This window comes from Arvicola amphibius, chromosome 12 (assembly GCF_903992535.2).
Source record: "Arvicola amphibius chromosome 12, mArvAmp1.2, whole genome shotgun sequence".
NCBI classification, from domain to species: Eukaryota; Metazoa; Chordata; class Mammalia; order Rodentia; family Cricetidae; genus Arvicola; species Arvicola amphibius.
This window is the reverse complement of record NC_052058.2, coordinates 46,290,222-46,392,053: the sequence shown is the minus strand read 5'-3', so window position 1 is coordinate 46,392,053 and position 101,832 is coordinate 46,290,222. Positions and strand designations below refer to the sequence as shown.

Genomic DNA, 101,832 nt, shown 5'->3' with positions numbered 1-101,832 from the left:
CCCTCAGTTGTGGGCACGGAGGTACACGCGGGCGGCTTCCCTTGCAGTAGGGGCTCTAGCAGACACCTGGGCTGACACCTGGGCGGCATTTTCACACCTGCCGGTGGCTCCTGAGGTGCCGGCGTCCGCACAGTGGCGGCTTCCCATTCATGCTCCAGCAGCTACTGTGCAGCCGCCCGCGAGCTCAGGGCTCAGTGTCGGTGCCCGAGGCTCCGGAGGGAGGGCCTGGGCGACGCACGAGTCGCTGCGCCGGGGCCGACCGGCCGGCTCTTCCATAGGTGGCTGCGTTTCCGACTTCGCCCTGGCTCCACTCCGGGGGCTTGACGTGCAAACTTCGCCGGAGCGAGCCGAGAGGGAGGGACCGGCGAGGGGGAGGAGGCGACAGGAGGCGCCTCCGCTTAAGGGAGCCGGCCGGGCGCCGCCGCTCGGACGGACGCGCGGACGGAAGGAAGGAGCGGGGCTGCCGGCCGGGCCGGGATGCGAGCGGCCGCGGGGTAGGCAGCGGCGAGCCGGGGCGCGGGCGGGCGGGCCCGAGGCCGCGGCGGAGTGTCTCCGGGCGCCGGCCTCCCGAGGCGGCCCGGACAGAGCAGCCAGCGCCGCAGTGGCGGCCGCAGCCGGCGCCCGGCGAGGGCCGCGGGAGGGAGGCGAAAGCGAAAGCCAGCTGCGCCGCGGACTTTGCGCCCGGATGGGGGCGGCGGCGGGGCCCGGGGGCTGTCAGCGGCACCGGCCTACGGGCCGCGCACGCCGCCGGAACTCCGCGGCGCCTCCTTAAAAGCGGCCCCCGCGCCACTCTTTTCCCCCTTTTTTTGTTACATTGTAGGAGCGGAAAGAATGTCGGAGCGGGCCGCGGATGACGTCAGGGGGGAGCCGCGCCGCGCGGCGGGCGGAGCAGCGGCCGCCCGGCAGCAGCAGCAGCCACAGCCTCTGCAGCCCCAGCGGCAGCACCCGCCGCCGCGGCGCCCACGGCCGGAGGACGGCGGCCCCGGGGCAGCCAGTACCTCGGCCGCCGTCATGGCGACGCTGGGGGAGCGCAGGCCCGTGCCCAGTCCCGAAGCGATGCTGGGACAGCCGTGGAATCTGTGGGTGGAAGCCTCCAAACTTCCTGGGAAGGATGGTGAGTGTCCACGCCTCCCCGCTCCCCACGCCCCCCGCCTTTCCCCCTCCGGCCCTGCTCCCCTCCCCCGCGCCTTGTCCTGTGACCCGCCCCCTCGGGGGTCAGAGATGCTATCTTTCACTGGGTGTGGAACGCGGAGGTGCCCACACCTACCCTGTGCGTGCGTGAGCGTGCGTCACACTCCTGGCCACTGACCTGCCTCTCCCCTCCTGTGTGTGTATATCTCCTAGGGACCGAATTGGATGAAAGTTTCAAGGAGTTTGGGAAACACCGCGAAGTCATGGGGCTCTGTCGGGAAGGTGAGTCCAGCCCCCTTCCCCGTCCCCCGGTGGAGTTTGTACCCAACCCCGAGGAACTTTGCTTGTTGCTTCAGCCCACCTTCCCTGCTTGTCACACTAAGGATGCTGCTGAAGAGGGAAGCGGGTGGGCAGAGCATTTGGGAAAGCCTGGTTTCTAGGGGCTCTCTGTAATGGGCAGCGAAGTGGATCCCCTCTGGAAACCTGGGTGCAACCAGAACAGCAATTCAAAGTGATGGGCATAGGAAACCTGCAGGGAGTTTAACCCAGATCCCTTTAGTTCAGACCTAGTTATGGAAAACACCTCTGGACTAAGGAGTTCTCAGCCCTGAAAAGTAGTTCCACACATGTTTAAGAAGAAACCTTGACCAACCCTGGGCATTTTAAGGCAAAGAGGGTATATTTTGAACATTATTATTACTTTATTTTGGTTTAGCCATGGCTGTCCTGGTATGTGCTTTTTTTAAAAGACCAGGATGGCCTCAAACTCAGAGGTCTGCCTGCCTCTGTCTCCTGACTATAAAAGGATTTTCTTGTTTGCTGTGGGGTTTACAGTGGAAAGTTAGGGGTGCTGTCAAAAGATCATCTAACCCAAGAACGCACTCCGTAGGAATGTGTGTGGTGATTGGCTCTGCCAGGTAAGGGGACAGAAATACAGAATTGTCTGCTGTCTTAAGCACTTTGGTAGAAAGCTACTTTAGACTGCTGAAGGTATGCTGGCAGTGAAAGTCAGGTTAGGAAGCTGGATTAGATCTGACCTTGAGAGGACCCTTTTCTATGAATCCTTCTGCTTACCTGGGCACTTGGTGGTGAGAAAGGTCATGGCCTCGAGACAAGTTTGGGATACTGAGTTTACATATGCCCATGCAATTTGATTTCTCACCTGTAGCCGTTTATTTTGGCAGAGTTTTTGTTCAGGGCCCAAGAAGTAGAACTTTGGCAGCAGGCTTTTTAAATGCAGAACTGGCTGACAGTTGCTGCAGGTTTTAGCTCTTACCTTTCCTTCCTTTTCCCTGCTTTCGCTTTTTTGGCTGGCTCTGGTCCGTTAGTATTGCCAAGAAGAGTGGCCCTGGTGGCAGGCCTCGGAGCACTTCCCGGTGGAAGGGATCATAGAGCACAGCGCTTTAGCCAGTTTCCAGCTTTCCAGCGAGGACTGCCGTTTGAGGGCAGAGGGAAAGCATAGGACTGAGTGGTGATGTCGCAATAGGAAAAATCAGTTGTTAGTCCGGTTTTAGTGTTGGCTTGGCAGTCTGCCTGGGCTTGAAAAATTAAAATCACTAGGTGGTATAACCCTCGTAGGAAGCGGTGGAGTAGAGCTTTAAGGACCTAATCACCCTTGCTTGTAATTTTTATGCTTGGTGTGGATGTATTTCCCTTAAATGGCTTCTATGGTCTCTAACACGGGATGCCAATTGTAGGTGATCCCCTATTATACAGGATGGATGTCTTTCTCTGAATTCCTTGATCTCTGAGGCTCAACAAAATTTAGTGGCTGAACCCAGTTTTGTTCTGTTGCATCTATTTCTTCTAATGGGAATATAGTCATCAGATTTTTCATGAAGTTCTAAAATCTCCTATGTACCAAAGGGGGTCATGAACCTGGTTGTAATATCAGTCTATTAGCGTTTGTTAGAGGTTAGTTTGGGTGGTTTTGTTGTTATTTGTTTGTTCTTGGCAGGGTTTCCCTATGGTAGGGTTTCCCTGTGCACCTCTGTCTGTCCTGGAACTCACTGGAACTCCAGCTGGCCTGAATCTTACAGAGATCCCCCAGCCTCTGCCTCCAGAGATCGAGCATATTGGGATTAAAGGTGTACACTATTTGGTTTACATCTCTTTTTTCTCTCCTTTTGAAAGATGCTTTAGCTGTCAGGTTTGCTGGAACTTATGCTTGCATATTCTGAGTAAAGAAAAGACTGAAGTTTAATTCAGGCAGTTTATTTGTGACGGAAAAGTCCAAACTTAATGAAAGATTAAAGTCAAGGCTACCTTGACTTTAAAAAAGGGAACTAGTTCTTTTGGTAAAGAGCTTACTGTGTAAGGCCGCAGACCTGCATTTGATTCCTCTAACCCACATTTCCCACCCACTCCCCACCAAAAGCCTGCCTGTTGGTGCTTGCTTTTAATCCCACTGCTGGAGCGGGGAGGGAGATAGACGTGTATCCCTGGGGCTTCCTGTCCAGCCAGTCTAGTCCACTTGATGTGCTCCAGGTTAGTGAGAAAGCTTGTTTCATAAAAACAAGGTGAGCTAGTCGGTGGCAGCACACGCCTTTAATCCCAGCACTGGGAAAGCAGAGGCAGGCGGTTCTCTTGAATTCAAGGCCAGCCTGGTCTACAGAGTGAGTTCCAGGATAGCCAGGAAGGGCAACACAGAGAAACCCTGTCTTAAAAATCCAAAAACAAACAAAAAACCAAGGTGGATGGCTCCAGAGGTTAGCTTCTTTTCTGAGGTTAGTTTCTTTTCCCCTCATACATATATGATGCGTCCAGACACTGCCAATGCAACCCTTCAGAACAAAACCAGAACAAAGAAGAAGAAAGATGAATCCCACAGTGGACTAGACCTATCTTCTCTTGACATTGTCAGAACTTTTACCATTGTCTTACGTTAATACGTCCTACAAGCAAATGATATTACAGAATTAAATCTGTATAAGTTCCTTTGTCAGTGAAGTTAAATTGACAAGAAATATGTAGATGCATTGGTCATATTAATGAAACACTAAGAATGAGAAACTCCATTATGGAAGATCTTAGGATCCGTAAGCAATTCCTTGATTCTTCAGTTTGTGATTAGGAGGCAGGCAGTTTGCAAACAGAGGGTGTGAAAGGAGCTGTTTCATCTCTGGAAACAGCTTTTCCTGTTTGGGAAAGGAGGTGATAAACCTGTTCCCAAGGTTATTGTAGAGGGTGAATTGTCCCGTTCAGTTCTTGTAATGTTAGTACTGACTTTGCAGTTTGCCTTTTATCTAGATGCTGTCATCTTTTCCACTTAGGACCCTGAGTGGGCTTCCTGGGATCCAAGTTCTCCCGAAAATATATGCAAAGCAATGTGTGTTTCTGCCCTTTTGGAGGGCCGTGGCCTCTTCTGGATTCTCAGTGTGAAAGCTCAAAACCGCAGCCTTAGATGTTCCTGTGTTTCTTCTCTTTTCTCTTGTAACTTGCTTTAGTCAGTTCGTGCGTGCAGTATAACTGCCCAAAAATTGATACTGTGGAAGAAGCTTGGAGCACTGAAGTTAGGTGGAAATAGCATTATTCCTGAGTTAGTGTGCCGTGCGTGGTCTTCCTTCTAGCACAGGGAAGGATGTTAGGATGCTGTGAGGATGTTAGGATGCTGTGTCCATCGTCTTTCAGAGATCAGCCTGTTGTCATCTGCATCTGCATCCTGACTTCATACTGCCTTTTTCTATAACTTACAGTATTAGTTGATGGCACAGTGGATTTTGGTGAGCTAAGGTTTCACAATGGGCTGTACTCTCCACCATGGATTGCTAATTAAGAAATGTCCTATAGGCCTACAGCCTGGTCTTATAGAGGCATTTTCTTAATTGAGGTTCCCTCCTCTCAGATAACTTAACTTTAGCTTGTGTCAAGTTGACAAAAAGTGTCCAGCACACACCCTTTTCCTTTGCTAGTGTGGAAAAATGGTTTGTGGTTAGTTAACTGAGAAGAGAGAGGTGTTCGTTTGCAATAGTTTTTTTTTGTTGTTGTTGTTTTGGTTTGGGGTTTTTGTTTTGTTTTGTTTTTTGAGACAGGGTTTCACTGTAGCTTTTGGAGCCTGTCCTGGAACTAGCTCTTGTAGACCAGGCTGGCCCGAACTCACAGAGATCCGCCTGTCTCTGCCTCCCAAGTGCTGGGATTAAAGGTGTGCGCCACCACCGCCTGGCCTGCAATGGTCTTAAAGATATTACATTGTAACCATAAAATCCTTTTCCTCAAATACTTTATCTTTCTTTGGGGAATTCTCATATCTGGTTCCCACACCCAAGTTTTGTTTTTGTTTTTGTTTTGTTTTGTTTTTAATGTATGACTTTGAAGCCATTTTGATGAGCCTTCCTGGAGCCATCACAGGACTGCAGTGACGAATGAGTCATGGCCCATCTTGCCTCACTCACCTCTGTCCCACGGTGAATTATTCTCAAGCGCATCAGTCGCCATAGCACCTCGTCTTTTGTCCGACTGCTTGGGCTTCACCTTGTGATCTATAAAATGGAGCCGTTACGTATGTCATGCTTTTGTTTTAAGGCATTCAGGGTTGTCGTTTCTGTGAACTCGCTCGTGTGTTCTGTAAACTCACGTGTTCTGTAGGTGACAGTCCTTATGGTCTGTTTACATGTGAAGGGGAGATTTGAACGGTATCATTGAAGCATTCTTTGCCTTTGGAACATCTGGGGACTTGTATGTAAATGTAAATGTAGAGGCGTGCTTGGGTGGCCTGCTTATAGGATCTGTAGAGGGTGGGCTCTCTGCAGATGAGCCTCTGGGCTGCATTGTCAGCTACCTGCCTGACAGACAGCATCCGTGTGCACTCTGTAGCTGTAGGGTATGCACTCAGCCATGGCAAAAGGAAATTGAGGTGATCCAGACAGGACTACTCCACCAGGCCTCCTTCTGCCTCTAAGCACCATAGATATTATAGTCAAACTACAGTCTGAGGTCAGATACTGCCCATGGCTTTTTATGTTGCCAAACAGTTGAAAAAAAAAACTCAAAGATGGCATCATAACGTGTGACAATTATGTGAAATTCATGTATCAGTGTCCTTTTGGCGAAGGTTTCCGTCCTGTTCAGTCCCACAATAAACACACAGAAAGTCGATTATTTGCAATACTGTTTGGCCAATAGCTTAAGTGTATTTCTGTCTTAGTTTTATATCTTAATTAACCCATTTCTATTAATCTGTGTATTGCCATGTGGCTATGGCTTACTGGCAAGTTTCCATCCAGTGTCTGTCTCCGGAGAGCCTACATGACTTCTGTCTCCACCTCCTCTCTCCTCCTCTATCTGCTTGGAACTCCCACCTTGCCCTAATCTGCTAAACCACTGGCCGGAACAGATTTATTCATTAACCAATAAAAGCAGCACATAGAAGGACTTCCCACGCCAATGTCCCTAAGGAAAATTGTGTTGGGACATGGCAACAGGCACTCAGTTATTTATATCTGTGGCTGCTGTCTCCACACAGTGGATGCAGCAAGGCCACACAACTTAGGATCTCAACCCTTTATTGTCTGGCTATCACAGGAGAAGCTGACTGGCCTGTCCTTTAAGTTCCATGGTTGATAATGGGAACCCCTTCCACTGAACGTGGTTGACATATTTCCTAGACATTCTGTGTTGAAGGGGAGAAGCCATGTTGCTGAGTTAAAAGCTTATTTACTGTTGGAGGAGTCTGAGTTAGAAGGAAATACATAGAAAAGAAAAAGGCTGTGCTTGAGAAGGTTTCTTGTCTTTTTTAAATTAAAACAATTTTTTAAGGCAGAGTCTCTTTCTATATCCTTGACTGGCCCAGAAGGACGTACATCAAGATGTCTTTGAACTCAGAAATTCTGCTGCCTTTGCATCCCAAGTGCTAGGATTAAAGGTGTGTGCCATCATGCCCAGCCATGTCTTGTCTACTTTAAAATTGATTAACTTATTTTTATTTTTTCAAATCACTTTATTTTGATTAACTCACTAATAAACATATCACACAAGTGATTTAAGGAAGCCATTTAAACACTTGCCCATTCCAAACTCTTGTCCACCTTTCCGTTTATCTTTGCTTTCTGAGGCATTACTTCCTAGATCAGTTCACATACAGAGCAGCGGAACTTCTAGTATTCTGGTTTCACTGGGTCATGACAGCGATGCTTAGATTCTGCTAAGTTGCATTAATAGCCCATAAGTGTTCCGAAAACAGAGGCTGGAAGTTCTGTGAGATGCCCTCACCACACTCTTCAGAACCTCTACTCCTTAGCTGACTTAGAGAAGCTAGAGTTTTGTATGAGGTCTTGGGAATTATAGAGAGGCTTTATTTGAAAATGAAAGTATGTTTAGATTAAGAAAGGTAGACTGTGCACTTGTAGATCCCCCATCGTTATGAGTTTGTGTTTGCTAAAATGCATAACACCTGGCATGGGCCGTGCTGAATTCCCAAGCCTCTGGGGATCTGGTTGATAGGAGCTGTGCATAGCCACCTGCTGAGAACAGCTCTTCATTCATTTCTCACAGGTTCTTAAAAACTGTCCTGGGGGGGAAGGAATGAGGAGTGTACGTACGTATCACTGTAGCATATGACCTGCATGTGATGTAGGCTCCTAGTTTTGCATTTCTACAGTTTACTATTTTCTTTGCTCTTTCCAGTACATTTTTTAAAGTTAGCATACTAAATAATGGACTGTATTGCAATGTTTTCATATGTACACATCACTGTTCTTTGTTTCTTTGTTGATATTAGACCCCCCACACTTCTTTTTCATATGAACATCCTTCCTTCCATATCACAGTGTTTCCATGTACATGGGAACAGGCCAAGTTTGGAGTCTTTAATGGTACAGTCCCCACTGTAATGTGTCATCCACCACTGTGTCTCCGTTTCACAGATGAGAAAAGTTTCAGAACTATGAGGCAATTCCCCAAGATCTCAAAGCATGTAACTTTGAAACCTGGGCATGCCTGCCCTCTATAGCCTGTTTGCTTAGCCACCCTGCTGTGCTGAGACCATTCCACAGGTGCACCTGTTCATTGTAAGTGTGAACAGGTCAACCTGACTTTGTTTCCTGATGTGGTTGATAAATACAAACTTCACTAAAAAGCCAAACGAACAAGCAAAACCCAAGACAAAATAGAGCCAGATGAGCCTCCCTGGGCCACCAGAGCCATGTGAGCATCTGAGGAGTGTGAATTGTGTGTATTAGAAATGATTGGCTTTTAAGAGAGATTAAAAGAAAGCCAAGGTTGTAGCAGATAGTAAATATAATCATCTGGGATTTGTACCATTAAAAGGACCCCCCCCTTTTTTAAAGGATTTTGAAGAAGTGAAATTTCACTCTTTAACAGCTGCTTGGTGCAAGATTGCTTTTAATCACATTGATATTCAAACTTTATGGCAGTAGTTTTAATAAATGTGCTCCTGTGATTATTAAAGTACATTTTGATTGAAGCTCTAAGGAGAAAAAGAAACGATTAATAGACTTAGCAGTTGGAGTTATTCTTCTTCTGAGAGAAAGGCAGCGGGTTACATTTTTATTCATCTGTGCAGCAGGTGTTATAAATGAGCGAAGGGGATGAAAGAATGATTCGGGCACGAGCAGTGTGCACTAGGTTCAACTTTTTTTTTTTGTTTTTGTTTTTGTTTTTGTTTTTCCAGACAGGGTTTCCCTGTAGTTTCTAGAGTCTGTCCTGGAACTAGCTCTTGTAGACCAGGCTGGCCTCGAACTCAGAGATCCTCCTGCCTCTGCCTCCCGAGTGCTGGGATTAAAGGCGTGTGCCACCACCACCCGGCAGGTTCAACATTCTTACTCCTCTTTGTAATGAAGAGTCTGCAAGTCTTTCGGGCTTTTTCTCTTGCATATGATGGAGTTAGTAGCGGTCATTATCAACAAGAATAAAACTTCAAGTCGGAGGCTGCTTCTGACCTAGGCTTTATGAGTGTTTTCTGTAATCTTGGGCTCGAATGAGAACTGAAGGGTTCTTTGTTTTGGTGCTTGAGTAGAAAACGTAGAGTATAACCAGTGACTGTTAGGTTTTATGTCTTAAACAAGGACGTTTCGGAGATATGTGGAGAACCCCCGGCATAGTTGCCATCGTTCGTATTTGGGCTCACCATCAGGAGATGAACGTCATCACTTTGGGCTAAAGGATAGTCCTCTAACTTTGAAAGTGCTTGGCCTTAGGAAACACTCATGACTGCCTTGTCTTTATTTTGCTCATTTCCATACGGACTTCCCAGAGATCAGTATATGTGATGTTTGAGAAGCACAGTGCTGAATCCTTGTCTTGAAAGTGTGTTCAGGGATATTGTGCAGTTATTAGATGCTGTAGAAAAAAGACACACCATATAGCATATTTTCCAAAACAATCTTTAAATCTGTGTTCAAATTTCAGCTCTAGCAGGGGAATGATTCAAAGAAAGTTTTATTGTTTTACTATGTTTCCATTGACTACATATATGTTTATATATGATATTTATAGACATATAAATAGATATGATTATACCTGCTAGTTGGGAGCATTAAGTGACATTGTGCTTGTTGTTAGTAATGGAAACACTGCCTTCCGTTCAGTGCTTCTGAGAAGCTGTCAAGGAGCAGCAGAAAGTGGAATGCCGGTTTGAACTGATGAGATGTAGGCCATGTGAGGAAACCAGCGACCTAGGTTCTGGCCAGAGTGCAGCAAGTGAGCGTAAGGTCTATGCTTCCTCGGGTGAAGGAGAAAAGTCAGAAGTGGGAAGTGATGTTTCTCCCGCCTTTAGCAGTCTCTTTTCTCTCTGACATGCAGAGGGAAGCCCAGGGTGTTTACTCTTTTCTCTTTGTACAGATTTGCATGTACTTTTCGTGGGGAAGCCTTTAGTTTGTACGTAGTTAGACTCCTTCCTCAAATGCTTCCCAGACCCCATTTCCTGGGCAGAAAAAGATTAAATGTAGGCAACAGAATAAGTCATCCATCCGTACTGCATTGAAAAATGATCAGAGAGAGAAATGAGAATGCTATTTATGTGATTTTGTTATATGGAGAGCTAATCTGGGGTTTTGTGCCTAATGAGGGAATTTAGAAAATTACCTTTTCACTTGCTAGAAATTTTTATTTTATTTCTAGTAGCTCACCATTTAAGTTACCCTGTTCTTTTTAGAACTTTATAAAAAGTCATATTACAGTGGAAAATATCACTGTAATTATATAAGTTACACATGGTCATCACAGAAGTCTGTTCTTTTGTGTGTGCAGCCCTGGCTTTCCTGGAACTCGCTCAGTAGATTAGTCTGGCCTGAAACTCATAGACATCTGCCTGCCTCAGCCTCCTGGAATACTGGGCTTGAAGGTGTGCACCACCACCACCTGGCTCAGAGGCCTTGCTTAATTAGAACTTTTCTTTTTTTCCCTTTCTTCCCTTCAAACCTTCCCTTATATCTCTCTTTTCCTCTTTCAAATTTGTGGCTTATTTTTTCATTAATGTGTTAGGTATTCATATATATATATACACATATACATATATGTGTATATATATATATATATGTACATATTCCTAAATATAACCTCCTTGCTCCATTTAATGTGACTTGTATGTATGTTTTCAGGGCTAACCTTTTGGTATTGATAACCCTTCCAGCATTCCGCGGTTGCCTGTAGTTCCTTCTGTAAGGTCGAGGCCTTGTGGGCTTTACTTCGTCTGCTTTGGCCTGTCCATTGGTGTCATCCTTGTCCAGCTCATGCTGTACCTTCTGACATTAGTAGGAGGCACAGCTCACAGCAAACTCCCGGCTCTTCTGGATCTTAAACTCTCCCCCAGCCCTGCTGTCCCTGAGGCTTAGATGCAGAAGTATTTTGTGGCTGGTTTTTTTTTTTTTTTTTTTTTATTGGAACTGGGCTCCACAACTCTGCATTTTGATTGGTTGTGGTTTTCTTATAGGGGTCTAATGCAAGCAGAAGTTCCAAAGATGAAAGGTGAAGACTACTCTTAATCTTAAGGCATAAGGACAGATGTTTGGACCGTTGTTAGAGATTATTTAATTTAGTGGTAGTTGCAGATTCTCCTCCAATATTCATGGCTTCACTGGCACTGAGGAGTTAGCCAGCATTCTAGTGCTAGTCTTGGTTTCCCTCTTACAGGACAGGTCTTAGGTTCGATTATTTGCTAAAGATGCTGTCTTTTCTTAAGCATGTGTTTCTGGCATCTTGGTCAAATATTCAGTGGCTGAAATTACATGTGTGCCTGCTTAGGTATCTGATTTTGTTTGGTCGGTGTGCATGCCTGTTTTATTGCTGTGGCTCTGTAATGTGTGTTCATTAAGATGTGGAATTGTAGTCCCACCAGTATTGTTCTTTTTGCTGGGTAGTGTTGATTATCCGGGTTCTGTTTCTGTGAAGAATGAGAAGAGAATTTGATTGTAATCCGTTGAGTCTGTAAATAGCTTTCAGTAGAATGGCATTTTCACAGTGTTAAAATCTACCAATCCATGAGCTTGGGATATCTTCCCATTTCTTGTGTCTTTCCATTTTCTCTTTATCTCTTTCTATAGAGGTTTAAAGTTTTTATTGCAGAGGGTTCTTCACCTCCTTGGTCAGGTTTATTTCAGATATTTTATTTTCTTTGAGACTATTGTGGATAAGAGTGTACCCATGATCTCCTCTGTGTGTTTGTTGTTGGTATGTAGAAAGGCCAGTGAGCTGCACAAGCTGATTCTGTTTTCTGACACATTGCTGTTTTTGTTTATTGTTTCTACTGGTAGAATTTGGGTATCTGTAATGCATAGTATCATGTTGTCTGCAGATAGGGAGTTTGACTTCTTTCCCTGTTTGTATCCCTTTAATTTCCTTCTCTTGCCTTATTGTTCCAGCTAGTGCTTCAGATCAGATGGATGTGCATTCATGAAAAGGAGTGTTGATACTGGACATCCTTGTCTCATTCCTGGCTTCAGTGGAGAGTTTCACACTTTTCTCAGTTAGAATGACGTTGGCTCTGGATTTCTCTTACTGTGAGCTTTGTTCCCTCTAGTTCTACAGTCTTTTACTTTTATCATGAAGGCATGTTGGATATCATCAAAAGTCTTTTCTGCATCCATTGAGATGATCATGTGATTTTTGTCTCTAAATTTGGGCCACTTTTAAATTAAATATAGGATTTGAACTTAGTGCCATTCACAGTTGAAGACAATCTTGTAACTACTTTGTGTAATGTGAATTCTAATTGGTTTTAATAATAAAAACCCTGAGTCAGATATAGGGGTAAATGCTTAAAGAACAGAGAAACAGAGCACCCAGACACTAGTTCCTATCTCTACTGAATTCTCAGACCAAATGGGGGTATCCTGTCTCTAGGACCTCAGACTGAATCCTGAGCTCCTGTCTCCTCCCGCCTTATATTCCTCTCTCCCCCCCAGCCATATCACTTCCCATCTTTACCTCCCCAGTGCTGGGATTAAAGGTGTGAGCCACCACCGCTTGGCTCTGTTTCTCTTTTAGACTGATTCAATCTCGTGTAGCCCAGGGTGTCCTTGAACTCATAGAGATCCATCTGCCTCTGTCTCTGGAATTAAAGTGTGTGCCTTCGTTGCTGGAATTAAAGGTGTGTGCCATGATTGCCTGGCCTCTGGCTAACTAGTGGCTAGCTCCACATGGCAATCTTCAGGCAAGCTTTATGTATTAAAGCACAAACATACTATCAACAACAACTTTGGTTTTTGTTTTTTTTTTTTTTTCGAAACAGGGTTTCTCTGCGTAATAGTCCTGACTGTCCTGGAACTCACTCTGTAGACCAGGCTTTCCATGAACTCACTGAGATCCACCTGCCTCCCAAATTGCTAGGATTAAAGGCATGTGTCACAACCACCCAGCTTCCTTTGGGTTCTTATTGATGGCTGGGTACAACCTTGGTGTTAGACCTTCTGATAGTACAAGCCTCCCTTCCAGGATGCTGTAGGTGCTTTATCAGTGTGGGTACTTTCTTGAGCATGTTCTGCCTGCTTTGCCTTATTTCATGCCTTTAGCTTTCATCCCCAAAACATTTGAAAAGCAAGTTATCCAGGTCTTACATGGGCTAGAGGCTGAAGATAGAATGACAGACTCATTATGAAGGCATAGTTGTAATTCATCAGTTCACCTATCCAGCAGGTATTTATATAGAAAGGTAGCAACTGTAAGAGCCAGGTTTTCTGATATGTGTAGGAGATTGAGTAAAGAGCCCTTGCTCTCTAGAAACCCAATAAATACACATGTTCACAGACCAAATACTTCACAATCAGTTAAGAAGGCTAATAAGTGAATTTGAGTTAATATGATCAAAGGAGACTTTCTTGGGGATTGAATATTTGAGCTGGGGATAGTGATGAGAAAGGAGCATTATCCAGGAGGAGGGAGTCTCTGAATGGTCATCAAGGAGGAGTCTGGCAATGAGGATCAGACCATAGAAATGGCACAGGTAGGAACCTCTGGTGGATCAGGAGTGTAATGGGAACCTACTTGTAGGAGAATGGACTGATCTAATCTGTACTGCAGGGAAATCACTGTTGGGTTGTTTCCGGATCGTGGGGGTAGGATGACTGCATTTCAGGGGAGATGTGATAGTGAGTTAAGGTTTAGAGATGGCAGTAGACATGCAGAGAGATTCAAGATTTATCTGGGACTTGTCATTCACATGAATCAAGGAAGAATTGGTTGTGGATGAGCGAGGTAGTTAAGACTTGGGGCTCGAACCATTGGAAGGTAGAGTTAATGAGCTCAGAATTGGTGGAACCCATGGTAAGGTCTGGGTTTGGGATCTGGTGGACTGACTGCATTGTTTGATGCATTTTTTTGGACTTCCATGTGCAGCTGTGAGTCAGCCCCTGAATGTATAGTTTGATGGAATCCCCTAGTGCAGAACTCTCAGGGTCAAGTCTACATCATCACATGACAGACTGTGAACAAGCTAAGTCTGCTCCAGTATCTGTAAAGAATCAGGACAAGGGTTGTGCTTATGGTCAGTTCACACTGAAGGTTGAAGGGAGGAGAAATCTCCGCTGAGATGATAGGGAAATCAGATGAGTGTGGTGATGTAAAGTCTGTGAAAAGAGGAAGACGTGTTGACTGTGGTACCCTGTCGGTACTGTGTAGAAGAGATTTATGTTAGAGGAGGGATCTCTGACTTTGGTGGTAAGATGATAAATGACCTTCATCAGAGTTGGAAAGGCACATACCTGGTTGTAAGACTCTAAGAAGTAGAGCAGAAGTGGAGAAGGAAGTGTGGACATTTCAGCGTTTGCTTCGAAAAGGAATGGAGAAATGAAACCATAGCAGGAGGCGGAGGTATAGGTATAATGCCTAAGGGGATGACAGGAAGAGTTGCTTCATTTGGTTGAACTTAGTTACTGTTAGATATTTGGCTGCCGGTTGGAAGGATGCAGAAGTGAGGAATAGTGAACCCATGAGAGAATGGATAGCTACCCTCAGTTGGCAAGGGACATGAGTCTCAGGAGCCACAGGAAGGTGATGTTTGGACATAATCAAAAGCCACCCACCCCCATACCTTTGTAATAGAAGAAAAATTCAGTGGATTTGGTTGCAGGTAGCAATGTACAGTTGTAGAAGATGGTTAGGTGATGCTTCTGTAGAAGGAAGAAGTTGGAATTGAGATCTTGTAGGAGGAGAAATTTCATCTGGTTTTGCCCCCCCCCCCATATCTGGACAGGGAGATACCCAGCTAAACAGGCAGTTATGCATCCGTGTGATACTTCCACATGTACTTAGAAGGAGTTCTCAGGTAGTAAGAATGTGGGCCCAGAAAACCAGGAATCTCAGCATGTTGTGGTCAAATGCTGTTGGAATGCTGGAGTAGGGGAGCCCAGTCAAGTCACAGAGGCATCCAAGGAGAGGCAGTGGGCTTGAGGCTTTTTTGGAGATACCAGGAAGATACAGCTAGAGGGCAGGAGGTGGGTCTAACTGGATGTGAATGCGCTGTTGTCGTGGAGGAATTGGAAGTGTGACTGTTCAGTGTGTAGCTGAATTAAGAGTCTGAGGGAGAGGCCAGGGCGGGAGCATGTGACCTAATTCATACATGTGCAATACCTGTGTTTCTAGGTATTGATAAGCTAAGGAAGTAAGATGATGAAGTGTGTTCATAAAATCTGAAATGGACTGTTTTCACCTGGAAAGATCATTTAATGACTTGAGCTTATGTGTTTCTTCATTCGGTTCCCATATAATTTACTGCACACCTGTTCTGGTTTTGGAAAATGTCAGTCTTCAGGAAACGGCTCCTCTGATGACAGAGATGGACAACAGTTAAGAGCAAAGCAGAGCGTCTGTGAAAATGGTGCTGCTGTTAGAAATGCCGAGATGATTTTCTTTCTCACCCTTGTGTCCGTCAGTGAGACTGAAGCTGTAATTAAAGTTTGCCCCCAAAGAAAAGCCCAAGACCAGACAGACTCACTGCTTTTAGAGCCACAAAATAAAAGGGACACTACCAAGTCAATAAAAGGCAAGTATTTTGATATTAAAAGCAGGTAAGGACACAACAGAAAAAGAAAGCATAGACAAATTTCTTTGAACATGCATGCAAAAATTCTCAACAAAATTCTTGTAAGCCAAATTTAGGAACATGTTAAGGTTATACACTTCAGAAAGTCAAGGTAGGTTCAACATGTGCAAATCAAAACAGAATAAACACACTTAAGAGAAACCACATATCATGCAGGGGTAGCCATGTCCTGATCCCTCTCACACAACAGAAGTCTTCCCTACTCCAAACCCTCACATGCTGTCTGTCCTTTCCGAGGGAGCCAGTGCTTCTCCTGCCTCATGTCCCACTTCTTTACATACTGTTACACTGTTGGGTGTCACCTCACTTTGTAACTCTGTGAAACAGTACCTCTCTCCTGTTTAGACAGCTGTTATGGGCTTGAAGTTTTTACATGGGTTGTGGTTAGACTTGCAGAATTGTCCAGGGCATAAAACAGGGAAGATCACTCACTAACATGACCTTCCAGAAGGACATAGAGGTAGTATTCTGTTCCATTGTTGGTTATGGTTGGAAGATCGTTTGTCTCTGTTCCATTGTTCTAGCTCTGTATTTTAGTTGAGTAGCAATATGCTGTGAAGACAGAAATCAGCCGGTAAATGGTAGCACACGTCTTTAATCCCAGCATTTGGGCCGAGGCAGGAAAATGTCTGAGTTCAAGGCCAGTCTGGTGTACACAGTGAGTTCCAGGACAGCCAGGGCTGTTATACAGAAAAACCCTGTTAAAAAAATAAATAAATAAATAAAAAATAAAAAAAAATTCTTGTTTTTTGGAGGGGTAAATGGTATTTACTTAAATAAATAAGTGACAGTATACCCAATTCTTCTCTTACATCACTGGAATTTTCTTTCCCAAAATAAGCTGTTTTTCTTCAGTCTCTGAATAGGTTATTTTCTGCCTTCACATTATTCCAGTTTCTTGGCTGTTTGCTCTGCTCTGATGAACTGCTGGAGCAGAGATGGACTCAGAGCCTACTGTAGGTTTTATATGCCACTCTTTTGTCCCCTTATCTTCGCCTGTTAAGCTTTTCATTGTCAACTGCCAGCTGCAGTGAGCTGTTCTTCTAAAGGTCTTGTGTTCGTAGATATATTCTTAAAAGCTGGTGGTTGTTGCTGAAGATACTCTGTTATGTGAGTTTATAATCTGTTCATGAATCATATTCTTCTCATAAGTAACAGTTATGATAGGGAAACCAATAAAACAAGGTTTAATTCATGTAAGTCTAGACATTTCACAAAGATCTTTTTTCCTTCCTCTTGTAAATGTGAAAAGATACTTCTTAAATATAGGATTTTGATGGATGGCATTTAAAAATTAGGAAAACACAACAAATCCTGATGACATACAGTACCCACTTAACAATAGTTTATTACATTTTATTCTGTTGTTGGGGGGGCAGGGGAGCGGAAAGAAGAGAAAGAACGTCTAAAGGCATGATAGCAGTTAGAAGCCATCCTCCTCTACCTTGTGGGTCCCAGGGACAGTTCTCCAGCCAGCAGCAAGTGCCTTGATGAAAAGGCATCTTTCTGGCCCCTAGTGGACCCTTTTCAAGTGGAAAGACTTCAGTCAATACCTGTGTCATAATATTAATCATCCCAGCTGGGATGGTTTACGCACTTAGTGTGAGGCTCTGGACAACTTCACAAGCATAGCCTCAGTTAGAGCACAAGTTCAGAGCAGGCACTTATTCTCATTTTAATGAGAAGTTGAAGCTCAGGGAAGATCATTTGTCAGTTGCAGTCTATAAGAGGCAGAGATGTATTTCTGATCTGGCCGACTCAAGACTATTGGCATTGTTTTGTTTTTGTTTGTTTATTTGTTTATTTGTTTTGATAAATGTATTAGGCACCCTTTGGACAGTCGCTGGAGATTAAGGAAGCTCCTGAGTTGTTGGAGCAGCAGCAATAGGCATGTTGTATTATGGAGTTAGGGTTGTCTCCAGCTTTTAAATCGAGCAGCAGCCTGATTGTCCTGGGCTCACATTGATGTCGTGAAAAGACTGACTTGAGATCTGCTGTGCACAGCTTTACATCACAGGTGCTGAGTGAGCGGCTGCCTCTAACAAAGTAAACCCCAGTAGTTTGGTAGCAGCATATAAAACAATTTAGAAATTTCTTAAACATCATGGAAGCAGCGCGCAAATTAACCACCTGGGACAGGCTTTCTCTAGGAGGATAAATAACACTTGAGTGAAGCCTCTTAGCGTCATGCAAGGCTCACCGCAGCTGGTTATTTCCAGGAGCCTTCCTTTGAGAGGTTACAATTCCTGGTTTAAGTCGTTTTGAAGTACGCCACAGGCTGATCGCTGTTGAATAGTTTGATCTGACTCTTGGTTCTTTTTTCCAGTTCTTGCTTAGCCTGAAGGTAGTGTCACCTATATGCAAACAATGATGGAAAGGAATATATATATATGGTGGTTTAGTTTTGCCTTGGCCGTGTTGCATAACTGTGGTGCCGGTGTGTGTAGTGCCTGGTGCGGGGCTTTGGAGTTGTTTGTGACTGTAGAATCCACACCAGCATCATGCCTTGCTTTGTATACTTATGTTCATGAACTCGTAAGCACTTTACAGGGGATTGAGAGAGCCCACCTTTTCCCAAATTTGGCATTATTTTCTTTATAGCCTTTGGTAGCAATTAAGGGTTTTGAAAAGGTAGTGGCTAAATCAAACTCCTTTTTTTAAAAAAAAAAAAAAAGAGAAGTATGTCTCATATATACATATATACACACACATGTATGTATATGTATGTGTATGTGTGTATGTGGTTCTCAAATAATGTTGAAGTTGAGAAGGAAGGGTTTCCCCCCCCCCCTTACTTTCTTTCTGTCTGGTCCTTCCTTCCTTAGCCTTCAAATTTCTGGCTGACTCTGGCTTAATTTCAAGAAAATTTAGCAGCCCAGCTTCAGAAACACTTTTACTTTCTGTTTTAAAAGATAGCAAGACTAGGCATAGTGGTGCACACCTTTAATCCTAGAACTTGGGGGTGGGGTGTGTATGGAGGGATGAATCTCTGAGTTTGAGGGCAGCCTCGTTTACAGAATGAGTTCCAGGACAGCCAGAGTTATATAGACTGTGTCCAAAAAAAAACACTTTTCTCAAGAAATGTTAAGTACTTGCTGTCAGGTTTATTTGGTTGGTTTTCTCAAGACAGGGCTTCTTTGTGTAAATCTGACTGTCCTAAAACTAGCTTTATAGACCAGGCTGGCCTCGAACTCACAAAGGTCTGCCTGCCTCTGCCTCCCGAGTGCTGGGATTAAAGGTGTGCACCACCACCGCCACCCGACGGTGCTGTCAGTCTGACACACAAGTTATCAGGGAGTGGGTTAGTGATATATCTTGCAAGTTATCAGGGAGTGGGTTAGTGATATATCTTGCAAGCGCTTGGTGTGGCATCATCACTGAAGATTGCATTGCCTGAGGAACTTAACTTCTAACAGAAACCATTTGTGTGAAGCCCATCTGTGACTTCCCCAGGATGACAGGGGACACTTGAGAAGCCCCCCCCCCCCCCACTCGCCCCATCTCATGGTTTATGAGAAATTGTTGGACACTGATATATCTGTATGGCTTAAGGGTATTTGTGCTAGGTTACTGGGCAGGGAGCTACTTGTGAGCATATGTGAGAGCTTGTGCACTGAGTTTGTTAAACTTGGGTAATGAGAGAGGAGAGTGGGATGCTGCAGAGAGCTGCTGAGGAGTGGGAACGAAGGTAAGGGGTTTCAGAAGGGTGGATGGAGGGTACAGTAGGATCCTAGCTTGTTTTAACTGCCTCTTTTTTTAAAGATTTATTTCTCTGTTATATATACAGTGTACCACCTGCATGTCAGAAAAGGGTATCAAGTCTTGTAGATGGTTGAGAGCCACCATGTGGTTGCTGGGAATTGAACTCGGGACCTCTGGAAGAGCAGTCAGTGCTCTTAACCTCTGAACCATCTCTCCAGCCCTGACTGCATCTTCTTGCTGGAACTAACTTGGTTTTTTTATTGATTTTATTGAGCTATACATTTTTCTCTGCTGCCCTCCCTGCCTCTCCCCTCCCCTTCAACCCTCTCCCATGGTCCCCATGCGTCCAATTTAGTCAGGAGATCTTGTCTTTTTCTACTTCCCAGGTAGATTAGATCCATGTATGTCTCTCTTAGGGTCTTTTTTGTTGTCTAGGTTTTCTGGGATTGTGGTTTGTAGGCTGGCTTCCTTTGTTTTATGTTTAAAACCATTTATGAATGAGTACATATATGATAATTGTCTTTGTGGGTCTGGATTACCTCACTATGATGTTTTCTAGCTCCATCCATTTTCCTGCAAATTTTAATACGTCATTATTTTTCTCTGCTGTGTAGTACTCCATTGTGTAAATGTACTGCTTTTTTTTTGGTTTTTCGAGACAGGGTTTCTCTGTGGCTTTAGAGCCTGTCCTGGAACTAGCTCTTGTAGACCAGGCTGGTCTCAAACTCACAAAAATCCACCTGCCTCTGCCTCCCGAGTGCTGGGATTAAAGGCGTGCGCCACCATCGCCCAGCTGCTTTTTTTTTTTTTTTTTTTTTTTTTAATCTATTCTTCGATCGAGGGGCATTTAGGTTGTTTCCAGGTTCTGGCTATGACAAACAAGGCTGCTATGAACAAAGTTGAGCGCATGTCCTTGTGGTATGATCATCCTTTGGGTATATACCAAAAAGTGGTATTGCTGTGCTTGGAGAAGGTTGTTTCTTGCTTTTCTAAGAAATCACCATATTAACATCCAAAAGGGCTGTTGCTAAAACTAACTTGTAAACACCTTTTAAGCCTGAAATTTGGCTGCTCACAGTTTAGCTTATGCTGGACCCAGGAATCGTAGACAATAGCTGTAGGTAGAATCTGCTTACAGAATTCCTGGCGAGAGTCCCTGGGGGTGGCAGAGATTAGTCATGGACGTTGTTGGTGCAGAAGTTCAAGCTGAAAGGTCCTGAGCATCTGACCCAGTATTCCTGTTCCTTATTTATTTCCTCCTCCCATTTTGGAAGGTTTTTTGTTGTTTTTGTTGTTGTTGTTTTGTTCTTTTGCTTTTATGTGATAAAAGTCTTGCTGACTTGAAATTCCTGATCCTTCTGCTTTAACCTCCCCAGATCACAGATAGATAAGTCTACCTGAGACTTTGGAATTGAATCTATAAGGTAATGGGAAATAAGGAATTTGGAATAAACAATAGGATCTCAGGGAACAGCCAAAAGCAGTCTTCTAAAACACCAGTCTGATAGCTGTCTGTTCCTGCTTAAATGATTCACTGAATCCTGTTTCCCTTGGGTGACGCTAACAATACCTTCTGTGGCTGATGGACAGTTTTATTTGACACTACCTCTGGCATCTTAACTTCCCTTTCCTCAGGGGCTTTCCCCCCTCCCTTACTCCTATCCCTTGATCCTCCCCCCAACAGTAAGAAAATTACCTCTTCCTAGTTACAGTGTAATCTTCCTCTGAGCTATCAGAGTTACCCTAGGATGTGTGCTCTGTAATCTACATAGACCCTGAGGTAGTCTTTCCTACCTTATCATTGACTTTTTTCTTACTCTCTGCAAGCCTCTGTTGTCACCGTCTCAAACGCAGAAAGTGGTTTGGTTTCCTCAGGAAAGTCCTTGATGAGTGAACCTGAAAATCCTAGCACGATTTGGTAACTGTGGTAGTGCTCTGTCTCTTCTAGATGGAATGGTACTCTCTACTAGGAGTTAAAATGCACCTGTTCATGCAGGAGAGGTTGCAGGGTTTCCAATAAATCCACCCTACAGGTGATGGCTTACTGTCTGAGAACTCCTGCTGGGGGAGTGCCCAGCATCCTCTTCTGTTAGCTTATATGGTGTTTGTTTAAGGTGTGATGTTGAGGTAGTGTTTTGTTTTGTTTTGTTTTTTGTTTGGGTTTTTTTTGTTGTTGTTGTTGTTTGGTTTATTTATTTATTTGTTTATAGCAGATTAGAGGTTACTGGCTGTTCTTTTTTGTTTGTTTGTTTTGCTGTTGGAGAACTGCTGATTCTCATGCTTGCTTCAGAACCCTCAGTTATCTCGCTGGCGAGGAATTGCCCACGCTGGATTTGTTTTGAAAGGCTGAAGACTAACTCCTTCTGGAACTGGGGACAGGGAGGTCTGAAAGCACCCCTGTGTTTCTGCCCTTTTCTACTTGTCACCACTGGCAGCTTCCCTCACCTCCCACAGCCTCTTTGTTCCTTCTCCTGAGAGGCTGTGACTGATCCTTGCCCCTTAACACCCGGTGTTCTGGTCTTTGCCATGTAGGAAGAGGATGCTCGAGGGACAGGATCCTCTGGGATATTTTTGTTTATGCTTATGGGACCACTCTGAGCATAGAATGCAACATCAGTTTCCTATTTATACCTCTTTCCAGAGATCAAAATTAAATGGGGGAGGTATCCTTTGTAAGAGACAGAAGGAGAAAAATTCTGGGTATGTACTGGTGGACAAAAAGCATGTTGTGGTCACTCAGGTCTTTTCTGGATTCCTGTGATCACCAAGAGCCTTGCAGGAGATGTGAGTTTGCTACATAGGATTTTCAGACTGTAGACCCCTTTCCTTTCCTGCAACCTTGCAGAAAGCACTTCACATTTTTCTGCAGGTCTTAGATGTGTACGATTCCAATGGGGTTTCCTTCACAAGGCCCCTTTAGAACAAGGGCTTTCTGGATCGGAGCACTGTTGACTTTGGAATCATGATACTGGACATGGGAAGAATGTTCTGTATGTTATAGAGTGCTCTGCATCCTCTCTGCCCTCCACCACTTGATTTTAGTTGTGACAACTTACAATTACTGGTGTTCCCTGGAAGTAGGAATAAAAATTACCTCAGCTTGAGAACCACAGCTTTAATGTAGGTAAAGTCAGTGTGTATAGAAGCATTGTGTATGTAGTCAGTGTTGGAATACATGGGTCGGTGTCAATTCTGTCGCTTGAAGCGGGTCTGGTTCTAATTAGCAGCCCCACTCTGGGGAAGACTGGGCCTTGGGCTTTCTCGCAGCACCACAGTAACTGAATTTTTTTGGGTGGCTTCAGGGAAGTCCATCTTCCTGGTCTCAGTTTCAGTAGCAGTGTGCCACAGCTCTGAACCAAGTGGTTGTCATCCAAGATGCCCGGTTTCTCTACATTATCAACTTGGAGGGCACTTTTAATTTTTTCCTGAAGCTGATATTTATACCTGACGGCATTAAAGAATGTGTTTGTTCCTTGCATGTGTCTGTTCCTTGCTTGTGTCTGTTCTGTGACTAAATTGAAGAAGCTCTTTATGGTAAAGGATGTCCTACATTTCCTTTCTGCTGGGAGTTCGCAGTTTCTCACCTCAGTCAGACCTGAACAGCCATGTTGTCCCATGTTCTGCAGTGATGCTCCTGGGTTTATGTGCTCACACGACTGAGGACAGTCAGCAGCGTACGCTTTCATTAGCTGGTGTTGGTGCCAGCATTGTCCCCTCACCCCAGCATATACGTAATGGACGTTCAACCCCTTAGTAGTTTTTGCTTACTCTGGAGATGCATGAACAATGCAAACTAGTGTATTAGTCTTGATGTTATTGATGAGATTTTCCGGAGCTTATACAGCCTTGACCTGAGAAGTTTCCAAGGTTTTTACTTTAATGCTAAGGACTAGCTGACCAAACCATTTTGAATTGTGGATTACACAGTTAAAGACTTGCAGGCCGGGGCCGTGGTGGTGCACGCCTTTAATCCCAGCACTCTGGAGGCAGAGACAGACAGATAGATCTCTGTGAGTTCGAGGCCAGCCTAGTCTCCAGAGCGAGTTCCAGGACAGCTAGCTAAAGCAAAGCAGAGAAGCCCTGTCTCAAGAAACCAAAAAAGAAACTGGGTGGTGGTGGGGGGGGGGGGGGGGGGTGGCAGAGAAAAACAACAAAAATCCCTAAGATAAAATAGACATGCAAATCACTAGTCACACAGAGAATGTAACCTTATTTGTTTGATAGGTGGCTTACACTGACTCCTTTTGAAGTTCAAAGTGTACGTATGTGAGAGATTCTGTGATTTCAAATGGAAAATGCAGGTTCCTGGAAGCCTCCTGTGTGTGAGTTTCTCACATACAATTTTATGTGGGCACATGGAGATTGACAGCAAAGGTTCTAGGTCAGCTTTTGTCTTAGACTATAGCATGGTGGAGGGGTATGGACAGAGCTTGAGGCTCTTGATAGGCCTCCTTCTGTGCAGCCCAGATCTGGAGCTGTTGCTTGGTTAGTCATCAGCTGGTTAATGACCACAGTCGTGTTCTGTATAGCACAGGTAAGAAGTCTAAAGAATGTGCAGTGCTCTGCCCAGCTAGTGTCATTATTTGTGCTCCTCATTGCTTAGGCAGGCTGCCAGAGATGGGATGCACATTAATTAACCAACTGTTTGCAGAGATAGGGCCATGGCATTGATAAGCTTGGACATAACTTAAGTAAGGAAGTTATGTTTTTTCCTGAAACAAGGGATGACAGAAGTATGTTAATAAAAATAACAAAAGCTTAATGGGAAATTAATGTTTTGTTTATTATGTATTTTTATTTCTTCCCCCTTCTCCCCCTCCTTTTTTTCTGCCTCTTCTCCCCTCCTATTTCACCTCTCCTCCCCTCCTCCCCATCTCTTCTCCCCTCCTCCTCCATCTCTCCTCCCCTCCTCCTCCATCTCTTCTCCCCTCTTCTTCCTCTTCTCCCTTCCTCCTTGGGTTTTAAATTTCCCTTGGGAAAGTGTGTTATCATGTTAATTTTTCTTAAAACTGTTTGACTGCTTTGTACCTTACCTGAAGAACTTTGGATCTCATCTCCTTTCCACAAAAGAAATCATTAAATACTTTCTTTCTTTCTTTCTTTCTTTCTTTCTTTCTTTCTTTCTTTCTTTTTATTTTTTTAGGCTAAGGATTAAACCCTAGGTCTGATATACACTTTACTTGTAAGCTGTACCCCTAACCCAATTAAATATAATTTTTATATACTGTTAAAGTGATTGTAGTGATAGTAGTAAATTAGTCCATATTAAATTTTAAGTAGTATTCTGTATAAAATAACAAACTAAATAGTTTCCCACAGATAACTATCTTACTCAGTTTATAACACAGGCAACTTTCCTTTCTATAGGGACCAAATTCTTGAACTCACTGTGATCTGGTTCAATCAAGTGTGACCTTTAAGACCAGCCCCACCCCATTCTTAAGACAGTTCCTTATGGGGTCTGTTTCCTCATTTGTCCATTTGGGTCAAGTTGAGTGCCTGTGCAACCTGCCAGCTATGAGGCTTCTGTGACGTCAGCAGTCTCACCAGCGCATTGAGTGCCTAATAGATGTTTGACACAAGGGCTGCTGTTGTTACATTGTATTTAAATGTTTATCTGACCGCTACCTTCAGAAACATTTAAAATAAAACAAATTTGGGTGAAAATAGACCTTTGAGTTGAAATGCCAGTCTTAAATGTGGCTGTTGAGGATGTTGTCAGCCAGCCCTTCGGTTTGCATTTGACTGTGGCGAATCATCTTTGAGTCTCTTGTTCAGGGCTGTTGACCATTGAAACTGCAGAGTGTGAAGAGGTGAAACAGATAAGAGGACAGCAGACTTTGTAAGGGGTGTTTCCCATTAATTCTGCTAGCTTGTGAAGCAGAAATGAGCCAGTGAATTAAACACAACCAATTTGCAGTTGAAGTGTTTCCTGGTGGTAACAAACAGCTCGTAATTTGTTTAAACAAAAAAGAAGAAAAAAAATTAGAACTTTACAATATTGCAGTGGAAGTAGGGAGTACAGAAGGCAGGGATATGGGGGTAGAAGTACGCCAGCAGCTTCATGTGCCCTTGCCCTTCCATGGTGCTCTGTGTAAGTCTGTTGCTTCTAAGTTCCAGACCAGACAGACATCTGTGCATCAAGTGTGGACTAAAGAACACAGAACCAAGATCTGAGACTATTCAGAGGATCAGCATTAAAGCTAAAGAAGCCACATTTCTCAGGGGCTTAGTTTGACCTCCCTAAGTCTGACTGCGTACTGTCAGCTCTGAGGTTTGTTTGTGGCATGATGGTGAAGTGCTCAGAATGACTGGTTTGTTTCCAGAGGTATAAAATTGACATTTGTGTGTGAGTATAGCAGTCTTTCAGATTCGGGGATTTATTTTTATTCTTGTTATGAATTATCTTCCAATACAGCTACCTCTGTGGAGAACTCAGTTACTTGACTGTGATCAGGGGGTCCTTTAGGGATCACAGTCCAAATCCTGGGTGACTGGATCACTGGCAGTGAACACTTTTATATGTTTGCAGATGGAAGATGTAGTTTTAGAGCCAGACTTAGAAAGCATTGGCCTAAAGTTAGAGAAGAATCCCAAGACAATGGTTTCTTTGGTTTCTTCTGGGGTATGCTGTGGTCCCTAGAACTCACCCGAAGTATGTGCTCCTCATTCTCGATCCTGGCATTCTTCCAGGTGGGTCTCCTCTCTCTCTCTCTAGCTAGACCCACTCATCTATCCTGTTCTGCAGAGAAGGAAACAAGGTATCATTGACCTCGCCACCCTTGTATCCAGGCCATTACCAAATCATGGCATCAGTCCCTCCTTAATGTCTCTGAATCCCTTCTCAGTGCTTTCCCTAGTCTAAGCGCCCTGTGGCTTTGCCGGTGCTGCTATAGACACTCGTGACCGGCTTTCCTATTAGTGGTTTGCACCAGGAACATCTTTCTGGTGCACTGTGGTCTCAGCAGTATTGGAAATAATAACATAATGTGACGAAATCTGTAGATGGTGCTGTGGGGCTGCGTCCCGCCACCCGGATAGCTTTACACCCAAAATAATTACACGAAAACTGTATTCATTTAAACACTGCCTGGCCCATTAGTTTTAGCCTCTTATTGGTTGATTTTTATATCTTGCTTAACCCATATTTAATAATCTGTGTAGCACCACGAGGGTGGCTTACCAGGAGAGATCTTAACCTGTGTCCATCTTGGAGAGGAGAGGCATGGCGACTGCCTGAAGCGTCTGCCTCACTGCCTTCTACCCAGCATTCTGTTCTGTTTACTCCGCCTACCTAATTTTCTGTCCTATTAAAGGGCCGAGGCAGTTTCTTTATTAACCAATAAAATTAATACATAGATACTCCTCCATCAGAAATCCACTCTTGAAATTTATCTGTTGAGTGTTTGACAAAGACCTCTAAAATATGTCCCTCTGTGAAAGCAATAATAATACTAGTTAAAATCAGCATTTTCAGAAGTCTTAAAAGTAATTGCTTGCAAGATTTGATAAATATTTGAGAAAAAAAATGACTGAATCTGTGTAAATACAGAGAACTGCGTGCTATTTGAACTCAGCTTCAGTCTTCCCTGGCTTCACAAGTACGGTAGTGACAGTAACAAGAGTAACCTCTGCCTTGGGGACAGTGAGCTTGGAGACCCAAAGCTGTTTACTAGAGAATTGTCTCTCATAACTATCTGGTAGCTCCCCCAAAGACTCCAACCCAGGACTTGTCTTTTTTTTGGCCTAGATCAGAATTCATTTTGTGCTCTGTTCCAAAAACATTTGTTTAGAAAAATAAAACAAACAAAAAACCCCAAATATTTTTTCCCCTTACAGTGGGCCTGAGCTAATAATACCAGTTGTAGCTAACAAGAAAATGCCTTGGGGCAGGGCAGGAGGTGGGGGGGGGGGATGGTGAATAGGAAGCAATGGAATGTCTCTGGGGCTCCGAAGAGCAGCAGCACATTTTTAAAAAGAATCTTGAAGGCCTTATGTTTGTGTATGGCTAGGATAGACCTGTGAAGATCCTTTCTCTTAACCTGTGACTGACCTTGAGGCTCTGTCCAAGATGAAAGTGAAGGTCAAGGAAAAGTCATACACGGCCTGCCCTTTGCAAATGCTAAGAGACTCATTGGCTCAAAGCTTTTTAGGAACATCTCTTTGCTTGGTCTTATGCTTGCACAAAGGCCACGTTCTAAGCCAGGCACAATGACACAGACTTTTAATACTTGGGAAAGGGAAGCAGAAAGATTTCTCATTTTAGGGTAGTTGGGGCTGCATAATGTAACTCCTCAAAATACAGGGGCTAGTAAGATGGTTCATCAGACAGCTGCCACGAGCTCGGCAATCTCATAGAACCCACATGGTAGAAGGAGAGAAGTGGGCTCTGCAAATCCTCTGAACTACACACACACACACACACACACACACTCAGTAGGGTGCTCAAATGCACACACAGACACATGCACATAGTGATGATAAATAAAGAAAACAAGCTACTCAGGCAGTAAGGCTCAGCGTGAAACTCCAGACTTTGATAGGGGCTGGGAGAGCCCTTGGAAGAGCTGCCATCACCACACTCTTAAGACAGTCCAGCCTCAATAAAGAGATAATGAGACCAGCAAGAATTCACAGTAGAGTGCAAAACCACACTGTCCCGTGTTCCATATACTGATGAAAGTGGCTTGGGTTTTTGTTTGGGTTTTTTTTTTTCTTCTAATTTTTAGAGTATCAAATTGCTTGTTTTTCTGAATGAAATCTTTCAGAAATTCTTTTTAAACCCATTAAGTAGCCTACCCCTCATTTTCCCTGTGCCCTCGTGTCTATTATTGCTGTTCTCTCCAATTCCACGTATGAGTGAGAAATTAGGTATATTCTCTTGTGCCTGGCTTATTAACAGAATGTCCTCATTCCATATGTATCCCACAAAAAAACATAATTTTGATCATTTTTATGGATGAATAATACTTCGCTTTATACTTACACCATGTTTTCTTTGTCCATTCATAAATAGACACCTTAGTTGCGCCTGTCTTGGCTTTGGTGAACAGTACTGTATCAGCATGGAGTATAGGTCCTTCTTCATATTGCCCTGTCCTTTCCAGTGTGCACGCAGTGATGGAGGACTTTCATTGGTTAATTAATAAAGAAACTGCTTGGCCCAATAGGACAGAAAATTAGGTAGGTGGAGTAGACAGAACAGAATTCTGGGAGAGAGTAAGGCAGACGCTTCAGGCGGTCACCATAGTCAGTTGCCATGCTTCTCTCTGAGATGGATGCAGGTTAAGATCTCTCCTGGTAAGCGACCACCTCATGGTGCTACACGGATTACTAAATATGGGTTAATTAGCCAATAAGAGGCTGAAACTAATGGGCCAGGCAGTGTTTAAAAGAATACAGTTTCCGTGTAATTATTTCGGCTGTAAAGCTAGCCAGGTGGCGGGACGCAGCCCCGCTGCTCCTTCTACAACCCAGCAGTGAAGTGACTAGAACATCGAGTAGTATTCTCAACCTGTGGGTTGAGACTCCTTGGAGGGGGGGGGTCAAATGACCCATGCACAGGGTTGCTTAAGACCATTGGAAAACATGGAACAATAACCAAATTATGGCTATGAAGTAGCAACAGCAATAATTCCATGGTTGAGAGTCACACAGCATGAGGAGCCGTGCTAAAGAGAGGGGAAGGGTTGAAGCATTAGGCGGTCTGAGAAAGACTGTTCTAGTTGTTCTGTTCTCACGTTTTTAAGGAACTTCCATTCTGTATTTTTGTTTTTGTACTGGCTGCTCTAATTTACATCCCCACGGAGTGTATGGTAGTTCCCCTTTCTCTGTATCCTTAACTGCTTTTTTGTTGCTGCTCTTTTTATTGTAGACATAATTATATCTGGAGCAAGAGGGGTCTCCTGAGGCTTTGCCTTGTGTTTCTCCGATGAGTAGGGAATGCTGACCTTCGTAGACCTGTGTTCTATTCACATGTGCCTGAGAAATGCCGGCTCTTCTGACCGTTTCTTAGTTGCAGAACTTTGTGACTACATACTTTTGAGTATATATACTTTGAGTTCTTGTATATTTTGACTACTAATCCCTTGTCATAATGTAGTTTACAAATATGTCCCCCATCTTAGGTAAATTAAGATGAATTCATTTAAGTTAGTTTATTTGATGTTAAGACATTAGGCACAATGACCAGAGAATAACGGTAGTGCTGGAGAACTTTCCGTACATGGTGGTGAGGAAGAAGAGAGGATCCTACCACCAGCAGTGTAGTAAACACTAATAACAGACAAATTGGAGCATAGAATGACTATTGTGTGGATTGTGTAAAGGGTACTTTGAAAAATAGAAAGATGCAGAAGACTCACAATGGCACTTCCACTTTGAGAGTAAGCCACAGATGTGCCCTAATTCCAGACAAGACTGGCCTTCTATTGTAAACAACTGTAGAGACTCAACCAGGAATGGGTTCTTCCATCAAGGAAAGGTAAACTTCAAGGAAACAAGGTTTTAGCTGGGTATTGGTGGCATACACCTTGAATCCCAGCACTTGGGAGGCTGAAGCAACAGATCTCTAGGTTTGAGGCCAGGGTAGCTACAGAGTGAGTTCTAGGGCAGCCAGTGCTACAAAGAGAAACCCTGTTTCAAAAAAACAAAGCAAAACAAAATAAAGATACAGTCTTACAGCGTAACTCCAAATACATAAAACAGATACAAACTAGAAGAAGAAATGGCAATCTATCAGTCATAGTCGGAGACTCTAATCCTGTACTGTAAAGAACAGATACAGCTAGTGAGAGAATGTAGAGGAGTTGAGCGGCTATATAACTAGACTAACCAACAACCCCAGGGTGTCCACCCTTGAGTTCCTACGCATTTCTCTCCACGGTCCATGATAGGCTGTACTTAAACACCTTTTGGGAGTTATGAAGGGCTGAAATTCATATATACAGAGTGTATTCTATTACCATAGTGTGATTACAACAGACATTAATAAAGGGAAGAAATAGACAAAATTTACAAGTATGTGGAAGTTAATAAACATATTTCTCAGTGGATGGATCAGACAAGCAATTTGAGTAATTAGAAATAATTTTTGAGAGTAGTGAAATTTAAATACAACGTAGTAAAATGAAAATATAACCAAAATAGTGGTTTCTTGAAGGAAATTTTTATAGACGCATATGTAACTTTATTAAACAAGCTCAGGTCAACAACAGCATTTCACCACTAAACCTACAGCCAGCAGAAAGGAAAGGGCATGTAGATTAGAGAGGAAATAAATGAGTAAAAATAGAAAAACGATAGAAGACCAGTGAAGCCAGAAGTGGTACATCAACAAGATCAGTCAAGGGGTCGAGGCTGCAGCTAGACATTGCTGTGTCACTCTGTAAAGTCAGAGATGGGAGGGGTGCTGTTACCGCTGACTTCATCATGATGAAAAGGGTTTCTCGGCAGTTTTCATAAACAGGATCAGTTGCATAGAAAAACTGCCATATGCCCTGCAGTGAATGCAGAAGGCTGAGAACGTCCGAGTGGAGCAAGTACACAAGTTTGGATCAGTAAATAGAAAGTCTCGGTAGAAGCCCAGGCCTGGATGACTTTCCTAGTGATTTCTTTAAGGGTAAAGAAGAATCAGCACCAATGCTACGCAGAGGTTTTTGAAAAATGCAAGAGCAGATAATACTTTCAGTTGACTCCGTGAAGCCGGTAATCATGGTAGAAAAACCAGACAGGCAGAGAGGAGCTGAAAGCTGGAGACCAGTTTCCCTTTTAGAACACCAGCAGGACACTAGCAAACTAAGGGATTGCCTAAGCAGGAGACACTGTAAACTAGTGGGACTTATCCCAGGAAGTGGTAATGTTTTGCCATGGTAAACTTATGGTGGATGGATAGACTGTGGAATGCATAGATGGCCATGGTAGGAAGAATTTTCAGTATTTATATTGCTCAGGTTTTATTCCAGATTGTTTGATGCTGTGTTTTGGTTTGGGCCTGTGCTGGGTTTGAACCTTGTGCCATGTGTCCTGCTAGGCAAATGTTTGGTTCCTAACCTGCTGTTGTGTGATTTTCAGGTATGTATATAAGTCATCAGGGAGTATTTTTAACGTTCAGTCTGGGGCCTGAGACTGTACAGATTCCAGGTGGTAAAATGGCTGTTGTCTATGAAATACTTGAAGTGAATGTAGGACTGACTGCCCCTTTCCTCATGGCGACTGTTAAGATAGAAAACACGTGTGTGCGTCCCTCCTGGCCGGAGGAATGTGGGCCCCAGTGCAAGGAATTTACAACACGTTACACTGTCTGGGCTCCTGTTCTTTGGGGTTATTCTTGTATTATTCTTCAGGGATATTGATAATATGAGCTGGACCTTTACAGCAGTTATTTCCAGTTTAGCATGCTTGTTACACATTACTGCTGAGTGATACTTGGCTGCAGCTCAGGATGCTAGCATGGTAGTTCCCCACTGAACAGTAAAACAGCGTGCCAGTAGCATGCTTGGCTAAGTGAAGGTTAGCCAATTAATTTCTGTTTTCATATCATCATTGCTGGTCTATAAGAAGGCGATTGTCTGGCTCTGCTCCCTGCCCCCAAAAGGTTCTCATTGTGTTATACACAAAGTAACATGGTTTGAACCCAAAATTTCTAGGCCCCCTTCCTATCACTGGGATTACAGGTGTGACAGTCATGCCAGGCTTTGATAATTGGCTTCTGTATGTTGATTTTTTTCCCCTGTGCATCCTGTTAAACTCTTACATTTTTGTTTCATTGTGTTTGTTTTATGAATTCTGAGGAATTTTTTAGAAACATGGGCCATCATATTACCTGCAGAAAGGGACAAGTGTGTGCCTCCCCTTAGTGCTCTTTCCTGTTTGTGTGACTGAGATCCTAGCAGTGCTTCAGTCAGAGCCGGAGTGGATGGCACTCTTCGCCCTTCGTACCTGGCTCTAGAAGGCCTGCGTCTGTTCTCTGCTGAGTAATAGCCTGGCTGGGCTTTTGTGAGTGGCCCGCACCACAGTCGGGGCATTTTCTCTACTCTTAGTCACCACTTTCCCATTTTTTTTTAAATGAACAACTACTGAATTTCATCAAAAGATTTTTTTTAATCAGTTGACAGCGATCATGAAGTTTTGTAGTCTATTGACACCACAGGTTACAGTGCCAGTTCCCAAAGACTTGCCAGCTTTTCCTGCATTCCTGGACTAAAAACAACTAACTTTTATTTTATTCACTCCCCCCCTTGAATTTTTTTGATAACTACACTTTAAATTGTTTCTGCTTACTTTGGTTATAATTTATTATTAAATTTTAAGATAAAGATAGGCATGGTGGTACAGTCCCAAGATCCCAGAACTCCAGAATGACTGGAGGAGGATTAGGCGTTCCGGGACAGCCTGGGCTACATGGTGATTCACTAAAAACTAAACACAGCACTACAGAACAGGGTGGAACAAAACAAGAACATAAGCTTAGATTACTCATTTCTTTTCTTCTCTCTCCCCTCCCCCCCCCCTTGTTTGTTTGTTTTTCGAGACAGGGTTTCTTTGTAGCTTTGGAGCCTGTCCTGGAACAGACTCTTGTAGACCAGGCTGGCTTTGAACTCACAGAGATCCACCTGCTTCTGCTTTCCGAGTTCTGGGATTAAAGACGTGTGTCACCACCACCCGGCAAAACTTTGTTTTTCTACGGGGAAGCATGAGCTGGTTTGTGCTCCCCACCCAGCATCTCTTTTGCTGTGCCTGTGAACTAAGTGCTATGCTTTATCTACATTCATTTTAGATTTTCAGTTTGTTTTAACTTTTTATGACTTTCTGTTTGACTAGCGGGTTATTTCAGATACCTTGTATAGTTTTTTTTTGAAAGTTCATAGAGTCATTATTGATTTCTAGTTTAATTCCCTTGTATCCAGAGAAAATACACAATATAGTTTTAGTTCTTTTAAGTATGTAGTGTATATTAAGTCAGCCATACTAGATAAATGGTCAGTTCTCTGCTATAGTGAGCGCTCTCAGTTGTATGAGAGGCTTGTGTTTTCTGTGTCCCATGTGTAAGTACCTTGGTGGATGGGATGTAGTGATGCAGTAACTGTGGCTGCCTTTCCAACGGGAGGAGAAATGCTCTCTCCCTCTCCGTCTCCCTCTCCCTCTCCCTCTCTCTCTCTCCCTCTCTCTCTCTCTCTCTCTCTCTCTCTCTCTCTCTCTTTCTCTCTATCTCTCTTCCTCCCTCTCTCTCCTGAGATTGTAATTACCATAGCAACAGTGATGATAACAATAAATGCCATTTTTATTGAGCTCTGATTTATTTACACTTTTAGACAGATAGGCAAGCATTTTATGTGAATTGTTTTATTTTCTCTAACAACTTAACTAAGGTACCTACCATTATCTTCACGGTTTTCCACCTGCAGAAAGAGTGTGCCTTGAGGTTCAGGTCAGGCATGTGATCCTGGAGTCCGTATTCTGTGAGTCTAACATAGGTTAGCTTTAATGGTTATGATGCAGAGAATTCCATAAGGATTTTGGTGCCTACATCCAGAGTTGGGACACATGCTTATTAAAACCTTCATTGCTGACTTGTAGGACGGAGTTTGCTGGCTGTATTCTGAGGAGACATGTAAGAAGTACATGAGACAGGATACATGTAGATTATGTTGGTAGCTGCCGCAACCTTTCTAAACCCAAATCCCAGGACTTCTGCAGTTCTCATTGTCTCATCCCAGGTGCTGTGTCAGTTCAGTGGTGACAACAAAAACACTTAGGACTCACTTGTGGAGTGTCTTACGATAAGATTTGCATTTCAGCTTTCAGACCTCAGTAGAGCAGTTTCTTTGTGCAGAGATAGTAGCAGTTAGCACAGAAACATGTCAGAGTGCAAAGTGTCAGAGAAGTACTCTGCCTAAATGGGATTAATGCATCATTATCTACTCCAACGCTCGGGAATGCTCATGGAAGAGGTCATGGAGGACTGGAGGGAACAGTGTCTTCTGGATGTGACAGGACCCCACACTCTTGAGAACTCAGCAGCTGTGGTCACCTGCACAGGATCAAGCCAGTTAGCGTCCCAGCCCTGGGTGGTGGACCAGGAGCCCCAACCCATAACTTAGGAGCTATTGGCAGTTAGCGTTCCAGCTCTGGGGAGCAGACAGGAGCCCTGACCCTTAAGGAGCTATTGGCCGTTGATGGCTTCTGGGGAGGGCAGAGTCAGCTCAAGTCTTCTTTTAGATTTGTTTGGTTTGGTTTGGTTTGTTGTTGTTGTTGTTGTTGAAATCCTTTGAGTCCAGTCCCCACTGCTTGTGAGCTTATGGGTGCGGAGGCACTACTGGAGCAGAGACGACCCACCAGTGGCCACACCCCCAAGGAAAAATGACTCTGCCTCACCCAGTAGCAGTCAGCTGCCAGTGGTGGGGCTTTGTTTGCCTTCCCTCTCTCCATCCTGGAGTTTGAAGTGACCTGATCTTGTTTGTGCCACCACTGGTGCTGTGAGTTCAGAAGTTACTGGGTCCAGAAGGGAGCACATCTCAATACTCTGCCCACACGCCTGTACTTAATTAGTTTTGTTTCCTTCTCTGGTGTCCTTGAACCATTGCAGGTGGGATTGATATAGCTGTCCCACACTGCAGTCACCTGTTCTCAACGTGTGACTAGTGATGGGTCTGCTTGACCCACTGCCCATTGCAGAAAGGAGTGTCTCTGGCCATGGTTGAGGGCAACACTGATATGGGTACAAAAATATAAGTATTTAGAAAACTGCTTGATAACATGATCATTCAGCAAAACCACAGGTTCTTCCTCATGTCTGTGACTTCCTGAACCATGGGCTTTTGACCAGATTTACAGTGTCAGACATGAATTCTCTGCTATGGAATAGTCCTCAGATTTAATCCGCTAGTGGTTGGTTATCCCCATAATAGTCATGGTACCATCACACCACTGCTTGCCAGGTTACTATTGTAACAGCTCTTGGTAAGACAATGTCTTTTCTCCCCAGTAGCCAGGGTAGCACATTATGGCCCAATGAAAGCTAGCCATCAGGTCCAAGTGTCCCGCAGCCAAAGTGTGCAATGTCTTTAGCGCACTAGGTTTTTACCATCGAGTTATGGTTGGCACAAGAGGAATGATGATAGCCTACATATTTAATTTGATTTGTTTGTTTGTTTGTTTGTTTGTTTGTTTTGCAGGGGGAGGCTTTCTTGACCAATAGAGTAGTTCTCATTTATAGCACATACCTTCTGGGGAGATCATTGTCCATCATGGAGTGTTCTTTATACAAGGGTGTTTTCTGATCTAAGCTTTTGCTTTTCTGATGCTTTTTGTTGGTTACTTTCTTTTTTTTAAATTTTTTTTGGTTTATTTTTTTATATTTAAAAATTTCCATCTCCTCCCCTCTTCCTCCCCCTTCCCTCCCCTCCCCTCCACCCATACCCCCCCCCCTCCCTCTTCAGGCCAAGGAGCCATCGGGGTTCCCTACTCTATGTTAAGACCAAGGTCCTCTCAACTCCCCCCAGGTCCAGGAAGGTGATCAACCAAGCTGAGAAGGCTCCCACAGAGCCTGTCCATGCAGAAGAGTCAAAGCTCAGCACCTTGTTGGTTACTTTCTATGTGAAATATCTTTATACACAAACACAATTTTTTTTTAGACTGATCCTTAAACCAGACCAAACTTAGTTTGACAGGTTGTTTATTGGTCTTTCTGTCTGGTTAGTTCTTTCATTTAACTTTAACATTAGCAAGAGGAGTTCCTCTATAGTCAGAGTAGATGATGTGAACTTGAGGCATGCTCAGAGATGCTCCTGTGGGTAAAGATGAAGTCGTTTCCTCCTCTCCTGGTTAAGACTCCAGTGGCTATCTATCAGCAATTAAAACATCCTAAACATTGCAGTTTTCTAACTGCCTTCTGTTGGCAGTTATTTAATTTGAAAGGAGAAGACAGCTAGGCTGAGTGTGGTTTTAAAAAAAAAAAAAAACCAAAAACTTAAAGCTGTTTCGAGAGACACATTTCCACAGCCCTTAGGTTTTGGAAATACTTCCAGTCTGAATGGGGCTGTAAGTCTGAGAATCCCAGGAAACTTTGAACCATTGCTGCCCCACAGGAGTGCCTTGGCTGACTTGATGAAGCTCGATAGAAAAGCAGAAATTCCCTGGGAACAGGACAGGCTCAGGGGCTGCTTCCTCTCCTGAGCTCCAGTCTCGGGCTCTGGGGCCGACACCCAGCCAGCCTTCTGTGTCACGCTTACAGATTTGAAGTGGGGTGTCAGTCCCAAAAAGTCAAACAATAATATTATTTAATTTGATAATAGTTGACATTGGACTTGGTATGCAAGAAGTACTCTAATTACAAACTGATTGCTTTTTATATATCAGAGCTCAAACTTTTTGAGGTTCCTTTGCAAATTAATTCCCAATTCCCAGACAGTGGTTTAATGGATGAATGAATGAACGATACATGTGAAATCCTTGCCATAATACCTGACTCAGTTTCTGTTCCATGAGGGCTGGTGGCTGCAGATAAGCTGAGGCTGTGGGCATCTGTCGGCATATTCAGTTCCGAGTAAAAGTGTTAGTCAGCCTGGTACACTTGCACACGCTCTGTGTGCGTGCGCTGGCTCTCCTCTTAGCTCCCCCTTACTGTCTCCGTTTTCATAGGGGAGTTTAAACTGCCCAAGCTCACACTCCTTTTATGTGACATTTGAACTGAGGCAGGCTGACTTCAGAGACTAGTTTCAGATTCTTTTGAAAGACCTCCTGTGTGTTGGGTGTTGAACTCTGTCCTCCTGGGTTGTTTCTATCTTAGACAAGGAGATAGCCCAAACACAAATAGCCAATGAATGATGGGAGACACTTGTCTGAAAAAAACAAGAGCTTATCTCAAGTAAGTAGTAAGGGAGAGTTATCTAACGAAGTGCAAACTGAGGTCTAGAGCTATCCAGGCAAAGTGTTCCATTTGTAGGAAACCAGGTTTGCAGAGGCAGGCCCTAAGGTGGGTCTCAGAACTTCAAATTACCAGATTGCCAAAGGGGGAGGTGGGTGTGCCAGACATGGCTTAAGGCTACAGGGATTAGAAAGCCTTCCTAGCAGCAGTTTTCTTAATGACTGTGTTAGCAATCAGTATGAGGTTTAATTGGGACAAGTGCTATTTATGATTTTAGGACCTCATTGTCATTCCTGGGGAGAAGAATGGACACAGATCAGTATAACCACTTTTAGCTCAGAGACCAAAGGACAGCTGTGAGGACGATGAAAAAATGTTCCAGTCGCCTGCAGCTCTTACTGTGGCAGAGCAGGGACTGTCCTGAGGGTTTTATTCTCATGTCTTCTCATGGCTGTGAGGTGTGGGCTCGGAAGTCACAGGGCTGGGATTTGAACACATCTCACTCGACTGTAGAGGTTGGATCTTAACCCTCAGTACTCGGCTCTTACAGCACACCAGTCCTGCCATTCCTGTCGCTCCTCCCCTGCTTCAGTTGATGCACGCTCAAGCTCGAGGTACCTTCTCTAGAGTGTGGTTTCTGTGCTGAAACTCTGGGACTCTCTGAATTTCATTGTAGAGGAGCCTCAGCAGGTCTCCCTGATGTCCCCCAAATGGCCTCCAGGGAATACGCGTGATCAGGAATGGGAGCTCTAGAACTTTCTAGGGGTCAGCTCACGTTGCTCTTTGGTACGTATCAGTGTCCAAAGTGTCCTGAAAGTTGGGGCCCTTAGAACAGATGTTTCTGGCCTGTGCTATTCTGATGGTTTTCTAGCTCAAGCACTCCATGACCTTCGTAGATTACCTTGTTTAATCACCACAGTAAAATGCAATCAAGATTCTTTGAAGTCTGTTTTATATCAAGGAAACTGAAGTCCACAGGGGTTAAGTAAAGCTGAATTTTTGAGGTGTAAGTTTTCCTCTGCTGCCCAGGTTGATTGATCTCAAACTTGGGATCCTCCTGTCTCAGCTTTCTGAGTATCCAGCCAGTAGAGAAGCAGTAGAGATCTCATCCAAACAATTGGATTACTGCACAGGCAGACCAGCAAAGAGGATTTCCTGTATACAGATCTGAAAATCAGAAACTGCTTCTGTGGGCGGGATCGTGTGTTCAAAAAGGTTTACCAAACCTGAGTGTTTTCTTAAGCCAGGTGCTGAATAGCGTAAAGGCACAGGTGTAACCTTATAGCTTAAGATGGCAGCACTGAGAATGTCTGCTATTATGATTGCTAAAATAGTTTATACTGTTGTTAAACAAGTTACAAGGAAAGAGGAAAAAGAGGTAAATTGTGTCTTCTGGGAGAAGACTACAAGACACAGCTAGATGGCCAGCTGTATGCTGAGGTGGTGCTGGTGGTGTATGGCAAGACTCATCAGTGCTCAGGGATCACGTAGAAGGAGCTTTACTTAAGACAAGTCTACAGGGAAGTGATGAGGCTGAAACTGAATGATGTAAAGCAGGGCACAGCTAGTGCCAGGGTCCCAGTGCCCCAGGCAAAGGCTAAGGGTAAACAGCCAGATAATAAGACTCTGAGTCTGGTTACTTAGGACCTTGTGAACCAGTTCACAGATCTTAGTTTTTAATCCTCAAAACAAGCTGCAGAAATATGTCAGATGGCAGCCACTTCACAAAGCACTCCAAGAACTCATTCTTGAGTCTGGCAAGTCCTCTGTGCCTAACAGGACTGTAGAAGTGTTGGTTTTTGTCTGTGGTCTTGAATGAGTGTGTGGAGGCTCTAAAGGAGAGGTGTATGGCACACGCAGAAAGCTGGCAGAAGGCACAGAGCAGGCATTGGAGTCATTTCCTTGTAAGAAAGAGAAGGGGGAGCCATTCTGATCCCAAAGTGAGATTGTGGGGAAATAGGCAAGTTGGTGGAATTCTGAATCCGTTTCAGAGTGGGTTGACTTCAGCCTGAACGCGGAGTTCAGCCCACTCAGAAGCCAAGTGTTTTCAAATGAGTAAGTGGTGCAGCTTCTTTCTAGGCAGAGAGATCTGGAGCAGGGGAGGAGAGAAACAGACTGGGTTAGTGGTGTGAAGGCAGCCAGACCCGACTGTGGGTCCAGGCAGTGTGGTGACTTGGGGGAGAAGGGCTAGTTGGGGCAGAAGACTGGAGTTGGAAGACACAGGCTTGAGTTCAAATCTTGGTTCTGTCATCTACTCGCTTTGCCTTGGCTTCCTGACCAAAGACTGGGATAACACTGAGTGAGTGCTGCAGGGGCCAGGTTTCCTTCAGATGCTGCCTCTCCTTACTCTGTTTACGTGTCCGCCTTGTGGACATTCAGCGTACAAGGCACAGTGGTCACCAGTTTTTGACGTGTGAACTTGAAGGAAGTTCGACAAATTGCCCAAAGTCACATCTGTCGTTAGAAAGCCAACATCCAGGGGCCAGAGAGATGGCTCAGTGGTTAAGAGCACCACCTGCTCTCCCAAAGGGCCTGAGTTCAATTCCCAGCAACCACTTGGTGGCTAACAATGAGATCTGGTGCCCTCTTCTGGCCTGCAGGCAGAGCACTGAGAATACTGTATACATAATAAATAAATAAATCTTAAGAAAAGAAAAGAAAAAAAGAAAGCCAACATTCAGAGTGATAGATAGCAGCCCGCACTCTTGGCCACATTGGGATGATTGGGAAGAGGGCAGTCGCCCTTTGAAGAGAGGACAGTTAAGCTAGACCTAACGTTTGAGAAAGTGCAGGCATTTCATAAGGAGCAGGCCAGGAAAGAGATTTCTAGGTCTGTGGGTAGAAAGGCTGTCAGTGTGCTGGAAGCAGAGAGAACCAAGCAGGAGTAAGGGTAGGGTGGGGGGATTGTGAACAGAGGAAGAATAGAAAAGGACGCCTGAGCACCTTGGGAGCTAATAGAAGGGCTGAAGTTGCCAGAGAATTTTAAAAAGCCACTGTGACTTAATGGAAGCTTTTAAAAGGGGCATTCAGGTAGCTTCTTAGGAAACTTCTTCCCAGTCCAGGGGAAGATGCAGCAGGAGCCCTGCCCCTGCATCGTGGTCTCAGGAGCCATGACAAGGGGTTTTAGGATAGGCCAGGGGTCTACAGGTAGCCTAGATGGGAGAATTCAAAGATGGTAGGTACCTGGGGTTTGTTGGTGCTGTTGTTTTTGTCCTCATGGATGTTGAACCTAGGTCCTCACACATGTTGGGGCTGAGTACCTAAGTTTTAAATTTCAGCCATTGAAGGATAAATAGTATTTACTCAGAGTTGGGGAGATAGATAATTGGAAGCAAACCATAGGGCTGGGTCAACAGTGAGTTCTCTTGTGCCTGATTGCTCTGTGTGCAATGTATGTAGCTAGAAGATAGCATCTAGTACATGGTGGATAGAATCTACACCTCTGGGGAAGGGGTGTTGAATGACCCTCTCAAGGGTCACGTATCAGATGTCTTACATATCAGATATTTACATTATGATTCATAACTAGCAAAATTGCAGTTCTGAAGTAGCAGTGAAGTAATTTTATGATGGGGGAAGGTGTCACCGCAACATGAGGAATTGTGTATTAAAGGTCACAGTATCAGGAAGGTTAAGAACCATTGTTGTAGATAGAGCTTAGGAGTAGTTTGGGCTGAAGATGGGAACCATTGGTGTATAGAAGTTTGGGTTATGTGGGAGAAGGGAGACACTCGGGATTCTGAAAAGATTAAATGGTTTCTTACACCACCTAAGTTCTTCTCTTGTCATCACAGTCCTCAAAGTGTTTAGCAACACCAAAGCCAACTCAGTACGTTCTCTACAGCCAGGGACCAGCCTCTGACACAGGGCCTTGGTTCCCATGGTAGCAACACCAAAACTAGCTCTCTAGTATGTTCTCTACAGCCAGGGGCCAGCCTCTGACACAGGGCCTTGGTTCCCATGGTAACAGCACCAAAGCCAACTCAGGGCATTCTCTACAGCCAGGGCCAGCCTCTGACACAGGACCTTTGTTCTCATGGGGACAGTGGGATTTCTAAATGTGTATGCTCATGACTCCATGTGCTTATGCACAGTCCTTCCACTGTGCTAGTCTGGGGTCCCCAAAGTATGCGATAACCTAGATATAGGTTGTTGGGTCATTCCTCGTTTATCGTAGTCTAAATTCTGAGGAAAATGTAAGGCTTACAAAAACTGCATTCATTCTTTTTAAATTAGTTCATAATTCATGAACTCAAGTACAATTCAAAGCTTTTCATTATTTTAAGTACCCAGTCGAATTAGTTTGCATCTCAAATGTATTTTGTAAACTTTAAGTCAACAGAAACTTCATTTTTATTAAATAATATTTTCTGCTCTAAAACTCCTTTTTGAACCTTTATGTTAATTTGTAGATGGGTTGATTGTAAAGTTTATGCTTTACAATGCACACGCACGCACACGCACACACACACACACACACACAGCCTCTCACAGATCACCTCATTTCTTTTGGTTGTCACAACATTCTAGTCTGTTCCTGTTGCTAAGGACTCTGGAATGTCCTAGTACAGAAAATGGTTATAGAACCTACCCCAAAGACAGTTTAAATTATTTTGTGTTCTCTATCTTATATCCAGATAAGGCTATCTGAAAGCAAAAAATTTACAAACTAAAGTTGTTTTAGAAGTTTTGGAATAGGAACTGGGTTTCCCAGGGTAGCGTGAACTGGGACTAAGTGTTCTCCATGTTTTCCACTGTGGTATTGTACATGTGCATGTGTGTGCATGCTGCCCAGCAGGATGCCGCGTGACAGGTGGCTAAGAACTGAACTCACAGCCTGCAAACCCAGAGTGTTGCTTGTGCTGCTTGTTTACTGGGTGATAGTAGAGGAGCTCGTGTCTCCTGGAGTTGTAGGATTGTTTTTAGATGGAAATGGAATGGGGCAGGGGAAGGCAGGAGCGAGTCTGGAGAAGCGGATGGGCACTAGTGATGAACTGAGTGGGGCAGCAGAGTGAATCTCCATAGTGCAGTCAGCACAGGTTATAATAAAACAGCCTCTGAACAAAAGAAAGGGAAACAAATGTGGAAAGTCATGTAAAGCGTGCTTCGCACAGGACCCGGCAAATAGTGTTAGTTGGTGAAAGTCAGGTGTAATTGTGGGTCTCATGTTGTCATTTTAAATATCAAGTAAGCTTACATTTTTAAGGAAATTAAAATTATAGCAGAAATACAGATTTCTTATAGAATAACTCCTAATTATACAAGTGTAATGAAAACCAGGTTAAAGAGAAGGCAATATTAATCATTGTACCTGCAAGGAGCTGTACATTTTCTCTCTAATTTCTTTCTTTTAACACCTCTCTCTCTCTCTCTCTCTCTCTCTCTCTCTCTCTCTCTCTCTCTCTCTCTCTCTCTCTCACTGATACTGTTCTCAGAACATCATGCAGTTTAGACAGCAATCTATCACTAGACTACACTCCGCCCTAGTTTTTCAAATTTCCTTAGTTTTAAAGTACTAGTAAGGTAGCTTCCATAAGTATCTGAATGTATGTATGTATAGACAGACAGACAGATTGATTGATTGATTTGAGTATGGTTTTTAGAACAGCATTTTGCTATATAGCATTATTATATTCCAAGTTGACCTCAGACGCATCCTCCTGCTTTAGCCTTCAAAGTGCTGGAATAACATCATCTGTTGCCATGCCTACCTAAAGTATGTAACTGAATAACGCTGCCTATCACTGAATTCGGTAAGCAACAATAGACCAGCTCATCATAGGCTCAGAGGAAGTTACAGCCATTCTTAAATGAGTACTGTTTAACTTTTGTTTATTAAATAAGGTTAACTGGCTTGTTTTGGTTAATGAAATTATTAATTTGGTATTTAAATACATTTTAAACTTTGCAACTCTAAACATGAAATTTATGCCACTCCAGTAATTTGAATTTTCCTCATTAATATCTGTATTAGTATACTTAGCACAGAGATGTAATACAACTTCTGTGTCAAACAATAGCCTTAGGAGAATAGCATATTAATAGTTGGCATGGTGGTGCGTGCATTTAATCCCAGCATTCAGGAGGCTGAGGCAGGCGGATCTCAGTTTGAGGCCAGCCTGGTTTACGAAGTGAATTCCAGGATTGCCGTTGCTGTTACACAGAGAATCCCTGTCTTGAATAACCAAAAAGAAAAAAGAAAACTAGTATATTGTATGTGCATCATCCCATGGAATATAACTTCACCCTACCCCCATGTGTACTGTGTTGAATCTAAAGGAGGAATGCTTTTAAAGAAAACAGTGCCTTGTTTAGTTCTTTGCATTTATTTAAGCCTAGTCATGGAAATAACAGTGTGCTGCCAGTTCCTTACATTGTCTGCTCAGTTTATGTAATCAGAGGTGTTAGCTAACTCAGCATGGTGTCCCAGGTGGCTGATGCTAGAATCTAGATGGAATACCTACAAATCCTTCTCTGTTCTTAAGTGACCATATGCAAATGTATGCATTAATATTGAATCCCCTTTAATTGAATATTGGCTTTAGATGAAGTACTTCACCACTTCCTGACTCAGTTTCTCCTTTTGAGTAGGGACAGTGGGACCTGTGTAAGTAGTTGTCCGGATAACATGAGCAACCAGGACAAAGAAACTACTCAGTGATGGTGCTTGCGTCCCAGAACTGTGGTGTCCCTTAGTCCATTTCAGATTGTCTATTTATGTGCAAGTCAGTATAACAGACACTTCCAAGGAAATCGATTTGATGTTTTAGTATCATTTTCTGACATCTCGTATGGTCTGTTTTTTTTTCTTTTAAAAACAGTACTAATATGCATGAAAAGTGAAATTAAATCTATAGGAAAGAGAAAAGAGGCCCATTAGCCTCCCGCGTACTTTTTTTACTAGTTACTTTTGTGGGGGCTTGGGAGCGAACCCAAACATCCACCACTGAGCTACACCTCCAGCCTCCTTTCTTCCCTGCCTCCTTTAGTTTGATCTGCTAAAATATTTGCCAAGTTAAAATGTGCTATCTGTGCATTCATTGAAATACTTGCTTAACATAGGTAATTTTGAAGTATTTTAATGAGTTGGTTCCTAGACTGTTAATAACAACATCTAATGGTTGAACCTTTTATATTTAACCGTGTTTACTAGAAATGAAATTACTGTACATTATATATACGTATATATATACATATATGTATATGTATATATATATATATTCATAGTTTGGTTTTTGTTGCTGTTTAAAGACAAAATAAAACTTGTCTCCTGCCCTGTTCTGAAAATCAAACTACAATTAATGAATGAACTTCTGTGTTTGTACCCAAGTCAGTCTGGAGTAATCAGGATGTAAGAGGTTATTGGGCTTTAGAAACAAGTAGAAAACCATTTTCTTTGTATAGCATGGTGGTGAAATGGGTAATTTGCTCTCTGGTGGTATTTCTGTACCTTTCTTACTTGGTCCATAGGATTTGGGACTAGCTGACTGGAATAGAATGTATATTTAAGCAAATGACATCATTACAGCTTTGCAAGTTATTAAGCACATTTCATATTCTTGCAGATTGATCCTGTCATGGTAAAGTTCACCTTTAATCATTTTATTGTCTTAGTATATTCATTGTGTACATTTTAATAGTGCTAATACACCTCGTATTGGTTCTTGTCGCGCTGTATTTCAGCCCTTTGTAAAGGCCTTAACCTGGTTTGATTTCTTTCTCAGTCACGACAGGCCCTTCTTCCCTGTAACACGCACTCCTCCAGATGCTTTCGGTCCCAGCAGATAATGTGTGATACTGTTTCTCTGTTGCAGATATGCCTATATTTGGTCTCTGTCCTGCACATGATGATTTCTACTTGGTGGTGTGTAACGACTGCAACCAGGTTGTCAAACCGCAGGCATTTCAGTCTCATTACGGTAAGTGCTGAATCATGGAATTCCTCCGGAGGGAAAGGTGAAGCCTCGGCTGGCTCACTGCACCTTACTGAAGGCCAGTGATAGTACAGGGATGTTATCTGCTCCTCCTGTTATCACTGACAGGATGTAGGCATTCCAATTCATAGAAAGAGATAAAAAGCTGTCATGTCGGGTGTTGATTGGATTTTATATTTTTATTTTCTGATCAGCATTTTCTGGCTTTTCCTGAAATCTGAGGAGAAAGTATCTCTTGAAATTTTACATCACTATTATTTTTGATGTCTTTCTTTCTTGAGTCCATGGTGAATTTAGTTGGTGTTTTTGTTTGTTTGTTTGTTTGGTTGGTTGGTTGGTTTGACTTTGGTTTTTTGAGAATGGGTCTCTCTGTGTAGCCCTGACTGGAACCAGGCTGGCCTGGAACTCACAGAGATCTGCCTGCCCCTGCCTCCTGAGTTCCGGGATTAAAGGCGTGTGCCACCACCCAGAAGACTGACACTGGAAGAGAAAGCCAGTCAGTTGCCCAGTGTTTTGGACTCGGGCCTTTGAAGCCTGGACTAGATTGGGTTTAAATTTAAACCTGAAGAACAACAGGTTTCTTCTTTGCCTTGAGCAAGAGACCCAGTCTTAGTTTGCTTTACATAGTGCAGAGGGCAGTGGCCTCCTCAGTGCTCCTGCTGGGCCTGTGGAATGCCTGTATAAAGCCAGTCCTTAGCACAGGGAATGTGGGGGTGAGGGCTGGGAGTGAGGTTGTGGGTAGGTAGCAGAGTGAAGAGAGGTCCAGCTCTAGGCACAAGATGGTCTCTGTCTAGAACTAAAACAGCCTGAGGCCTTAAGAATAAGAAGGAACACATTGTTCACAGGTGCAGTGAGTAACTGAGAGCCTTAGAGAAAATAGCCTTCACCTGAGGATTTGAAAGTAAAATCATTTGCTCTCTTGTCTATAGGTTTTATTTTTCTGTTCTTAAAGCATGCTATATAAACCTGTTTGGGGAAGGCAGAAGGTAGTCTGCAATGACCTTTAAGCCCCTGCAGTTGCAAGTGTTTGGAGAGACTAGACAAGGTTCCCATGGACAGCGACTCAGCTTATGTACTGAACCCCCTCCCCCCCATATTTGGTGGGTCCAGGCTGGTGTCAGAGTGACATGAGTAAGCTCTGAGCCAAGAACACCAGGCTGTCTGGAATGTGCTAGACAGTCTCACAGGCCAGAGCTGTTGTACCCATTTGTGGATGAGCCCTGTACAAAAGTAGGCCTTTGCTGTGTGTTGATGGAGACCTGCTGCCGATACTCAGAACCAGAACATGGATTGTGATGCTTCTGGGAACCGATGAGCAGACTGGATTAGAAGGCAGCACTAGAGAAACCCTAAGTCTGTTGCTTCCTGAAGGACTTTTTTAGGCTTGAAAGGGCACTCTTGGTCATCTTTGAGGACTGACTGCTTTACCTAGCAATGACAGCACATTACACAACCTTGGTTTCCTGTCTCGGGATGCAGGATCAGTGTGGGGAACTGTTGGCTAAAGTACAGAAGAAGCAACATACAAGTATTTTCTTTTTTAAATCAAAATTTATTATGTATACAGTGTTCTACCTGCATGTATGCCTGCAGGCCAGAAGAGGGCCCAGATCTCACTACAGACAGTTGTGAGCCACCATGTGGTTGCTGGGAATTGAACTCAGGACCTTTGGAAGAGCAGGCAGTGCTCTTAACCACTTGAGCCATCTCTCCGGCCCCAAGCCTTCTCTCCAACCCTGCAGCATACAAGTATTTTTAAAACCGTCATTTTAGTGTTAAAATTAGACCCAGATTTACTTTAATCTCCTGTGTCTACCTTTCTCTCAGTTCCTGGTGCCTAGTCACATCAAAGATCCTGAGTGTGAGGCGAGGCCCTCTAGTGGCAAGGGAAATAATACAGCTCTGGCGGAGGATGAGCGTCCTGGAGACCTTTGTCTGAGTCAGCTGCAGAAGAGAGCGTTGGTGGAATTAAGAAGGGTATGGGGGACAGATCAGCTCAGAACAGGCATGGGCATCATGAAGTGGAGGAGGGATGCCATCGTATCTGCCTGGAGGGGAGGTGTCCCCAGGGCCAAGGAGAACCCACTTTGGGTGCCACCCTGTCAATTCTTTTGAGTGCAGGAATTGTGAAAGGAACACTATTTTTGGAAACCAATCTTCCCTCCTCCCTTCTCCCTTCCTTTTTGATGAAATTCCAGGAGGACAATTCTTGCGTTCTTTTTCTATAGTTAGTAACTATAAAAAATGGTTTTCAAAATCAGGATCTTTCCAAGCAGCCACTATCAGTTGTTTATTGCAGTACAGATGCTCTAACTCATGGTGGGATTCCATGGTAATGAGCCACTGTAAACGAAAATACTGGGTGTTGGAGATGCATTTTAATCCTCCTCATTTAGCAAACCTAGTTTAGCGATTCCGTCACAAGAGCAGCTTTTCCCATGATGCTGTGGCAGACTGGGAGCAGTGCGCTGCTACTGTCACTCAGAGTCACAGGATTGGGCCTGGGAAATGGGCAGAATTCAGACTACAGCTTCTATTGACTATGTGTTGTTTTCACATCACTGCATGGTCAAGGCAGTCATGAAAAGGATCTGACTTTGTCCTGGCTGTAGGAAAGCAGCTTCAGCAGGAGCATTGCTGTGGGCTCTGAGGTATTTGCACCTGTAGTGGCCATGAGCCTGCCTTCCTTTCTGCTACTTGACTGTCGAGGGCTTTGGATCCCTGAAGATGTCAACATTGAGAGTCAGAGCTTGTCTTAAATCTCATACCTGCCTGTGGAGTGAGTGTATCTTCTGCTTAAAAGTATGGTAGTAATTTCCTGTGAATTCATGCGTTGCTGGTATTGACTGTGACTTTTAGGAACAAACAGGCAGTTGCTCTGAAATCCTATAAGTAGTTCATTGAAAACAACCAAAGTCAGGACAGGGAAGGGCACCACAGTGCAGCTCGTAAGTTACTTATGTTGGTGAGATGGGTTTTGAGGAAACTGGGGGGCAGCACATTGTTGCCTAGAGAAGTGGCCATGTGATCTCTGCTAGCAAGCTGCCTTTGGGGGAAACCCTGACTAGCGATGGTGCCAGCTACAGCGTCGCTGCAGTGTTCTGACTGCTCTCATGCTATAGCCAGTTTTCTCTCCAGAAGCGATGTGGTAATAGTAATGTATGTTTTCTTGACATTGCTGTAATGTTTTAAAATATTATAGCATTCCTCGTGTTTATCTTCAGTTAGTTACTCAGTATTTTTAACCACGGGCTGTTTCTTATGGTTAATATCCGATTTAAAAAATATAATTTGAGGGGCTGGAGAGTTGGCTCAGAGGTTAAGAGCATTGCCTGCTCTTCCAAAGGTCCTGAGTTCAATTCCCAGCAACCACATGGTGGCTCACAACCATCTGTAATGGGGTCTGGTGCCCTCTTCTGGCCTGCAGGCATACTCACAGATAGAATATTGTATACATAATAAATTTTATATGAGTCAGTGGATTCAAAAACCCTGTTCTGAGTAGACTGCTTCCCAAAACCTACTTCAGACTTAACCACATTGGAATCTCCATGAGCAGAACCCAGGAATTGGCAGTGGAGACCTCCCTTGGCTGGTTGTGACTTGCAGGATGGCCAGCGCTCCCTGCTCTCGCAGACACTGTCACTCTGGGACTATTACAGGTGCTCCCAGGGGCTGGCACAGGGACTGGTACACACCTATTCAGACTTGTTGACTCTAGTAGTGATGCAGAGAAAGGAGACCCTGTTTCTAAAAATCTATTTTGAAGTCTTTGTATCATGGCTGGCATTGTCACATTGTAGTGTACCCCAGACTAACAGCAAGTGTGTGGTATCGTCACATTGTAGTGTACCCCAGACTAATAGCAAGTGTGTGGTATAGGTTAGCCAGAGAATTGAAAGAGGCTCGGAAAGTGTGTTTGTTGCACTTAAGAGTCAATGTTAATAATGTTAGGGGTGAAGTATAGTCCATTGTTTGGGAAACGCCTGCTTAAGCTATTTGACTTTATTTCCTTTGATGATTTAGGAGTTTAACCCTTGGAAATAACAGACTTGGGAAGCAGAATTCTAGACTCTTCTGTTGCTCTCTACAAAAGGCTCACATTCCAGTACCTTTGTCATCCATCAGTTGCTCATACTAGTCACTGTAAGTGCCATGTGAATCCATTGGTCAGGCCTTAGTGTAACTCAAGCCCGTGTCAGCCCTCTGCTCACAAATGACAGCCATAACTGACTGCGTGGCAGCAACGTTGATAGGAGCATTGCTGTCATCTTACAACTCATTCCCTTGAGTGTATGGTGGATCTTGTTTTTAATGAAGTGGGTGCTTTGTATTTTGTGGGTGCCAGCATAAATTACATTCAACAAAATGTCATTTTCATTAGAGTATGGGTAACTTACTCAGGAGAAATCTTGTGCTAATCAGTTCATCTCAAAGAACATTAATATAAAAGTTAAATGATTCTTATGCTGAAATGTTGTGCTAGACCTGGATATATGCTGGTTTTCATTGTTGATAAAATGGACAGGTGTTTGTGACCAGCAATTGTTGTCATGTGACTGGGTTACTTTGCATCACAGAGGGTTTGCTGTTTAATAGATAACAACCACCCCTCTGATCTGATTGATGGAGACACAGGAAGTGATGCCTTTAGGGTGTTTGTATGTCTTATTTTATTTGAATATTTCAGTGACTTTTTGAATGAGAAAAAAATGTTTAACTGTGGAAAATTTTTGCCAATGAATTGTTATAGCCTGAGTTTTTTTCTACTTTGAAATTTTGTCAGTAACTAATATTTTTTAAGATTAGCTTTAATTAAAACATCTAATTTCCACAGATTGCTGATTATTTTTAATAGTACTTGATGATTTCCAAAGCATTTTTGCACATATTATTCCATTTTCTGTTATTCCTACTTTACAGATGAAAGTCCTGAATTGAATTTCATTTGCACAGATAAAAATGTACCAAGCTGCCTGTTTCTTGCATGTAATATGGATGGATAGAGTTAAAAGAAAAGCCCAGGAAGATATAGTTAATTCTCCCTGTAGTGGTCTGTGTGACAGATGTGCTGTCTCAGGTCAATTCTTTTAAGTTTCTTACATAGCTTGATCAGCATTGTAAACCTGTTACATCAGAGAGATCCTGTAGCAATGGAAAGATGCAGTAGTGGGAGGCAGATGTTGGATCCGGCAGTCACTGCCTTTTCCTCTTTCCTATGGCTTTCCTATGTACTTAACCCAGAGTCATGGCAGTGAGCCAAAGCCAAGGTCCGTTTCTTGTAGAAAATGTTTTGTAGCTCTTGACAGAATTGTATTACTTTATTTCTTTCTGCAGTTAATAGATAAACTGTTACAACTGCAGAGCATAAAAACCGTTTCCCCTGCAGTCAGAGGGCCATGGAGCTAAGCAGAGCAGATACATCTTAGCAGAAGTGGCATGGGACGGACATGTTTCCATGTTGTACTTAATGTGCGTGGAAGAATGGTTCAACCCACACTCTTTGCAGCTTAATTATATGTCGTAAAATAAATTCACGTTTTTCTTTATCACAAGCCAAATAGTGCTAATCAGAACTTTCAGACAAGTTCAATAGGGTCAAATGAAATGATGTTTTTCTTCTGGATTATATAATTTTCTCTTTTTTCCCTTCATTATGTGATAAGCAAAGAACTCTATATTAATGTTTTTCTGCTATTTGAAGGAACATTTTAATTTCTAGTTATAAAATATAAATATATTGATTTTTCCCTCATCGATACCTGCTTTTATCAATATCTGTATCTTTAGGATTTTTTAACAAATACTTGTTTTATGCCAGTTACATGCCAGGCATCTCTCCGTGCTGTTGGCAGAACAGTAGCTCTGGTGCCATGGAATCTGTTTTGTTTGGGGTGGAGAGAGAAAGGCGACCACAGAGCAAAAGAGTGCTTCCTGGAGTGACTCCTGCTGGGGTAATGTGGGAAGAGAAGCTAGGGCTGCTCTGCTAGGAAAGACAGCTTCTGTGCAGAGTTAATATTTCTGCTTAGCAGCGAGAAAGAGCCAGTCCTTTGAGATCTGGAGGAAGAGTGTTTTATGCAGAGGAATCAGCTAGTGTAAAAGGTTCAGGATGGAAATGAGCTTGGCAGAATCGCTCATGAGGAGGCAGCACAAGAGGGAAGGGGTCTGGAGTGAAGTTGGAAAAGGAAGACCAGGTCAGGTGATGCGGTGATTCCTGTAAGGTGTGGGAGCAGTCAGATTGAAGGGTTGTCAGACTGACAATTTGTTACTAGAGGACTGTTGAAAAGTGTAGGGCTCTCCTTTTGATTGCTTGGTGGATATAGGGGCCACAGTGGGAACCAGAGAAACCAGTTAGTATGTTGTTTTGTACTGGCTATGGTTAAAAGGTGAATGAGAAAAACCGTTTAGATTAAGATTGTGGTAGCTAGAGCAGAGAGCTGGGAGTGGAGGTGAAATCTGCTTTCGAGATTTGGAGCCAGCAGGGTCTCCTGGTGGGCAAAGTAGGGGCAGTGGGGGAAAGAAAGAGAGAGTAATGTCATGGGATTTTGGTTTGAGTAGCTGGATGAGATTTCATACTAGATATTGTTGAACAATCTTCTTTAAAGGTATTTTGCTAGGTGTATTAAATATATGTATATAGTCAGCCATAAGCGATGGTCTACACCTACACAATCCCAGTACCCAGGAGGCAGATGCAGGAAGGTTGTTCCAAGTTGGGGGTCTGGGTAAGACACATTGAGTTCAAGGTCTGCCTGAGGTACAGAGTGAAACCCTATCTCATAAAAGAAATATGAGAGAGGGGGGAGGGAGGGAAGGAGAGAGAGAGAGTGCTAACTGCTCCTGGTGGCTTTATGAGAAGTTGAACTGTTATGACTCTCCTAGACATAAGAATATTAACCCCACCAGAAGGAGGTGATGGACTGATTAGCTGACTTCCTGCTTTTCTAAAGCCTTTCACCGTTTCTTACATACATACTCATATATGTATAATTATATTTTGACATTGAAGAAAATTTCTCAACCCATACATTCTTACTACTAGTGCAGCAGAACGTCTCCTAAGTCTAGATAATATTTAGTCATAGAAGGCAAAGAAATACTTCAAAATGGGTGACTTCGAAAAACTCAATTCAAAATAATCTTTTCTGGCATATGTAGGAAATTTCTGTTTATTCTGTATGGCTTTTACTTTAGGGAAAAAAGCTAACCTTCCCAGTTCAAGGTTCACCCCTGCAGAATGTTTAGCTTCTTAAGGATGGAGTTTTTGGCTGGATTAATGGCAGGCCAAGGGAAGTACATCACCCTTTTCTAGTCTCACACCCTCACTGCACTCGGTGTAATTGATTGTCTTTGGATAGTGTTCATGTTTGCCTGTGAATTGTCAGCAAAGCTTAGGGATCAGACGATGGTTCTCAGCCATCTTTGGAAATCAGGCCATGAGGGTGAAAGATAATGTGTGTGCCTTCTATATGTGAAGTTGATTTAGCCCTGAAAAGCCATTCCCTGAAAGATCAGAAGATGTAAGCCAAAGCAAAGCTACTATGCAGGATTAGCCCCGGGGTGAATTATCTCATATAAACTCCATTTTCCAGCTTCCCTAATGAGCATGGCATGATGGCGTAGCTGCGTTTCCTGGGGAAGCTAACCTGGTTCTAAGATGGCAGTCTTTCAGGCCCTCAGAGGAATGAATTGCCTGGTATTCCCAAGTTTGAAAATACTTTCCTCCCTTTCAAGTGCTACTTGGCAGCAGCTGAGGAATGCTAAAGCTGCTTTAAGTGCCAATTAAGGCCAATTATAACCCGCCTGGCCTGCTGAGACGAAGGAGTTAGTGGAGCTTGTGTTCTTGTAAGACGAAGCACTGCCTACTGCCAGCGACCGGAACATAGTATTTCCTGACTGCCAACAGCTTGTTTGCCGCCGTACAGAATATAAGATGATACTTGCGCTGGCTTTTAGGGGTGCTGTTTAGGAAATCCCAAGGTTTGTGAAGAATAGACTGAATTCTGTAGTACGAACTTATGTGTTACTCTAATCCTTCAGTCTCTTCAAGTGCTGTCTCTCCATCCTTCTTCACCTTGGTTGAGATCAGTGATAGATAAGATTGCCTGACTGCCTGCTCTGTACTTGGCCCTGCACTGTGTGTCTTGCTTGATTTGCTTCCCATCTGTAGGAGGAGGCACAATGCCAGGTGAAACCAGAATCCTCTTTCCCTGGGCCGTACAGTTGGACATGCTCAGACCAGCCTCTGTGCCTTCATCCCAAGCCCTCTTTGCCCTCTCTGGCTGCTAGGAGCTCCAGTCCACAGTGCATACCGTTAGGGTCACTGCATGACTCTGCACCGCAGTAAAGCTGGTGTGTGTATACCATTCAAACGGTGACAGAGGATTGGACGGCAAGGTGAGGATGTAAGATGATATTTACATCTTAGTAAAATGGTATTTTCATTTTTTTTTTAAAAAGATTTATTTATTTATTTGTTTTGTATACAATGGTATGCCTGCATGTGTCCCTGCATTCAGAAGTTGACACCAGATCTTATTACTGCTGGTTGTAAGCCACGATATGGTTGCTGGGAATTGAACTCGTGACCTTTGGAAGAGTAGCCAATGCTCTTAACCACTGATCCATCTCTCCAGCCCCTATTTTCATCTTTTTAATGAGTTGCCTTAATTATTTTCATAGGAAAAAATAGACTACAGCAATAACAACAACAGCAAATCTTCATGTACACTTTTGAAAAATTATTTAAACAGAGTAGTCATGTTTTCCAGAAAAACAAAGCCAAAGCCAGGGCTGCCTCAAAAAGGCTTTCTTCAGAGCACTGAGTCGTGTCGAATCTGATCTTTATTCTTGGTTTTCGTATTTGTGTACACATTCTCACTTCACTGTCACTCACACTTTCTCTAACGTAGTTAAAAACAAGTTCAAATTATTTCTCTTAGCCACAAACCTGCCTGCATCGCAGCTGCTCTGTAGGCTGAAGGGAGATCACAGGTTCCAGGGCCAGCCGCATCATCAGCAAGACGGTCTCAGAATAAAGTAGGCATGAGCAGGCTACAGAGACCTTCCCTGGCTGCTCACGGTACCCCGACTGCTTTCAGGAGTTTGTTTTCTTACGAGCACTGTCCCTGTGTACAGAAGGGATGGTTAGGAAAGCACACACAACTACAAATGCACAGTGGCTTTAAATTGTTCATTGTTTCTAGCCAGTAGGGAAATGCAAACTAAAACTACTTTGAGATACCACCTCACCCCAGTCTGAATGGCTGTCATCAATAAATTTCAACAACAGATGTCAAAAAGGATTTGGAAATAAAGAAAACCCTTATATACTGTTTGGTGGTGTGCAAATTAATGTAGTCATTGTGGAAAACATTTTGGAGATTTCTCCAAATTAAGAAGAAAAAACTACCATGTGACCCCCACTGTTTCACTCCTGAGCATGTACCCAAAGAATTTCATACCCTAGGCAGACATATTTGCATCTCCGTGTTTGTTGCTGCTCTGTTCACTTCAGCAAAGAAGTGGAACTAACCTAGTTGTTCATCAACAGAGATAAATGGATAATGAAAATTTGGTATATTTATAAAATGGAATACTATTCAACTCTAAAGAAAAATGAAATCACAAAGTTTGCTGGAAAATGGATAGACTTGAAACTTACAATATTAAGTGAGGTCATATAATCTCAAATAAGAAGTCTCATATGTCCCCCTTCTAATCAGAATCTAATAAATAGTGCTTATATGTAAACAAGTACACCTGTGGATATTGTATAGCAAGTAGGAAAGAACTGGAAGGGCCACGCGTTAGCTGAGCTCATAATGGGACGGACACAGAGATCTTGTCTTCTAATTCTCACTCTCCTGGCTCGATCATCTCTGGTGGCAGTGCATAAGAACACACTCGGTAGTAAAAGGGTGAAACACGTGGCTTTGGGTATAAATGGCCACTCTAACTGTTCATGGGGTTGTGAGTCTTTGGGTCTGATTAATTAGGGCATGTGGGTTGTTTTTTGTTTGTTTTGCAACCATCTTTGTAATAAAATTTAAAATAAAAATAACAAATTAAAAAAGATACTCAGACATTTGCACAAATGGACACTGAAAGCTGGTCCGTGTGTGCAGTGGGTCTGAGCCTTAGTAGGAAAGGTCCCAGAGACCCTTCCCTTGTCCCCGGGACTGGCAGGTGAGTCGCTGTGGACAAAACCAAAACCTTTTGCACTTAGGTTGCACATGATAGAATTTGCTTCTCTTCTGGTTTAAGAAATCCAGTGAATTGGCTTGAAATCTTCTCTATTAACTATTATAAACAGGGTCTCACTCAGTCCACTTTTGCCTGACTTAACTATGTAGCCCAGGCTACCCTAGACTCCCAGAGATGATCCCAAGATCTGGGAACAGGGTGCGACCAAGACACCCAGCTGAAGCCTTTGTTTGTGCTAATTAATTTCAGGATTTCAGGATAAGTGTTTTTATCGTGTACTTATCAACCTCTCATTTCCCCTCTGTCTTCGGGACTACTGTCTGGGTATCCACACTGCAGTCGCGGTGCAGCCCGGACGCGTGCTGCAGGTGTAAAGCAGTGGGCAGTGCTCCTTCTTCAGTTCATTTAGAGCGTGTTTCTGCTTTCCCTCAGTCTTTCCTGCCTTCTGGTAAAATCATTTACACCAGAGAGTTCCTGACTTTTGCTAAGCAGTCTTTCTCTCCCCCCTCCCCGCCCCCACCTCTCATAGCCCATTCTATTCTGCTGGCTGTCTTCAGTCTAGACTTCTCCAAGTGCCTTGACAGTGTTCTCCCTCATACCTACAATAAAAACCTTCCCCACAGCCACACCTAGGAGTGGTCATATCCTTCTTCTCTCTCTCTCTCCCCTCCTCTCTCCCCTTCTCTCTCCCTTTCTCTCTCCCTCCCTCCCTCCCCCCCCCCTCTCTCTCACACACACACCTCTAACTCTTGTCTCTTCCTCTCTCTCACACACACACCTCTCTGTCTCTCTGTCTCTCTCACACACACACCCGTCTCTGTCTCTCTCTCTCTCACACACACACACACATACACACATGTGGGGACTCCATCATCCCCCCTCCTTTAACATTTTTAATGTTCATTCTGACCCACCAAGCATCTGAGGCATTCATTATTCCCTAAAACTCAAATCAGCTGGCAATTTATCTCTGGTCTGTTTAGCTGTAAGGATCGTCAGTATCAGGAAGGGGTAGTTTGTGGAGATTGTCACAGTGCTGAGATGGGGGCAGCCAAGCCAGCATCACCCGCTCACAAGGAGCTACAGGAGAGCTCGCCGCTTTGGCTCTCCAACAATTGGATGGCTTAACCACACAATAAGCATATATAGTATCGGCAGATTTGAAAATATGTATCAAAAATGGGTCCAGATTGTTCTTAACTTGATTTAGGAAGGAAAAAATTGGCTTTAAAAAGTTTGCTTAATACACTTGACTCCTTAGTAAGTATAGCTAGTGTAGGGAAATAAAACATGGAGAAAGGCTCCTGATATTTATAGAAATACCATAATTACTCAGGTTTTAAATCAGCCCTTATACTTTCAGTGGCATTGCTACTCTACAGGTATCTGGAAAACAACAGTGTGAGTAACTCACATTTGTAATAGGCAAATTTATAAATTCCATATTCAGTTCTGACCATCCGCCTCTCTTTAATGGAGAGGAGTGGTTCTCAGTCTATGGGGTTGCATATCAGATTCCTGCACATAAATAAGCTACTCAGATTACGATTCATAGCAGCAGCAAAAGTGCAGTTACGAAGTAGCAGTGAAAAATAATTTTATGGTTGATGTCACCACAACAGGAGGGTCACAACATTAGGAAAGTTGAAAACCACTGATAAAGAGGAATTAATTTATACCAGCCAACATAACTTGTATGACCATATTAGATGAAATTAAACTCCACCCCGTTATCTGTTGATCTGCCAGGACCTTTGTCATTCAAGTGCTTTTTACAGTAGTGGCAAATGTTACATAAGCCCAAACATGGAGCATATTTGGAGTTGGTGGGCAGACTCAAATCATGATGCAGGCTTGCAGTAGCAAGTGTGCAGTGAAGCACGGCCGAGCTCTGAATGGAAGGTAGCAAAGAGCCTCTTGGGAGGAGCCCTTCCTCTGCACAGAAGCCAAGAGCTCCGCTGGGTGAGTTTTTCCTGGCAGTTTTCAGAAGCTGGCTTTGGCCTAGGGCCTGGTTCTGAATAAGCCTGTGGAAGGTAGGTTAGGACTTTGCTAACTAGCATAGAGCCCAACTAAGTCTGGAAGAGTCTGTGGAGCCCTCTTTTCCTTCTGGCGCTTGTCCTGTCCTGCTCAGGGCCTGGAGGGAGGGCTCTGCTGCTCCAGTGCTGGAGGGAGGGAGGGGCTCTGGTGCTTGGGATCAGTGCTAATCTCAGCAAGAGGGATTAGCTGCTGCAAGCTGTCCACAGGAGCCATTCTGAAATGTCATTTGAGTGATCTGGCCAAAGTTCAAATGCAGACAGGAGTTGAGTTTGCTATTAACTCATAGGAAGTGCTGAGGTCTGCATCAAACAACTCCCGGATTTCAGAACACGGAGAAAGCATTGGGTACTCCCCTCTAAAAATGGAAGAGCCTTGTAACACCCTCTGACTGTTTTGTTTTTTAATCTTGCGGTGAGTGAGGTTTCGTGACAGACAGCTCAGTGTTTCCTGTAGAATGTGTTTGAAAGTTATTTTGTCCGGTACTTGAGATTCACAGTAGAATCTTAAACAGCACTGTGTGAAGGACAATGGCTTCAGAGCAGACAGCAGCGAAAGTATGTGTACTTCACTATGGTTTTTTACTCAGACATTTGTATTCTTTTAGTTGTATTGTTGCAGCACCAGCAGAACTACGCTAATTACTTATCTCATTTTTTCTGTCTTTGGGCCGGAAGTGAGATGACAGTCAAGTTCTTTAGTTTTTACTGGGTTCAAGTTTCATGCCTTCTTCAATAATGTGCTTGACTGAGTGGTTTCAGTTCAGGTTAAAACAGCTCCCCAGTTGTAGGGTTTTAAATATAAATAAATCTTTAATCAGAATGCTGGTGATAGGATTTTTCTCAAAATTGCCAGCTTTAGTGTGGTGTTTTTGGTTTCATTTTTGCTGGCGCTGGTGCCTTTCATTTGCAGATAGAGTAGACACGTTTTCTCTGTAGAAAAAAGAGCATGACTGTCAACAGAAAGGCACCCTGCCTCACTCCTGACTGACAGGTGCGTGGAGGCGGAGCCTGTTGGGCAGCTTCCGACTGAGGTTTGCCGTTGTCCTGTTTTGGTTCATTAAGTTTGCTGTGCTCGTCCAGAATAAGATGAAATAATAAGGGTGCAGAATTAGGGTACTGAGACATATTGAGCCAGCACGCAGCAGGTGGTGCTTCTGTCTGTTGCTCCCTGGAATTGAGCCTCCTCCTTGACCGGGGAGGTGAGACTGACTGGGGTTCTACACAGAAGTTCCACCTTTAAAAAGCAATGAAAAGAAACCAAGTCTATAATTACTGGTTTGCTATGTTGTTTTTAGTGTTCTTTCTCTTCATTTGTGAAAATAAAATTATATTATGTACCAAGGCAGCCTAAAGTTGTTGCTGTAGCACATGCTGGCCTAAAACTCATGTCTTTTCTGGCCTCAGCTTCCCGGGTATGGGGATTACAGGTGTGAACCACTACCTCTGGCTAAATATTTTCTTTTGTTTTATTTTCACATTTATATTGTTCTTACAGAATAAGCTGACAGCTAAAATTTTAATGGCAAATTGATGAATTTGTAGGGTGACGTCCCCCTCAAGATAGCTGCACCCCAAGGTTGGTGGGTTGGGGCGTTCTCATCACTCTTACTTTGCTTTTCCCGTCTCTTGTCGTATTTGATAGCCACGGAACTGGAGCATCTCAAGGGAGTGATGTGATCGTATGTCTGAGTGATGGTGTGAGGTCATATCTACTTCCGGCCCAGTGATCGGTGGCTGTACTCGGTCAGCGCCTTTTGGATAACACCTAGTTTCCCGAGGGCAGCAAAGAGAGAGAAGTCCCTATGACTCTTGGCAAAATAAAGTTGTCAGCCACCTTGTTATTCATGGATTGGCAATGGATGCAATCAGAAATAGGGACACCTATATCACAGTGGTGGCCAAAACATCTTGACGACTGGGTTTTGTTCAGACCTGTAGCAGCTTTTTCTGAGAAAGTATTCTCCCTGACGTGTGTCTGAGGCAATAGTAGCCCTCGGGTAGAAGTCTGCGTCTGTGGCAGGCTCTCAGAACTAGACAGATAGGAGGCCTGTGGGAGCCCAGCTGGCCCTCCAGGGTGTTCCTTCAGTTTTCCTTCCAACAAGGTGTCCATGACAGCAGTGGGGAGGAAGAGGTGCTGCTGCCAGGCCCAGTGGTAAGGGTTGGTGACATTCGGTATTCCTGTCTCTGTTCCTGTCTCTGGCGAGGTATTGGGTACCTTTGAAAAGTGGTTTTACAATGCTCTCAGAGCCCTACGAGTTAATCAGGCAAAGGAGGACTACCCTGCGTGTTCGTGTCTCTCACATACTTGAGCACAGTAAAAAAGGACAGTCCTCTTGGGATGCATTCCTGGCAGGGGATTATTTGAGGTTGCCATATTCCTACTCCTTTCTTAGCAACATTATTTACAGTCTGTTCACGCTCGTCCCTCCCCCACCAGTGGAGTCATTCTCCCTTGTAATCTGCCCTTTGTGATCTGTTCTCTTTCATGCGCAGTGTGAATGGCTCACTGCAGTGTGAGCCCTGCCCAGAGATGTGGAAATGCCAAGAGGCCCAGATCCTTTAGTGCGGCCTTTATTTCCGTTATAAAGCACTGACTTGAGGAGCTTGATAATTTGATTATAGACCTTTGGTGAAAAGTTGTTTCAAGTGGCCCAAGTGCTGTAAGTGACTCTCTTTTCTCCACTTCTTACTCAGGTTTTGCTTTAAAAAGCACCCCTACGTTAGAGGAGAGGAAAACGCTTTGGCAGAGGTAGCAGTTGGAGACTAATTTGTTAGGGCAGCCAGTATTGAAATCATCCCTTTCAGTTAAATCTCTCTAGTGGAAATGATGCCAAGTGCTTTGTGGTGAAGAGTTCTTTCTCAGTGTTTTCCAGTGCCATTTGGAACCCACCTAAACATGTCTGAAGTGCCTCCCGGCCCAGCTCGGCAAGCCAGAGGTCAGCTCTGGATCCCCCAGCTTACAATTGGAGCATTTGAGGGACAGTCCCACCGGTGGCTTCCCTCTCAGCAATTAGACCGTGTCAGACTTTGTCTAGAGCCTCTTATCTTATGCCAGGAACCTAAAGAAATGGAATCAAAGAGAAAGAAGCTTGAGACCTGAAATGAGCCTGTGATAACCACGGCTGCAGTAGAGCTAGCGGTGCTTGCTGGTCACGTGCGTGGGCGTGCTTCTAAATAGAAGGGACAGTGACAGGAAGAGCTGGTCCCTGTCAAAGTGACACTGTCACCTAAAAATGCCCCTGTGCTCAGTCCATGCCGAGATTTCTCAAATGGGATGCCACATGGTTCTTTTAAGAAGTTATTAAAATAAATATGAACTCCTAATTAAACTTAAGCCATTGTTAGATAGGCATTGCTTAGAGCAGGGTTGAAGCAGACATCTCTAGTCAGCTACTCCATTTACTAAGCTTAGCAAATAAGAAACCCAGCGGACAGAGTTTGGAAAGGTCTGAAGCCCGACTCGGATGCTAGTGAAGCCTTAGGGAACGCTGCTGTAGTGCAGGGTTGGCGTGTGAGTAGGAGCTGCTGGGCGCTGTCTTGATTTACACCTCTTTCAGGTCTTTATCCTGGGTATTCCTTAGGAGGTCGCGATCATAAGGAAGGACAGGTGATACGATTGATGTTTTTACATGTTGTCTTTGGCAGGCTGAAATAGAGTCTAACAATTGGGCTTGAGGAAGAGCGCCATTAGTGACCTGTGGTGTTTATAGCCTGCACATCAGAGTGATCAGCGTAGGCCAGTGAAGGCACCCGTGTGAATGAGAGAAAGATTCTAGAGTACACTGCTGCGTGTTATGCCTGGCCAGGAGTCTGCGTGTGTCTTACATGTACTTTACATTTTGTGACCACATATGAGGCTGATTATTAAGTTTTCCTTTAATGGAAGGTGATGGTGGGATGTTTTTGGACTGAGGCTTCCAGAGACTGTATGAATTTATACATTCTTGATTTATACATTCACCTTCTTCCGTTCCACCTCCATCTTTTCATGAGTTTCACTTCTGTCCTGTCAGGAAAATAAGCTGACTTTTAAAATCATAAAATACAATTAGCTTGAGTCAACATCTTTTGTTGTGAATTTATTTATTTTGGATGAATTCTAAGTTTCCCCAAAACTGCTGTCGGAGGAGACCTTAGCACAGTGGTTCCTGCTCTCAGTGTCAGCAGGGGAGCTCGGCGAGACCCACATTTGCTACAGCCAAATGCAGAGTTCCCGTTTTTGATCTTTTCCATATCAGGGATAGGGACTTTGTTACTCTCTGTGGATCCTGGGTAGCAGTAGGAGCCTGCAGCTCCTGTCAGCCATACAGTCCTGGGGGGAACGGCTGTTAGTCTGGGGTACACTGTGGAGGCTAGGGCATTGGGGTATACTGTGGGGCACTGGGGTATACTGTGGAGGCTGGGGCATTGGGGTACACTGTGGAGGCTGGGGCATTGGGGTACACTGTGGAGGCTGGGGTATTGGGGTACACTGTGGCGGCTGGAGCACTGGGGTACACTGTGGAGACCGGAGCACTGGGGTACACTGTGGAGCACTAGGGTACACTATGGAGGCTAGGGCGCTGGGGTACACTGTGCGGCAGGGCTATGGTAGTCAAGGGACGCTGGGTTTCAAACTTTTCTCTGCTAAGGACCCTTTCCAGCCTCAGGAGTTTGACTGCTGTGTAAAGTTGGTCAGGACTGACACAGTCCCTGTCCATCCCATAGAGTGCTTGTGCTGGGCACAAAACCTGCTGCTGTTGGTGAGCTGTGTTCACCACTCAGTTGCTTAGATAGTAAAAGGATATAATGAGAAATACAAGAAAAGAGCCCCAAATTAAGGGAACTTTTCTAAGTGCATATCCTTTTTGCATGATGCCCATTTCGAAACGGACAAATTAATACAATGGTCATGAACGGTGGTGTACCTTGTGTTTGGATATGTAAACTGAGATTAGAATTCTAAATAGATTACTTAAGATCTCTTCCCCCTGCCTCTGTATGGGGATGGGGGCTAGTATATGTATATGGTGTGTATGTGTTTATGTATATGTATGTGTACATGGTGTGTACATGTGCATGTTTGAGTGAATGTGGAGCATCCATGTGCCAGAGCATAAGTGCGGAGGTCAGAGGACACCTCAAGTGTTGGTCCTCAGTCCTCAGCTCTTAGTTTGCACTGAGTAAAAGCCAGGCTTCGCTGCCTGTTGTAAGCTGAGATCCTCCTGTCCCCTCCTATTGCTGTTAGAGTGCTGCAGTGGCAGATGCGAGGGGTGCATCCAGCGCTGTGCAGATTCTGAACCAGGGTCCTCATGTGGTGGTGACAAGGGCCCATTGAGCCCAGACTTATTTTGTTAAAAAAAAAAAAGTGTGTATTTAATAATCATGTCCATTCTGTTCAGTATTAAAAACATAATTCTCTGGTGGTAGCGCATGCACTTGGGAGGCAGAGGCAGGCATATCTTTGTGAGTTCGAGGCCAGCATAGTCTACAAGAACTAGTTCAGGACAGGCTCCAAAGCTACACAGAGAAACCCTGTCTTGAAAGCAAAAACAAAACCAACTAAACAAAAAACCCTCAAAATTTAAAAAGACTTGTAAACCACCTTTAAAAAGTACTTGGTATATATTTGTTTTCAAAGCAACATTTATAATATTAAAATTTGTAGTTACTTGCTTTACTCCTTTTGATTTATACCTTTGTGTTAATACTTATAATTGAGGAAAAACAACTGAGCGTGAATTTAGAATTATAAACTCAGTATTCATGGTTGCCTTCCGTTTGGAAACTAGAGGGAGCCTTCTTCATTCTCCTCCTACGTAAAATGTCTGAAGTCATGGTGGAAGGTGGCCTGGCCTCTCTCTTTCTCCCAGTTCCCTCCCTCTCTGTGTCCTCTCTCTTTCTCCCACTCCCCTTTGTGTACCTTACTTTGTATCCTCCCACCCCACCCCATGTCTGTCTACCATGTGTCTTTCTGTGTTTGGCTGTCTGTGGTGGGACGTCTTTCTCTCGGTGGAGCTGTTCATCATACCTCCGGGAACAAAGTGAGCCAGAGCCCTGGGAAGGAGAAGCACGTGGAGAACACACGGAGTTACACATCTGGCTATGGCTTTGTCTACCTAGAATAGAGACCCTGCCCTGCTCGTGTGCGTTCCTTTTTTGATCTCCGAACAACTGCTTTCAAAAAACTAAACAAAACTGTGTGCTCATCTTAAAATCATATGAAAATAAGGAGATGCCGTGAAAGATTAGAGGGGTCTACTGCAAACCTGAGTTTAGTTTCTCATGAGAAGGACAGATGCTCTTGACAGAGCAAGGTGCCAGTTCCACATGTGAAGAAACGGCTGAATTCACAGCATAACAGGTATTTGTACTGGTGCTTTCTGCCTTTATCCCAGTCACACATGGTGACATGGTGTCTTTCAATTTTTTTGTTTGTTTGTTTGGTTGGTTGTTTTGAGATAAGGTTCCTCTGTGTGTTGTTCTGGTTGTCCTGGAACTTGTTTTTTAGACCAGGCTGATCCCTGAACACAGAGATCCGCCTGCCTCTACCTCCTCAGTGCTGGGATTAAAGGTGTGCACCACCACCACTGCCTGGCACAGGTTTTTTAGTAAATTTAAATTTTATGATTTTTTTTAAAAATAAGAAAGAATTAGGATTGCTGAGAAATACATATCTGGAGATTTTTTAATGTTGTAAATATAGTTCTGGATAAAATGGTTGTTGGGAGAATATGCTCAGATTCCAAGAACCTGTATAACTCTGGACACTGTAGATATGTCTGTGTCCTCGTGTACCTATAAGGAGATAGGCCAGGAAGACTCCCTGGAGCATCACAGGCTAGATACTCTGCCATAGGCAGTAACCCACCACAAATAGGAAGGCAAGGAGTTACACTTCTGGTTTTCCTCTAATGGCTATACATTTACCTGCCGTTTGTGCTTGCACTTGCATGCGCGCGCACACACACACACACACACACAATACAGCCACAAATTACACATCATGCACACCTTCAAAATTAAGTATTAGAAATCTTGAGCCATGGTTTTCTAAGGCAGTGGTTCTCAACCTGTAGGTCAAGACCCCTGGGGGTCACCTAAGACCATTGGAAAACAGATATTTACATTATGATTCATAACAGTAGCAAAATTATAGTTATGAAGTAGCAACAAAAATAAATTTATGCTTGGGGCTCACGACAGGGAAACGTATCAAAGGGTGAGAGCATTAAGAAGATTGAGAAGCCATGTTCTAATGCTTGTTTAGAGTTAATAAGCAAAAAAACAAGGACAGTAGCTGGCGAAAGTAGGAAACTGAAAGGACAAGCCAGAAGTTAAATCAGGTATGCCACAACCCGACATACACTGTACAAATCCGCAGTAAAACCACATGGAATACCAGATATGGATGGTGCAGTTTATAGATACATCTGTGGTGAGCTGAAGTGTGCACATTTTATATGTTCCTATGTGGCTAGTTTGGCCAGGTGTAGCTTTCTACACCCACCCCCTATTTCTTCTTTTAAATTTTTTTTTTAATTTTTTAGAGTTTCATATGTGCAGTAACCACTTTGATCATATTCACTCAGATTCCTCCTGTAAATGCCTCCCATATCCACTTCCCTACTTCTTTCCAACTTTGTATTCATCTCCCTTTTTAATAGCCCACTGATTCCAGTTTGTGCTGTACTTCACTGGGATGGAGCTATCCGGTGGAGCTTTCCTGGGGCCTTACTAGGGACCTCACCCTTGAGACCTGGCTCTTGTCCAGAAGCCATCTTATCAGCAGTGACTCAGCTCCTGCGCCTTCTTCCCTTAATGCTAGAACATGGCCTGGCTTGATCTTGTGCACACCTTGTGCAGACAAGCACAACTGATTCAGTGGTCTTGTCAGGTCCGAGTTACGCTGCTTTGGTCTGTTTCTCCCAGCCTCTGCGACTGAGAGTCTTTCCACCTTCCTTTTCCTGGATGGTCCATGGACCTTGAAAAGAAGAAACATGGTATAGATGTTCTGTTGTGGCTAGCATTCTACAGACACTTACTCTCTATAGTTTTCTTAGCTGTGATTATCTGTGCCAACCTCTGTTGATGGCTAGAAGTTCCTCTGATGAAGCCTGAGGGCTACACTAGTCTGTGAACATAGAGATGCTGATTTAGTGAGCACTTTGATACAATGTCCACTTATTAAAATAAAAGGAGCTTGCTGGGTGGTGGCGGCGGTGGCGGCACATCTTTAATCCCAGCACTTGGGAGGCAGAGGCAGGCAGAGCTATGTGAGTTTGAGGCCGGCCTGGTCTACAAGAGCTAGTTCCAGGACAGGCTCCAAAGCCACAGAGAAAACCTGTCTCGAAAAACCAAAAATAAAATAAAATAAAATAAAATAAAACTAGCTGATTGTTCTCCCCCAGCCCTCTGAGCTCCCCAGCCATAAAGTTTTACCCCAGATTTACAGGACCAGGTGTGCATTTTCTCCTGTGGAGAAACTAGTAGGAAAACCCAACAGGAAAGTGATTGGTCACCCTCTCTACCTTACTGTGCTGTCTCCTGTAGCTGACAGGATTCCTGGCTGATCAGATTGCTGCTGATGAGTTTATCACAGAAGCCTACATGCAAACTTCCAAAACTATGATGCCCCCTCTTCAGTACCAACACGATTTCTCCATGTGCTGTAGTCAAAGTATGTGGTGTCTTCCGCAACCAGTTTTACCACTGAGTTGTGGTGGGCAACAGGAGCAATGGCAATAGTGTATTGTTTTGGGTAGATTGTGTTCTAGACACCTTTGACCTCAACTCATCACCTCATAGATATTACATACAGGCAAGTGCAAAATTTTGTTATGGCCAAATTATTCCATAGTATATTAATGGCTTTGGAAGAAATTTACATTTTCTTTTTCTTTTTTTCTTTTTTTTTTTTTTTTTTTTTTTTTTGGAGAAGCTCTGAAGGTTTTATTTTGGCCAGCTCCAATGTTGCTGCATATCATAGGGTTACAGCATCATTAATGGGGTTGCTAGATGAATCATTTAAGTAGTCTTAATATTTAATGTTAGTTGTTTTTCTTTTTTATTGATATTTATTGAGATCTACATTTTTCTCTGTTCCCCTCCCTGCGTCTCCCCTTCTCCCTTCAATCCTCCCCCAAGGTCCCCATGCTCCTTATTTACTCAGGAGATCTTGTCTTTTTCTACTTTCTACTTCTCATGTAGATTAGATCTATGTAAGTCTCTCTTGGTGTCCACATTGTTGTCTAAGTTCTCTGGGATTGTGGTTTGTAGGCTGGCTTTCTTAGCTTTTATGTTTAAAAACCACCTATGAGTGAGTACATGTGATAATTGTCTTTCTGTGTCTGGGTTACCTCACTCAAAATAATGTTTTCTAGCTCCATCCAATTTCCTGCAAAATTCAACATGTCGTTATTTTTTTCTGCTGTGTAGTACTCCATTGTGTAAATGTACCACATTTTTTTTATCCATTCTTTTATCGAGGGGCATTTAGGTTGTTTCCAGGTTCTGGCTATGACAAACAAAGCTGCTATGAACATAGCTGAGCACATGTCCTTGTGGTACAATTGAACATCCTCTGGATATATACCCAAAAGTGGTATTACTGGGTCTTGAAGAAGGTTGTTTCCTAATTTTCTGAGAAATTGCCACACTGATATCCAAAGGGTTTGTACCAGCTTGCACTCCCACCAGCAATGCAGAAGTGTTCCCTTTTCCCCACAACCTCTCCAGCATAAGTTGTCAACAGTGTTTTTGATCTTGGCCATTCTTACAGGTGTAAGATGGAATCCCAGAGTTGTTTTGATTTGCATTTCTCTGATGACTAAGGATGTTGAACATTTTTTAAGTGTCTTTCAGCTATTTTAGATTCCTCTGTTGAGAGTTCTCTGTTTAGGTCTGTACCCCATTTTTTTATTGGATTATGTAATCTTTTGGTGTCAAATTTCTTGAGTTCTTTGTATATTTTGGAGATCAGACCTCTGTCTGATGTGGGCTTAGTGAAGATCTTTTCCCATTCTGTAGGCTGTTGTTTTGTCTTGTTGACCATGTCCTTTGCTTTACAGAAGCTTCTCAGTTAGTTTCAGGAGGTCCCATTTATTAATTGTTTCTCTCAGTGTCTGTGCTACTGGGGTTATATTTAGGAAGTGATTCCCTGTGCCATGCGTTCAAGTATACTTTCCACTTTCTCTTCTATAAGGTTCAGTGTGGCTGGCTTTATGTTGAGGTCTTTGATCCATTTGGACTTGAGTTTTGTGCATGGTGATAGATATGGGTCTATTTTCATTCTTCTACATGTTGATATCCAGTTTTTCCAGCACCACTTGTTAAATATGCTTTCTTTTTTCCATTTGATATTTTTTGCTTTTTTTTTTTTTTAATCAAAGATCAGGTGTTTGAAGATGTGTAGATGTCCAGGTCTTCAATTCAGTTCCATTGGTCCTCCTGTCTGTTCTTATGCCAGAAATTTACATTTTCAAAGCAAGCAATGTGCTAGGAATGATTTAATTTGAGTGGATAGGTCATTTTATCTAATGATTTATTTTAAGAGAAAGTACATTGCACATTCTCATTAGCCACCTCACTTTTAAAATTGGAAAGATGGACTTGCAAGTCAAGAATGCGTCAAGTGTACATAGTCTGAGCATTCTAGTTTAGAAATAGTGTGCATTGATCATTCCCAAGTGGGCATCACTGTAGCACCATATGGAAAAGTGCGGACAAGAACTGATTGTGTGCATTTGCTGTGAGACAAGCTGTTTGAGAATCTGATTCCAGCATAGGAAACTTCCAGTCTAGTAGGGGTTTTCTCCTCTGTACCACAGACCTGGTGTCACTCCTTCAGTATCTTCATCAAACCGGTGGACAAGCTTCTTTGTGTGGTCTGTGGTTAGCTTCAGCTGTCAGATCGGTAGACCTGGCGCATCATTTTCTCTAGTTATGATAAAACACTATGACCAAAGGCAACAATCTAAGAAAGAGCTTATTTTGAACTGGGCGATGGTGGCGCACACCTTTAATCCTAGCCCTCAAGAGGAATAAGCAGGCAGATCTCTGAGTTTGAGGCCAGCCTGTTCTACAGAGAGAGTTTCAGGACAGCCAGGGTTACACAGAGAAACCCTGTCTTGGAAAACAAAAGCAAATAGAGCTTGTTTTCACTTGTGGTTGGTTCCATATAGCTAGGAGTCCATGACGGTGGGGTGGAGGATGGCGTCTGGGGCAGCTAGCTGAGAGCTCACATCTTACACTATAGGCACTAAGCAAAGAGGCAAAACTGAAGGTAGGGCAAGGCCAAGGCACCCACCACCACCACCAGTCATACTTCCAGCAAGGACACACTTCCTAAAACTTCAAACAGCACCACCAACTGGGGATCGAGTATTCAGACACCTACAGGAGGTGATGCTTCTCTTCCAAGCTGCCCCACTTGGGAACGAGGAACTTCATTTGAGGACTTGGCCTCCGTTTGGTTAGTATGCAGGCATGTGGGGGGGGGCATATTCTTGATTGCCGGTTGATGTAGGGGAGCCCAACTCAGCCCATTGTGCGCAGTGCCAATTCTGGGCGTATAACCTGGGCTTTAGGAAAGTTAGCTGAGGAGGCCAAGAGAAGAAGGACAGTAATAAGCAGTGTTCTTCCTCCAAGGTCTCTGCTTCAGTTCCTGCCTCTAGGTTCCTGTCTTCCCTTGATAGCCTGTAACCTGTAAGCCAAATAAACCCTTTCCTTTCCTCACCATGTTGTTTTTGCTCAGTGTTTTATCCCAGTAGCAGAAAGCAAAGTAACACATGTGGATTGTCATAGGTAGCTATTTTAATGTCACACGTGACAAGCTTATTCAGATTATTGCCTCAAGGAAATACTGCTTTAGAAAATAGCTGTCAGCTGCAAATCATGCTACTTCCTCCAGAGCGCATTTGAAAATGATGGGGGTGGGAAGGTTAAACTATCAGCAGTAGATGGGCACTACTGGTGATGAAGTACAGGAATCAGGCATGCTAACTGTCCTGAGACACTGTATAGTCATCATAGGGTACCAGGAATACCCTCAGGAAAAATTTGTCAAAAGAAGAGGGGAAGGTGGCAGAATTGAAAATAACTTACATAAAAATGCTGATTTAATGAACAAACAAGAAGAAAATGGGCTTGAGAAATGACTTGGTGGTTACAAACAATTGTGTTGCTCTTGCAGAGACCCAGGTTTATAACTCCGGTTCCAGGAGATTGGATGCCCTCTTCTGACTTCCACTGGTACTGGGCATACACTCATGTGGGCAGAACACTCATACAGAAAATAAATGTAAAAACAACAACAACCAAAAACTGTATTTTATGTGGTTTTTGGTAAGAAGGATAAAAAGTTGCTTTTTATAGAAGTTTGAAAAACACTCAAGACTTGCAGTAGCAGTGAGCCCTATTTCATAAACCCTATATTTAGTGCCGTATTGCACGTATTTTTTGCCTGTGCAGATTTTAACTCACTTAGCCATAGTTAATGGTTCTTGAGGCGTTAGCCTAGTCTAGCACAAGCTCTCAAACTAGGTGGCACATATCGTCAGGCAGACACTTGCAGAAGTCTGAGTGCCCTGGACATGCTTCAAACCATATACGTCACAGTCTCTGAGAGGGGGTGCAGCGTCTTTTTTGCTGCTGTTTAATTTTTTATTAACTTTTTAAAGTACTTTACAAAAGATTGGTTTGTTGTGACATTTCATACTTGCATCATCATACTTTGGGGGTTTTGTGTCATCTCCCCCACAGCTCCACCTCTCCCATACATCCTCATGGCATCCTGTTGGTTCTCCTTGTTTTCATGATTCCATTTCCTTTCTTGTTTCTCCTCATTTCTGTAGACTTCTTCCCCTTTCATGGTCTCCTTTCTACGGTGTGGGTTTCAAATCTACATTCCACAAATAGAGGAAACACAGCTCTCCATTTCCTACAAACATCACAATTTTAATTTTTGTAGTTGAACAAAATTGCACTGTATATATATATGTGTTGCATTTTCATTGTCCCTTTATCAGTTAATGAGCATTTATAGTAGTTTTATATCTTGAATGTTGTAAATAGTTAACTAATAAATATGGATGTGAAGGTGGAATTTTCCCATCAGCAACTGCTTCCAAATTACCAGAAGGAGACTTATATTAATGATAAATGCTTGGCTACTCGCTCAGGCTTATTACTAGCTAGTTCTTGCACTGAAATTAACTAATATTTCTTATCTATGCTTTGTCATGTGACTTGGTACCTTTTCTCAGTACGGCATGCCCATCTTCCTGTCTGTGTCTGTCTGCCACTCTCTCACACCATCCCTCTTCATCCCAGTATCTTCAGTTTGATTGTCCCACCTAACTTTATCCTGCCTTGCTGTAGGTCAGTCAACTGCTTTGTTAACCAATGAGAATAACACATATTCACAGTGTTCAGAAGGGTTATTCCACAGCGTGGATGTACAAGTCTCTCTGTGGTGTGTTGACTTAGAATCCTTCATGCATTGGGGCTGGAGAGATGGCTCAGTGGTTAAGAGCACTGGCTGCTCTTCCAGAGGTCCTGAGTTCAATTCCCAGCAACCACATGGTGGCTCACAACCATCTGTACTGAGATCTGGTGCCTTCCTCTGGCGTGCGGGCATACATGGAGGCAGAATGTTGTATACATAATAAATAAATAAATCTAAAAAAACAAAAAAGAATCCTTCGTGCATGTATCCAGGAGTGGTCACAGCAGAGACGTGTGGCAGTTTATTTTCAGTGATTTTAAGAACCTGGTTTCCGTAGTGACTCTCACAGTTTTTACTCTCCTGGTTTCCGTAGTGACTCTCACAGTTTTTACTCTCTGTGTGTAAGGATTCCGTTTCTCCCACAACCTTGTCAGCACTTGTTGTCTCTTCTTTTTTTTAAAAAAAAAAAAAAAGATTTATTTATTTATTATGTATACAGTCTTCTGTTTGTAGGTATGTCTGCAGGCTAGAAGAAGACACCAGATCTCATTACAGATGGTTGTGAGCCACCATGTGGTTGCTGGGAATTGAACTCAGGACCTCTGGAAGAGCAGCCAGTGCTCTTAACCTCTGACCCATCTCCCCAGCCCTCTTCTTTTTTTTTTAAGTTAAGGATCTCATGTATCCCAAACTGGCATTAATCTACCTTTTCCATGCTAGGATTATCAGTGTTCTCCACTACACCCATTTCTTGAAATTCTGGGGATGGAGTCTAGGACTTTCAATGCATGCTAGGCATTGAACTGCATCTTTGTTTTCTTGGCAGCCATTCCAACTAGGGTAAAAAGATTGAAGCTTAAAGCATCATAATTTGGATTTCCTTGATGGCCAAAGATCTTGAGAGCTTTCCCAAGTATTTATCTACTAGTTGTATTTCATCATTGTAAATGGAGGTGTCTCTGTCTCTCCCTGTCCCATAGCCACTTCCAAATAATCACTCAAAGGCTTATATTATTAATGCTTGACCAATAGCTCAGGCTTATTACTAACTCTTACATTTAAATTAACCCATCTATCTGTGTTTTGTCATAAGACTCAAAGCTTTTTACCTTATTTTTCAACACATCTTGCTTGCTCTGGCTAATATATCTGTTGACTCAGCCCCTCCTCATCTGAGTTCTCAGTTTGATTGTTCCGCCTAACCTTATCCCGCCTGGCTACTTTCAAACAGCTTTTATTTTTAACCAATGAAAGGAATACATACTCACAATGTAGAGAAAGGTCATCCCATAGCGCATCATGGGAGAACTATTTGTGCAATCATTGGGCTCCATTGTTTATTGAATGGTGAGCTGCCTTTATTGGTGTCTAAGTTTTGGAGTTCTTCATAAATCCTAGATGTCAATCCTTTCTGATAGGTCATTAGCAGGTATTTTCCTAGTGTCTAAATAGTCTCTATATTGTTCCAGCATTATACAGAAGTATTTACATTTTATGCGATTCCATTACCAGTTCTCTCTGTTCCTTCCTTCCCTGAAATCCCTGTCAGAAGGCCCTTGCCTATACCCTCAGTATAAAATTCCCAACATTTTCTTCTTGTAGTTTTCAGAGTTTAAGATCTTAAATTTAATGTCTTTAATCCATTTTGAATTGCTTTTTGTAAGAGATAAGAACTATGATCTGGTTTCATTGGCTTACATGTGTCTGTAGTCTTTGTGCCATCGTTTTTCCCAGTGGATATTTTTGACACCTTCGTCAGAGATTAGGTGGCTGTGGCTGTGTGGTCATATTTCTGTGTCCTCTTTTCTGTCTCATTGATCTGTGAGTCTGTGCCAGTGCTGTGCTGGGTTTGTTCCTGTAGCTCTGTAGTTAAACTTGAGTTCAGGTCTTGCAATACCTTCAACATTGCTTTCTACATACGATTGCTCTTTGGGATCATTTGTGCTTCTGTACGAATTTTAAGATTTTTCCCTCGTTCTGTGGAATATCACACTTGGACTGATCGCAGCAGACTCCCTCCTTTCTGCTCTCTACATCAGGTCCTTTGTGTGTAAAGTACTCTTTTCAGTTACCTGCTGCAGTGCTGACTTGGTAGCCATGAGTTCGTGTTAGCTTGTCTTGACGTACATGTATTTCTCCCTCAGTTTCGAAGATAATTTAGCTGTATAGCAAATTCAATTGGCAGTATTTTCTCTAAAATTTGGAAATATATTGCATAAGGGACAGGAGAAGATGGGTCAGCAGTTGGGTGCTCTTGCTGTTCTTCCAGAGGCCAAGTATCACCCCAGCACCCATGTTGGGTAGCTCACAACCACCTGTCACTCTGCAGGCATCTGCACACACACATGGCATACACATCCAAACATAAATAAATAAGCATTTAATTATGGGTTTGGGAGTTGCTCACGAGAGAGGGAATATTGTTTTGGTGTCTTTGCCTTTGCTGGCATTTTCCCTTTAGTGCTGATTGTTTGTTTTAGGTTTTTTTTTTTTTTGCTTTGTATTTTTAACATAAAATCTTAACTACAATAGTTTGTGGGAGTTTATTCTTTGATCAATTCGTTTCAGGCTATAAATTATTTGGGATTGGAAGTCAGTGTCTTTCTGTAGGTGTGGGAAATTCGCCCTCATTTCATTTAATCGAATCCTCGTGTCTTTAGTTTCTGTTTTAGTGTTTTCATGGATTCTTAGGGGTGATCTCTTGTTATATCCCAAATGTTTGAGATGTGTAGACATCTCATCCTCCTTATGTTTATTCTCTTATCATTTAAATATGATTCTTTCCTGGTGTTTTTCCCTTCCCTGGTCGAGTCTGTAGCAATGCTTTCCGCTGTGTTCCTCATTCCAGCACTTCTCCTCTTTTCTTTCAACTGCAATGCCCTGATCACCTTTTCTTCCGGATACTGCAATTTTTCTCGTTTATTTTGTTGAGGGCTTTGCTCCCCAGGGCCTGGCGTGGTCTTCTTACCTCATTCATCTGTTGCTGTCCTCTGTAAGGTCACTGACCACTTTGTTAATACACCTTTTACGTCTTCCAACATTGTGCCTATTTCAGCATTTTCTAAATTCAGTAGTTGATTGGTAGAAATCCTTTAGAGTTTTGTTGGCTTGCTTTTTTGTGTTTGTGTGTGTATATGTGTGTGTGCGTGTGTGGATTGCACGTTTCTTGGTTTGGATATCCGTTATTCATAGATATTCACCATGAACGGCCTGTTCTGAAGGCTCTCTGTTCTCAGTAATACTCGGAGAGGAAAGAAAAAGCAAGTTAACACAGCAGCATCTTTTTGTCTTCATATCTTCTGGCCTGTCTTTGTTTTCAGTCTCGCCTGGCCTTGAACTTGATACAGCTGAAGCCGTCCTTCAGCTCTTGGTCTTTCTCACCCACCTCTCTGAACTCTGACCTACAGGCACTGTCCCCATGCTCTCAGGAGTTTTGAAAGCTCTTTGAGTCATTCTGCTATAGCAAGGATGAGAATCCTTGGGCAGCTGAAATTTGAAAACACTGCTTATCTGAAGAAAAGCTGAGCTGGTCTTTATCATGTGAACTGAAGACTTGTTTCAGGAGGCAGGCTTCTGAAAATCTTTGCTGTGCCAGGCAGGTGGCAAAACTGTTAACATAACTTTACATTTGTTGCTGAAAAATGCTAAAACTTGGCTATGTGCTCAGAGCATTTTGGAATAACAGAAGAGAAGGGCTAACTTTTGACTGCTCTCTTTGACTTTTTGGTTTTTTGAGACAGGGTTTCTCTGTGTAACAGTCCTAGCTGTCCTGGGATTAGCTGTATAGTCCAGGCTGGCCTCGAACTCACAGAGATCCGCCTGCCTCTGCCTTCTGAGTGCTGGGATTAAAAACGTGTGCCACCACGGCCCAGCTCTTTGACTTTTTAACAATTAAATAGATTTACAGAACTGGGAGTCGCCCTTGGGACCTCAGACATGACTACAACTGAACTGCATCTCCTTGTTTTAAATATGATATGTGTATGCGGGCATACACTGTCTGTCTATCTGTGTTTGTATTGCGGGGAAGGGGGGCATTGTGCAGTTAGAACTGGTCTAGTCCATCAGCCCAGGCTGGCTTTCAACTTTCCTCAGCATCCTGTGTGGGGTCCAAACACCACCATTCCAATCTAGAAAAACTAAATTTAGAATAAAACAATCTAGGTTCCAAAGAAGAGTAAATATTAAACTAAGCTTGCCGTAGAGTGACTTCCTTGCACTCACAAGTTTCATGGGGTGGGAGTGGGAGCCAGGGCAAGGTAACGAAGCACTTTCAGTTGGCTCTCAGTTTAGCCTCTTAACTTGATTGTACCCTCCATGGTGTGGATTTGGAGAATTTGGATATTTCTGTTGGTAACATCATTTGTCTTGTGTCAGCCTGGCTCTGAAGTAGGAGACTACAGAACTAGCCAGTTAGTGGTGGTGCACGCCTTTAATCCCAGCACTTGGAAGGCAGAGGCAGGCAGCTCTTGTCTCAAACAAAAAACAAACAAACAAAAAAACACTCCGTCTCAAGGTAGAGAAACCTTGTTTCCAAATAAATAAATAAATAAAATAAGTAAATAACTACGAGCCCTCTAGTAGTAAGTCCTAGGTTCCCTAAGAAAAGGAGATTTGGAAATTAGTGACCGATTTCAGCACAATTAATGTTTTAAATATCTATACAGCTTTCCATATTGTGACATTAATGGTTCACGTATCTTGTTAAAACCTTAATTAAGACCCTGTGGTTTTAAGTTCGGACTTCAAGGCTGCAGCTAAACTACCCCACAGGGTTCTCAACAAAGCCATCAAGTGACTGTTTCTTGTGGTAGCTATCAGCGGCTCTTGCTCTGGAGTGGTCTGTGTCAGAAACCTTTTTCTGAGGTAGGTAGATTGATTCTCAGCTGCACCTTTGTAGACTGCACTTACTCATAAATTACTTCCTAGTTTCAAAAGCAGAAAAAAGAAACAGGCCTCGTTCTTTGTGATATTTTTGTCTTTAGTCTTTGGCGTCTTAGTGGTGTGAAGCGGAGTTACGCCATCTGTAGTCAAGTGAGCTTATTTTTATAAAGGTGGGAGGGGTTTGAAAAGATGGAGTGGAAAAGTTTAGCAGATTCTTAGGTAGCAGTAAGATGGTCCTAGAAACATCTGGTTTGCTGTCATAGGCTGGCTGGTGGGCAAGTTTTTACAGTTTCCTTTTCTGAGAACCTGAGAGGTATTGTGTGTGCTAGCGAGGATGCAGGCACCAGGCAGGGTCAGGGAGCAGAGCTCTGCAGATGATCACATAGCTTTCTCTCGGTGTGATTTACTGTGTCCGAGACCCACAAGGCGTTTTGCTTGTGTTTAGAATGGTTGTTCAATCTCAGAATGGGTTCCCATGGTAAACCTCTTTATGTTGATATACATTGTAAACAGAGGGACTGTATTGAGAAGGCTGTGGGCCTGCATGAGTGCTTTCTTCAGCTGATGGACGTGCCAGGTAGTGGTAGTGCGTGCCTAGCACCCGGGAGGCAGAGGCAGGCAGATCTCTGTGAATGTGAGGTTAGCCTGGTCTACAGAGAGATACCGGACAGCCAGGGTTACTTAGAGAAACCCTGTCTCGAGGGGGGTGGGGGTGGAGAAACCCTGTTTTAAAAAACAAAACAAAAAGCCTCTGCTGGGTTTAGAATGCTTTACTTGATGGCTTGTGTTTTGATGTAGATGTGTTAATGGGGAAATGCTCAGCTTTCCCTTTGACGGAGGCGTGCCTGAAACCTGTCCTCTGCTTTCTGTTTCAGAAAGAAGACATAGCTCATCTAGCAAGCCTTCCTTGGCTGCTCCTCACACGTCAGTATTTTCCCTCCTCCCCTCTCTGTCCAAAAGCAAAGGCGGCAGTGCTAGTGGAAGCGGCCGCTCTTCCAGTGGAGGGGTCCTCTGCGCGTCCTCGTCAAGCCCCAGGTTACTCAAATTGCCCAAAGAGAAACTGCCGCCCAGGGGGAACATCAGGCCAGTGCATCCCATGCAGCAGGCTAAAGTCCTCCACGGTAGAGTGTAAGTATGGCCACGTGGGTTTGTGGGGGTTACCTGCTAGGAGGAGTCCTGTGTGGGTGCCAAGAGTGCCTGTGAGCCCTTGTGAAGGTCACTGCAGGGGAGGGTCAAGTGCACTGTTAATTCTTTCTGTTTCCCTACCGTGTTTGGGAAGCTATTCATGTTAGCTATCAGAATAATAATGACTGGTAATATGGCCCCTTTCCTGTGTGTGTTGTTGAAAATGACTCTGTTTGTCCATGATGTTGTATACTGACCATAACACCCCTGGGGAATATGTATTGTTATCCCTCTTTTCACATGGGAAAAGGAAGCACAGGTTGAGATGCTTTATGTTAGAAGGCCTGTAAGTTGTATAGGCCTGGGTTCAAATCCTGCTTGTGTTTCTTCCTGGTGGAAGTGAGGCACTGATAGGCATAAGCCACCACAGGGCTGAAGGCACTTAGGTGTCTGTCTAGCCCCTGGCTTTTGCACAAATAAGTGGCCACTGGCCTTTCCACTTCCTCTGTTGCTAACAGTAGAGAGGTGAGAAGGTGGAGCCCCCCCCCCCCAAAAAAAAAAAAAACAAAACAGGGTTTCCTGCTGGCTTAGGTTCAAGTCATAGCTGTGAGGAGGAAAGACTGGAAGTAGTTCTCACTTGCCTGGCGTGGCTTTGATAAGCTTCTGAGCTGGTCTGAGCCTCAGAGCTTCCTCGAGGCCACTTGAAGGAGCAGTAGTGTGTACTGACAGAAGCATCAGTAGCTTAACCTGGTGGCAAGTAGCCTTTCCTTTGGGAGGGTATGCCATACATTTCGTTCCTGTTATCTAATACCCTTGGTTATCTCAGAAAACAGTACCTGCTATTACTCGAGAGCCCTGTCAGCTGGGAGGTCAGGACAGCGTGCAGCAGCTTTGTCGTGCCAGGCTGTTCCAGTGCAGGCCTTCACCGCTGTTAGTCCTGGTGTTTAAGTCCCCGAGTAGGGGAAACTTCTGTCACTTCAATAGCTGTCTGAAAGTCTTCAAGGCAGGGCCACGTTTAAATCACTTGTTAGCTTAACAGCTCCCAGAGTCCAGACTCCACCAGAGTTTGTAGACACACACCCAAACCTCCATTGTCATGTAAAGGCTTAGAAGGGGACCAAGTGAACCAATTAGGGTTTTATTGACATCACTTACCAAGCAACAAAGTGATAGTGTCAGTTAGATCATAAGAGAAACTGTTGTTAGTGGCGCAGGTCTTCCTGTTCACAAGCAGTTGCCAGGTGTGTCTATGCTAAGCTCATGCCCTGTGTTCAGGGACTAGGGAGCCTGAACTGTAGCATGCCATGCAGTGATTCAGCATAGTCTTCCTTGTTGGCGGAAGAAGAGCTACTTCAGGCTCAAATGGCATGCATTCAATCATGTTTGTTTTAATAATTTCTTGCATTAAAGTGAAGGTTCTTGTGAGGTATTCTCCTGGGATTCCGAGGTGCCATCTTGGTTTTTCTGGATCGCTCCATGTTTTGTTTTGCTTCTTAAGAAACTGCACTGACAGCAGGTTTTGAATGGCTGCGGTCACAACTGACTCTGTTCTCCCCAGTGCTTGCCTGGGGTTCAGATAGGGTGTGTTCCCACTAAACAGAAAAGGAGGGAGGGAGGGAGGGAGGGAGGGAGGGAGGGAGAGACAGGGAGAGAGACAGAGAACTATTCTGTGGGAAACTGTTTCTGAAAGGATAAAGCAGGTCAATCTTAGCAGGTCACTGGGCTTTTTGTCAAGATCTGTGAATCCTGCCACTCACCTTTCTTAGTGGTTCAAGACAAAATGCACAAAGTCGTTCCCAGAGCTTGTACAGAGCCAGGTAGGTCTGGGCTCTGCCCCCACTCCTTTGGGCACTGGTTCATTGCATTCTTATTTCCCCTGCAGCAGCATGACGCCCTCTGTGAAGGTGGAAAAGATGCATCCGAAGATGGATGGCACACTACTGAAATCCACAGTGGGGCCAGCCTGTCCTGCTACTGTGAGCTCTGCAGTCAAGCCTGGCCTTAACTGCCCCTCAATACCAAAGCCAACCTTGCCTTCATCCGGACAGATTCTGAATGGCAAAGGGCTTCCTGCAACGACCACTCTTGAAAAGAAATCTGAAGACAGCTCTAATAGCAGGAAGTTTTTAAATAAGAGATTATCAGGTACGTACCAATATACAGTCTTAAAGCCATATCCAGACAGTGGGTGTGCGCAGATTGTAAATGAAAGGCTTTCTTAAAGCTGCTCAGCTTGAGCCATGAGGAGAGGTTTCTTCAGGGTGGACCTATCTTTACTCTGGCTTTTAAAGAGCGTTCTTGTTTGTGTATGCACACACTTGTGTGCTGTAAGGAAAATTTGTTCCTCACGATTTTCCTGAATAGAAATACTCTTAAGCAAAATAACTATTTCCAGGCACCTGGCAGTAGTTGCAGCCTTTCAGTGAGGATAGTAAAGTTCATTCCAGTGTTCACACCTCATCTGCAGTATATTCATTAATAACGTGGCACATCTTATTACATCCTTAATTTGTCTGCCTTGAGATTTCCTCTTACTTAAAAAATGAAGGTAGTGTTTAATACACCTGCTGCAGTAATGTTTGTGTGTTCCTGACAGAAAGAGAGTTTGATCCTGATATCCACTGTGGGGTCATCGATCTGGACACCAAGAAGCCCTGCACCAGGTCTTTGACTTGCAAGGTTGGTGCTTTCTGTAGCAGAAGTGAAGGCTGGTGTGCACAGGGCTCTTAGTACCATACCATCCCCATGCTGTTCCCACAGCCCTCCCACCCACAAGGAGCCAGTGTTCTCTGGCTATCCTTGGTTGTGTAAATTAGGTAACAGGTTGTGACAAAAAAAAAATGTCAATTTGACAAAACTGGTAACTATGTGAGTTACCATGACTTCACCTGTGCAAGGGGCTTTACTTTTCTCATAAAATTTTAATTTATTTTTTATGTACATCTTCATGTATGAGCATACAGCACACACATGAAGGACCGAGTACATCTTGCAGGAGTCAGATATTTCCACCACCATCACTTTTAGGTGCTCTTACTGCTTTATTATTTTGTTCCCCCTCTTTCCTAAATGTTTTGTGGCTCATGTGAGGTCAGAGGATAGCTTGTAGAAGGTGGCTACCCCGTTCGGCTTCTGCCTGGTGCCCTTCTCCACTAAGCTCTCTTACTGGCCCATGTGACAGTTATTAATCTAGATTTCAATTTAATTCTTGTGACTACCATTTTATGCAGTGGGGCTTTGAAATGGGTCTTCCTGTTCAGATTACTCTTTGAGATGCTGGACTCAAGTAATTCTCCTAAGCACTGAGATTACAGGTGTATGGCTACCATTGTCATCACAACAGGGATCTAAATGTTCTGGGAAATCTGAAACTTTTAAACGTCTAACTTTCAAAAAATTGTAAGCCTTATTCTCATTGAGAAAAATACATGCATGGATCAGATTTCTAGGTGAAAAGCCCATGCCTTAGAACTAACTGTTCTTCTTTCCTTAGACTACTAATTGAATGATATAGTTGTATGTTGCTATTAGTTTTTGATGATGGCCCCTAGAGTCTGTCACGGTTTGACGTGTGATTAAATGCACTTTTTTTTTTTTTTTTTTTTTTTTTTTTTTTTTTTTTTTTTTTTTTTTTGGGTTTTCGAGACAGGGTTTCTCTGCAGCTTTTTTAAAGCAATCCTTACCTATGTTCCACGTCATGGGAATAACTTCACCTCTTCTCTTCCCCTCTTGCCACCTGGCTCTTTGTAACACGGGTTGTCTAGAAATGTGTTACCAATGGTTATTTATCTTTGATGTGCTTTTTACGTGATCCATGAAGCAGCTGGTCGTTTCCTGATATTTCAGTGTGGAGTATGGTATTGTTGACTGTTGGCATTTTGTTGACCAGCACACTTCTGAAACTTACCCATCTTCTTAACTGAGCATCTCTCTGTGTTGATGGGAACCTTTAGTTCCGTCTTGTCCCCATGACCTGAGTGACTGTGTCTCCACTCTTGAGTTTTGTGAGTTTGGATGTCTTATAAAGTCTTCAGGGAGTTTCATTGTCTCCTTCCTGTGCCTTCACTGCCAAGTGACCTGCCCGTGTACAGCTGTATGCCGTCTTTGCCTTTCAGTAGCGCGTATTGTTCTGCTGTGCTGGAAGGGTCATTGCTGTTAGTGTGGTTCTGAGCTTTTTGTGTCTTTAGGCCTGATTGGCATTAGTTTAGCATGAGAGTGGCAGAGAACGCAGCTCCAGTTAGGTATGCACCTTGACGGTGCTTTTCCTGTCTCCCACTGTTTTGTGTGTTCGCATTGTCTTTGCTTTCTCTTTGGCCTAATACTGTTCATTCTGTAGGACTTAACATGCCTGATAGCCCTATCTCCATGCCCATGGGTTGATCCCAGGTCTCTTATGTCCTGGACATTGACTGTTGGGTGCTGTAACCGACAGGGAGCTGCTTGCCGTCTGCTCCCATCTGCACTGCTGCCACTGGTCCATTTCGCACACAGCCTGCTACTGTACCTCTCTGCAGGAGATTTGTAACTGTTGGCTTTTGTCCTTCTTCTTCCCTGTCAGTGTACCAGATAATAACCTTTCCATTGCACACAACTCTGAGCACAAACCATATTTGAAGTCCCACAAGTTACAGACTTTAATACTATCAGTGCATGTCTTCTAGCCTTGTGGACGTTACAATAGGAGGCAGGAACCAGAGAATTAGTAAAGAATGGTTTCTAAGTGTAAGCACCACTGTATGATCTGTTATTACTGATGATTTATGGACAGGAGAGAGGCTTGGATTGGGAAGGTCTAGAGGAGGAAGGTTTGAAGGCATCACAGCCACAGAAACAGGAGTAAAACTGGATTCTGGCTTATGTGGCACCGAGGAATCAGAGGAAGTATGAGTGACGGCCCTTTCATGTCACAGAACCTTAGACTAGAGCCTGGAAGGGGCCGGAAGCTGCCCAGGAAGAAAGGAAGGAGGCGGTACGTGGAACTCCAAGCAGCTGAGGGCAGCAAGCAAGGGTCTCAGAGCATGTCTTGCTCCTCAGAGCCAACTTAATACAGTCAAATATTAGAAGATGTTCGTACATTGACCTAGAGAGACAAACAATACCAGGATATGTCCATTCATTCTTATACATGTATTGATAGGCCATTGTTTTTATATGCTTTCTAAGATTCTTCATGTGAAAAAAATTCTTCATGTATATGGGTGTTTGATTTGCATTTATGTGTGTACACCACATGTTGCCAGTTCCCATGGAATCTGGAAGAGGGTTTAGACTTCCTCTAAGACTGGAGTTTCATATGGTTCTGAGCTACTATGTGGGTGCTGGGAATTGAACCAGGGTCCTCTGGAAAAGCAGCCAGTACCCTTAACTTCTGAACTGTCTGTTCAGCGAAGGCCTTTTATATGCTTTTTGTTTGAAGCATTTGCTAAATGGTGACTGTTCTTCTAGTAATGAGCAGAATAAAGTTCCTTGTTTTCATTTAAGTTGCTTTCTTGTAAAAATATATTGCATATTACCAGAAATTGAGGGCAATAAATTTATCTGTGCCAGGCTAGATTTTGGGTGCAACTTAGTTTACAGTTTTTCCTCCAAGGAGGAGATCCATGCTGACCTAAGCTCCCATGAGGGTTAGAGGCATGATCCCCTGCATGCTTCTCGCATGTGTTGCTTTGCTGCTGTGCTGTGTAGACCTTTAGACCACTATGTGTGGTTAGTGCAGTGAGTCATGAATGTGTTCACATAAACCATTTGTTTTGGAATTCTGTAACCTAAAAAGTATAAATGTTCAGATTAATCCACTGTATCCATAGAAAAGAAGCAAGGCCGTTGTAGTTAATGATTCCGAGGACTGGTGTCCGTCTACTTTAGACCCAAGTGGCAGTAGTGTTAGTAGGCTGAGGAGAGGAGCTAGGCCATGCAGAACGACTTTCACAGCGTTTGGACTTGACTTTTGGTCAGGTCGGCTTAACTCTGAGCATGTCACTCTTGAAGAGTCAGCTTTGTCTTCTGATTGGAATGGCATTGGACTTTGGGTATTTGCTTTTAAAAATGTCAGAGGCTGTAGGATGCTTTTTGGCTAAGGGTCTGTGCTGCCCCTCTAGGAGATTGAAGTTCACTTCCAGCACCTACCTTGGTGATTCTCGGCTTTCTGTCACTTCTCCCAGCCCTCTGACATCACATGCAGGTGCCCACTTACAGACACATGTGCATATACATGAATGAAAATAAAATTAATGGTTAGAAATATCTGTGACTGCCGGGCGGTGGTGGCGCACGCCTTTAATCCCAGCACTCGGGAGGCAGAGGCAGGCGGATCTCTGTGAGTTCGAGACCAGCCTGGTCTACAAGAGCTAGTTCCAGGACAGGCTCCAAAGCCACAGAGAAACCCTGTCTCGAAAAACAAAACAAAAAAAAAAAAAAAAAAAAAAAGAAAGAAATATCTGTGACTATCAAATGCATTTGATAATGTGATGTTTTCTTGTAATATTTGACCAAGAGTTGGCTTATCTTAGTCACCTTTTTAAAGCCAAAACTGCCACATTCTCTGTGTGCCCGTTTCCCGTCTCAGAAATACCATCTAGACATACGAGAGCCCAGCCCCATTGTGTGCTTCTGGTGTTTACTGCATTTCTGGCTCTTAGGGTTCACAGTTCTCTTTCTTTCTGCCTTGGGTTCTTTCTTTTCTCTCAAGTAAGCTCCTTCTTTCTTCATAACTTATTTTATTAGAGAAAAGCAGTTACATTAACTTCTGTCCTCAGTTACTAAAAGAATACTTTACCAATATGCATTTGAATTAGTACTCAGAATTTTAATTGTCCCAAGGTTTTAGTTTTGGGTTTTTTTTTGTTTGTTTGTTTGTTTTGGTTTGGTTTGGTTTTTTTTTTTTGATGAAATTCATAAAAGGCCTGAGTATTCTTAATGGCACAAAGCATGAGTGTCCGCCCTTCGTATTCGTTTCTGTGCAGGTGGTCCAGCTAGGGTCACTCCTTTCTTCATGTGGAACAACATGCCCAAGCTTCTTCCTATGGATGGAAGCTGCAGTCTTGTGATTCTAGCTCCCGAAGAGAAAAGAGCTGAGTAAATGGAGAGGTGTCTTATCTTTGAAAGCTAGCACATTAACCTAATTATTGAAATTTCTGAGTTTGTGTTTGTTGTTTTTGTTTACGTTTGCACATGTCTGTTGTAGACACATTCCTTAACCCAGCGGAGAGCTGTTCAGGGTAGAAGAAAACGATTTGACGTGTTATTGGCCGAACACAAAAACAAAACCAGGGAAAAGGAATTGATTCGCCATCCAGACTCTCAGCAGCCACCACATCCTCTCAGGGACCCGCACCCCACCCCTCCTCGGATGCCACAGGAGCCACACCTCTCTTCAGAGTCAAAGCCTTTCTTAGCTAGTAAACCGAAACCTCATACTCCTAGTCTTCCAAGGTAAGCCAAGCCTCCAGCTGTGTCCCTCCTTTAGGGAACAGGTGTCTAGATGCCATGTGTCCTGCGTCTCATCCTCCTCCTGCACTGCTGTGCTGTCAAGAAGTCTGTGCCACTGTCAAAATGGGAACTGATACTTTTTAAATTGTGTTTTACTGTAAAAACTGTTGAAGTCTTCAATAAATTTTCACCAGAGCTCCTAGGCACAGATGAAACACTAGTGTAAAGCTAGAAGTTCCTGCCGTCTGGTGGTCCTGTGCCCTCTGGTGGTCCTGTGCCAGGTTTCTCTTAACCCTGATAAGCAGAGCTGAGATTTGGTCTTTCCTTTGGGTTCCTAGTAGGAATGTCTCAGATGGCTTTGGCCGTATAGTGAGAAGTTAACCTTCATACATCTATTTATCAGCATGGGTTTTCATTCACTTATGGGAACTTTGTCTTCAGCATAAAGTAGACCTTTCGGCAGCCTGGAAAGCAGTGAGTCAGAGTGATTTAATAAGAATTTAGTGTGCACATAACTTAGCGACAGTGAGAAGAGCACATATGTGTGCTTATGCATGATCAACAAAGCTGAAGTCAAGGACTTTGGACCTATTTAAAGGTACAGGGTTGTGGGGCTGGGGTGTAAGGATGCAGTGTGCTGTTTAGTAGTTGGCCACAGGGCTTCTGCTGGTGTGTCAGCCCCTGGCTGCTGCTGCTGCTTAATTTTACATTCTTGTATATGATCCTTGGGATGACTCCATTAGGTACAAGCGTCTCCCTCAGGATAACCTAAATGTGTACTTGGACATTTCAGAACAGCCCACCATGAGTTCTGTGGTTTAGAAACAAGGCAGTAGAGAATGCTCAGTGGGGGCTTCCAAGAATATAGTCAGGTCTCAGAAAAGATTCCTTCTGTGCCCCTTCTTTGGCATCTTCTCAATGAAGACCTTCATCTGAAGAGTTAGATTTATTTAGGGACCACTAGGCCATCCTGGAGGTAGGGAGAGAACATCATTCCCTGTGTGAGGAAGTAACGCTGCCTCGCTGTGTCCCCCTCCTGTCTCTAAGGCTACACTAGAGCTCTTTGCCAGTGACCACACAGATGCAGCAGTGTGGAAATACTGTGGGGTACGAAGAACAGTCAGCCCAAGAGTCCTCTCCAGGTCCATGTGTGCCTTGTTCTTCATAGACGGTGGAAGACGGCCTTGTACACCAGATGACTCTGGGGGACAGAAAGCTATAAGCTGCCTTTGGCTGTATCTGACAGACACTAACCTTCGAACTGAAATGCTAAGGAAAGCTCCCCCCTTTTTCCTCTACCCCACACAGGGAGTCAGCATACTGCTTAGGGCTAGTGGACCTGCTTCACACACACACACACACACACACACACACACACACACGAGTCAGTATGCTGCCTTAGGGCTGGTGGGCCTGCTCCTCCTCCATCCTCTGTGGTTTTAGGTTAAGGCTGCTAATGACCAGCTTGTACCACTGTTCTGAGCTGTGCCTTTCATTCAGGCCTCCAGGCTGCCCTGCTCAGCAAGGTGGGAGCACTCCCATTGACCCTCCTCCAAGCCACGAGTCTCCACACCCTCCCTTGCCTGCCACTGAGCCAGTTTCTCGGTTATCCAGTGAGGAGGGTGAAGGTGATGACAAAGAAGAGTCTGTTGAAAAGCTGGACTGTCATTATTCAGGTCACCATCCCCAGCCAGCATCGGTAAGTTCTGCATCTGCTTGTGGTGGCCTCCCCAGTGCAGGTAGACAGGGTGCTGAACTTGCGCACCTGTGTACTCCTCCTGGGGCCTTCTATTCTTGCTTTTCCTTCGTCCTTCCTCAAAGCGAATGGCCGGCATTAGTGCCCACAAGTTTCGTGGGTTCTGGTACTCAAGGCCTTTCAGCTCTGACTTTTCTTTGGTGTCTTGTTCCCTTCTTGAATGTGAAAGGACCCTGACCTCCGCTGGCAGCGGAAGTGACACTGCGTACACTGTGCATGTACACTGTGTCTGCTCTCTCTTTCAGTTTTGCACATTTGGGAGCCGGCAGATTGGAAGAGGTTATTACGTGTTTGACTCCAGGTGGAACCGACTTCGATGTGCCCTTAACCTCATGGTAGAGAAGCATTTGAATGCACAGCTCTGGAAGTAAGTGTTTCTTGGTGGTGGGGGCAGGGCCAACCTGGTGACCTTACGTTGTGTTTTCCATTTTTTAAGACTGACTGCTTATCTAAACGGGGAGGTAGCCATTAGCCAGCATCAGGGAGAAAAAAGCACCTACTCTTCCCCTGTTTTCATTCACTGTTTCGGCAGCCACATCTTGTTCTGGGCTCATAGTAGAAGAACTCCCACATGTAAAGACCTCATCGTACCGTAGGAACACAAGAAGCCAGCTAACAAAGGATTACAGCTCAGTATCAGATACTGAAAATACCTACCGAGAGCTAGCTCTGTGCTGGGGATTGCTAGCTATTGATTTTTACCAGTCTTTGCTACATGACTATGATTATCTTTTTTTTTTCTAGTTAATTCAACAGATATACAAGGTCCCACAGTAGGTTAGTGATGGGGCTGCTAGGTGGCAGTTTGTTTCCAAACAGAGCTGATACGGGAAAATAGTCGACTATGGGTCTGGAAAACTGTCACCGGTGTGAGGCGTGCTACTTTCCCGAGGAGAAACCTGATGTGTGAAGGTACCTAGTCAGGAAGGTGATGATTTGAGAAGCAAGAGCGCAAGTATATAAGAGACAAGGCCCGAGAGGCAGGCAGGGCCCCAGGCAGCACCGAGACTGTGTGTGCAGGGGTGAGCTGGCTGGGCCGCAGCTTTCTGTCTGTCCTTAGCTGGTCACCCCAGCCGTGGACACTCCTCTATAGTATTATGAATCCTAATATTTACTAAAAGCTTATAAGAAGGGATCCTTGGCCAAAAACACACCTTGGTTTCAAGTAAGCTCCTTTTCTGATGCAGCACTTCTCAGTGCAGCACTGCTGCAGCTTCTGTGACTCGGTGGGGCTTTTGCAGCTGTCACAGCGGGAGGCACTCTGCATGCTGCAGAGCATTTCCACGGCTCTTTTCACTTGGGGATGTCTTTTAGAAGAATATTTGGGGAAAACTTGTGTTCAGTGGGATATTTTATTACAGAGGACTCTCAGGTCGCCTCCTGTCCACCACCTTTCGAACAGATGGTAGCGAGGCCAGTTGCTCTTACCACCTGCTTTCTTGGTGCTCAGCTACAGCTGGTTGGGGCCTTGTCAGTAAGTCTGTCCCCATGACATTGTTGGACTTGGATTTTTGCAGTGCCAAGTAGACTGAGGGCAGCCAGTGTCGCTCTGGCCTTCTTCTTGCTGTTCTCTCCTTTCTGAGGGGATAGCACACCTGTCCACATTGCTGACCTTCCTGGATTAGTAAGTGATCTGCAGCCAGCAGTGGAGTAGAAATGGTTTTGTTCCTAGTGGCATATGTGGACAGGAACCGTGAGTTCTGAAAAAGCGGGTTTCTGAGGTTGGCTCTGGCAGGTTGTGTCAGGAAGACCACCTCATTACTTAGTCCTCCTGTCCATTGACATGAACTCTGGCTCATTTATCCACAGAAGCTGCTTTTTTATCCCAGGCTGACTTCTGTCTTGCTGTGAAGCCAAAGTTGACCTTGAACTTCTGATCTTCCAGTCTCTGCCTTTTGGGTGCTGGGATTACAGGCACACCATGCCTGGTTTCATGTGGTGCTGTGGGTCAGACCCTCAGCTGTATGTCCGCACAGCCAGCACTCTACCCACTGAGCTACATGCACCCTAACCCTGTGACCTGTTCTTAAAAGTCAGTGCAGCGATGGGGAGTGTGTGTGGTTCATTGATGCACTAGCTGGGACCCAGCCGTAAGTGTTGTAGAATGCTCCCTGCAGCGGGAGCGCTGTAAGTTGATTTCTGGGCAACCTTTCCTCAGTCCTTAATGAACTGGGGGAGCTTAGCACTTCTCACCCAAAGAACTGCCAGGGGCCTCTCAGATGCTGCAGGGTATTGCCACAGTGTCTGGGTCCTGTCATACTGGCTCAGCAGGAGCGCTTTCCTTGTGGGAGAGGCCTATTCGAGCAGCAGTCTTGTCCCCTTGCCCTTTAGTTGCTCCCTCAGTAAATTTGGGTGTCAGTAGAAAGAGGATGTGAGCCTGGCGTCCTCATAGCTCCTGGGTGCTCTGAACAGTAGTGAAGTTTGCCCAGCCCTTTCTGTGGCGCATTGCCATGATCCAAGGCCATCGCAGGCTCCTGTGATCTCCGTGAACCCTGCCCCTGTATTGATCTGGGAAGGGCATGGAACAGACATCACCCAGAGGTGCTTTCACAGTTTGGGGTGTCAGTTCCCCTGTCTCCTGTTTCCACATACAGTACTCTATTATTTTCTTGTATACCTTTATCTGGCTTGTTAGATCTTTTAAAAGAGGAAGCAGTTATATCATAGTTCCAAGAGGTTCACACGTTGCCTACGGAAGAAACCCTTTTTCTTTTCTCGGGATTTGTTTTCAGGCAGCCTGGTCTTTAAGTCCCAGTCTCACGAGCCACCTAGTGGCCATAGTCAGTTACTGCAGCCAGTGAGCAGAGTACATGCAAGACCTTGCCTGGGTTATGTTGTTCTGAGACAGATTCTACTGAGGTTGTCTGAGCTGAGGTCTGGAAATTCACATTTCTGAAAAAAAAAAAACTCTTAGGTAATATCAGTGACTATCACAAGGATAGAGCCAGGCTTCTCACTGTAGGCTCCACATTGAATCTGCTAACGTCTGTGTGCTTTCCCTGAGACTTCCTGTATGGTAAGTATGCTTGTGGCTTAAGCTGCATAAGTGCTTATTTAATGTGCAGCCGAGTAGAGATGCAGAAGTTCAGTTTTAAAGTAGAAATAAGCACAGCCATTAATTCCTAATGTTAGTAGAGAAGTCACATGGCAACATCTTAGGCCACATCTGTCCCTTGAATGTGGAGGAGCTCCCTGGGGTTGTGACTGAGTCAGCCAGGGCCATCACATCCAGGCTAAGGTAGGGTGGTCTTGGCACAGCCTCCCCAGCCCATTTTATTGTTTGTCTTTAATAGGTACAGGTGTCGTATGTTGCTCAAAATACTCTCATCCCTTGGCTCAAGCCGTTGTCGTCTTCCAAACTCCTGAGCTTGGCACCATTGGCCTGTTCCGCTTTGTCGCTGTTGTCACCTGGACTCTGGTGCTGCCGTCAGGCTTATTGGGTTCTCTTTCTCTTTTATGCGGTCACATTTTTTTAAAACTCAGAGCTAAAAGAAAAGGGCATGTATCTCTCGCGTTTGGCTCTCCAAATGGATCTCTCATCCCTAATCACTACTTTACCCAGACATTACAAACATACGTCCTTGGACCACCCAAAGCCCCCCGTTGGATTTGTCTCCTGTGCAGTGTCCAGGCAAACACTCACAGCCTGCCTGTTGCTTAAGTGACTTAGTTTTGATTGAAGTTCCTCAGTATTTGAGTATTGTATTCCAGGCCTTAAGGATAAAATGGTGCATACGTTGTGGGTTACAGCAACTGCGAAGGAGTAAATGCTTTGCGGTCGCATATTAAAGTCACCTCCAGTCTCACAAAGTCTATCACCAGGAGTCTTAGAGATGCAAGCAAGGCATGGTGGTCAGGACAGACTTAGTTTACCTTCATTGATGTCTGTATGAGGGTTGTCAGATCCCCTGGAGCTGGATTACAGACACTTGTGAGCTACCATGCGGATGCTGAAAATTGAACTTGGGTCTTCTGAAAGAGGATCCAGTGTTCTTAACTGCTGAGCCAACTCTTCTCCTCCCTCTCCCCACCCCAGGGCAGACGTCTTAAGAAAGTGATGAGTCGAAATTAAAGTGATAAGCAGAGGCCAGAGCTAACTAGAGTGGCCAGACTGAGGACATGCTGGGGTTCTTGTGTCGTGGCGTGTGCTTGGGGTGTAAGAAAGACTGCTGCTCCGGATCTGCAGTGGAGCCTGAAGCCAGAGCTGTGGCAGGGGAGAGGCGTGCACAGTGTTTCCAGGCCCCTGGGAAGCATAAAGAGTTGGAAGGAAAGATACATCAGGATTTGGTTTGTTTTGGATTGATCTTTGTGATCAGAGTATGTGATAAAGGAGTGCCTATCTATAACCATCCATGGCCAGTTATAGTATGGTAAGTGTTCATGGTTACCTGTGGTCATTTTCACCCGTGGTATCTCCTTTTTACAGGAAAATCCCACCAGTGCCCTGTACCACATCAACTGTTTCTGCCCGTATTCCTCACCGGACAAATTCTGTGCCGACATCCCAAGGTGGGATCAGCTATTTTGCAGCAACCACTGTCTCTGCATCCCCAGTTCTGCTGTCATCCACCTGCATCTCCCCAAATAGCAAATCGGTACCAGCTCATGGAACCACTCTGAATGCACAGCCTGCTGTTTCTGGGGCAATGGATCCTGTGTGCAGTATGCAATCCAGACAAGTCTCTGCTTCATCCTCATCCCCCTCCACGCCCTCCGGCCTCTCTTCAGTCCCCTCCTCCCCTCTGTCCAAAAAACCTCAGAAATTGAAACCTAGCAAGTCTGTAAGGCCCAAGGAGTCTTCTGGTAACAGCATTAACTGTCATGGTGCCAGTAGCAGTGCCAGTGGTGGCTCAGGAAAGAAACGCAAAAGCAATTCCCCACTGTTAGTTCATTCTTCCTCCTCCTCGTCATCCTCCACCTCCTCTTCTCATTCCGTGGACTCTTTCAGGAAAAACTGTGTGGCTCACTCCGGGACTCCATACCTGTCACCGGCAGCATCCTCCCACAGCCTTGGCCTCAGCTGTGTGACAAGTAGAGCCGACTCGGCCAGCCTGCGGCATGAGCTGGCAGGAAGGGGTCCTCCTGGCATGAGTCCTGCGGAGCCCATCAAGAGGATGAGTGTGGTGGTGAACAGCAGTGACTCCACTCTTTCTCTCGGGCCCTTCATCCATCAGTCCAGTGAACTGCCTGTCAGCTCACAGGGCAGCTTTGCACACTCACACACTCCTCTAGACAAACTCATAGGGAAGAAAAGAAAGTGCTCTCCGGGCTCTAGCAATGTCAGCAACAGTGGCAGCAAACCTACAAAGGTTGCCAAATTGCCAGCCATGAACAACGTCCACATGAAACATACAGGCACCATCCCAGGGGCCCAAGGACTGACGAACAGTTCCCTCCTTCATCAGGTAGGAAATGGACTCTGATCTCCTAGTGTTTCTGTTGCCTCTTTTTTGGGGCCCTTTGTCCGCTCTGAAAACTGGTTAGGTTGGTTTGTTTGCCTATAGTGGATGCCCAGCTTCCATGGTCATCTTTAACAAAGGGAAGTCCGTGTCTATCTGAAGGGAAACATCTCTACAGAATGTCTTACGCCTTTCGAGATGTTACTGAATAGAACCAAACATGCATTTAGCATCTAGGCCTGAAGAAAGCATCAGGCATAACAGCAATGTTGAAGGGGTGCCCTTTGCAAAGGCACAGAGTTGGTATCCTGATTCTGTTAGCGAAGGAAGTGGGGAGTGTTTTCAGTCTGTGTAGTGACTCTCATATGTTCCCGTGAAGAAAGCTAGGCTGAAATCAACCTGCTTCTAGTAAGCAATTACTTTAAACCTTTAAAAAAAAAAAAAAAAGCTTGAACTGTTTTATGTTGAGCAGTTTTAGGTATCTGGTTAATTGCACCCACATTTTCTCCTCGCTATGTTCAAGGGAGGTGGGAGGTAAGGTTCAGGATTGTTCCAAGGCAGACCTTAAGAAGACATGTGTTGTGTATTGTGCAGCCCATCAGTAGGGCGGGACTCACTGGGTTCATAGTAGTCGTGACTTGCTTGTGCTGTATCTTGTCTGTTCCCCAGCTTTCTTGTTTGTTTTTCCGACTGTCTTTCATGGAGTTCTTTCTTCCAGCTTCTTTTGCCCTAACTTCAGCTCATCTCTCATCCTGTTATTCCATTCATCAGGATGTCTTCTCTCCTTGCTTACGAACAGGAATTGCAGCAGCAGCACCCCAGAGCCCTGACTTAAAAAGTGAGGCTCTCTTTTATGTTATTTCCCCTTTACCTCATCCCCAGAACCTAAGTGCCTAGGGCTTTTTCAGAAAATGCCATTTACTATAGTAATTTACTTTTCTGCAATATTTGTGTGGATTGACAATGCCAAAATGAACGGGGGAATCAGCTACTTAAATTCCAAGTAGCTGCGCGAGTTCAGCCTTTTGGGGTAGGGATACTTGGGCAAATGTGAGCTTTGCTTTGCTTATGTTGTGGTTATTCGTATAGTTGTGATTCATGTAGCAGAAGTACAAAAACAGCAAGAAATAATAGGATTACCCTCAAAACTTCCTCTGAGCATGTGATCCTGTGGGCTGAGGTCCCTACATTTGTAGCTTAGAGCCTGCACACCATCTTCAGTTAGAACATTAGACTTGGGTCGACCTTCCTTTTAGCCACAGGAAACCAATGGGAGAGGTGAAGGTAGCAGTGGGCGCTGGAGGCAGCAAGGACTGGCAGTGACTGTGGAAGATCTGGGAGTGGAATATGGTCACGCCAACATGGAGCAACTGCTCCCTACCTTGTCACCGTTTAAAGAGACATTGCAGAGCTAGGCAAAAAAGTCTCCTACAGCCTACATATCTGTTGGACAGTTTGGATTATGATCTGCCAGCTTTCCCCCTGCCCTTTCTTTACCCCATGGGGCTGGGAAGACCCAGATAGTCCAAGTTTGGATGTTATAGAAAGATTTTCTCTGTTGAGGATGCTTTTATCTTTTATTTTTAATTATACTTCACAAATCCTGGGGACCCCGTGGCTTGCAATCAGGGGATGTTATATAAATCTTACAGAGTGTTTTCTCTGGCTGGGAGGGATCCACAGCTGTATAAGAATCTCAGAGAAACACATGACTTAAAAGCACTTTAAACAATGCTATCCCTGAAAGCGGGCATGGTGACATGTCTTAAATCCCATCATTTGGAGGCAGAGGCAGGTAGTTCTCTGCATTCAAGGCCAGCCTGTTCTAGGACAGCCAGGACTACTCAGAGAGACCTTGTCTGAAAACAAGCACTGTTTCTAGAAGTAGAAACCCCGGCTTGCTGTTTCTTATGGAGAAGGCTTTTAAAGGCCTGTTTCATAGGCTGACATCTGTGAACATAGTAGCCCCCCCCACCCCAGTCTGTTCATGGCCGCTCGGCCCTTTTTACCCCATGGGAAGGACAGAGTTTCCTCCCTGTGTGTGGGCAATGCCTTGGTGCAAGCTGCCACACCTGTATGTTAGCACATCTAGCTTGGTTCTGAATTCACAGCCTAGAATGGCTTCAAGATCACAAATTTGAAAACGCTTAGATAGACCAGAAGGCAAACATGAGCACTGGAAACCCAGGCAGCTGCCTCTTGTTGCCGGTTCTCTGAAGTCAGTCTTTGCAAAGCTTGAAGCTGGCCCTGTGATGGCTCTCCCTGGCCCAAGCAGATCAGTGGAACTTTAGTTTGGGGTATCCTAGTGTAGACTTTGGGAGCACAGCCTTTAGCCACTTACTTACGTATTTCTTCACCCCCTCTTTTTGAAAGCCAAAGGCACGCCCCTGACAGCTGACAGTACCACTGGAAAGAATACCGCAGACGTTTGTGAAGACAAGCCACACCTCTCCTCAGCACTCTGGACCCCACGATGCCTTTGAGTCTCTCTCTGACCCCTGTGGGCTCCAGGGTGACAAGGATTTCCTGAAGCTGTGTCTGTAGCAGTGAGAACTCCTAAAGGACACTGGATCGAGTCCAGCCACCGGATTGCTTTGTCAGTGTTACAGTGGTCTGGACTGCTTGCTACCAATCTGTGAGAAGTTTTTGTTTGTGTTTTGTTTTTGTTTTTAACTTGCAGCATATCATGGAGCCACTCTTGAAGTAATTGGCTGGGCAAAAGAATGTTTTAGCAAGAGCGTTACTGTAGGCTCTTCTTCTCCTTCAAGAAAGAATTTTTTTTGAACACATGCTCACCTGTAGGTCACTCTCCAGCAGGGTAGGCACCTTTGTTGGAGACTGGAGGCCTTCCAAAGAAAGGGGAAGGGGTTGATCCTGACTGGCCTCCTAGAGGGTATCTGGCTTTAGATATTTTTATAGCAGTGTTCAGGAATAGAATACTGATGTTGGTGAGTGCATCATAACATAGTGGCCGAACCCTCTCCAAGTCATGTGGATAAGAAGCTCATCGAGTTCTCCAAACTTAAGACCTGGTTTGAAGCTGCTCATAACCGGATATTAAGTTGAAAGTATCTCAGAACCTTAGTTTTCCTGGTGCAAACGCATGTGTGAGAAAAAAGAAGGGAAGAAAGAAGAAGAGGAAGATGGAGAAGAAGGAAAACATGTCTGGTGATAAAAAGCAGTTGGGACACCGGATATGGGGAGGGGAAAAATCATGAAGTGGGGCAAACCTTGCAGGATTTCCAAAGAGACGGACTTCTCTTGTTAATGCATTCATGTTGGACAGTGTGTCAGGGTGGACTGATTGTCTCACTCAGTCTGCTTTTTAAGATTTGCCTTTTTAAAGTTACTATGATGTCCTTAAATATTCCCCAGGCATTACTCCCATTTCGTGTAAGTTTCCGCTTTCAGGACTGCTGTCATTGTGTCTGTCACAGCCCCCTTCAGGCCACTAGAGATGTTTATCTGGATGCAGGTTGGCCGAGAAGTGGACCCCCAAGAAAGGGGTGGTCAGAGAGCCTTGTGTGTGCCATGGAGGGGAGCAGCTCTGTGGGCCACCAGGTTTACTCATGCACACCTCCTTTCTCGTGGTAGTGACAGCCATCTTCCTTCAGTGAGGTGTAAAGCCCTATTCAGATTGTTCAGTACCCCACTCCCAAAGAATATTTAATACGTTAAGACATTGCTTGAAAAGTGGTCTACCGGTGAATGTGGGGATGATCTGGGGCCAGTACCACAGCTCCTGCACAGACAGCCAAGTCCTCTGGCTCAGGAGAGTGCAGTAGAGTGGCCAAGAGTCCAGTCCCCAAGGCTCCTACCCTTGTCCTGGCTGTGTCTGGGCAGAGCCCAGGCAGTGCATCCTTTCCCCCACAATTCTTAGGTTACAAACTTGAGTTTCAGGGAATTTCAGTCAACAGCAGGTAGAATGGATAAACACTCGGTTACCAGCCTAATAATGTGAATTGCTACACTTACCCTTATTCTGTGAGAACACAGAGACTTTATGCAGATACTTTAACTAATGTTGAATTTTTAAGGGAGGGAAAACAGAATCTTACTTATATGCATTCAGTCAGTGAATGGTTTAAAGATGATGCTAGGAGAGAGCGATGAGCAGGGACCATGGATGGCCTGTGTGGTGGAGTTGGGAGGGAGCACTTGGCTGTCCATCCCAGTGGTGGGAAGGAGGGAAGAGGGAATCAGTTACATAGTAATGACTTGGTGACAAGTGCAATGGGGTGTGGGTAGGATTTATTCTCAGAACCAAGGGGACTTGATGGTTATAAATTAAGTTGCTTTTAGTGATGGAATTTGTAGACAGGTCATGTTGTTCCGAAAGATGTGAATAGGAGCCACAATAGGAAGCTTATTCAGAATAAAGTAGAGGCTTAGATTAGTGTTACAATTTGATTTCTTAGACTGGGGTTTTAATTGAACTTCATTATATCTCCGGGTAACACACAGCCTCGGCATTAGGAAAAGCCATTTTGGATTCTGCCTGTCACAAACAGACATATTCTAAACAGTGCTACTAAAGTTTAGACTGTTCAGATATTTTATTTTCTCTGACAGCTTTTTATGATGATGAACAATTAAGACCATTTAAAATATGGGAGTACAAATATTTTTTTGAATTAGATTAACTTGCAAAAACCAAACTTGCAGTACTTGGGTTGTTTCTAGACAGACTTTGGTGTCAATTTAAAACCAAGATAATTTTTATATTCTTTCCAATAGAATTCATGACAGCTTCTGCCGTTTTCTTAAACCGCAAAAATAAAGTGCTGCAATGCTGAACAAAGAATTATTAAAAAAAAAAAAACTACTTTTGTATCTTTATTTTGGAATTTCTTGTTCTATTATAAATATGGAAGTATCCCTATTTCAGAAGACATATTTTGTTAAAAATGAATTGTACATATTTAAATATGTATTTTTGCACAGGTCTTTTTTTCTGATATCCTGTTTTGGTACAATTGAGATCATCTAGTATTTATTTATTAATTAATAAAAAATAAATACCTTTTTATAATTTGAAGTGGTTCACTGCCAAGCCAATAGTTTAGAACCTGCCTCTTAGTTAAGGGATGCCTCTGTTCTGTGAAAGTCTCTGTCCCTTTCAGTGTCTCGGGGGTGGTTTAATACAGATGAAGTGGGCGTGGCTTCTCTCTGATTGCCAGATAGACTACATGGAACTAAGTGACACACTGCTTTTCTTTGTTTAGTCTGTGTGTGTGTGTGTGTGTGTGTGTGTGTGTGTAAAAACACTCTGAGCACACCTGTGTTATTAGTATGCGATGTGGTTTAAATTAATGGGGGAAACAACAAAACAAAGCTGAAAGTGCCTGAACCTAGTTTCAGCTCAGACAGATTCTCTTTAAAGACTTGAAAGCTGAGTTGAACTTCTGGAGTTTGCTTTTTCCACCTAAATATTATTTCTAAAGTTTTAGGGGAGAAGTTAAAAGCCATCAAGGCTGGTAATTTTTATAAGGTATTTTAAAATTAAGACATTTTGGTTCACAGTAATTTAACCCAGTGCCACCAAGGGTTATAAACCATTGTCTGCCAGCAGCTGTTTGGTTAGTCACTCATGAAATACAGAGTTTAAGATAGGATATTTACAATATTTTGTATTAAAAAAAAATACAAGAAGTACCTCTGAGAACATTGAAAAAATGTTTAATTTGAAAAACAATGTAACTTAGAAAGGCAGCTGTCTTCCTGTAAGAGTTCTGTTGCCAAGGGATTTCTTAACGTCTCCATTCTGTCCTGGGTTGGGGAAAAGTTGGGCTTTGAAAAATGATTGTTAAAAGTTTCATTGTTTAAAAGAAAATAATTCTTACATCTTATTGTAAGACATTTTACCTTTTCAGATCACTGAGTGAGCACTACATATTGTCAGTGTGAATGCAGGGCCTTGAAAGAATTTTGCTTTTTTTTTTTTTTTTTAAGCTTGGTTCTGAAAGCAATCTCCTGTGTTACCATGTGTGAATAGTTTGATAAATGTGTACACATAATCAAGAGCATCTCAGCTGGACTTTGTTGGCTGCTGTATAGAAATGAACAAATGTCAAGGGATAGAAAATTACTTTGGATATTTAAAAGAGAAGAAATATATAGTCTATTTGTTTTGTAACAAGTTTCTGTAAATAAAATAATTTATACTATTTATAAGAAAAAGTTGTGCTTTGCTTTATGAGAAATTAAGTTTGTTGAACAAACATGTCATTAAATGGGCAATAAAATTAGGACTTGTCAATCAATGGGGTTGGCTGCATCCTTGTGGTACTAAGCCCCACTGTAGCACCTCTCCCCAGCTTTACATCACACATCCTTCACTTCAGCCTTCCTCCAGTGTAGGCTGAATCCTCCAGAGACCTCAGGGTCCTCTTCTTGGGCAGAAAGCTTCCCCTCGGATGGGCAGCATCCCGAAGGAGATGGGAAAGAAATGCAGACGTCAGTCGGATGGAAATAGTGCTTCGATCTGCTCATTATGAATTTGATGCATGTAGCTGAGTTTGTGTTAGGTTTTTACTGCGAGGAAGCTTTTAAATCTGGAACTCATGTCGTCTCTTCTTTGAGACAAGGCCACTTTAGTTTTATTCATGACAACATAATTGTACAGATAGAAAGTATTTCTAAATTTTTTGTTGCTCAAAGGAAGCAACTCATTTGAAAACACGAACTAGCCAAACTGGGCCCACCATTCCCTTCCTTGTGAGTTGTCAAGTTACTCCTCTGGTTGGCTAGTTGATGGAGTCCAGATATCACTCCTTTCACTGTGTGTCCAGAAACTCTCGAGGGTCAGATAGCAGCTTTTGGGTTTCAGCATGTGGGACTCCACTGGCAGAAATCCACTCTGCCAAGGAGCTAACAGGACAAAGGTATGAAAATTGTGGGAGACATACATACATGTAAATAAAAATCTTTAAAGATGTTGAATTCTGATCTTCCTTTCAGCTCTAAGCTGACAGTTGGAATTTGTAATTAATCTTTATATAACAGGGCCTCCAATCTTGTATTATAAATCATATATAAATTTATGAAATTTGCTGGACAGGAGGTGCTGACGGAGTCCCCACTGCTAACTGTCCTGAGCCTTTGTCCTCAGGAATGTAAGGAGCATGTTCACACTGACGCAGAGGTAACCACTAAAGCCCGAGAGATACTTCCTGGGTCTGTGCATCTGGCCACTTAGGTCTTTGCAGCAGCCAGGTGGTCAAGGGCATCCTGGACTGACTTCCCTATTTCCTGTATTGTTGGACTCTTAGTCAGCATGTGCTTACTCTTCCCAATTCCTAATCAAAGACTGTCCCTAGGGCAAGGTGGCTCAGTAGGTACAGACATTTGCTGCCAAACCTGAAGACCTTTGATCCCCGTAATACATATCGTAGATAAGACTCCTCCAAGTTACCTACTAACCACACATGCGCCACAGCATGCTTACATACGTGTGCTCTCTTACACAAAGTAACAACAACAAAAATAACAAAACCTTTATTCTTTCCAGTCTCTTTCTTCTAAGGTTTTGATCTTGTTGCTGTAAGCATTTTAAGACTTTGATCTTATAAAGCTAGTGTCCTTGTTACCCTCATTATATAGCCAAGCTCATGGACCAAAATGGACACTTAAAAGAATCTTAAGTCTCATGACTAAATATAATTTTTCAAGAGGCAGAGACTCTATTAACACTTTGACTTTAAAATATCCATAAAATATCCATCACCTCAGTCCCCTCCAGTAACTGCTGAGAGAAAGTGGGTGGGGGTGGCAGAGGAAGGACTGGATGGACTCCTCCTGGGGCCAGTCTGAACTGCAAAGGCTGCTGCAGGGAAGCGCTGCTGGGTCTCTAAACTGCCAAAGGCAGGAGAGGTAATTCTGGAAACCTTCCAGAGACCTTGAGGTCTAGTTATATTCATCAGATTTCTAGATTGGCCAAACCTACCAATTGGTAAGCGTTCAAGTGTGCAACCTAGTACAGAAAAGCCAATGCACAACAGAATGAAGTTGCCAATAGGAAATTCAGATCAATGCTCAGGTGCCTGCTGTCTGATAGGAGTGTAAAATAGAAGTGGGGTTGTGCCTGAGTGAAACAGGCTATTATCGTGTGTGGTGTATTATTTTGCTTTTAAAAACCATGCTTTAATATGCCACATATTCAACATTGACTAGAAAGTACATTGTTTCAGCTCTACCAATTTATGTGCTTGCTTTTCCTCCTTTTCTACTTTGTGAAGGACCCTTAACTAAGTCAGAAAAAGTGAGCTCTATAAATTAAAGTCGCCATGGGGGAGTTAAGAATTATGTGGCTCAATGTTTCTGATACAGGCGGCTGACTTTGTAGTGCAGGACATTGCAATCAAACTCATCTGCCAGAACGGGCCATCATGTTGCATAGAATCTGGGCATAAGGAATACATGCAACAGTAACTAGGCATGGTTGCTTGAAAACACCAGTGTTTAGATGGTGGCCACACATTTTTTTCTTAGGGGGTATCTTAGGGGTCCAGTGCTATTTGGTGGCACCCGGAGGAAGCCTCCCTTGCCTCCTCAGTTAGTGTTCCACAGGGCCATGAGCTAGGAAATGCCCTTCAGTGGTGGCATGTTTTAAAATCAAGACCAAAAGATAGGCTATCAAAGCTAGAAATGACTAATCTGTGAAGTCTGACCTTAATAACGAGTTTACATTTGCTGCAAACTTGAAGTCTGAAACTCTTGGTCAGTCAGATGACTCAGTTCAGAAGCGTGCCAGCATAGTGGCCTGTTAGCATTTTTCACAGACGCGTGTTTCTCCATGTATCCGACTTTGAGGCTTTAGTGTAAAATAGCTCATGAGGAGCACGATTATAGCCGCTTTCTATAGGTGACGAAATAGAACCACGGAGATGTCCCTGGGCACATACAGACTGCCAGGACACGGGGAGCTAGTTCTTCTCCCATGTCTTATATTTCAGAGATGCTGGGAGCTAGAAATGGCACTGCCAGGGTTAACAGCATTGCCACTCTTCAGAGGACCCAAGTTCAGTTCCCAGAACTTCCTGTACCTCCAATTCCAGGTGACTCCAATTTCTGGCTTCTTGAGGACAACCCACATGTGGCATACACTCATCACACACATACATACATGTAAATAAAAATCTTTAAAGATGTTGAATTCTGATCTTCCTTTCAGCTCTAAGCTGACAATTGGAATTTGTAATTAATCTTTATATAACAGGGCCTCCAATCTTGTATTATAAATCATATGCAAATTGTGAACCAAATAATCACAATGCTAAGTTATTTACAGCGAACCGTTCTTACATTGTCCTCAGGATAATTTTAAAGCAGTTCTACTTTTGTACCTGGGTTTCTTTCTCAATGAACATGATCTCTTCCCCTGAAGGTTGGATTGTTACTACTGGGTAAAAGTTAACACTGAGCACCCGTTAAGCAAGGAAGAATGTGGGCAGGGCTCTCTGTCCTTGAAAGCCATAGTTGAGATCACAGCAGGCCAAGTCGATTTCAAGTGCAAGTTGAAGAAAGGTGATTTTAATCTCAGGGTTTTGTTTTGAGCGATAAACAGAGTACTAATTTGAAAGAACAAATGATGAGTTCTCTTTCTGCTTTTATTGAATATAGTTTTTTTTTTCCCTCACTTAATGTATCTTGATTAGCGTTTTCCTTACCCCTACTCTTCCAGTTCCCTCCTCCCTGGATCCACTGTAAGCTATAACAGAAACACCCACATCAGAATTAGACAAAAAAGAAGGAAAGAGCCTAAGAGAAGGCACGAGAACCAGAGACCCATTTGTTCACACACTCACATAACTCCATAAAAACACTAAACTGGGAACAACAGTGTGTGCAGAGGCCCTGATGCAAACCTCTGCAGACCATGAGCAGGCAGGGCGTCATGCTGGGCGTCCGACTTCACCAGCTTTCACTGTGTTCATCCAGAGGACCTTGTTTTCTTGGTGGCCTCCATCCCTTTGGCTCCTACACTCACCCTGCTCTCCTAAAGGAGTTCCCTGAGTGAGGAGGGAATTGTTAGAGACATTCCATTTAGGGCTGAGGATCTAATGCTAAGTTCTTAGACTGTACTCATAATTCTTTTATTACTAAATAGATTATATACTTAATCTTGACCAAAAGGTTAATAAGCATTTTATCAGGTTATCATGATAAACACTTTTAGAAATCCTTAGCTTGGTATTTTTAAATACTTGAGGCACATTCAACAAGCCTCCTTCCCATCCACCACAAAGCATCTCCAAGAAACTCATTTTAGCTGGGCAGTGGTGGCGCACACCTTTAATCCCAGAGGCAGGGGCAGGCGGATCTCTGAGTTCAAGGCCAGCCTGGTCTACAAGAGTTAGTTCCAGGACAGCGCTTCCAGGGCTGTTACACAGAGAAACCCTGTCTCAAAAAGCCAAACAAAGGGGCTAAAGAAATAGTTCAGAGGTTAA

The 101,832-nt window shown here is 43.8% G+C and overlaps 1 protein-coding gene across 2 annotated transcripts; it reads left to right on the top strand.

The window, feature by feature from the left end:
- The first annotated feature begins 820 nt into the window (after positions 1 to 820).
- On the top strand, positions 821 to 97,647 carry Atxn7 (ataxin 7). 2 transcript variants are annotated; one of them, XM_038348918.2, is made up of 12 exons: positions 821 to 1,114; positions 1,345 to 1,413; positions 45,005 to 45,109; positions 76,552 to 76,804; positions 78,684 to 78,946; positions 79,398 to 79,480; positions 83,985 to 84,232; positions 85,730 to 85,928; positions 86,231 to 86,352; positions 90,412 to 91,390; positions 92,156 to 92,222; positions 93,758 to 97,647. In XM_038348918.2, exons 1-12 carry the CDS (start codon positions 832 to 834, stop codon positions 93,865 to 93,867), a joined length of 2,781 nt encoding a protein of 926 aa, XP_038204846.1. In that variant the 5' UTR covers positions 821 to 831; the 3' UTR covers positions 93,868 to 97,647. The 2 variants fall into 2 exon arrangements, with proteins under 2 accessions (XP_038204846.1, XP_038204847.1); XM_038348919.2 differs by lacking the exon at positions 92,156 to 92,222.
- The last annotated feature ends 4,185 nt before the right edge of the window (positions 97,648 to 101,832 follow it).

Bases quoted from the DNA above. Each gene is read 5' to 3' on its own strand.
- Atxn7 (XM_038348918.2), top strand. From the start codon at position 832: ATGTCGGAGCGGGCCGCGGATGACGTCAGGGGGGAGCCGCGCCGCGCG. The intron at 1,414-45,004 runs GTGAGTCCAGCC...TCTCTGTTGCAG, and splicing joins CATGGGGCTCTGTCGGGAAG to ATATGCCTATATTTGGTCTC. The intron at 84,233-85,729 runs GTAAGCCAAGCC...CCTTTCATTCAG, and splicing joins CATACTCCTAGTCTTCCAAG to GCCTCCAGGCTGCCCTGCTC.